This window comes from Panthera onca, chromosome C1, assembly GCF_046562875.1.
Source record: "Panthera onca isolate mPanOnc1 chromosome C1, mPanOnc1 haplotype 2, whole genome shotgun sequence".
Classification (NCBI taxonomy): domain Eukaryota; kingdom Metazoa; phylum Chordata; class Mammalia; order Carnivora; family Felidae; genus Panthera; species Panthera onca.
Genome location: NC_138346.1, coordinates 57,614,284 through 57,758,462, shown reverse-complemented (window position 1 = coordinate 57,758,462; position 144,179 = coordinate 57,614,284). Strand labels below are relative to the sequence as shown.

Genomic DNA, 144,179 nt, shown 5'->3' with positions numbered 1-144,179 from the left:
CAAAAATTTATGGGTATGTAAATTATACCGCAATAAAGCTATTTTTTAAAGGAATTATTCTGGCTGTTTTGTGGAGAATAAGTTAGAGAGGGGTGGGGTGAAATGAGGGCACCCACTTCAAAGGCCCATGTAATTGTGCAGGCGAAGGTCAATAGGAACGTCGGCCATGACTGTAGCAGTGGAGGTGGTAGGACACGGTCAGACCTTGGACACGTCTGTGGGCAGAACAGACAGAAGGTCTTTGCTGGGAGAATGGAGCTGCCATTTACAAAAGTTGGGAAGACTGTGGGAAGGGCAGGGCGTGGGGGACATAAGTAGCTCTGTTTTAGATATGCCCAATTGGAGATGGCCTCGAGATCTGGAAACTGAGAAATTGAATAGGATGGAATAGAAGTTCAGGGGAGAGGCTGCTTGAGTGAAATTGGAATAAGCAGCAGAATTCCTTTGAATCAAGCCATTGAACCAAAGTCCAGCAAAATGTCTCAGCATTCTCATTATGCAGGCTGCTGGTAAGGTGCAGTGGGCAAAACGCGCACACACACACACACACACACACACACACACGTGCATACATAGACATATGTATGTCTATATTATATATACACTTATTTATTTTTTGCTTATATTCACATATATAAAGTATATGTATACCGTAAGGAGTTAGCAGGTACTTTTTAGGGGCAAAGAGCCCAGCATTAGGGGCTGAGGAAGTAGTGTAAATAGTAAGGAAAAGGAAAGGATACAACCCATTTCATATTCACTTTTTTCAGGAAGAAATAACATCCAATAACAATGTCATAATAGGATGAGGAAGCTTAACATTGTTTAGTTGTTAATCATTCACAAACTAATGTGTAACTTAAAAACTCCAATTGCAGGGCACCTGGGTGGCTCAGATGGTTGATCCTCTGACTCTTGATTTCAGCTCAGACCACATCCCAAGGTCGTAGGATCTAGCCCTGGGTCAGACTTCTTGCTGAGGGTGGAGGCTGCTTGGGATTCTCTCTCTCCTCTCTCTCTCTCTCTCTCTCTCTCTCTCTCTCTCTCCCTCCCTCTGCCTCTCTCTCCCACTCACACATGCTCTTGCTCTCTTAAAAAAAACAACAAAACTCCAATCACAACCCTGAAAAAAGTAGAACACAAAATATAAAAAGTAAAGCATTGAAGCTAGTATAATGTTATATGTCAATCATATCTCTGTAATAAAGAAATTTGCAAACTCAGAAAATACATAGGAAATTTTTTATAAGTAATGCAGGCTACAGTAAGGTATTTGGCTGCTGTTTTTTTCTCCCTGGGATCATAAATTATGGAATCTTAGATATGTAAAGGATCTTAATATATAAGAGAACATATATAAAAAATAAATATATATATACATATATTCATATATATGTGTATATGTGTGTGTGTGTGTATATATATATATATATATATATATATACATAAAGGTATCTTTATATATAAGAGAACTCAAGACTGAGTTACACAGATGAGAAACAGAACCCCAAAAAGGGTGAATCAACATATCCATGAACTTGTGCCAAATTTCTTTACAAATATTGTGTCTAAAGTAGCTGTATACTTTTGCCTTTCAGAGGAAAATAACAAAGGAACTTGGCACACTCTGAGACATATCACAAGAGGAGAGCTGTTATGGCACCAAAAACCTTTCTCATTATTGGAGTTTATCAAAAAATAAATTAATTCAATGGAAATCAGTTTAACTATATATTCAAAATATTAAATGTGCCGATTTTGGACCCAGTGATTCTATTCCTAGAAATTTATATAAAAGAGATATTTGAAAAAGTCTACAAGTATCATTCCTCATATTTCATTCTATTGCTACCACTAGTAAAAAAAAAAATAATAGAATATTACCAATAAAATAAATTGAAAGCAAATGAAATATCTGTCAAGAGTGTTTTTTGAATAAGTTACAGCGTGACATACAATGTAAATACTATACACAAAAATAATGATGTGGTTCTGTATTTGCCAATGCAAAAAGAAATCGAAGACACATTGTTGAAAAGAAAACAGACATTAAAGAACATCTGTGCTTTAATGAGGAGAAAGGAAGTGCAAGCAGGGTGTTGATTCATCCAGAAAGTCCTTTCTGGCACCGGAGTAGGGCCTGAGCTGGCGCGGATTTTGAGTTCAGACAGGAAGCGCAAAGAGGCAGGTACAGGGTGAAGCCGGAGATCACGCAGGTCTGTCTGTCCCGGGAAGACAGAAAAGTTAAGTTCCTGGGGCTGGGACACTCACAGGGAATGGAAGGCATGATGGGGAGGGGAGAAGGAAAATAGATTCCACAGCTGCAGGGCTGGGCAAGCGGGTGAGGGAGGTGGAGAGGGCAGGCATCCAGCCTCCAGCTCCACTCACAGCAGGACCCCCCCCCCTCCCCCAAGTCCTTTCAGAATCCTTGACTTCTCGGCCAGAGCAATGCATCGGCCCCAAGGCTCGACCACATATACGCATAGAAGCTCCCTCATAAACACACAGAAGCCCCCTTTTCATCGATGGGTCGGTTTCTGATTTGTTTCCTGTTGTAACGGGGAAGGGTTCATCAATGACAACCATCCGCGGTCAACTTGGAGAGCTCACGGCGTCTCTTCGAGTCAGGGACTTTAGGATTTTCCCCACTTGGGAGAAACTTTGCCAAATTGATCACATGACTTTTACCTGATCAAAGATGTCACAAAACCTACATGTCCTTGGGATGACGTCTGGAAAAGCCCCATGCTCCTTTCTTCCATAATTCCACTCATCTCCTCCTTCCCTGCCAGCCCAGTGGGAAAGCGTGAGCATTTTCTTTGTTACTACACCAATCCCACTAATGCTTTGTGTTGAAGTCCCTCTTTCTGTTTGACCACCTGTCCCCACCAAAGTCGGGGGTTCCTCCTTTGGGGTTTGGTAATTGAAGGAAAGGCCCTTTGGAGCCATTAACGTGACCGGTCAAAGAGTAGGCAGGCCTAGCCCAGAGATGAGGCCTCACCAGATCACACCTTTTGCACAATAGAAAATAGATTTGGCGTCCAGGCTTCACCTCCCCCGGAGGAAAGCAGAGAAAACCCTAAGCCACCTTCTGGAGTCGTTCCGCTGCAGCAAGCTTGGGAAGAGCCCCAGCTCTGATGAAGAACCTTGCGCTGGTCCCGTGAGGCTTGCACCATGAGATTTTATTCCTGGCTTTGCAGGAGCCCTGTGTCTGGGCCACTGGGTCCTGAGGAAGGTGGGTACTAACAGGGAGGGCTATAACCATCCCTGAAAAACATTTCAAACTGTGTTACAAGCTAGCCCCGCCAGAGAGAGGGCCCCTACTTTGCTTTCTGCATCGTTCTTAAGTCTCTTCAAAGCACTCAATTAAAAAATGTGGCTTCTATAAAACTCAGAGCAGACTATTATAGAGCAAACAGCTGCCATGTGATTAGAAACACAGGAAATGTTTTGAGGAAGGGATGCTTGGTGCTATTAATTTTTTCCTTTGTGTTTCAAGTATGGTTCCCAGAAAATGGGGCAAGGTAATAGTTTGTGTTCTTGGTTTTATTTTCACCATGACACGATTAGAAAAGAAACCCATAGTCATTGCAGAAAATGTTTGAATATGCAGGAAATTATGGAGAAAAAAAAATCAAATCCACTCATAATCCCAGCATTCAGATACAACAACTCTTTTGGTGTTTTATGATGTATTTTGGTACCGTATTTCTTATACTTTGTAAAAACATAACTGAGATCATATTTTACGTAAAACTTTGAAAATCACTTTTTCTTCGCTTAACTTCCGTTCGTAAACATTTCCTTAAAAAGTCCTTGTGAATATAATTTTGGTGTCTGTGTAGCATTCGGTCATATGGATGTGACATCATTAGGTAACAATTTCTTGATAAGTAGTTCTGTGATAAACATCTGTGAGTCTCTTTCTGCATTTCAGATTACCCCCTGAAGACAGCTCTTTGGCACTGCTCATCATCAGTGAGGGGTAAATTCTGTGCCCAGTCAATTAAAGGACAACAAAACAGCAATCTTCTGTTATGTTTTACCTTTAAATGTATATCACTAAATATTAATATATTAGCAAGGAAGTGACTTTTTTTTACTTTTAACTCTTATAAGGCCTTTTTGGGTTATAAAATTGATTTTTTTTTAAAGAATCCTGTTCTTAGAAAAAGGAAAATATTTCAAAACGTTAACTGTGCTTTCTTTAGGAGATGGAACTTGGATTTTTTTCCTACTTTTCATTTTATTGCAATTTGTCAAATTTTGTTTAATATGTGTAATACCACTTTTACAGGGTTTCATAAAACAATATAAAAGTTTCTTTAAAAGAATGTCTGCTCTTCTCTTTTACATTTCTAGAACAAGCCACCATAGATTATGAGCATTTTTTATGCATCCCCATGCTTTATTCAAGCCTGCAGTTGAGAAAGAAGGCTGAATTCTAGACTTTCATTTCTTTTCCAGAAAATTCTTTGTGAGTAGTGTAATTGGATTTAAGCAAGGGAAATTGAAGTTATTTATAAAAATATGGAATCATCTCTTTAGTACCAGAGTGAATTCAAGGCTAGTATCTTAGTCAATTCAGGCTGCTATAACAGAATACCATGCATAACCTGGGAGGCTTCTAGACAAGAGACATGTATTTTTCTTTTTCCTTTTTCCTTTTTTTTTTTTTTAAACAGGAATGTATTTTTGACAGTTCTGGAAACTGGAAGTCCCAGGTCAGGGAGCCAATATGGTCAGGTTCTGGTGAGAGCCTCTCCCAGGTTGTGGATTGCTGACTTCTCACCACGTTGTCACATGGCGGGGAGCAGAGAGAAGAGGCTAGCTCTCTTGTGACATTTATAAGGACACGAATCCCTTTCATAAGGGCTCCACTCTCATGACCTTACCTAATCTTAATGACCTCCCAGAATCCACGCCTCCTAATAGCATCACATTGGGAGATGGGGTCTCAACATAGGAAATCGATGGGGGACACGAATATTCCATCCATAACAGCCACCAAAAAACAAAGCTCTCTTTCTCCAAGAGACACCTGGGTACCCACACACAGCCTCATTTAACACTCAAGTCTATTTGACTCCACCTCCTCTGAAATGAGAAAGTAGACTCTCAGAGAAGCAATAACAAAATTGTAGTCAGATAAATGTGCAGTTCCTCATCCCCCATCCAACGTGAGGACCCTGTATTCACAATTTCTTTCTTCCCATTACAAGCATAACTGTTAATTTTTTTTTTCATTTTTGTTTTTAAATGCTTCAATAGCAAAAATTCTTGGTTTCTTCCTTACATATGTATATAGGTCTGGAGTAGGTTGGAAATTATTTGGAAATGACAGTTTAATTTAAAAATAATCTGTGGCTAGGGGAGCCTGGGTGGCTCAGTCGGTGGCGCATCAGACTTTGACTCAGGTCATGATCTCACAGTTTGTGAGTTCGAGCCCCACATCAGGCTCGCTGCTCTAAGTGCTGAGCTCACTTTGGATCCTCTGTCCCCCTCTCTCTCTGCCCCTCCCCCTCTTGTGTGTGTGTGCGCGTGGGCTCGCTCTCTCAAAACTAGATTAAAAAAAAAACATTTTAAAAAATAAATAATCCGGGGTTGCCTGTGTGGCTCAGTCAGTTAAGCATCCGACTTCGGCTCAGGTCATGATCTCCCAGTTTGTGAGTTCAAGGCCCACATCAGGCTCTGTGCTGACAGCTCAGAGCCTGGAGTCTGCTTCAGATTCTGCGTCTCCCTCTCTTTCTCTCTCTGCCCGTCCCCTGCTTGCACTCTGTCTCTCTCAAAAATAAACATTAAAATTTTTTTCTTCAATAAAAATAAAAATAAAAAATCCGTGGCTAGTTCGTGTCATATAACTTTTACACTAGAATTATGCCATCCAAGGAGGACACAGCTTGGTTGGCAAGGGAGCCCTTCCTGGGTTGAAAAATGAAATTAAACAATATTTGAAGAATATATTAAGGTATTTATTATTTATCATCATCATTAGCGATAATAAAGTTTAGAAACAAAGGTCAACTTAGGCAAGAAGCTTCTTTTGGCAGGAGAAAAGAAAACTAGAAGACACTAAGAAAATTCGGTGAAGAAATAGATTTTCTATTAAAAAGAGAGCAGGGGAAAAGGCAATTAGAACAGGAAATAGGTAGAAGAAACTGCATACATTATTATTATTAATAATATTTCTCCATGAAAAGCTACAATATTGCAAAACAGCTTTTGATGCCTTAAGTTGCAGGAAACATAGACTTCTTCTAAAGCTTTAAAGAAAGAAGCAATTTGGGAACAAGTATAGCTGTAAAGAATTCTGGCCTTATAAATGAAATCAGATATGTTAGTTGTCCTAGTTAGTCTCAGTCAGGAAAACCAGAATTAAATTAAAAACAGTTTGCAACAGTTGAGACTTAGGAAGCAATGTTCTTTAAATGTGTACCCGGGCATTTATATTTCTTTCTCTCTTGTCCTCTACTTTATTCCATTGTTTATACTTAAAATTAGATGCATTCATGGGGCGCCTGGGTGGCTCAGTCGGTTGGGCGTCCGACTTCAGCTCAGGTCACGATCTCGCAGTCCGCGAGTTCGAGCCCCGCGTTGGGCTCTGGGCTGATGGCTCAGAGCCTGGAGCCTGCTTCGGATTCTGTGTCTCCCTCTCTCTCTGCCCCTCCCCCGTTCATGCTGTGTCTCTCTCTGTCTCAAAAATAAATAAACGTTAAAAAAAAATTTATTAAAATTAGATGCATTCGTTCTGTATACCATAATTTTTAACAGCGTGAGTCTCTAGAGAAGAAGAAGTTTAGAAGAAGAGAGGAAGTGTGACTGACTTGGGTTCTAATACGTTTTTCCTTTATACATAATTGGTAAAGAGCCTTGGTAAAAATCTATAACCAAAAGCATGACTGTTCACCTGGTGGGAGCGACCCAAATCTTAGGCATGGGGCCAAGGAGAAGATATCCACTAAAGGGTCATAATGACAAATGCAAATCTAGTAATTAAAAGCAAACTTGCATTAGCTTAAATACTTTATGCTACAGTTAATGCTTGCCTCTTCTGCCTCTGTTGCCATGGAGATGGAGAGCAGCTGGTAGGCTGTGTATCCGTGGTGCCCAGCTAGCCACGGCCGCTCATCAGAATCACCGAGGGGAACTTCTAAAACTACAGATTCTCTAGCTCCACATCCCCCTGCCTTGAAACTCTGAGGCCGTGCATGTGTTGAAGCGATCATCAACTAGCCTGTGCATACTCTACTCCTTTTTTTTTTTTTAATTTCATAAAGATTGGTTTTCTCCAAATTATGATTTTCCAGCTCATGGTGCCTTCAGTGAATAAGAAAACGTACGAGACGTGTAGTCTCCGACATTTCATAAAACTCATATAGGTATGTTTAAACAGATTCAAACTTTTTCTAAGAACTGTGGATTTTGACGAGGTTTGGTATCGTAGATCCCGTGTCAGTACGGTCCCAGGAAAACACTGCTGTTTCACCCTCTTCTGGTTCAACCTTTTAAGCAACTAATATCAGTGATTACCAGGATTCCCTGAGCAATTTATAATATTGAGGAAATTTGATTGCCTATTAATTGACTTGTTTTTCTGGCTGTCTGACCAAAACAGAACGGTCTATAAAGACATTTTTCATTCTTTCCATGTCTTTCCCTCCTTTGCAAACAACAAAATGAAGTCCCAGGAGAACCCACATATGCGTGCCAGTGTAAGAAGAGAGTGGGGGTAGGGGCAGAGCGGGGTAGGTCTCCCTCCAGAAAGGCAGCCAGCAGTCCTGACCTGGTACCAGCTATCGTGTTGGGAAAATGGAATTTTACCATTAATGCTTCCGAATGCACCTGTAAATACGAGAAGAGTCAATGTCTACCGGAGACTGAGTATTTTGTCGAGCCAATGAGAGCACACTGAGAGTTTGCAACGTGTACTGCAGATTTAGGAACGCGTCGCTATTGTTGATTTGCCTACTGAGCTCAGTAAACAAGTAACCAGCCCCTCAGAGGCTTCTGCCCCACGCGTAGACCCGTGAAGCATAATTGCATACAAGACTGAAACTAAGTCCATAAAGGTCTTGTACCCACCGGGATGCCACAACCACCTATCTCGAGATGAGCTGACGTGTTGGCTACAGATCAGGATCTTTAAAGCACATTCATCTCAAGTCTTCCCTCGAGGGATCGGGTGTGGCAGACAAGACGGCACCACCTTCCTCGGGTGGAGGAGGCCTCAACTGTGCCGACCAGCTCTGGAGGAGAAAGAATAAGGCGGCAAGGGAGTTCATCCGGGATGGCGTCCTCACGGATCCTTGCCTCCTCTTCTGCCCTTACGCCGCTCCCCCTTCAGTTTGGCTGGCACGTCAGGGGGCTTGGAGTGATGCCACAGCCAGAGGAGCAGGATCTGAAAGAGCCCTCTTCACACTTCCCATTATCATCAGTGCTCCACTCACAAGATTCCCCTCTCATAAGGCTAAATGTCTCTTGACTCCTATTGAACCCTGGGTAAGCCGCCTTCCTGCAGCACACCCATCTATGTAAAACGCTGCAAAGAGGGTCTAAGCAGTATAAAATCTTGATAGAACAAAATAAAATGTGCACCAATGTGCATCTGATAGATGTAGCAATTGATTTGTGGATTAGGTTTTTATTTTCAGCCCATTGAAAAGAAATAATGTATGGAGGCAATCTAGTACTAAGCATTTTAGAAAATCTATTTGAGATCATTTCAGCAGAAGCTCTGGCAGTTTGTCATAAGAGGGGAGGAGAGCAAAGGATAATTGTCTCCAGTCTAGTAAAACACAGAATAACTGCCATCACACTTGAGTGAGCTTATAGCCAGCCGGTCCCAGGGCCTCCAGAAGATAGAGCAGTTAATGTTCCCTTTTATTTCAGAGGTTATGTCACTTGTATCACAGATTTATACCATGATACAGCAATTTCATCCAAACAGATGGATAATGATGTCAAAGGCAGAAACCCTGGTTTTATTGAGTTTTGCAAAGATTGCTCAGATAGCTGCTTCAATTGAAAAGCCCCAGCAGTATTTCAGCTCTTAATCTTTGTAATCTCAGTGGTATTAAATTTCATCATTTTTGTTTGAAGGAGGAAAATTCTGCAGTAATGGCTTCCTAATAGGAAACACAGAGGCTGCAAAGCTGGGGGCTCTCGATGTGGCTGCTCCATAAGCACTGCTGATTTATAGGGCTGTTTATGACAGAAAGGAAAATTATCTTCTGCAGGTATAAATCAGGTAAAGAGTAGGAAATTGAACTTAGATATCATCTTGTCAGATGCTTAATGTTCTTCCTCCTGTCACTTTGGATAGGCCCAATTTGTAGAATACTGCAGAGGTAAAAGAAGACAATTAACACTGACAGGATAGTAATAGATGAAGCTATAAAACCAACCTGCTGGTGCTGGATGCTATGTATGATTTTAAGATGAAGTGGTGCCGAAAGTATATATTAGCTCAAACCAACCATTTCCCGTGTTCAGCAATACCCAGTGTGGCACCTGTTTGTCACTTTCATTGAGATCCACACACTACAGTTTACATATTAATGAACCCATAACATCTCACCTTTCCTGAAAGTCAGAGGAGTTCCGCGGCAGCTTATTTGGTGTTTACTTATCAAGACCACAAGGATGATTTGCTTAAGGAGCAAAGAAGGCGGTTTCTCATCACGGTGATCACATTTCTGGCCAACACCCAGAAGAGGGAGCGGGACAGAAACTATCCGGCCCTTAGGAGCCAAGGAGAATGTGAAGAGGCCCGGGGCCCGGTTTGGGAAAATGATACCAACACGGTCCCCGCCGCCCCCCCCCCCCCGCCCCGCCCCGATCTAGTCTGGGTAAGCACTCCAGAATCCTTCCCAGAAAGCTGAAGCAGCCAGTCTCTGTGCCATAAAGGTTGGCAAGGTCAGAGTCCTGCTAGGCGGCAGACGCGGGCTGACCTTGGGGCTGGGGTCACCGGTGGCAATTATCCGAAGAGGCCGTAAACAACATTACAGGGAAATGAACTCAAGGACAATCGTTGCTTTAGGAGCTTTGTCAAAGCCACGGTGAGGCTCTGGCTGTTAAGAACCGAGGGCTTCTTCCCGCGGATGCTTTTTCGGTTTTCCTTTTCTCAGAGCCTCACGGAACATTTTGGCGTGACAGGGAAATTCTATTTAGGAAGAGTGAGGCACAGCACGGCAAAGCTCCCGTCTCCAGATTAAGTTTCCACAACTGGTAGAAGAGATGGAGTTACGTGTTGGAATCCAGTCAACAAACGGGCAGGTCCCCGGCAAAGAACATGGGCGTTGGCGATATCTACCACAGCTCTAATAAGTAGTCATTTATAATAATAATGTTCGCGAGAAAAATGAGTTGCCTGTGCAGGAGACAGTAAGTTCCCCAAAGAGGCGGAAGTATGGGTCTCCGGAGAAAACCACAAACATGAGGAAGCTCTAAACCACAGTTGTTGAAAAAAGGCATTTCTGGAGGACCGTTGGCAATTGTTGCCATGTACAGAGGGAAACATTTCGATTAAAGTACTAAGTGGGGTCTGGATCTGAGCACACGGGCCCTGTAAACTCCAACGCTAACGGTCTCCTGCCCAAAGAGTCTGCCCGTTAGATGTTCTACGGATATCTCAAGGATGACATACAGTTTATATTCAAAGGATGAAATCGGAACCAGTCAGAATTTGGATCCTGTGTTTTTTGGGAGATCATATTCTGCTGCTTAGATCCTCAATCATTCCTCTCTGGTAAATAAAGATTAAGAACAGATATCAATGTATTTGACGTGTGGTTTAAATCTATACATTTCTCAATTTGTAACTGTTTTCCTACCAAATATGTCATTTATCTCATATGTGAACGTTTGGTTCAGCTCCTGATATCAATGAGCAGGGCAGGGAGGGGTCACAGAGTGAAAACTAGGCTAGGCCAGGTGAGCCAGAACAGGCACAACTGAAGGGGACTGGACACGTAAAGGTTAATGCCAGCAAATGCCCCCACTCACTGCTGGTGGAAACCAGAGACCGCTGTTGGGACAAGACGTCTGCATGAAGGAAGTGAGAGCAAGAAACACAAGAGTATAAAGAAGATGTGGTTTATATACACAATGGAATACTACTTGGCAATGAGAAAGAATGAAATCTGGCCATTTGCAGCAACGTGGATGGAACTGGAAGGTATTATGCGAAGTGAAATAAGTTAGGCAGAGCAAGACAGATACCATATGTTTTCACTCATATGTGGATCTTGAGAAACTTAACAGAAGACCATGGGGAAGGGGAAGGGGAAATAAATAGTTACAGACAGAGAGGGAGAGAGGCAAACCATAAGAGGCTCTTAAATACAGAGAACAAACTGAGGGTTGATGGGGCGTGGGGGAGAGGGGAAAGTGGGGGATGGGCATCGAGGAGGGCACCTGTTGGGACGAGCACTGGGTGTTGTATGGAAACCAATCTGACAATAAATTATATTTTTGAAAAAGAAGAAAAAAAAGAAAAACCAAGTGAACCATCCCCCACCCTGCCCACAAAAAAAAAAAAGAAAAAGAAACACAAGAGGGACCAAGAAGTCACCCAGGGCAGATCTTTGTCATCTGGCTTATGAATAACAGAAGGCAGAGTGAGCAGTGGCATGGAGAACAGAAGAGCCCTCCTGATATTGGCCAACAGGGAGGTATGGTGCCCCTTCTGTGCAGAGGACAGATATAGTAAGAACGTGTTATCCCATTCTGTTATTTAAGGAAAATGAGAACGCGTGTACGTACCCATATGCTTCCTGCACTCTATCATTCCCATGCTTTGCCATCCACAATTCCTAAGGCAGACATGAGCCATTTCATCCCAACTGGGCAACCAGCCTCATTGAATGCATGTATTATTCACTGTACGAAGTTATCCTACCCGTTGTGAACAGATTCGGAAGTTAGCAAACTCTGCCCCTGTGCCTCTGCATACAATGTCCTGAAACTACCTCAGATCTAGCCTACTTCAGGAAAACCCACCAGAGGTCCAGGAAGAAAAGTCCAGATTCCCAGGAATCCAAATGAAATTCTGATTAGTTCACAAGACTTCCGTAGCCTGAAATGAAGCTCAAGCTGAGTAATCATATCATACTCCATCCTGCACATGTTATTTTAAAAAGAAAGACACATATTCATCTATGACAAAGACGTAGTTGCGAGTATCAGTCAGAATATTACCCAAGATCCGCTTCTTGAGATGTCTTTCAGGTCTTAGCACAAGAAATAGTTGTGGTGGGGGGAGTTGATTTTGCTTTTACTTATAGATATCATGACTCACATAGCTTATCAGACTTTTCGTCTTCTTACTGGCAGCAGAAAAGCTCAGAGTCAAATTGGAAAAACTAAATTCTGCCCCTAGCAAACATTTAGACATTTGAAATAAGCACTTTGGAATTAGCTTCAACCCTGGCTCCATTTTATTTCTCTATTATTTCTCTTTCTCACTGACTTTTTAAAAGTTACTCCTAATGTATGTTATCTTGATATATTTATGTACCAAATAAACCACCTTAAATCTTCTATGGAACAAGGTGGCAGAAAAGAGAAAGAGAGAGAGAAGTGGGAGTGTAATAAAAAATGAACAGTATGGATAGAGAAGGTGACATTTGTGTCCTGGAGGGTTCTAGAAACAAGACAGTTTTCACGACTACAGTGGCTTTAGCCAGAAAAACTAGAGCCAGGCTAATGGCCCAGTGCTCCTCAGGTCAAGTGCCAGCCTCCTCTTCTGTTCCTAGTGGCTCAGCAGTTTCTAGTTCTTGATTTCCCAGATGATGGTATTCGTTGTGGGACCTGTTCTCATAGGCAAAACTGTCGGTTGAAACAGCCAAACCACGTGGCCAGAAGTAACAAAAGCTAACCTTGGTGGGGGAAAAGGCCGGGGGGTGATACTAAGAATTATAGATGAAAACTGGAGAAGACTCTAAAATTAAAAAAAAAAAAAGTCATCATCAAAACGAACAATATTTATAGATGCATCGTTGCTGATAACAATCCCAAGAACACTGAGGCTATATACTGTAAAAATATCAGAGGGATTGTAGTTTTTTTGGAAGTTCTCTTCTTCTTTGGGTTCCTCGATATGTGATATCATTATGGACAGGAGATAGACTTCACCAAAACCATCTGTGAGTTTAGCCAGTCTAGTCACCCATCAGTCAATATACACTTATTGAGCATTTACATGTGCAGATGTGTTAGAACTAAGGATATGAGGTGGACAGATAAATGAGATGTGATCCTGACCCTCAGCGTCCCTACATTTTAGACACATCAATAACAATAACACTATGTCCCTAGCAGTATGAACCAAGTACAGTAAAAGCACAACAGAGGAATGGATTGGTTCCAGTTGAGGCTTAGGGGAAAGGAGAACCAGAAAAAGTGTCATAGAGAAACTGAGATTTGAGTTGGACCTTAGAAACAGGGAGTCTTCAAGCAGCAAACCAAACAGGAGGAGATCAGGGAGAGGGATCAGCTAGGATAGAGGCTGAGAAGAATGAAAGATCTAGCAGGTTCAAGGGACAGCCTGGTTTGTGACATGACTGAAGGTAGGGAAGCGCATGGCAAGGAGCCCCTGGGGAATTTAAGCATAAGGAAGTAACATAAAGATAAATGATAGCGAAACAGGGAATGAACAGTTAGAAGTAAAAAGTTATGGGATCAGGTGTCATTTACGACCATCTCAGCTCTGGAAATGCCAAATTTGGAGTTCCCAGCATGTGGGCATGCTCTATAGTTACAACAGTGGGGATGAATGAGTCCACCAGTAAAAAAAAGTATAAGGTAGCAAGAAGAGACCCGAAAATAATGTCAACCATTAATGAATGACAGACTAGGTGGAGAAAGGCCAGACACTGAAGGAGACTGAGAAAGGAGGCCAGAACTAGCAATGATCTTGAACGAGGAAAGGGAAGTTGCAGATAGATTGTGGCGAAGGAGTTGTCAACCGTGCCTAACAAAGAAAAAAGCCACTGAGCGAGACATTAGCTGGACCCTGGTGACTTTTGCAAGGTAGCTGCAGTAAACGCTGGAGAGAGAAGCGAGACTCTGGGGTTAAAGTGGAGGCAGCAGGAATAGACTTTTCTTTTTCAGATACTTGTTTGGAAAGAGGAGGGAACAGACTAAGCGTCAGAGAGGCAGGATACAGGAAAGATTCCTTGGGGATGCCAAAAGCTTGAGCATCTGGGCTGATAGGAAAGTGCCAGTGAAGAGGAGATGGTAGAGGGGAGGAGAAATTGGGGAGGGAATTAGGAAGAGAAAAACAGATGACACCAGTCTTGAGATGGAAGCTGGGAGATGTAATCAGATGAAAGGATCAGCTTTGGAAATCCATCAAATCACTGGGGGAAAAGACCAGTCTAGCAAATTATTTGACAGGGTGCTCCTACATTCTTAAAATAGTCCAGTCTGTTCTGTTGGGCTTTTGAGGACAGAGCCATGGTGACCTATGTAGAGCCAGCCAATAGAAATAGTGATTTTTTTTTAAGTAATATAGTTTTTTAAGTAAATCACCCAGAAGATCTCTCCCCCCCCCAACCACCACCACCTTTTTTTTTTTTTAATTTAATCGTGTTGATATAGCCATTGAAGTAAAGTATATTGGGGTTTTTTTTGTTTTTTGTTTTTTGTTTTTTTATTTTTTTTTTATTTTTTAATATATGAAATTTACTGTCAAATTGGTTTCCATACAACACCCAGCGCTCATCCCAAAAGGTGCCCTCCTCAATACCCATCACCCACCCTGCCCTCCCTCCCACCCCCCATCAACCCTCAGTTCTCAGTTTTTAACAGTCTCTTATGCTTTGGCTCTCTCCCACTCTAACCTCTTTTTTTTTTTTTTTTTTCCTTCCCCTCCCCCATGGGTTTCTGTTATGTTTCTCAGGATCCACATAAGAGTGAAACCATATGGTATCTGTCTTTCTCTGTATGGCTTATTTCACTTAGCATCACACTCTCCAGTTCCATCCATGTTGCTACAAAAGGCCATATTTCATTTTTTCTCATTGCCACGTAGTATTCCACTGTGTATATAAACCACAATTTCTTTATCCATTCATCAGTTGATGGACATTTAGGCTCTTTCCATAATTTGGCTATTGTTGAGAGTGCCGCTATAAACATTGGGGTACAGGTGCCCCTATGCATCAGTACTCCTGTATCCCTTGGATAAATTCCTAGCAGTGCTATTGCTGGGTCATAGGGTAGGTCTATTTTTAATTTTCTGAGGAACCTCCACACTGCTTTCCAGAGCGGCTGCACTAATTTGCATTCCCACCAACAGTGCAAGAGGGTTCCTGTTTCTCCACATCCTCTCCAGCATCTATAGTCTCCTGATTTCTTCATTTTGGCCACTCTGACTGGCGTGAGGTGATATCTGAGTGTGGTTTTGATTTGTATTTCCCTGATAAGGAGCGACGTTGAACATCTTTTCATGTGCCTGTTGGCCATCCGGATGTCTTCTTTAGAGAAGTGTCTATTCATGTTTTCTGCCCATTTCTTCACTGGGTTATTTGTTTTTCGGGTGTGGAGTTTGATGAGCTCTTTATAGATTTTGGATACTAGCCCTTTGTCCGATGTGTCATTTGCAAATATCTTTTCCCATTCCGTTGGTTGCCTTTTAGTTTTGTTGGTTGTTTCCTTTGCTGTGCAGAAGCTTTTTATCTTCATAAGGTCCCAGTAATTCACTTTTGCTTTTAATTCCCTTGCCTTTGGGGATGTGCCGAGTAAGAGATTGCTACGGCTGAGGTCAGAGAGGTCTTTTCCTGCTTTCTCCTCTAAGGTTTTGATGGTTTCCTGTCTCACATTCAGGTCCTTTATCCATTTTGAGTTTATTTTTGTGAATGGTGTGAGAAAGTGGTCTAGTTTCAACCTTCTGCATGTTGCTGTCCAGTTCTCCCAGCACCATTTGTTAAAGAGACTGTCTTTTTTCCATTGGATGTTCTTTCCTGCTTTGTCAAAGATGAGTTGGCCATACGTTTGTGGGTCTAGTTCTGGGGTTTCTATTCTATTCCATTGGTCTATGTGTCTGTTTTTATGCCAATACCATGCTGTCTTGATGATGACAGCTTTGTAGTAGAGGCTAAAGTCTGGGATTGTGATGCCTCCTGCTTTGGTCTTCTTCTTCAAAATTACTTTGGCTATTCGGGGCCTTTTGTGGTTCCATATGAATTTTAGGATTGCTTGTTCTAGCTTCGAGAAGAATGCTGGTGCAATTTTGATTGGGATTGCATTGAATGTGTAGATAGCTTTGGGTAGTATTGACATTTTGACAATATTTATTCTTCCAATCCATGAGCAGGGAATGTCTTTCCATCTCTTTATATCTTCTTCAATTACCTGCATAAGCTTTCTATAGTTTTCAGCATACAGATCTTTTACATCTTTGGTTAGATTTATTCCTAGGTATTTTATGCTTCTTGGTGCAATTGTGAATGGGATCAGTTTCTTCATTTGTCTTTCTGTTGCTTCATTGTTAGTGTATAAGAATGCAACTGATTTCTGCACATTGATTTTGTATCCTGCAACTTTGCTGAATTCATGTATCAGTTCTAGCAGACTTTTGGTGGAGTCTATCGGATTTTCCATGTATAATATCATGTCATCTGCAAAAAGCGAAAGCTTGACTTCATCTTTGCCAATTTTGATGCCTTTGATTTCCTTTTGTTGTCTGATTGCTGATGCTAGAACTTCCAGCACTATATTAAACAGCAGCGGTGACAGTGGGCATCCCTGTCGTGTTCCTGATCTCAGGGAAAAAGCTCTCAGTTTTTCCCCGTTGAGGATGATGTTAGCTGTGGGCTTTTCATAAATGGCCTTTATGATCTTTAAGTATGTTCCTTCTATCCCGACTTTCTCAAGGGTTTTTATTAAGAAAGGGTGCTGGATTTTGTCAAAGGCCTTTTCTGCATCGATTGACAGGATCATATGGTTCTTCTCTTTTTTTTTGTTAATGTGATGTATCACGTTGATCGATTTGCGAATGTTGAACCAGCCCTGCATCCCAGGAATGAATCCCACTTGATCATGGTGAATAATTCTTTTTATATGCTGTTGAATTCGATTTGCTAGTATCTTATTAAGAATTTTTGCATCCATATTCATCAGGGATATTGGCCTGTAGTTCTCTTTTTTTACTGGGTCTCTGTCTGGTTTAGGAATCAAAGTAATACTGGCTTCATAGAATGAGTCTGGAAGTTTTCCTTCCCTTTCTATTTCTTGGAATAGCTTGAGAAGGATAGGTATTATCTCTGCTTTAAATGTCTGGTAGAACTCCCCTGGGAAGCCATCTGGTCCTGGACTCTTATTTGTTGGGAGATTTTTGATAACCGATTCAATTTCTTCGCTGGTTATGGGTCTGTTCAAGCTTTCTATTTCCTCCTGATTGAGTTTTGGAAGAGTGTGGGTGTTTAGAAATTTGTCCATTTCTTCCAGGTTGTCCACTTTGCTGGCATATAATTTTTCATAGTATTCCCTGATAATTGTTTGTATCTCTGAGGGATTGGTTGTAATCATTCCATTTTCATTCATGATTTTATCTATTTGGGTCATCTCCCTTTTCTTTTTGAGAAGCCTGGCTAGAGGTTTGTCAATTTTGTTTATTTTTTCAAAAAACCAACTCTTGGTTTCGTTGATCTGCTCTACAGTTTTTTTAGATTCTATATTGTTTATTTCTGCTCTGATCTTTATTATTTCTCTTCTTCTGCTGGGTTTAGGCTGCCTTTGCTGTTCTGCTTCTATTTCCTTTAGGTGTGCTGTTAGATTTTGTATTTGGGATTTTTCTTGTTTCTTGAGATAGGCCTGGATTGCAATGTATTTTCCTCTCAGGACTGCCTTCGCTGCATCCCAAAGCGTTTGGATTGTTGTATTTTCATTTTCGTTTGTTTCCATATATATTTTAATTTCTTCTCTAATTGCCTGGTTGACCCACTCATTCGTTAGTAGGGTGTTCTTTAATCTCCATGCTTTTGGAGGTTTTCCAGACTTTTTCCTGTGGTTGATTTCAAGCTTCATAGCATTGTGGTCTGAAAGTATGCATGGTATAATTTCAATTCTTGTAAACTTATGAAGGGCTGTTTTGTGACCCAGTATATGATCTATCTTGGAGAATGTTCCATGTGCACTCGAGAAGAAAGTATATTCTGTTGCTTTGGGATGCAGAGTTCTAAATATATCTGTCAAGTCCATCTGATCCAATGTATCATTCAGGGCCCTTGTTTCTTTATTGACTGTGTGTCTAGATGATCTATCCATTTCTGTAAGTGGGGTGTTAAAGTCCCCTGCAATGACCACATTCTTATCAATAAGGTTGCTTATGTTTATGAGTAATTGTTTTATATATCTGGGGGCTCGGGTATTTGGCGCATAGACATTTATAATAGTTAGCTCTTCCTGGTGGATAGACCCTGTGATTATTATATAATGCCCTTCTTCATCTCTTGTTACAGCCTTTAATTTAAAGTCTAGTTTGTCTGATATAAGTATGGCTACTCCAGCTTTCTTTTGGCTTCCAGGAGCATGATAAATAGTTCTCCATCCCCTCACTCTCAATCTAAAGGTGTCCTCAGATCTAAAATGAGTCTCTTGTAGACAGCAAATAGATGGGTCTTGTTTTTTTATCCATTCTGATACCCTATGTCTTTTAGTTGGCGCATTTAATCCATTTACATTCAGTGTTATTATAGAAAGATATGGGTTTAGAGTCATTGTGATGTCTGTATGTTTTATGCTTGTAGTGATGTCTCTGGTACTTTGTCTCACAGGATCCCCCTTAGGATCTCTTGTAGGGCTGGTTTCGTGGTGACAAATTCCTTCAGTTTTTGTTTGTTTGGGAAGACCTTTATCTCTCCTTCTATTCTAAATGACAGACTTGCTGGATAAAGGATTCTCGGCTGCATATTTTTTCTGTTTAGCACACTGTAGATATCGTGCCAAGCCTTTCTGGCCTGCCAAGTTTCAAAGGAGAGATCAGTCACGAGTCTTATAGGTCTCCCTTTATATGTGAGGGCACATTTATCCCTTGCTGCTTTCAGAATTTTCTCTTTATCCTTGTATTTTGCCAGTTTCACTATGATATGTCGTGCAGAAGATCGATTCAAGTTACGTCTGAAGGGAGTTCTCTGTGCCTCTTGGATTTCAATGCCTTTTTCCTTCCCCAGTTCAGGGAAGTTCTCAGCTATAATTTGTTCAAGTACCCCTTCAGCACCTTTCCCTCTCTCTTCCTCCTCTGGGATACCAATTATGCGTATATTATTTTTTTTTAGTGTATCACTTAGTTCTCTAATTTTCCCCTCATACTCCTGGATTTTTTTATCTCTCTTTCTTTCGGCTTCCTCTGTCTCCATAACTTTATCTTCTAGTTCACCTATTCTCTCCTCTGCCTCTTCAAGCCGAGCCATCGTGGATTCCATTTTGTTTTGCATTTCGTTTAAAGCGTTTTTCAACTCCTCGTGACTGTTCCTTAGTCCCTCGATCTTTGTGGCAAGAGATTCTCTGCTGTCCTGTATACTGTTTTCAAGCCCAGCGATTAATTTTATGACTATTATTCTAAATTCACTTTCTGTTATATTATTTAAATCCTTTTTGATCAGTTCATTAGCTGTTGTTATTTCCTGGAGATTCTTCTGAGGGGAATTCTTCCGTTTGGTCATTTTGGAGAGTCCCTGGCGTGGTGAGGACCTGCAGGGCACTTCCCCTGTGCTGTGGTGTATAACTGGAGTTAGTGGGCGGGGCCGCAGTCCGACCCGATGTCTGCCCCCAGCCCACTGCTGGGGCCACGGTCAGACTGGTGTGTGCCTTCTCTTCCCCTCTCCTAGGGGCGGGATTCACTGTGGGGTGGCGTGTCCCGTCTGGGCTACTTGCACACTGCCAGGCTTGTGTTGCTGGGGATCTGGCGTATTAGCTGGGGTGGGTAGGCAAGGTGCACGGGGGCTGGAGGGGCAGGCTTAGCTCGCTTCTCCTTAGGTGATCCACTTCAGGAGGAGCCCTGTGGCAGCGGGAGGGAGTCAGATCCGCTGCCGGAGGTTTGGCTCCGCAGAAGCACAGAGTTGGGTGTTTGCGCGGAGCGAGCAAGTTCCCTGGCAGGAACTGGTTCCCTTTGGGATTTTGGCTGGGGGATGGGCGGGGGAGATGGCACTGGCGCCTTTGTTCCCCGCCAAGCTGAGCTCTGCCGTCCGGGGGCTCGGCAGCTCTCCCTCCCTTTGTCCTCCAGCCTTCCCGCTTTCCGAGCAGAGCTGTTCACTTATGACCTCCCAGACGCTAAGTCGCGCTTGCTGTCGGAACACAGTCTGTCCGGCCCCTCCGCTTTTGCCAGCCAGACTCGGGGGCTCCGCTTGGCCGGCGAGCCGCCCCTCTGCCCCGGCTCCCTCCCGCCAGTCCGTGGAGCGCGCACCGCCTCGCCGCCCTTCCTACCCTCTTCCGTGGGCCTCTCGTCTGCGCTTGACTCCGGAGACTCCGTTCTGCTAATCCTCTGGCGGTTTTCTGGGTTCTTTAGGCAGGTGTAGGTGGAATCTAAGTGATCGGCAGGACGCGCTGTGAGCCCCGCGTCCTCCTACGCCGCCATCTTCCTCACACCCATAAAAGACTCTGAGATGCGCCTGGCACGGCCTGGCGAGCCGACTCTGGGCGCTCGCCCTGAGTTTTCCGGGTTTTTTTTTTAATACTGATGAATACTTAGATAAAATATCCCATGAAGGAATACTTGCTATTTGTGGAATGGGAAGATAAAGGCTTGCCAACAGTGAAACAGAAAGGACATTGTGGCTCACAGTCAAGTGCCCCCAGATCTCATGCCTTTGGATCGTCACCGACACAGGTGTCATGTCCTCTGTCTGTATAGACAAGGGTCTCCAGCTGAAACTACAACCAAACCCAAGTTTTTCCTTCTCTGTCAAATATGGCACCTCCTCTTGGAAAACAAGATGGCCACCTGAACTGTAAAAAGTGCAGAGAAACAAGCACTTTTATGCAACTTGAGGTTGGGAATACTGTAATTTCTCACAATTAAGGGCGCCTCGGACATTAGTTACCCTCGGTTGTAATTCACATTTTTTAAATTGGCAGCGGGTCTTTCTCCATAGACTGCTCACTACTTTTTAATCTGATCCCCGAAACCTTCTAGGAAATAGCATAAATCCCACCTGTCTCTTCTTCCCTTTTTGCACATTTTCTTTTGGCTTCTCAAGATTATTTGGCTTCTCTATGCTTAACAATTTGAATTAAATTAAAATCTAATAGAGCCAGGAATCCGAATTTCCAATTTATCTTATAATAGAAAGAATCTTTTAATAGATGCCATCTTTTTACCAAGTAGATGATAATAGTTTTAAAGTTAAATTATAAAAATTTAGGAACGGAATGGGCCCTTTGCTGGCTGTAGGGGCACAGAACTATGTTTATAAACACATTAAGCTAAATTTTTTTTTAATTTTTTTTTTTAACATTTATTTATTTTTTTTGAGACAGAGAGAGACACAGCATGAACGGGGGAGGGGCAGAGAGAGAGGGAGACACAGAATCGGAAGCAGGCTCCAGGCTCTGAGCCATCAGCCCAGAGCCCAACGCGGGGCTCGAACTCGCGGACCGCGAGATCATGACCTGAGCTGAAGTCGGACGCCTAACCGACTGAGGCACCCAGGCGCCCCTAAGCTAAATTTTTTTAAACCAGGATTGGTTACATATGCCCTACCTATAAGCAAAGAGGTACATTCATTTGACTACATAGTTTCTTTATACAGCTATGAAAACAAAAACCTCTATGTCCCATTTACTTTTAGGTAAGCCAGTACGTACACCCATGACAGTGTTATGTGACTGGGAAGGAAAGTGTGCTTAAGGATTGCAGACACTTGGCTGGCTGTTCAGAGAACGCCTGCCAAAAACTACAGCATTTGAACCGGGCTTTGAAGGGTTAGTAGGATTTCAGTAAGACAAGGACTGAAGGAAGAAATGCCAGGTGGAATGGCAGAGGCTACAAAAACAGGAGAAAATTGAAAAGTGCATGCTTCTAGGGGCACCTGGGTGGCTCAGTCGGTTAAGCATCCAACTTCAGCTCAGGTCATGATCTCACAGTTTGTGAGTTCGAGCCCCACGTGGGGCTCTGTGCTGACCGCTCAGAGCCTGGAGCCTGCTTCGGATTCTGTGTCTCCCTCTCTCTCTGCCCCTCCCCCACTTGCATTCAGTCTCTCTCTCTCTCAAAAATAAACATTACAAAAATTTTTTTAAGAAACGTGCATGCTTTTAGTCGTACCACCAGAAATTGATCTCCACCCATCTACTACAGTCTAAAAATATAGAAACAAACCAGACATGGTCCATACTCTCCAAGTTCCCACAGGACACAGGGAGAGCAGCATCAGCAACTCAACAGTAGCGTGTCAGTGTTTTCTGCCTGTAGGATGCTTTGAGCACCGGAGGAGCAAAGCTGGATCTGTGGCATTGTTGGAGCTTTGCACGCCGAGAGGGTAGGAAGGAGGAGCTTCTGCAAAGACACATAGATATTTTTCCGGTAGAGTTTCTTTTTCTTATTATGTAACTGTGAGAATAATAATACTAGTAATAATAGCTGACATTTATTTAAGCTCTTAACTACTTGTCAGGTACACGTATTGGAACCTCACCGAATCCTCAGACATCCCTCTGAAGCGGGTACCATCTCCATTTAGCAGATGAGGAAGTGGAGATACAGGGGGTTAAGGAACTTGCCAGAAGTCACGCAGCCAGCAGGGTGGATTTCCGCTCAGGGAGTCTGGCTCCAGAGCCCACGTCCTTAACTGTAGTGTCACCTCAGGTAATCTCTGTGGTGAGGTCAAGGAAATGTGGGAGATTTGTTCTTACCAATTCTGTAGTTTGAAGGGCAGTCATAGTTCTCGAGCCCTAAAAATTATCTGGAAGGCAGTCACTCTTAAATATATATTGAGCATTCAGACCATTCTGCTTGACCCTCTGTCACTTCTGTTCCTGGTGTACTTATATTTCTGGTTAGAAATTGTGGTGGATGGCTGTTCTGTTTTCTGCCCCAAAACTCCCTTCTCTTGAGAACTTCTCCCCACCCCAGCCCCATTCTCTCCAGCCCTGTGATCCCTGTGGGGGCTGCATGACCTCCTTGGCCATGCCAGTTGGGTCTAGAGGTATGCCTGTCTGGGCTTGACTGAGCTAGAACTTGGAAATGACAACTGGCAAATCTAGTGGCAGTAGCTGTGACATGCAAGGCTTGGTGTCACTGGCCGTGTGTTCTCCGCCACATAGAGAACGTTGCTCTACAGTGGTCGGGGGCAAAACAAACAAGCAGAGCAAACCATGGTTGAAAATTGGATAGAGCAGCAGTTCTCAGGGCATTTGAATGTCTAGATCCCATTGTCCCTAAGGTCTAGCCACATGCCTCCTCTGCCTAAATTTAGGTCAAATAAGATAAACCTGTACACTTCTAAAATAGTCCCCTCTTTCTTAAACTAGTTGGATTTCTACAACTTGCAGCCAATAAAGTTCTAACACAAGCATAAAGAATTAACGCACATAAAAATGCCCCCCCAAAACTTTTTATAAAACAACCTGAGAACAAGGGTTGCTCTATCACTATTTTAGATGGCACATAAATAATTACGCAGGCATAAAAAAAGGATGAGGTCTTGCTATTTGTGACAACATGGATGGACGTAGAGGGTATTATGCTAAATGAAATAAGTCAGACTGACAAAGACCAATACCACATTATTTCATTCGTATGTGAAGTCTAAAACACAACAAATGAACAGATAAACAAAAAGTAGAATCAGACCCTTAAATGCAGAGACTACATCGGTGGTTGCCAGAGGGAAGGGAAGGGGTGGGCAAATGCTTGAAGGGGAATGGGAGGTACAGTCTTCCAGTTATGGAATGTATAAGCCATGGGGATAGAAGGCACAGCACGGGGAATAGAATCGATGACATTGTAGTCGCACTCTATGGTGACAGGTGGTAACTACACCTGTGGTAAGTATAATGTAACATAGAGAGATGGCGAACCACTATTGTTGCACATCTGAAACTAAGGTGACGTTGTCAACTCTACTCACATATTTTAGAATGTGTTTTCTAATTATTTTATACTTTTTTTGTGTTTTCTAAATAAACAAATGTGTGTACGTATGTATATGCATATATATATATATGTTTTTTTGATAGCCCATAAATATACATAGAGAGAGGTCAGGGAACCCTCTCCTGAAGGTAGTGATCAGCAACCAACAGTTGAATGAATGTTGTCAAGTGGCTCAGCTTCCTCCACAGTTCTTGAGCCCATCCCTCTTCTCTGATCACCAAAATTTTAGGGCTGAGCGATCCCATGTGCTTTAAAGCATGGCAGCTCCCAACAGTTTCCTGAGTTCTTAAGGAAGCTGGAAGAGATGTATTTCTGAGTCAAAATGGTAAACAAGATGTGATTCCACAGTAAAGCAATTGATTTTTAAATAAATATGCCAGGTATGTGCTTTTCCTCCAAGGCCATTAGCCTAGGAGTGTGAGGCTGCCATTTCTCGAGCAGCATTGGAACTCCATTCTGGCAGTTACTTACTGACTACACTTAGTGGTACCAATCTTTATCATTGGAAACAAGTCGAGACTTGTGGAGTGAGCCAAACTGTTGGGAGCCAAGGTTGTTGATTAAAGCGAGTAATCAAGCTTAGAAAATCACTTGGCATCAAAAATAACATTTGACTATAAATATGGAGATGGATTTTTATTTCATTATTTACAAACTGCCTCTGACAGGTGATTTTGCTCAGTTATGTACTGTTACCATTTTAGAATATAGTTTAGCTGCAGAGTAAAATTTAAAAATCTTACTTATATGATTTACCTAATCAGATTCATAAATGAGGAGAAGGAAAACTCTTCTCCTGAAGTCCAAAGTCTTCCAACAAGTGCACGAGAAGCGCTGTCAAAAGTGTTTGGATGTATTATGTCAACTTGTAAAAAAGAGAGAGAGAGAGTACTTTGGGTTTTACAGACTCTTCCATTCCAACTTCAACAATACTGAATTATCTGGACTATCATCTAACCCAAGGGGAATGTGTATTACCTTAAGGGATGAGAAATGACCATATCCAGAAAAGCTTACTTTAAATGTGATCATTTTCCTTTGAAAAAAAAAAATAGCAGCTCAAATATTAACAACGTTTTTCATTTTTTGCCTTTTAGAAAGTTCTCTTCCTCTATGAGGTATCCTTCCACTCACCCTGTGAAGCCAGTCGACTGAGGACTCTCTTAGGATCCAGGAAACAAAGACGTTGAAGGATTCTCTTTACGTTTTCAGAAACGTTACCACGATAGCACTTCCCAAATCTTCTCTTTTACATATTTTCTGTGAAGTTATGGAACATAGGGTTCTAAAGGGTTATAAAGCAATCTTTCACATTTCCCGGAAAATAAATACAACTGATTTGGAAACCCTTACATCAGTTAGATTGTGCACATATTATTTGTTCCAGTTATTTCTTAAATAAATAAATAAAACCCCAGAAAACCTTAAAACATCATTTCAAACGGTACAAATAGAAATGTGACATGCATGACATGGCTGTCTGCTTTACTTGTACTGTTTCACTGTTTCATATTCTGAGCAAACAGAGAGGCTATTTTCCCCCAAGGGTTCAGGAGGGCATACGATTTCATTTCTTCAGAAAATTGTTTCTCAAGATTTCAATCTTCTTAGCCGGAGATGACAAAACATAATATCAGAAACACTTATGCTTTTTATCTACTGTATTTTCAAAGCATAAATAAAGGCTCGGTGTACATTTAAGACAGGTAGATTCAAACGGGGATAAATCACGTATGTGTTGCACAAATCGTTTTATAATGTAAGAATATTTTCGTTGTAAGATGTTTAAGAGAAGAGCAAAAGACAAACTACGTCTTTCAAAAGTATTTTGCATTGCCACTCTTATTTTACTCAGGTAGCATTCAGTTTCCTAAACCTTGGGGTTAATGAGACAAGTAATAAAAAATTAAATTGGATTCTTAGAAATAGGGATTCAACTGGGCAACATTCGGCTAACGCTTCTTTTTTTTTTTTTTTTTTTTTTTTTTTCCTATTTCTATGCAGAGTGGTGAGCACTATTTTGGTTTTCAACCTCATTACACTTCTATTCATAAAGCGTCGTATAAAAACTTTAAACCTCAAATGTTTTAAGAATAAAACAAATCATGCATCTATGAAAAGATGAGCATAATGGCCCTTTTGTAGCATGTCTCATGCAGTTCACAACTGGTCTTACACAGCATTAGCTGAGCAATTCCCATTAGCATTAATATGCTCTTAAGTTTCTACTGTCCTATCATTTAAGCAATAATTTGAGGATCAATTCAATTTCATGGGAATTTCACTATTCCAGGCCAGCTTTATGGCCTTGTGATGTGGAGAAATTTAGCTGTTGAGACACTTCAGGTTTCAAGGTCTTTTGTGGAGGAATTTGAACACACACACACACACACACACACACACACGCACGTACACACCCATATACTCGTCGTTAAACTAATTCCATGGATGAAACCTGCTACAAAATAAGGTTGCTTCTGAGGCATAAATGCCCATCGGCCTCCAACTTTCCTCCTCTTGGCTCCCAGCTTCTTTGCAGATATCGTAGCAAATAGGTCACCCAGCAAGATATCGGGATTAGTCCCTTAAGAGATTTAAGAGGCACTTAGAGAATATTTGAGTCCCTATTCCAGTCCGGTTGCTGTTTGGGTTGAGATACAGCCCCTAGAAGTTCTCTGGTGAGACATCAATTTCTGATCTGGGAGAGTTAACAGAAACTCATTAGCAGAGTTCCCTATGTGTATAGTACATGTTTAATACATGCTTATTGGACTGAAATAGCACCCTTAAGATCAAGTCCATGTGATGTGTCCAACTGACGATAAGCAGAAGCATCAGAGAACAGAATAAGAGTCCTAAGTGGTGGGTGGGGGGCAGAGCAGAGAGAAGAAAATAAATATCCCATCTGAAAACTCAGAAGTCTTACGTAACCGAAAAAGGTTTAGAAAGGGACTTTATCATGTGTTGAGTAAGCCATATGCTTGACACCAAAAATTGTTTCTAGTGGTTTCAAGAAAGTTCAGAGAAGTTACCATCGTAAGTTAGGACAGCATTTTATATATCCTCACTCACAGAAGGTAGGAGAGACTTGAGGAATGAGAACATTGCAGTAAGATTGATAGGTTGGGAGACTTCTGGACTTTGACACTAACGAGCCTGCAAAAATTTCAGCGAGTTTCCTAGCTAATCTTGGAATCTCTTACTGACTCTTTATAGATAACCCTGCTCCAACCTGAGTTTAGCTTCCTAATACAGACCCTGAAGATGATCAGTTATAATAGCCATATAACGTGCATTAAGAAAATGCCATACAGGCTCTTCTGCTGTAAGAGATATATGTGTTCCAAAAAATACTTGCATTCTGCAAAATCACAGGACTTACAGGAGAAATAGAGTTCAAAGCAGACCACTCAAAACTTCAGCAACGTTGTAACAAAAACACCAACAAAAAGAAGAATAAGCCTAATAAAAATATTCTCAGTTAAAAAAAAGTCAAGTAAACTTAGTAACTTGAAAATACTATGGTAAACACAGGAATTTTTACCTTTAAAAAAATGTACATTTTAGCACAATTTAAAAAAACAACAACAGAGAGACAGAGGTAGCTTACATAAGAAGAGACAAAATGAAGGATTGGGGCTGCTGATTAGTGGAGACAAGAGCAAAATACCAAAAGATCAGAAAGAACCACACACGAAGCATCTCCAAGACAAGACACATAGCTGACTGTTCACAGGATGGTCTTTTTCTTTAGTTTGGCTGTAGGTTCTATATTCTGTGTTCTTCCACAGCTTGCTGTATTCAGCTGCTGTCGGATGATGCAAAACATTAGCGATCTGAGAAAAATCAGGTCTGACCAACATGACTTCTGAATTATACTGACCTCACTCTCCTGAGAGCTAGCTGTGTAAGAGTTAATTCATGTCGTACAAACATACTACAGTCCCCACTGGCAAAGGTGTTGCCCAAATGTTGACATGGGTTTGTTTGTTTGACAAAATAGAAGATATCAAAGTGTTCTATATCCATTACTTCTTTACCAATCTAAAGGCAGAAGCCTGAAGCAAACAACCTCCAAGACCCGTCTACTCTTTCCATGTAGAAATATTTAATTCTGGAGGCTCAAGAGCAATTTCACTTTTTTGATGATAGGTGAACGACAACAACTATAGATGATAGAGATGTAGATGACAATAAACAAAGATTGTAACTGGCAGGAGGAGCCCACTGCCCAGTACCTCCAGTGGAAGAGGGATTTTTCATAGAGAGGTAATGATTTTGACATTCCAGCATAACAAGAAAGCTCAAACAAGAGGAGAGCTAATCAAGCCATCAATCAGAAGATATCCATGCCTCTGGGAAACAAGTGCCCAAGGTCTATCAGAGTTTTTAGATCCAGAAGGGATCTCTTTATTTACAGCGCTCACGGTAGTCAACATTTTCTACCCTCTGGGATTCTTCAATTAATCAATGACCAACAGGCTATGTTCTACTCTATTGCTTTTCCCCAAAAGAATTTACCCAGCCCTCTTTCCCTTAGGCCCCTCTCAATGCTAAGCAGCTTGCCCTTTTAATCTGCTCTATTCAGCACGAAAGACGAAATACAAAATAAAAGCAGTGGTTGACTTCCATAACTGCCTTTTGTTTTACCTTGTTGGCCCCCTTTTGCCCTATTTGAATAGTACTGTGTCTCCTTCACATTCCATTCTTAATGAGGTTATTTACCTCGCATCCCCAATGAGATTGTACCTCATATAATAAATTCTCTTCTCTGAGATATGTCTGAGAGGGCAGCCTATTCAACTGTTAAAAGGATTAACCTTTTAACTGAGAGTGGTCTTGAGGCTGGACACAACTTTCATGCTGAGCTTTCAATTACTTAAAGATGTCGCCATAGCATACAGAGGTGTTTACATTTACATATACCATATACCGGTAGATCGGCCTTAAAAATCGTCGCTCACTAACTTTGCAAAAAGGCTAGTAAAGAAAACTCGTTTGTTACTACATGTGTATTGCTCTTGCTTATATGTGTCAATGAAATACCTGTGTGCTATAATAAAGCAAACTGGATAGCAAAGAATGTCATTTCTTTTTTTTTTTAATTTTTTTTAAGTTTATTTGTTTATTTTGAGAGAGAGACAAAGAGAGTGGGTGGGGGAGGGGCAGAGAGAATCCCAAGCAGGCTCCATGCTCTCAGCGTGGGGCTGGAACTCATGAACCGTGAGATCATGACCGCAGCGGAAACCAAGAGTCAGACGCTCAACCAACTGAGCCACCCAGGCACCCCCAAGAATGTCATTTCTAATGCATTGGTATTGCTATCGGTTATGCGTGCTAATGAAATTCATGGATGTACAATCCATATGGGCTCGTAAAATTTCCTTTTAGCCAATGCTTTTTCTTTTCTCCCCACCCAGCTTTTTACCATAAGCGATAACATTGACCACCTCAATCGTACCTTCACATATTGTCATTCCAGGTGGGAAACAATACAGCAATGGCCAAAAGCCTACAAATAAAATAGGGACAAGGAAAAAGCAAATGGCTTGCATAATCCACCTTTGGACAATAAGCTTGGCTTTACCTCATCAATGGGGCGGTGGTAGATGTGAGGGGGCAAGTGGTTGGTGGTGAAGTTTAGGAAAAATATGAAAAAAAAAATTAAGGTACTTATTTGGGCTTATATACATCATTGCACTTAAAGGTAATATCAAAACGAATTTTCATAAACCTTTTCTCCTCCGAATCCTTTTGTGTTATGGCGCATCTCACTCTGATATTCCCATGAATATCAGTTCATGGTTTGCTTGATTACGTGTCGTACTAACCTAGAAAGGATCTGTTGACACAGATATCCAAGGCACTAGGAGAGCAGCTCTCTTAAGTCCAAATAATTTGGTCTCTATTCTCAGGAAAGGAGTAATTGAAAGGAGAATCTCCTCTTGGACATAAGCCATGTTGTCCATCTCCCCCACAAAAGTCCCTGGAAAATCTAGCCTATTTATTAATGTTCTGGGGCTCATGGATTATTTCTAGAGAATTCAAGTATTTACTGACAATCTACCAACTGTTGTGTCCTAAGAACGGCGGGGAACAAAATATTCAGAGATTGCCGGCAACATGAGTTACTTTCTACTGGAGGAAGGGGTACAATAAACAAAGACACAAAATATGCAGCGTTAGATGGTGATAACATTGCTATTGAACATTACTGTTAGTAGAGAAGTTTTACACAATTTTAGTGGAGCGGGGAAAAGGGGGAAAGGAAAATGGAGGGGGGAGGGATTTGAAGGAAGGTGTTGTCACGTCAGGGAAGACAAGTCAGTGTTTCAGTAAAAACCTGGGGGTGGTGGGTGCAGCTGAGCAAATATGTTTAGGCAGAGGGACCATTAAGAGAAAAGGCCCTGAGGCAGGGGTATAGCTGGCATGTTGGAGGAATGCAAAGGAAGCCTGTGAGGCCAAAGAGAGATTGGACAATAGGAACAGAAAGCATCAAGCAGGGGTTGAGGGTGAATGGTATAGGACTTTGTAGACCACTGCAACGATTTGGGCTTTTACTCTAAATAAGATGGGGAACTATGGATCTCAACCATGAACCTCAGTGCCTACCAACAGATGACTAGATGAAGAAGATGTAATGTGGTATTATGTATACACAATGGAATGTTAGTCAGCAATGAGCAACAAGGATATTCTGCCATTTGCAACAACCTGGATGAAGCTTGAGGGCATTATGCTAAGTGAAATTTCAGAGAAAGACAAATACCGTATTTACGGAATCTTAAAAAACAAACTACAGCGAGTAGAGGGGGGGTTGAGGGAAAGGGGGAGATATTCGTCAAGAGGTACAAACTTTGGGTTCTAAGATTAACAAGTTTGGGATCTAATATACAGCATGGTGATTACACTAGTCACCAATCAGCAGCCAGTAATACTGTACCATATACTTGAATGCTGCTAAGAGAGTAGATCTTAACATTCTCACCCCACACAAAAAAGAAATGGTAACGATGTGGCAGGATGGAGGTGGTGGCTAATATTATGGTGGTATTCATTTTACAATTTATAAACGTATCAAATGAACACGTTGTCTACTTTAATCTTACACAACAGTTATATGTCAATTATATCTTAATAAACCTGGGGCGGGGTGGGCAGGACACAAATGAAACAACAATGAGAACCAAAAAAAGATGGGTAATATCAGAAGGATTTTGAGCAGGCTTGCTCTCGCTGCTGCTGGGAATGGATTGGGAGGAAACCAGAAGAGTGCCTGCTGCCTGCTAACCCAGAAGAGAGACGAGAAGGGCTGAGAGCTGAGGGCAGGGCCCCTGTCTGGACAGCACAGAACATGAATGAGACTAGAGGCTGCCTCCAGGGACAGCCAGTATCTAGGTTACAGATGAATGTATTTACCAATTCCAATTCATAGCATTTATGTATTATTATGATTTCATAAAATCAGCCCATCAGAAAGAACACAAATTAGTTGCCTCTGGTATTAACACTGGTTGTAAAATAGACTGATGTATGCATCCTTTAAAGTTTCTACACACTCATGTTAAAAATTGAGACAAATGTTTGAAGAGTCACAGAAGGACCCTTGTGGAATCTTGGGGTTCTGTGGAACACAGCATGAAAACTAGAACTCCCTGGGCTGCTGGGAAAGATGCCATGCACTGGGAAGACCGATGGTCCCAGCTGTCAGGAGAGGTAGACTGTGAAGTGCTTAAAGGCAATAGGACGACCCACTTCCCCATCACTCTCTTTGGAGGGCCTGGGGCTCATAACCCTGAACTATTTCCTTATCTGCCTTACCAAACAACTGGCAATAATGCTTGACAGCAAAATGTGTTAGTAGAAGCTTGTGGAAGGCATGCTCTTTGTGAATAGACCCGTCACAACATGTGAGTTACATATAATAAACAAGAGTCATGAAAACTCCATGGAAAAGCTATCGAAGACCAAGGTAAAGGTTAATACCCCAAATCCAATAGCAGGGCATTCAAAGTATGGAGGTGCTGATGCTAGGCGAGCACAGGGTGACTGCACAGGAAGGATGTCAGAGGAAGGGAAGAGGGTCCAGACAAGGCAGCCAACTAGGGTGGGACCCTTTCTAGGGCCAGAGCCTCTAACCAAAGATTAAGTGGAAAAAGGCAGCTGGTCGTCGATGCCTGAACCTCCAGGTAAATCCCAAGGGAATGGGACCTGTGGATAGCAAGTAGTCCAGACCCTTCCCTCTCTGACTTCCGTAGAAGACATGGAGGTACAAGGGAATCCAAAATTAAGGCTTCTTCCGCCCATTCAGGAGTCCCAAATTTCAAAGATAAGCATCTGTATCGGGGGGCACGATGTTTTGCTAAGAAACAATTTAACAAACATGCATGGAGCACATACTGTTTGCCAAGCACTGTTCTAAGTGGACAGTTAAAGGTACCTAAGAGAACAATTAATCTCTCGGCGAATGTGAAGTCCAGGAAGAAGTCTGCATCCTTTGTATAAACCAAACCAGCATTTGACAGATTGAAACACAGACAGAAAAACGTTTTGGTAGACAAAAAAAAAAAAAAAAAAAAAAAAAAAAAAAAAATTAGAGTGCTCTCAGTAACAATCTCACTGGAAAGACAATTTTTTAAGCAACACAGTATCAAAGAATTTAGATGTTGATTTTAAAGTTCACTTAGTACCAAGAATAGGAATGTAATTTATATACAGAGCAACTTAGAATCATTTCTGTTGTCACAAATCAACTCAATTCTGCATGGCATCACAGAAGAGACATAGTCAATGACGAAAGCAGAAAGCATGCACACTACCCCTTATAAAGGGGAGGAGAAGCCAGCAAGCACTATAATATTCTTTTCCAGCTTTTAAAATAATAGTGACACCTCCAAAAGTGTTTTGCAAAATCAGGACCACCTAAGGAGTAGCCGTCTTCCTTAAAGGGATACTTTAAGGGGCGCCTGGGTGGTTCAGTCGGTTGAGCGTCCGACTTTGGCTCAGGTCATGACCTCACAGCTCGTGGGTTCCAGCCCCACATTGGGCGCTGTGCTGACAGCTCAGAGCCTGGAGCCTGCCTCAACTTCCGTGTCTCCTTCTCTGCCCCTCCCCAGCTCATGCTCTTGCTCTCTCTCTCTGTCTCAAATATAAATAAATTTTTAAAAAGGGATACTTGAAGATATTCTTCAGAATATTAGACAAAATTACGGAACATTTTTACAGGATATTTCCATCACTTTAAAGCATATAAGGTAAAGGAAGTGTGGATGTTAAAAAGCCAACTTTAACCAATAGATGAGATGGGAAATAGTGTGATACAATGAAACACATATCACGTATAGATAAACCTAGCTTCAAAGGCTGCCTTTGCCACTTGCTAAGTGCATGACCTTAGGTGAATTACTCACATGCTTTGAATTTCTGCTTGCTTATCTATAGGACGGAGATGAAAATTATCTATTTTGAAGAATCCTTTTAAGGATCAAATGACACTGTGTATATAAGATGCCTCATAGCAGCTCGGGTGTAGATTAAGCATTTAGTCAATTACAGCTCTTAAGTAGGAATCTGTGACATCAGAGTGGGTTCCAGGTACACCACTATACAGAAACAGACACGTACAATAAGTGCCCACAAAGTAGATGTTTCTCCAAAATCTTACATATAGCGTTAATTTACCTATCTCATCTTCTAAATCATGAAATCCATTCTTATCCCTACCACAGACTACCAGAAATTCTCAATTGGGGATGCTATAATCAAATTTTGCTATAAATGCTATCACAAGGTAATTGTAGACCAAACTCTACTAGGATGCCTTACTGTATACTGCATTATGATTATTTCTTAATGTTTATCAGAACCCAGATTTAGGAAAGTGTTTGAACATCCAAAAAAGTCTGGATAGTTGTGAGATTTCCAAAGAAGTATTTTAAGGGAAGATCAAAGATTACGGTGCCATGTTGCATATAACAAAGCAACTACTTATTAGAAGACAAAACCTTTGACTCATTCCTCTTCACTAAAGGAGTTAATAAGCTGTGTATGTCTATATATGTCAGCATAAATGTGTAGAGAAAATATGTTAATGAAGGGGGGGGGGCTTTCATACCACTCTACAAGCTGAGAGCGCTTCATTTAAGCTGCTGGTTCTAAAAAAGAAAATGATCCAAGCTTCTCAGATTCCTTCCTCATTTTTAAGTCTGTATCATTCATAAAGCATTCATCTTTTGTTATGCCCAGAATTCGTGATCCCCAAAGACCACCAGGGAGCCGAGTCCGATGCAAAAGCAAAAGAACCTTTATTCGAGCTAGCTCGAGCTCAATCCCCTACCTGCACCGACGCAGCGGTGAGATACCAGGGAGAGAGAGCGAGTTTCAAAAGCACAAAGGTTTTATAGGGGTCTAGGGGCAGTTGGTGAGGTAATGGCTGTGGCCTCAGCCGATTGGCTGGGGAAGGGTCGTGGCCTCAGCCGATTGGTTGGGGAAGGGTCGGAGTCCTGTTACGCAGGTCGCTGGGCGTGTTTTGATCAGAAAGTTTGAACGGGTGAGCGGGAGGTTACTCAAGGGGAGGAGGCGCAGTCTGAGGTTTCTGTGAATTTCCGGGAAAAGGGGTCATGTCGGGGACATAGTCACTCAAGGTGGAGAACACAGAACAAGATGGAGTCGGCCAGCGTAGGCCTGCCCTTTCATTCCCCCCTTGTCATGTAACTTACGGACCCAATCATGGGTCCGGCTGCATTTATGGTGACAAGGGGAACAGAGTTTAGAAGTTTACGCCAAGTTCTGGGAAGCATGTGTCCCTGGGGTGGCTCTGGGAGGTCTAATTAAGTATTGTCCCTGAGCTGGTATCTATGATCTGCCAGGTGATGTTTTGGGGGGTGTGGGGACTCCCGGTAGCATGAGCAATGACAAGCAGAGTTAACAGAGTTACCAATATTAGGTGGGTCGAATGTGCTGTAGCTTGAGCTTGAGCTTGAGCGGGTTGTGTTGGTCCCGACTGATGGCCCATCGCGTGACGAAGTCCTTCTGGATCGAGGAGGGGTCCGCTGGCTGAACGTGGGTGTGATGGACCCAGGTCGCGATGCCGTCTACTTTGAGAGCGGTGGGGGTTGTCAGCACTACAATGTAGGGTCCCTTCCAGCGCGGCTCGAGAGTCTCTCGGTGGTGCCTCTTGACATAGACCCAGTCTCCCGGCTTGTACTGATGAGGTGTCGGGGTCGGGCCAGCCTCGTAGATGGCACGGAGGCGCGGCCAAATATCCTCGTGCGCCCTCTGGAGCCCTCTCAAGGAAAGAAAAAGTTCTTGATCTTTAAACTCTGCAAGAAGTTCAGCTCGAAGGCTGGGAATAACAGGGGGTGGCCTGCCAAACATGATCTCGTAGGGAGTAAAACCCAGAGTGTAAGGAGTGTTTCTAACCCGGTGAAGGGCGTACGGTAGGAGAGTCACCCAGTCCCCGCCAGTCTCCATGGTTAATTTGGTAAGGGTCTCTTTTAGGGTTCTATTCATTCTTTCTACCTGTCCTGAGCTCTGGGGCCTATAAGCACAATGTAATTTCCAGTTTGCCCCCACCGCCTTGGCTACTGCCTGTGTTACCTGAGAGATAAAAGCTGGTCCATTGTCTGATCCTACCATGGCAGGAAAACCATACCTGGGTAAGATGTCTTCTAGTAGCTTCTTAGCCACCGTCTGAGCCGTTTCATGCTTGGTTGGGTATGCCTCCACCCAGCCAGAGAAGGTGTCTGTAAATACTAAAAGATATTTATAACCATACTTTCCTGGTTTGACTTCAGTGAAGTCGACTTCCCATTGGGCTCCCGGTCTGGTGCCTCTGAGCCTGGTTCCTTTTTTATTTGATGTGGCTTTCGCGTTGGTGAGTTGGCAGGTCTTGCAGGCAGATACAACTTGCTCTATTTTGGTGTCCTGTTGGTGAATCTTGATTCCGGCATGTCGGATTAAGTCTTTTAATTTTCGGGCCCCCATGTGAGTAGACCGATGCATGTGCTCTAATATTGAGACTCCGAGCCGGTCTGGCAGCACGAGCTCCTTGTTAGGTGTATACCACCATCCCTTTATCTCCTGGGCCATGGGGAGTTTCTTGATCCGCTGTAACTCCTCCTGGGAGTATTTGGGCTGGTCTGGTAAAACTGGGTCTCCCGGGTCTGGTAGTTGTATGGTCATGGTGGGGACTGGAGTAAGGGCTACTGCCTTGGCTGCCTGGTCAGCCTTTCGATTACCTCTAGCTACTGGGTTATCAGCTTTTTGGTGCCCTTGGCAGTGGATAATGGCTAGCTTGGCAGGAAGCCATAAGGCCGTAAGCAGGTTAAGTATCTCCTGCTTATTTTTTATAGTCCGTCCTTCTGCCGTCAGTAACCCCCTCTCCTGATAAATTGCCCCATGAATATGAGCTGTGGCAAATGCATAACGGCTGTCTGTGTAGATGTTAAGCCGTTTTCCAGCTCCCAGCATCAGCGCCTTGGTGAGGGCTATGAGCTCCGCTCGCTGGGCTGACGTTCCGGAGGGTAGAGCCTCCGCCCATACGGTGTCCATTTCGGTGACCACCGCTGCACCCGCATACCTGTGTCCATCTCGCACAAAGCTGCTGCCATCAGTGAACCAAGTAGCCTCGGCATCGGGGAGGGGCTGGTCGGTCAGGTCCATCCGGAATCCATGTACTTGTTCCAGGATTCCCGCACAGTCATGTAGTGGAGCACCTAGGTCAGGGTCGGGCAGCAGGGTTGCAGGATTGAGGGCTGCACTGGGGTGGAACCGCACTCGTGGAGGGTTGAGTAGGAGGCTCTGGTAATGAGTCACACGTGTATTGCTCATCCATCTATCAGGAGGCTGTTTCAGGACCCCTTCAATGGCGTGTGGGGTTGTGATCCAGATCTCCTGTCCTAGGGTCAGTTTGTCTGCATCCTTGACTAGGAGTGCTGTCGCCGCAATAATTCTTAGGCATGGCGGCCAGCCGGCAGCCACTGGGTCTAGTTTCTTAGACAGGTAAGCCACTGGGCGGTTCCAGGGGCCTAAGGCTTGAGTTAGAACCCCTTTTGCTATTCCCTTATGTTCGTCTACAAAGAGGTGGAAGGGTTTCATAATGTCTGGTAGGCCCAGGGCTGGGGCACTTAGGAGGGCCTTTTTTAACTGATTAAAGGCAATTTCTTCTTTTTCAGTCCATTTAAATGTTTTCCCCTCTTTGGTAGCTTCATATAGGGGCCTGGCGATCTCAGCAAAACCTGGAACCCAGAGGCGGCAGTAGCCGGCTGATCCTAGGAATTCCCTCACTTCTCTTCGGGAGGTGGGAGTAGGGATCTTTAGGACAGTTTCTTTTCTGGCATCTGATAACCGCCGCTGTCCGCCCTCCAGGATATATCCCAGGTAACTTACCCTCTCCCTGCATATCTGAGCCTTCTTCGCGGATGCCCGGTACCCTAAAGCCCCCAGGGTAGCCAGCAGGTCCTGGGTCCCTCGCTCACAGTCTTTGGCCGTGTCAGCAGCAATCAGGATGTCATCTACGTACTGTAGGAGGGTGAGGCCAGGGTGCTCCCTTCTGTACTCACCCAGGTCCTCGTGTAGTGCCTCGTCGAAGATGGTGGGTGAATTTTTGAATCCCTGAGGTAGCCGTGTCCAGGTGAGTTGCCCACTGTAGCCCTCCTCCGGATCATGCCACTCGAAGGCGAACAGGGGTTGGCTCTGGGGTGCCAGCGGCAGACTGAAGAAGGCGTCCTTTAAATCTAGTACAGTATACCAGACCCTGGAGGGCGCCAAGGAGCTCAAGAGAGTATATGGGTTGGGAACAGTTGGGTGTATGTCCGCGACCCTCTTATTTACTTCCCGGAGGTCTTGTACCGGTCGGTAGTCATTTGTGTGAGGCTTTTTGACCGGCAGTAAGGGGGTGTTCCAGGCAGACTGGCAAGGAACTAGTACCCCTAGGCTTCGTAGTCTCCGGATGTGTGGCTGGATCCCCTTCCGGGCCTCCTGTGACATGGGGTATTGTTTGATCCTTACCGGACTCTCTCCTGGCTTGAGCTCTACCAGGACTGGGGTCCTATGAGCGGCTAGTCCCATCCCCCCCCCCAGTCTCTGCCCAAACCGAGGGGAATTCTTGTAGCCATCTGTCTATATTATCCTCTCTCGGGAGCGCCTCCTGGTGGAGGAGGTATTCATCCTCCAGTTTCATGGTCAGGACCTGGATGGGGTGGCCCTTGCCATCGGTGACCTGAGGCCCCCCTTGTCTGAAAGTTATCTGAGCTCCAATCTTGGTCAGTAAGTCCCGTCCTAACAGCGGGTAGGGGCATTCTGGTATTACCATAAAGGAGTGGGATACCCGGCCCGTTCCCAAATCTACTGTTCTTCGGGTAGTCCATGAATACTGGCTCATACCAGTTGCCCCTTGTACCCAGGACTTCTTGCTGGCTAGTTTTCCTTGTGGGGTGCGGAGGACCGAATGTTGTGCTCCGGTGTCGACAAGGAAGTCAACAGGGGTCCCCTCCACTTTAAGAGTTACCCTGGGTTCGGGGAGAGGGTCCGAACCCCGACTCCCCTAATCACTTAGTTCATCTAGCTCTAGGACTTTTACTCGATCAGTCTTGCTTCCTTTCCCGCCGGCCCTTTTCAGACAATCTCGGGCCCAATGCCCTATCTCCTTGCAGTATGCGCACTGATCCTTCTGCAGCCTCTGCTTCCCCCCCTTGGTGGTTCTTTTACCTTTTCTTGCGTCGTCTGCCAGCTGCCAGAGACGGCGGTCTCGTTCCTCAGGGGAGTCAGCAGTGGTAGCTAGTAGTATTCTCGCCAGGTCTCGAGTCTGCTTACTGCTGGCAGCCGCCATGGCGCGAGCCTGCTTGTCCTCAGGAAGCTCCCGGTTATTATATACCTTTTCGGCTACCACCAGTAAGTCCTGCAGACTTTTTTTCTCCTAGTCTATCTATTTTCTGTAATTTTCTCCTAATGTCTATGGCCGATTGGTTTACAAAGGCCATGATAACAGCTGCCTTGCTTTCCGGAGCCTCTGGATCCATGGGGGTATAGGTACGGAATGCCTCCATGATCCGTTCTAAAAAGGCAGCCGGAGATTCATCTTTTCCCTGTTGTACATTTCCTACCTTGGCCAAATTGGTTGGCTTTCTAGCAGCCATTCGGAGACCCCCCATTAGAGTCTGGCGGTAGACCCGGAGCCTCTCCTTACCTTCTGCCGTGTTGAAATCCCACTGGGGCCGAGTTAAGGGGAAGGAGGCATCTATCTGAGCCTGGTTGGTGGTGGGATTCCCGTCTGTGCCCGGAACTAGTTTTCGGGCCTCGTTGACGATTCTTTCTCTTTCTTCAGTCGTGAACAGGACCTGCAAAAGCTGCTGGCAATCGTCCCACGTGGGCTGATGGGTAAAAAGAACAGAGTCTAATAAATCAATAAGCCCTGCCGGTTTCTCGGAAAACTTAGGATTCTGAGCTTTCCAATTGTAGAGGTCACTAGTGGCGAAAGGCCAATAGTGATGGGGCTGGTTCCCCTCCGCGTCTGGGGGTCCGGTGGCTCGCAGGGGCAGAATAGTGGAGTCGGCGGCGGAGGCGGATTGCTCCCTCTGAGCCCTTTGTCTGGTGAAGGGCGGGCTTCCCACTGGAGCGTTTCCGCCTCCCGCTCTCGGAACAGCGTCTGCCTCCCCCGGAGGGGGAGGATGGTGTTCTTCCAGCATCCTAGAGGGGTTATACGAGGGAGGAAAAATTAATTCTTCTTCAGTACCCCCCTGTAAGACAGGGTAGAGGGGTGCTGAAGGCTGGATAAGACTTTTCTTCTTCTTTGTCCCCTGCAAAGCAAGAATGGGTTTTGGCTCCGGAGGGAGCGGGGCTAGGAAGGGTTTAAGCCAAGAGGGTGGGTCTTCCACAAGGTCCTGCCAAGTGATAATGTAAGGGAGCTGATCAAGATGGCCCGTCTTAGGCTGAGAGATGATACTCCTGACTCGGTGGATGGTAGGGAGGTCGAAGGTCCCCTCTGGTGGCCATCCGACATTGAAAGTTGGCCACTCGCTAGAACAAAAAAACTGCCACCGACCCTTTCGGACTTCCACACTGAGGTTGTTAGCTCTTCCCCTCACATCCTTAAAGTGATCAATCATAATACTTAGAGGAGTAGTCTGAGTCTGTCCCATAACGTCCGTCCAGTAAGTCCACAGAACAAAACAGAGAAACACAAAAACAGACAAACAGAGGGCCCCTAGAAAATCTTCCAACTCCATGGAAGCAAAACTGAAAGCTAGCTTAGACATTTGAGGGGATTCCACGTCCCTCCAAAACCGATGAGGGGATTCCACGTCCCTCCAAAGACGACGGCCTCACGCCGACCAGCGGGAGCGACCCGCCTCGTCTCAGACCTTTGAGGGGATTCCACGTCCCTCCAGAAGGGAGAATCGGAACGTCTTCCGAAACTCCCGGCCCGTGGTCCTCCAGTGCGTCCACTTAGACCGCGTCGGGCACTACCAGAACTCCAGAAGTGAGCTCACACAGAAAAGACAGAACAAACAAACAGACACTAACCGTGGCCAGTCAGGCTCTCCGGGTCGGGGGTCCCTCAGGGGTCTTGGGGATCCCGGACCGAGCCCCCAAATGTTATGCCCAGAATTCGTGATCCCCAAAGACCACCAGGGAGCCGAGTCCGATGCAAAAGCAAAAGAACCTTTATTCGAGCTAGCTCGAGCTCAATCCCCTACCTGCACCGACGCAGCGGTGAGATACCAGGGAGAGAGAGCGAGTTTCAAAAGCACAAAGGTTTTATAGGGGTCTAGGGGCAGTTGGTGAGGTAATGGCTGTGGCCTCAGCCGATTGGCTGGGGAAGGGTCGTGGCCTCAGCCGATTGGTTGGGGAAGGGTCGGAGTCCTGTTACGCAGGTCGCTGGGCGTGTTTTGATCAGAAAGTTTGAACGGGTGAGCGGGAGGTTACTCAAGGGGAGGAGGCGCAGTCTGAGGTTTCTGTGAATTTCCGGGAAAAGGGGTCATGTCGGGGACATAGTCACTCAAGGTGGAGAACACAGAACAAGATGGAGTCGGCCAGCGTAGGCCTGCCCTTTCACTTTCTCCTTTATTCCAAGGTTACCAAGGTCTCTATAAAAATATAGATACTGCTCAGATAAATTCATTCTTTTCTCATCCTTCTGAAGTTAAACTAAAATCAACTCTTTCCCATGACGTTGCCCATGTGAAAATATTCTGAATTTGGGAATAACTGAATTGTCAACTTAAATTTAAAAATCTTTCCGTAACACAGTGATTTGTTGTAGATCATTATTCCAGATTTTTAAATTTTTTTTTACTTGAAAAATTAGAATTGGTGAAAGTAATACACATTCTTGGTATTCAATTTGGAAAATACAGGAAAAAGAAGGTAAAGAAAAAAAAAAGTAAGCCATATACTACAACCCAAACATAGTTAAAATGTGTTGTATTTCTTTCCAGTCTCTCTCTCTCTCTCTCCCTCTCTTTCTCTCTCTCTCTCTATATATATATAGATAGATATAGATATAGATATAGATATAGATATAGATATAGATATATAGGATATGTATATATATAGATATATATAGATAGGATATATATATCTATATATATATAGATATATATAGATATATAGATATATATATCCTTGCTTACAAGACCAGACTATAAGACTGTGCAAATGTATACCCACTTTTCTCTCAATATTAAATCATGAACATTTTCTTACATTATTAAAAAGACTTCAAAAATATTTAAACGCATTAAACACTCTCCCATTCTGGAACATTTTGATCACCTATTTTTTCACTATCAAAAATAATTCTGTGATGAACCTCATTTTACAATGCAGTATGTTTAGATCCACAAAGCAAATGTACAAACTTAAACTCTATGAAGGAGAAATGCAAGAGGAGATATTACAGGGAGGAGTAAGACCAGGCACCCAAGCCGTCAGTCTGTGTTTGCCTGAGTACAAGGGGAAAAACTTATTATCCCTTAACAGCTGCTCTGTGGCCTGTAAAAAGTTGAGGGTGCAAGCCTCTTCTCAAGTATCAGATGTCCATGGCTTGAGGTGTTTCGGAATGGACAGTAATTGACTCACAAGTCTGACAACAGCCCATGTGCAGGAAGCTGCAAGAGGCAAGTGGGACCCCACACAGTGCACCTCACTCTGTTTGGTTTAAGAATACAACTGTGTACAGGGGCATGCGGGTGGCTCAGTTGGTTAAGCGTCTGACTTTGGTTCAGGTCATGATCTCACGGTTCATGGGTTCGAGCTCCTCATCCAGCTCTGTGCTGAAGCCGGGCTCTGTGCTGACAGCCCGGAGCCTGGAGCCTGCTTCAGATTCTGTGTCCCCCTCTCTCTCTGACCCTTCCCATCGCACTCTGTGTGTGTGTGTGTGTGTGTGTGTGTGTGTGTGTGTGTGTATGTGTGTGTGCCTCAAAAGTAAATAAACATTGAAAAAATACAACTGTGTACATATCAGTCTGTAAAACATACAAGCTAAAAGGACTAAAGACTAAAAGGAAACCTAAGGAAGAAAAACAGTGGGTTACAACAATAGAATGTAGTAAAGAGCTTTTTAAATTTCTCTCTTACCATTGTGTTTTACATTTCTTATACTAAAAACCGAGAGAAAAAAATAAGCAGGCATCGGTGGAAAAAAAACAACTCTAACTTCATGACAGTATTGCATGAGCAGGAGATTCGGGGGTGCAGGGACAATTAAAGAACAATCTAGGGGGTGGAACTATAATATTTATAATATCAAAATCCAGTAAGATACCTGTGATCCCTCATAATACCGCATCTCATTTTCAAAATTCAACTTTGCTAGCTTGGCAAATTTTAAGCAATTTGCATGTCTAAAAGAGACCATCGATAAAGCTATTAGCAGTTGGAAAGCATATAGATATAAGACCTATACACTGAACTAGAGTTCCATTTTTATATTAATTTTGCCACCAGCGTGGCATTGCTGCTTTGCACCTGGCATACAGCTTCTGGCCACAGGGATCATTTAAAGGATTCTTTAATGCCCAGAGAAAGGTACTTGAGATTCAATTGATTTTTTTACATCATTAATCCAAATATTACAGTAATGTTAAGTAATATCTTTGATGGCTGTTCCCCTAGAAGAGAGCCGCAGCATGCCTGCTCTATTGACTCATGGTCCAACTTTGAAAATGACATAAGGGCTATATATTCTCTCCCTGGAAAGATGTGCATGCACATACACAAAATCGTGTAGGAAATTTCTGGAGGCCCTTGGACCCTGTTATCCACCTCTGAACCAGGAAAAAAAAAAAAAAGTATAGAGAAATAGTGAACTGGCTAATTGAGAAGTGTAGGCGGAGGCAGAAGAAGGGTAGGAAGTAGAAAAAGAGGGTTTCTGTTCTGGGCCACACTTGGCCTAGCATTTCCTATTCTCTACTTTTCACAGCAGCTCTGTGCACTACATATTATTTTTTGATAGCCACAGAAACTAAGGTTCAGAGAGGTTATGTAACATCTCCAAGGTCAGACTGCGGGAAAGTGGCAGAACCAAAATGTGAACCCGGTCTCCTGCCTTTTTTAAGTCCAGCATACGTTTCACTTAGCACTCACTAAGTCAGCTTACTGCTTGCCCATCTTGGGACTTCTCGAGAGAGAACTGAGCTATTAGCCTAAACTCATCCGCTAGACTGGGAACTCCCTGAGAGCAGGGGCCATGCATCATTCATTTTCCATCTCCTGCGCCTGGCACGTAGAAGGCACTCATTAAAGGAGAAATGAATGTATAAATGATCACACTGGAGCGACAATCCCATAGAGAACGGCAGACACTCTCTACAGCTGTGTGTTGCTGCAACATAAAGGTCCCTGTCATCACTAAATACTCCTTTAGATGACCACTGGGAACAGACTTTAATACATTTGAAAACACATGTGGTAAAACGCTTTTGTAAAGAAACAGCATTTAATCCTTTTGAAAAATAACCTACTCATAAAACACAAAACAGCTTTACAACAATCTGCCTAAACTCATCAGGTCAGCAATTAACATCCTCTGGTAGCGAACTACTGCATCATATAAACACCAAACTCATGTGGAAAATAAGTGCATAAATTAGGACTATTTCTAAAGGTACTTAATTCTACAAAATTCATAATAAAAACTCCAATGCGTTTTGTTTTGCTTTTGCAATAATGGCTCTAAAGATGAAAACTAAAGCACCATTTCAATGTACTAAAGGTAATTGCAGCATTTACTGCTCATGTCATGTTGATGTATGACTATGTATCAAAGGTCATCCTTCTGTACTCATACATTATCAAATTTGAAAGCACAGTATTTGATTCTGACCAACCTTTAAACTGCCCACAATGCGTGTGAAAAATAGATGGAGTTCTACCTCGGGTTTTTTTTTTTTTTTTTAAATGAACCCATGTTTCGGAAGCAGAAGGGTCAAGAAGCCAGTGGCAAGGTTAGATGTCAGCACTATGAATCCCACACTGTCTTAGCTTATCAATGAGGTCTAGTACAATGATCACAAGCTAAAATTGCTGTCCTAATGAAGACAAAGGTCTAAAAAATTAGATGGTACAGGCCCTCTGACGGAGGGCAGTACCTTGTGGGCGATAATGCAGAAATAAGGACATAAATCACTCTTTAGAGACAATAAAACCTATAATGAACAAAGTGAATTGTTTACATGTCTACTGGAGGCCCTGTTAAAAACAGAAGTGGCGACTGCCATACCTCTTGTTACTCATCTAGAACACAGAAGCCCTAAATTCAGCTTCTTTATTAAGACAAATCATCTGCTCCCCACTTCTCCTCTTCCAACTCCTAATACATAGCACGACTGTCCCCACAGACACTTTAGTAGTTTTGTGCCATCCTACCCTGAAAGGAGTGCTGGATATTCACGCTTGCGTTGAACTATTGCTTACAACCATTTGCTGGGTGGATAAGTCACTCATACCCAAATCTACTAAAACCTGGTGCTCTCCCCTTTGGTGGTTGGGGTGTGTGTGGAAGGGTAGGGAGAGGTGGAGAGCAGCAGGAAAGAGAAAATCCCCACACTTTAGTAATGATTGTGGTTGTCTTTCAATACATAAAATACTATTTAATTTCATCAAGCCCAACTACAGGAGATTGCCTACTGAAAAGAAGAAAGATCATACAAACCCACAGAGTCCAAGGTCTTCAAAAACTAAAAGAAAAAAAAAAGTGCTGAAAAGAATCCACAACATCCACCCAAAACATGTTTCAAGCATATCAATTTTATTTCAGCCTGTACTCAGTTTATAAAACTCACAGCATCCTAGTCTAAAACTTCGTGTATTATTTGGTTGTGTGAACAGTCATAATCAAGAATACAAGTTCATTCCAAACTTTGAGTCCTTTTGGTTCCTAGGAAAAAATATTTTTTAAAAAGCAAGCCACTATAATTTAATAAAATGTGTCAACTCTTGAAAGGTAGGCAAAGGCTTTAGAATTCTTGCTAGAGACAATAAGGCACAAATAGCCTATTTCATTTTTAGAAAAATAAATAACTTAGCCGACTATAATTCACAAAATATGTCATATGAGTGCAAGTTGTAATTAATACTTGCCATGTGCAGTATACAATACCTTTTAATGTTTTTTTTGAGGCAAGCACTCAGCTTTAAGGTCTCAATTCCAATGACCTATAAAATGAAAGAGGAAATATTCTTAAATTGTATTTTGTGAGCGTGTCTATCCAGACTCCACCAGATACGGTATCAAAAAAGCACCTACTTAATCCAGAAAGGTCCTAAATTAACATCAGTCATAACATTAAATGGGTCAGAAATGAGATAATAAAAATAAACAGAAAAACAAAAAAAAAAATACCCCATTTGAAGTTAAATATGAGGTCATAGGGTGGGGAACGTAGAGATCATCGAGAATGGGGGTTAAACCACGTTATTTTATATACAATTTAGAAACCTTGCCCAAACATTGGATTCACGTGAATTAGGGAACAGCTTCCACACTGTAATCCCACCAACTAGCACACTGGTTATCTCCAGTTCGGTTCATTCAGTTACTGAGCATCTATGTTGGGCACTAAGAATATAAAAACAAACGAACCTTCCCCACGCTCAGTGTGCTCACAGTTTCCATATCCTCAAATCTTGAGCTAGTGCTTCTCACTTTCTAGCCACAATTACTTTATTTATTTATTTATTATATTTATTTACAGCCCCAGTGGCTGACCCGGTCAGGTCTCTCACTTACTTATATGAATCGACTCTCTAAACATACATGGAGCAGGCACCACACCAGGTTTTAGTTTTGTTTCGTGTTGTGTTGTTTGAGGAGAGCACGAGTGAGAAAATACAAATCGGGGGGACACAGCCTGTCCTCAGCGTTCACAATCAAATGAGGGAGGCAGACAGTATAACAAGAGGTCAGGAGACTGTAAGTTACATATGAATGTATAAGGTACAATGAGAACAAAAAGTAACTGCTTAGGAAAGCTGAGGAAGAGGTCACTCAGAAGATTATAAACCGGGGGCTAAAAGAAGTGAGAGTTTAACAAGAATAGCATCATGTAAGCTCAGTGCAGAGCATCTCTCAGAAGCACCAAACACTCATCTGTGGTCAGAGCATAAGGGAGAGCAGTGGGAGAGAAAGCTGGACTAGGGTATCCTCCCAGGCCGCCTAAGGAGTCAGCTGTATACAAAGGAATCTTAGAATACTTTTTTAAACTTGTGTTTTAGAAAGCTCCTACGGCAATATGGATGGATGAATCAAAAACAAAAATAAAAACAAAAACAAAAAAGACAAAGGAGACTATTGAAATTCACCTAAATTGTGAGGATCGAATTATCTGGCCCTCTCCCTACTCAATAATTCAAAGTTGAGATTTACAGAATTGCCCACACTATAAAATCTGCACGAAGACTACAGCAGTTATTTCCTACTCTGTGTGTGTGTGTGCACTTGCACGCACCCGGGTGTGCATACGACCCATTCAACAGCTAACTTATCGTGTCTTTTACATGCCAGCCACTAGGAATATATTGACAAGTAAAAACAGATAGGGGCCTGCCTTCAAGGAGTTCACAGTCTGGCGTAGGAGACAATGTTATGAAGGAATTTCATAGGGAGGGTGTGTGAGTAGAGAGACAAGAGTTCAACTGAGAAGACTGTCCTGAAGAAGCAATACTTGAATGACCACAAAAATATGAGAAATCCAAAAGAACAGTAATCTATTCTTTCACCCAGCAAAAGAGAAGCCTCACAGCGACTAGGACAAGGACTTAAGGATCCTAGGTTCTGGGGCGCCTGGGTGGCTCAGGTCATGATCTCACCGTTCATGGGTTCGAGCCCTGTGTCCGGCTCTACACTGACAGTGGACGGCCTGCTTGGGATTCTTTCCCCGTCCTCTCTCCCTACCCGTCCTCCCCCTCATACTCTTTCTTTCAAAATAAACTTTTTAAAAAAAGGGTTAAAAAAAAAATCCTAGGTTCTGATTCCATTTACAACATCCATAAACGAAGAGGTCTTGGGGAATTAATTTAATTCCTGCTTGATAAGATTTCACCTCCTCACATGGTTGTAAGAGATGTATGTGAAAGTATCTAGCACCCAGGGCCTGACCAGGAGCAGGTATTCAAAAAATGTTAAGTCCCCACTTTCTTCACCCTTCAAAATCAGACTAAGATAAAAATATTTATTTTCACAAAAATAAACTATTTTCCCTAGTTTTCCTAAATCAAATGCCAGGGATCTGGTAAAAGTCTTTGGCAGCTGAAAATTTGGCCTGTTCCCATATAATCCTGGAATAAGAACTTAAAAAAACTAATTTATGAAGGAGATTTTTGAGAATACATTTTAATCTTCTCAGAGCTCTTCCAACTTCTACCATTTTTGCTGCCAAAGAAAAAAGGAAGGTATAAATATTAAAAAAAAAAAAAAAAAAAAAAAAAAAAACCTAGAGAAAAATGAAGCAGAAAATCTAGGTTGTAAAAAACATCAAATAATATAGAATTATATAAGTGGATAGTGTTTTCTTCTCCTAAAGTCTGCAGGTAGTATAAATTAAACCACATAGCAGGACCTCTGGACAAAGAATGGAAAATTAAGTGGAAGCTAAGTTTCACACAAAGGCAAACTAAAGGGCACTTGGGGGGGATACCTACTATCCAATAAATTCAACAATTTTTTTTTAATTTTTTTTTAATGTTTATTTATTTTTGAGACAGAGAGAGACAGAGCGTGAACGGGGGAGGGTCAGAGAGAGGGAGACACAGAATCTGAAACAGGCTCCAGGCTCTGAGCTGTCAGCACAGAGCCCAACGCAGGGCTCGAACTCATGGACTGCGAGATCGCGAGATCGTGACCTGAGCTGAAGTCGGACACTTAACCGACTGAGCCACCCAGGCGCCCCACCCCAACAATTTTTAAAAAAACATTTTTAAATAGTATCAAAGTAGAAAATGTAGATTCACTTCTGAGGAGGAAAGAAATTAGGTTGAGACAAATTAATAGTTTATGGAGCAATAAAATTTAGTAAGGTTTTTATTCTTTTTAATTTTTACTCTTATGTTTGTATTCTAATAAACGTACTCTGCTCTGTTTATAAATTTTTCTAAATTCAGAGCCTGAATACATTTACTTATCAGCTAGGTGGAGTTAATAAATTTAGATCTTCAATAAGTTTGAAACAGGAGTGCTTGGGTAGCTCAATCGGTTGAGAGCTTGAGTGTCTGACTCTTGATTTTGGCTCAGGTCATGATCTTACACTCGTGAGGCTGAGCCCTGTGTCAGGCTCCAAGCTCACCATGCTGAGCATGGGGCCTGCTTGGGATTCTCTCTGCCCCTCCCCCCGTTCACTCGCACATACCCACGCACTCTGTCTCTCAAAATAAACATTAAAAAAAAAAAAAAAAACACTTTGAAACAAGTCAAATTACAAACTAAGATTTAGCAGATCATCAATTCATGATCATCTTTATATATATTAATAGTTATTTTGGAGTCCATAAACTATATCTAAATCTCTACGATTTTTACAATGAATTGAAGTTATACCATATAACTCACCACATTATTTTCTTCCGATTTTCTAAAGCAGCTCTGTTCTCCATGATTGTTTCAAAATAGCCAGTCACAATTCTGTAAATTACCCCCATTCTTTGACCCTTTGACTGATTTGCACACGATCTAACAGGTAGTACTATAATTTTGCAAAGTAATATTAGAAAAAAATAAGAAAACAGGTTACATTTTTAAAGTAATCTTAAACTCTAACACTATTATTGATTGGCAGTGTAAAATGGATGGTTCAGTATAAAGTATCCTGCATTAAGAGCTGAGATCTGAGTTCCAGCTTGGTTTAGATGCTAGCTACTCTTGTGACATTAAATCATTTAGCTTTTCTGACACACTCAGCATATAATACTTAATGACAATCATTATATAATTAGAATATCTCTCCCTTTCTCTCTGTCTCACACACAAAAAAACATATACACTCAAAGCTGTAACTCTCCTGACTCAGTCGTGTTCTCCATAACATTGTGTATCTAATGCATAAAATGCAAAAGACAAATTTCAGCAATAAAAGGCATAGGTTAACAACTAGCAAAATTTCCAAATGTGGGTTCTATTAGTATTTTGATGCGATTTGGCAACTATTTATTGAGTGTCCCCATGTCTGTGTGAGTGGGAGGATATCCCAAGCACGGGAAGAGGAAGCTAGGGGATTATAAAAAAAACTTTGCATATGCAAACCACAGAAAACATTAGGACAGCTACATTAGAAGTGGGACGGGGAGGGGAGCGGGGAGACCGGAGAACAATGGCAATAGTTGTGTTCTAGAAGCAAAATTACACAGGCTCTGTTGGCCCGATCAGTAAGTTTGAACCGCATCCCAAGAACAAGGAGGAATCATTGAACAATTTAAGCAATGGTAGCAGGATTCCTTTTCCAATTCTGAAAATTCATTCGGGCTATAGTGCACATCATAAATAGCAAGTGGGCAAGACTGAAGATAGAAACCAGTGAAGAGACAGTTTGGAGATAATGGAAGCCTGAATTAGAAGGCAGCACAACAGTAATTAAGAGCAAGACTTCTGAAGTAATTTGCCTACATTCAAATCCCAGATTTTCCATTGCCCAAGTTGCTTACTCTCTCTACAGCTCAGGTTTCTCATCTATAATCCAGAAATAAAAATCCTCACAGGGTTATGCCAAAGAACAAATAAAATAAGATACATACAACAGTTAGCATGTTGCCTGGCACAGAGTAAGAATGTGAATGTTTTATTATCATTTATTGACGTAATGTTAATGGGATGGAAAAATGAGAAAATAACTCAAAGATGTTTTGGAGACAGAAACTGACAGTGAAGATATAAGAAAAAGGGGGAAAGGGCTGAATGGGCACTGTAGTTCAAACACATAATGTTTGAAAGTTTTGAAGGTCTGAAGGAGAAAATGGTGTTCATTTTTTGATATACTGATTGTAAGAAACATTAAGAAGGCAGGTAAATATATCTCTCTGAAGTGAAGCAAACAGATCAAGGCTGGAGATTTGAGAATCAGAGAGACAGGTGTTAATTAAATCCATGGGGTTGATGAGATCCTCCAGGGACAGAATATGCAGAGTGAAAAAATGCTGGCACTAGGTAGAAGCTATGGAACACCAGTATTTAATGGGCGCACAGGGAAAGAGAAAGGACGCTGAGAGAAAGGGGCCAGGGTGTGAGAGGTCAAAAGCCAAAAGAACAAAAGAAAGTGTTTCAAACCAAGGGGAATGCTCAGCAATGTCAATACTGTCAAACAGTGAAATAAGTTAAGGACTGAGAGTTTTCACTGGATTTAGCAACAAGTTATTCATTCACATAATGAATATGTGTCAAACACTGTGTTAGACCTGGAGATACAGCCAAGCATAAGACAAAAAAAGAGCCTTGCACACACATATTTTATGTTGCGAAGGCAGACAGTAAACTGGTAAACAAATAAAATACTGGAAGTGTCCAATAGTAGAGATTAAGTGATATGACAGAAAGCAACAGGCAGAGGCCAGCTTTAGACCAGGAATGTAAGAGCGTACCTCTCTGAGAAGAGACCATTTAAGCGGAGACCTAATGCAGGAACAGGCTTAGCGTGGTCACAGAATTGGAAGGGCCCGTGAAGCTGTAGCAAATGGTGGAAGAGCATGGAGGGGTAGCAGCCAGACCATGTTTGTAGATCATGCTGAGGACACAGTGAGAAGAGTTTAGAAAATGTCTGTTGAGCATTTCTTAGTAGGGAAGCTCACTCTAGCTAATGGCACTCAATAGTTTGTTTTTCCTAGCCTCAATAGTAGTTTCTTATAGTAGTCTTAAGAATCGGAACATTTTACCACTCTCGCAAACCATTAACTACTTATTACAATATCAGAATAACCTTTTCTGTTTTCAAGCGTACTATACAATCACTATACAATGGGTAAGCATGTTACCGATTGCATTAATTTTACTAATCCCCTTTTAACCTTCTTCCACATTTCTTGCAAAGTTATTTCTCATAATATTTGCTTGATTCTATCATTAAGTTATATTTCTCTGAAATACTCCTCATTTTCAAGCAATGTATATCAGAATTTGAATTGTTTTAAAACAAGACGACTCAACAAGATGTTACTAAAATATTTATGAGCCCATAACGTACAAAATCTGATGGATTCACTCCCCCCACCCCAAAAAATTACATTCAGAGATGATATTCCACAGCTTCAGGTTCCTATTTCCTTAATCTATGTGTTTCTATACATGTATAAGATAGAGAAAAGCTGATGCAGAGAATACTGGCTTGATTCTGAGCAGCTGAATTCTATGTTCACATTATTTTTTCATTTCCTTATTTGCAAGAGGAAGAATTTATAGCCCTTCATATTTCACAAGGATATCAATAATATAAAATGCTACCATCTGCTTAATTATCTATGAATAATAGGCATATTATACAAATTATTTCTCACCTTCCCTATACTCCAACAAGTAGGTACCATACTTCCCATTTTACAGTTGAAAAACCAGTCTCAGGTTGAGTTACTTGCCCAAGACTGCAGAGCTGAAATTTAAAGCGTTTTGTAATCTCAAAAACTCTGGTCCCTGTGCCATAACGCCTCAGACTATTAACAGATTGGGTTCATTAAAATACCTATCATATATAAGATATTAAATCATAAATATGAATTTTTTAATAACAAATATTATTTTATTAAATTTTTAATAAACTACGTACAATTTAGAAATATTTCCCATATGTACCATTCCTGTATATGCTTCCCTTTGGCATAACTTGATTTCAATTTTTTGAATAATGGAGAAGAAAGATAAAAGGAAAATAAGATCACCAACCACATTGTATGCAAGGTATGAGAATTACCATTCTGGGTCTAATTTTTTGCCAGTTAATACATATATTAAACCCAATGAACTACTAGTAACTACCTATTCTCACAATACTTATTTGTCTCTCAAAATAAAAAATTACAAATGGCTTAAGGTTTTCCCGAATCAGGAAACTCTAATCTCTGATTAGAACGTCTACATGTCACTATTTCTCTGAGTTTGAAAGGCAATTGGTCTGAACAGAAGCATCAAAATTTGCTCTCAGGAGAGTCTATGGATTAATTTTATTGTGAGCTCCCCTTACTAAGATTTTTCAGATAGCCAAGTCATCTACCAAGACACTGTCTGAAGAAGTCTAGATATTTAACAAAAAGAAACTGCTGCCAGATCATCTTTATTTTCCTTAACAATACACACACAAGAGCACAAAATTCACTTATAATATCACCATTATTTTACAAGTATAAATAATGCTCAGAATTCAAGTACAGTCAAGTGCAGAGATATTTCCTATATGTTAATATGTAAACATAAGCTAATTATATACATCATGTGCCTTTGGCCCAGCTGCAAAATAAGAAACATCAAAAAGAAACACTGCACTTGACTGTTCAGTTGCATTCTTACTGAGAATTCGTACCAATGCCTATATAGTTATTTGTAACTTTCATACCACTTAATGTAAATGCCTAAATAGACATTTCCCCTCCTGGAAAATATCTCAAGAATTAAAATTTTATCCATTTTTGATAATGAATTATTTAAAATCTTAATTGGGTTTCATTCCTTAAAACGAACACTATTAGAACTTACTCATAACCAAAGTTCTTCCTATGTCAAAATGGGTATTATTTACAGGTCACACATAGAGAAAACAAGAATGCTATGTTTGTTTACTTTTAGAATGGAAGAAAACATCTAAACGCTGGCTAAACAGTGTGGGTCTTTGTACATTCCAAAGGCTCTTCCTTTAGTGATATCACTTGCCTTTAATTTAATACCCAGTAGCTACAATTCTGACATATTGAAATAGCTAAGTAATCTGAATTCAAATGATATCAAGCACATCCTTAGAGGGGAAAAAAAGAAAGCAGCACCTAAAAAGCAGTAACTGACATCAACAAGTCTACGAATGTCCAGTGGAAGGCACGTGGAAGCATTTACTACACTGCCATCAAAGATTCTCCACTGAGTTCAGGATTCGGAATAGAATCCACTCTGGGAACTGTTGATTTGGCTTCATTCACCGAGGTCTCCTCATTCTCGGTCTCTTGTCTCTCCTCTGGGTCCTCTGTGCCAGAAACTTTTTCAATCCCTTGGTTTGTCTGCTCTGTATCTGATATTTTCTGATCTGTCTGCTCTGTACTGTTATCAAGAACATCTTGTTCTTCTAAAGATTCTGAAAAGATAAAGAGTCAAGATTTTAGGCATACCCAAATGTTAACACTGCTAAATAAGATAAACAAAAGATAAGCACACACATACATGAACTAAGAAACAGAAGAATGGTCTAACATTATCCTTAAAATCTTTTAAAATATGTACTTAACTCCTTGTAGCATACCCATATATGAGTTGGTATGAATGAAGGATGAAAAAAAACAATTTGGGGAAAACAAATGCATAAACACACTTTTACCCAAAGCCCTATATTTTCCTAAAATTTAGCAACTTTCACAATATTCAGGAAATTTCGTAAAGATGTATTTGAAAGTTAAATGTCCAAATAAAGCAAACTAAGTTCCAACAGATTTATGTGCCATAAGAAAACAGTACAGCAAATGAGGCCAATGTATTAACTCCCAGATCATGTTTCCTGAAAGAACTATGTCCCTGGCACCCAGGCAACCCTGTAAACAATAAATGTGTGTGTGTGTGTGTGTGTGTGTGTGTGTGTGTGTGTGTGTGTGTGTAGGCTGTGCTATTCCCCACACTGATTTGCATCTCTATTATCCAAAGACTGGGGTGATCTGGATCTACCTTTTCCCATGAAAAGTCTCCCTTCAACCCTCTGCAAGACAAGTTCTCAGGATTTAAACCTCTGGGTCAGAATATGCTATATACCTAGAATACTAAGAGAAGGGAAGGGTCTTTGGCCCCTGTCGCCATAGTAGAAGCTAAGGGAGGGTCTTGTTTCCTACCTGAAAATTTACTCCCTTTAAACTCTCTTTTGAGTTTCATTAAACTCAAATCCCTAATAATAATTATTATTATTTTATTCAATAAAGTCCCTTTAATTCTTTAAAGTTTAAAAAAATTAAATGCCAGTGGGGAGGGGAAGATGTCAGAAGCAGAAAGCTTTGGGCCTCTTATTTTCCAAGTCAAAAATAAAAATCTAGCTTTTGTTTTTTGTAATAGATAGTAACAAATATCCTTGCTAGGAGAAATATCGTTAAATCACATCAGCTAAACAAATAAGCAGATTTTATTATGCTCATACAAGATCCCTTACGATACACTACAAATGTTATTAATTCAAAAAATCAGAGGAAAAACCAGTTTACGTTAGTAAAAAGTTCAAGTTCAAGTTTAGTTCCTTTACAGTACAGGTCAGAGTCTTGCTAAATAAATAAAATTAGTTAATAGTTTTGCAAAGAAATTATGTGCTGTATGCACACAGAAATGTGGAGGTCTTACAAAGTCGTGGTTTACCATTATCAGTTTTAATAAATACAAATTATCTATATTTCACATATATAGTAATTATGTAATTACATATATAGTAATTCACATAAAGTAATTATGTCTTTAAACATATCTTGGACTATAGTTTACAGAATTAGTTACAACCTCCTTCCCTCTTTCATATATAGAATGAAAGGCCAAAATTCCACAGTTGGGAACATCCAAGTTAATGAGGTTTTACTGTATGAAAATTCACATGATCCCCAAAAGTAGTGAGTAATGTTCACAAATCCTATTTATGTCAAATGTCACAAAAATGCTATTCTCATCTTAAAAGGAACTGAAAATGGCATTGCTGTACCACTTGGAATCTTCCAAAACTCAAGGTAGAAAGGCAGTAGATTGTTTGAGTTTTGTTATATGAATGTTCCAGTGCATAAAGGAAAAGCAGAAAGTATATACGAAACTCTCTAAACATGTACAGAGCATTTCTGCCACAAGGGCAAGCAAGTTCTTCAGTGGAAAACTTCAGGAGTTGCCAACCATTTGTAATTCTACCCTCTCAGAAATTATCCAGGGTAGAATTCTAAGACTCACGGTTTTCCACAACTCTCTGGCCATTGAGAGTTCTTACTTGCCAAGAACTTTACAATTTGTTATATTTTAGAAAGCCTTCTGGAAAAAAAAAAAAACACAAAACAAAACAATAAAGCCACACAAAATGAAAAGAAAAAGCTCAGAATCCGGGACTCACCAATAAATGTGTTTAAGTGAATAGAGGCCCATGTAATTTGTCACGTTGTCTGACCAACTGCCTCAGTACTGAACTTAAACAGAAGTACTCAAGTTGATTGTTTATCATCTTAAAGCTTTGTCATGTAACTATTTTCAGAAGCAGACACATCATTGGTCAAATCCAATTTAATTAAAAAATTCTGGGGTCTTAAAGCAGATAACACAAAAAGAAGTACTACAATACTTAAATTTTTAAATGTCTATTAAGATGAATTCTAAGAAATACCATGGGCTATCATAATTAGAAAATGACATCGGGGCGCCTGGGTGGCTCAGTCAGTTAAGCAACCAACTTCAGCTCAGGTGATGATCTCGCAGTTTGTGAGTTCAAGCCTCGTGTCGGGCTCTGTGCTGACAACTCAGAGCCTGGAGCCTACTTCAGATTCTGTGTCTCCCACTCTCTCTACCCCTCCCCTGCTCACCCTCTGTGTCTCTCTGTCTCTCAAAAATAAATATTAAAGAAAAAAAATTTTTAATTAAAAAAAAAGAAAATGACATCATACACAAAGTTTGCTTGTCAATACTGTATCATATTGCAAAGAATACACAGAATACTAAAAATTGGTGAAATTATGGGTAGGGCTTGAAAATAATCAAAAAGCTATTAATGACTACTTCTCCTCTCCCAGGTTAATTTGCAGAAAAGTCATTTTAAGAATAGTAATACTACAGAAAAACCAGTATGTGTCATGATGCCTATATTGCAGACATAAGTCTAAATGACATAAATATTCGATTTTTAGGTGCCAATGCCATTTTGTGAAAAGTCATCCAAACAAGATTTAAGTGAATTAGGTGTACAAGATTAACAGAGAATTACGTGTTTAATAACTAAACCACAGGGCTTTATAATAAGATCATTAAATGTATTCTAAATTTACTTTATTTCTATGGGAGAATATCATTTGCCTATTCTAATAAAAACAGCAAATTTTTTCTGCAAAGTTGTAGTTTAAAATAGCTTGGTGGTAAAAAATACATTACAAAAGATGTCAACATCTGGGCAGAAAATACTAAAAAAGAAACCAGCCTGTGTGTTTACACTAATTAAACAGGCCTCTTCTCCCCTGTGCAAAACCAATTTAACACCAAAATTAAAACAAAGTTACCTGAATGACCTATGTAAGAAAATTTTAAAAATCAGTTTCGGCAAGCATAATGTTAAGAAACCAACATATCACAATCATAAAACAAAAATGACCCATGGAATTTGTTCCTTCCCCCACTCCTACCCCCTGCCCCACTCTCACCTCAGTATCTTTGAGAGAGAAGCTTTCTCCACCAAATTGTAACAACTGGCTTCCAGTTGGTTTGGGCAAAGCCTCCACTCAGCTAGATAACTCAAACTCATAACACTGAGTATAACTGTATAACAAATACCAATGCCTCATCTATAAACCATGCACATGCAAAAACATGTAAGAACATCACCTTACTTTTAGGTTTTTATTCTAGCTCTTGAAAGAATAATTTTCTAAGAAAACTAAAGAATAGTCTAGCAAAACAAATTCATGTATTTCCTTTAGAAATATATAATTTCCACAGGGAAAAAAACCCCACGATTCTATTTAGTTTATGCCTTTGAAAACCCTTCATATTTTAGTGGATTCATTTAGATTCTTACTTTTTATTCCTTTTACAATAACAAAAATTTGTCTTGCTAATGCATCAAACTTTTGCCTTGCCCACACATCAGTACCCACTATATGTGTAAAACTTACCCAAAGGAGAATTTGTTCAAATAAAATGAACAGTTTGTCTTTGAACTAACTCATAGGTTTTAAGCAAAGCAGTTTTTACAAGAGTTTTCTGCCTTCAGGAAAATGGTCAACTTATATTAAGGAACAAAGACATGAATCCCATCTCATCTCAAAACTTAACCCAATAGTTCAATGAATAAAATTCAATTAAATAAAAACCACCTATGAGAAAATAACTCATAATGAGCAATAGAATATTGTTTAACAATAGTACTGTTATTTAGCATTGGTAAAAAAAAAATCCATTAGATGAGTAAGAAATGTCATTATTAGGCAACAATGTAAAACTATTAGGTGAAGGCGTTTTAGAAAAGAGAATCAGAAGGGCATAAGATCTCTATGTCTAAAACAAACATGCAAAAACATCCTATAGGCAAATATACACCTTGAGGAAGCTGTACATAATTAAATATCAACAAAGGTACAAGCTTTTTGGATCTGATAAATACATAGAATTCAACAAAGTTTACATTATCAAATAGTTCAATTTCCTAGAGCCTCACAACAAACAACACTAAAAATAGAATTTTCTCTAGTTTAACATACCTAACAGTAACAGTATATTGCTTAAAAGAAAAAAGCAGAAATCAATTACCAAAATAAATTTCACCTTAAATGAATTTTACTATTTTTGATAATATTGATTAAAGGCCATGAGTTTTATTATTAGCAAATTATTTCCAATTAAGTAAAAGCTATTTTTTATTAAAATAATTACATATGAGCTAGACAAATACAACTGAGCAATTAGAACAATATTAACATTTTTCAAACATGCTAACCTAAAATCACCGTACTGGTACACTAACAATACAGAAATCTCTTTTTCTAATTATTATCATAGTTAACAAAAAAGAATGCTACATATCAAGTATTCTGGAAAGCACATTTTAACAAAGCAAAACTGATAAACCACTTTAATGTGGCTTAGCGGAGAGTCAGGTATTATTGCACCACTCATTTAGCCATAAAAGAAACCCAGTAACCTAAAAGTACTTCATTACTTTGGCATACCACATCTAGTATGCTCCTAGATAAAAAGAAAATCCATAGTCCTAACTTCTTCTGTTTCTTCAATATTCTATTACCAAAGCATCTGGACACACAATTCTAGAAAAAAAATTCTAGGAATCCAAATGAGTAATTAACGGGAGAAATTTCTTCCAGGTCTCCTTCTTTGATGAAAACTTTCCAACATTTCATATGTTGTTCTAAAGAGTGATCCAAAAATTTTTCAAAAACCTTGTGTCTCATCCTAAATGCAAAATCTTCCAGTAGCAGAATCAAGACAAAACTTAATTTCAAAGTCTTATATCATAGATTGAAAAAAAAAAAAAAGGCTGCTTCTAATGACTCAAGATTATTCATATAAATGGTTATAGAATATTTGTTGAAAGAAAAATCCAGATGGAAAAAAGTTACCTTTTAGTTCCATCTGTGAATTCAATCACCTAATCTCTGCAGTTTCTATAATGACTAAGGAGCTACTTCACTACTTTTAAAAAATATGAAAATAAAAGCAGGAAAGATTTTTTTTTTCTTTTGGACCTCAAGTTTTTACATCAAGAATGTGGAAATCAGAAATATAAGCCCTCCATTATACTGGCTCTTGGCACCAAAAGTAGATGATTGAGATGATATGGCCTTACTTACTGTTCAATTTAAACTTAAGGGTATGCCGCCAGCAGTCACAACAAATGCAGCTTCATCTTTCATCAGAATACTTCCTAGTCGTCTACTAAAGAACTGCAGCTTGGAAATGATAACTGTGTATCACAGTGCTGAGACAGAATCTTGGAGAAAAGTTTCAATCTTCTGGAAAGCCAAAGAAGTAAAAAATTCTCATAGCCATTTCAACGAATCCAAAGAGAAGTATGAAAAAGTTACTCCTCCAAAGACCATCTCAACCAAATGGAATTGTTGCTTCAGTTTCCAGCCCTACACAGCTGTCAGACCTTGCCTCGAGCTTTGTCTTCACCTACAAACATTACCTTATTAGGGCTGAGTCTGAGCCAGTTAGACTTCGTTCTGGAGATTTCAGATAGAAAATGAGACATCTGGGGTATTGCTCCTCCTAGATTTGATGAGAAGGAAAGGTATAGCTGGGTGTTGTTTGCTAACTATCCATCTCAACCCTGGGAGAAGATATAAAGCATGGGACTCATCAAGATTTTTATTTTGTTGGCTGTTTTTCCTTTTGTTTCTTTTTTGTGTGTGTGTCCCAACTATTGGCTTTCAAATATTCACTTTAGCTTTCATAAGCAAGGTTACTTATTTATGGAAAGGACTTCAAATTTTCCTGTAGGCATCTTCAGTATGAAATTCCTTAGTTTTCAGTTCCAAGAGGCTGCAATAGCAAGGCAGGTGATTTGCATGCAATAATCAGCTTCAGAGCATGACTTAAACAAAAGAAAAAATGTGATATGTTTGGAGTTGATACTGCAGACTTGGAGAAAATGAATGTATTGATTCAGTGTTGAAAGTATACACACTTCTTGTCATGGTTATCTGTGTTCAAATTCATTCTGATGCATGTTAGTAAGCCAAAAGCCAAGCCCAAATCAACACACGTATTTTAGGTTCGCTCTTCAAAGTTAAAAAAAAAAAAAAAAAAAAGATACTCAAATTTTTATATTAACCTTCCGATATCTGAAAATTCACTGCTTTATTGTTCTCAGTTAAAGCAGTTTTTTCACTACTCAGTGTTTGTATAAAGAAGAAATCAAATATCTATAAATGAGAATTCCTAGAAATTAAAAGGATGAATACAGACTGCTAAATACACTATGTGAACTAAACTTCGAATATGGATTTTTTTCTACATCAGGCATAGCACCAAAATATCATGGCCTGTGCCATAATTTTAGCATCTCCATGACTAGGAGCTGCTTAACAAATAGCTCCCCACCTAATATTAACAAGAAACAGTTGGCAATTAATAGTCAGATCTTCCACCTCATCTTTTCCATTTGCTTATGAAACTTCCACAAGAAGTCCTAAAACAGAATTAAAGATGAATCCTAAAAACCAATGAATTCTGATAAATTCTGTTTCTCTTTTGCAAAAGGTTGTTTTACATCAAAGGCATACAGCAGCAATGTTAAATCTTGTGCACCTCAATAAATTGTTCCAAAGAAACACCAGTCCTATCAACATACTTATCCAAAGAATGCCAAGGACGACTTTCCAGTTCCAAAGTTTCTTGCTTCTGGTAACCTTACCAATTCCAATGGTAGGCACGAATCTATTTTATCAATGTTAACTACAAATTATAGCAGAATTTTACCCTTACAAGTAGTTGCGTAATTCTTATAACATGCTTCACTTAAATAAATTGAAAAAATGATTCCATTAAAGTACCACTAGTCAAATCTCCCAACAGTTCCTAGATGTCACTCCATAAACAATGTTTACCCAGCTGTGGGTGGATGCTGCTTAACACAGGGTAACCTACATTTTAAACCTGAAACACATCATACCAATCACACAGGAGGGCTGAGTATCAGAGCAATAGCTGATATATGCATGCTGCAAAATCTGATAAATTAATCCATTCTTATCTAAAAGCATTATGCTTTTAATGTTAAATAGCAAACATTATTAAGAGATAAAACTTTTTAATTAACATATTCATACCTTCACTGGTCTGGTTCTCTGACGAAATCACACTTCCTGAGGGCAAGGGACCAACTGAACTTGAGCTTTCCACTGCCTGCCTCTTCTCAAAACTAAACTCTGGAAGTCTTGGAGCCTGAGGTCTAGTTTTTCTTGCAGGATTCAAGAAAAAACAGTAGGCACATCGAAAAGCTGCAGAGAATTTTTTTAAAAAATAAACCAAACCACAAACCAAAAAAAAAAAAAAATTCAAGGACTAATCAGATCATTCTCAAGATTACTTTTGCAAATAGTCAAAGAACCCTTCAAAAGTTATTTATCCCTTGTGAAACTACATCTAGTTTTAATAGCAATGCCAGGTGCTCTAACAAAAGCTAATTTTAAAGCATAATTTCTAATTATTATTAGAATTAGAATATTAATTTTAAAACAGAAAAGTCAGAGAAAGACAGATATATGTTTTCAGTCATATGAGGAATTTGAGAAACTTAACAGAAGACCATGGGAGAAGGGAAGGAGAAAAAAGTAGTTTCAACCAGAGAGGGAGGCAAATCATAAGAGACTCTTAAATAGAGAGAACAAACTGAAGGTGGATGGGGGGGGGGTGTTGAGGAATACGTAATGGGCATTGAAAAGAACACTTGTTGGGATGAGCACTGAGTGTTGTATGTAAGCAATGAGTCATGGGAATCTACTCCCGAAGCCAAGAGCACACTATGTACACTGTATGTTAGCTAACTTGACAATAAATTGTATTTTTAAAAATAATAAATAAATAATAAGTAAATAAATAAATCAGAAAAGATGGTAAGTTACACAGCAGGTTATCTAATAACAAAATAATATTAATATTATGATCCAAATGTATTACAGAAATTACATTTCTAGTCACTATAATCATTAGGGATTTTAAAATCCAGAACATTGCTCACGTGCCCAAGAAACTATAGTATGTCATATTTAAGAAACATAAGTAATTTAGTACAATAATTTTTAATAGTGGCTGCACATGAGAATCCTCTGAGGAGCTTAAAAAAAAAAGCTTGGACCTACCCCAAATCAATTAAAACAGACTCTTAGTTGGTGGGTCTTGGGCATGGTATTTTTAAAAGCTCTTCAGGTGATTCTGATGCACAATGAAGTTTGAAAAGACCTAGAAGTTGTACACTATATGAGGAAAAAACCTGCATTGTTGTTCCTGCTTTGCTCTGTGTTCTAAAATAAGGACAATATGCCTTAACAATATAAACAGAGCACCTAAAACAAAGTGACATTACATGGGACTTGGCATAGGATGAAATATTTAAGAGTAAAATATTTTAATCTAAATGCCCAATAATTCTTACCAATGTATTCAAATTCTTCTTTCAAAGCCATTCCATTATGAGAAAAACACTGCTGACATATAAGGGCATACCTACACCAAAAGGAAAAATGAACAGATCAGTTACAAATGCAGACAAAGCCCATGAAAATAGCCATCACAGCTAACCAATATTTTACACAGCTAAATATGCCATAACAGACTAAATGTTACTTAGTAAACAATAAACAATACCCTTTAACCGTAACAGCCAAAATTTCAACCTTTCTAAAATATAATTTATACACAAAACGAAAAACAAACTAAGCAACAGTCAAACGAATATATCCTTACTAAGGTAACAAACATATTCAGTAACAGAACACTTAAATTTCAGTACTTCCTAACATATATTTCTGACGATAATAGACCCAAAATCCGTGGTCAGATTAGATTGGAAAAGATGGAACCCCTTAGTGATTCACAATGAATGTTATTAAAACTTCTGAAAAATAAATAAAACAAAATAAAATAAAATAAAATAAAATAAAATAAAATAAAATAAAATAAAAATAAAACTTCTGAGAAGTCTGTAGTAAAGAAATGAATTTGTTTAGTCCAGTCCAAAGGTTAACTTCCAAACATCACGATTGCTGTGTCTATCCTAGTTATACATCTTCCTCATTTCCTATTTATACATTCTCTCTGTTCTCTGTGTATGCACTTAACACTTGGCCCGACCAAACAACAACTTGTCTGTTTTGAATAATATACAATTATTACATTAACATTAAATTCTAGTCCTTTTATTGAAATAATATTAACCAATAACCTTGTCAAATATTCTAGTCTACTATCCTAAAGTATTTTTGAAAAGTCTATATTATGACAGTTGCTCTGCTCACATCACCCCTATCTTCCTAGAATTATTGTAAAAATCAAATAAGATAATAATTGGAAAACTATTTTGAAAACCATAGTGTCAAACATATCTAAATTGTCCTCGTTGCCATTAAAATCATTACCATCACCGACTCCCATACTGACATCTATAAAACCCCATTTCTTACAAACTACCAAGTTTTCACTATTTGTGTGCTCTTCAAGTTTAAAAGTTTCAAACAAATGATTTAATTTCTCTAAAAATAATCTTATAGTAGGGTTACAACAGTTTTTGTTCTCTCTATATATTTTTTTGTATTTTATCAAAACTCTTACCAAAAAACAACTGAGTATGTTCTCTTTTACAGGGACATAAAATATTCTATTATGTTCTAAAATCAGGAAACAGGAGTCACAAAACCATAGAATGCCTAGTGTGCATGCACGCACACACACACACACACACCCTTTTGACCAATAAACTTCTTCATTTTCATTTACCTACCACCCTAACAAACATTACCTGTTCTGTGGACCATCACCAACTAAATATTCAACAATTCTATCCAGAGCACCTCGCTCTCGGGGGAGAATGGGTCTTGCTAAAGGTGGACCTGGAGGATGAAGACCTAGTAAAGGAACAATAAAATTTATTTATATAGTTATTTTTACATAATACATATTTAAATATTACTCACATATTTATTTATATGTATAAAATACATTTAAATTTTAATTAACTTACCAAATACTATCCATGCTTGTCAGAACTTTTGAAAGATTTTAACAAAAATAACAGCAATTCTTATAAATCTCTTCAGAGCATTCAGGTTTTCATTAAAAATATATACTACAAAATATGTTAAATTATGTTCTATATCAAAACCGTCAACATAATCTATTAAGAAATGAAGCTACATTGGTTTCTGTACAAACTAATTTTTAAAATGCCCAGATTCTTAAAATCTTATGTAATAACAAATTAGGAGACTTCCATTTGGGGCAATAATAGAGTAAAACAGGGGTCAGATTTACCTTCCACCTAAAACAACTAAAATACTATGCAAAATATATTATGAAACAGTTGTAAGGACATTAAAAATCAGGCAAGGTAGGATAAAGATTCCTGAGAGACCAAAAGCAAGTAAGATGAACCTACAATTGCCCCAGCTTGTTGCCTGGAGAAAATCTCTAGGCAACAGCTCAGGGAGGGTAAATCCAGCTGAAATGTATCAGTCTCCCTAAGTTTGAGAAGATAAAGCTGGAACTCTAGGAAGACCAAGGCAGCTTGGGTTTACAGGAAGAGTACTAGAGAGAAGAAAATGCACAGAGCAAGAACACCAAAGATCTACAGAGGATCCCTGAGACTATTCAACAGAGTACTGATTGGTACATGTGTATGATGAAACTGAGGACAGAGAAAGAATTGCCCCCAAATATTAAAGGTAATAGTGTTCACATGGGGCCAAAGTATAGCACATTCTCACCAACCAGAGTGGAAAACTTCATAACTCACAGGTCACTGGGTAAGCATTCAGAGGACCTTTGTATAGAGACATAAAAACATCCAGTGTTCAATAACATAAAACTTAGAATGCCTGATATCAGATTAAAAATTATTAGACATGATGGGGCACCTGGGTGACTCAGTGGGTTAAGCGTCTGACTTAGGCACAGGTCATGATCTCATGGTTTGTGAGTTCAGCCCTATGGCGGGCTCTGTGCTGACAGCTCAGAGACTGGGGCCTGCTCCGGATTCTGTTTCTCCCTCTCCCCCACTCACGCGCTGTCTCTCTCAAAAACTAAGCATTAACCAAGAACCATAAAATACCTAGGAATAAACCTAACCAAAGATGTAAAAGATCTGTATGCTGAAAACTATAGAGAGCTTATGAAGGAAATTGAAGAAGACACAAAGTAATGGAAAAACATTCCATGCTCATGGATTAAAAGAATAAATATTGTTAAAATGTCAATACTACCCAAAGCAATCTACACATTCAATGCAATCCCAATCAAAATTGCACCGGCATTCTTCTTGAAGTTAGAACAAACAATCCTAAAATTTGTATGGAACCACAAAAGACTCCAAATAGCCAAAGTAATACTGAAGAAGAAAACCAAAGCAGGAGGCATCACAATCCCTGAGTTTAACCTCTACTACAAAGCTGTAATCATCAAGACAGCATGGTATTGGCACAAAAACAGACACATAGACCAATGGAATAGAACAGAGAACCCAGAATTGGACCCACAAATGTATGGCCAACTAATCTTTGACAAAGCAGGAAAGACCAGTGGTAAAAAAGATAGTCTCTTTAGCAAATGGTGCTGGGAGAACGGGACAGCAACATGCAGAAGAATGAAAACTAGACCACTTTCTTACACCATACACAAAAATAAACTTAAAATGGATGAAAGACCTGAATGTGAGACAGAAAACCATCAAAACCCTAGAGGAGAAAGCAGGAAAAAACCTCTTTGACCTCAGCCAGAGCAATTTCTTACTCAACACATCTCCAAAGGCAAGGGAATTCAAAGCAAAAATGAACTATTGGGACCTCATCAAGATAAAAAGCTTCTGCACCGCAAAGGAAACAATCAACAAAACTAAAAGGCAACCGACGAAATGGGAAAAGATATTTGCAAATGACATATCGGATAAAGGGCTAGTATCCAAAATCTATAAAGAACTCACCAAACTCCACACCTGAAAAACAAATAATCCAGTGAAGAAACGGGCAGAAGACATGAATAGACACTTTTCCAAAGAAGATATCCAGATGGCTAACAGAAATATGAAAAGATGTTCAACATCACTCATCATCAGGGAAATACAGATCAAAGCCACACTGAGATACCACCTCACACCACTCAGAGTGGCTAAAATGAACATATCAGGAGACTATAGATGCTGGCGAGGATGTGGAGAAACAGGAACCCTCTTGCACTGGTGGTGGGAATGCAAACTGGTGCAGCTTCTCCAGAAAAGTGTGGAGGTTCCTCAAAAAATTAAAACTAGAACTACCCTATGACCCAGCAATAGCATTGCTAGGAATTTACCCAAGGGATACAGGAGTGCTGATGCACAGGGGCACTTGTACCCCAATGTTTATAGCAGCACTTTCAACAATAGCCAAATTATGGAAAGAGCCTAAAAGTCCATCAACTGATGAATGGATAAAGATATGGCTTATATATACAATGGAATACTACTTGACAATGAGAAAGAATGAAATCCTGCCATTTGTGGCAACGTGGATGGAACTGAAAGGTATTACACTAAGTGAAATAAGTCAGTCAGAGAAAGACAGATAGCATATGTTTTCACTCACATGTGGATCTTGAGAAACTTAACAGAAGACCATGGGGGAAGAGAAGGGGAAAAAAAAAAAAAGCAGTTACAGAGAGGGAGGGAGGCAAACCATAAGAGACTCTTAAATACAGAGAACAAACTGAGGGTTGATGGGGGAGAGGGGAAAATGGGGGATGGGCACTGACCCATAAATTTAATTAAGTTAAAAAAAAAGCATTAAAAAATTATTAGACATGCAAATAAGCAGGAAAATACAACCCATAATGAGAAAAATAACCAAAAATGACCTAGAAATGACAGTTTATAGAATTAGTAGACAAATACACATTATTTTAAAGCTTTGTATTTTGTTGGTTTTTTTTACATGTATTTATTTTTCAGAGACAGACAGAGCATGAGTGGGGGAGGGGCAGAGACAGAGAGGGAGACACAGAGTTCGAAGCAGGGTCCTGACCCTGAGCTGTCAGCACAGAGCCCGACACAGGGCTCTGTGAGATCATGACCTGAGCTGAAGTTGGACGCTTAACTGACTGAGCCACTCAGGCGCCTCAGTAGACAAATATATGCTTATTATGACTCTATTCTATACGCTTGAGAATCTACAGGAAAGATTCAATGTGGTAGTAAAGAAATGGAAAAATTTAAAAGACCTAAACTGAACTTCTACAGATGAAAACTATAATGTCTAGGATGAAAAGTCTGCTGATGGGATAAATAGCACTTTGGATATTACAGGGAAAAGAAAAAGTAAATTTGAAGATATAGCAATAGAAACCATACAAAATGAAACACAAAGAAAAGCCTATAAATTTTTTTAAAAAATCATCAGCAAGCTGCATAATATGCATATAATTGGAGTCCATAAGAAAGGAAAGAGAAAACAGTACTGCAAAAAAATAATGCACAAAAATTTTCCAAATTTGATGAAAGCTATAAACCCACAAATCCAAGAATATTAACAAACCCTAAGCACAAGAAATAATTTTGCACCAAGGCACAGATCATCAAATTGCTTAAGACCAGTGATAAGGAGAAAATCTTAAACACCGCCATAAAAAGGTGCATTACATACAGAGAAACAGAGATAAGAATGACAGATTTCTCATCAGAAAATAAGAAAACCAAAAGATAGTAAAACAATATTTTTAAAGAAAAACTATCAATTAGAATTCCGTATTAGCAAAAACATCTTTTAAAAATGAAGGCAAAATTAAAACTTTTTCAAATGTACAAAACTGAAAGAATTCATCATTTGCAGAACTGCACTGTAAAAATGTTAAAAGAAGTCCTCAGGCAGAAGGAAAATGACATCAGACACAAAGTGGGATCTATACAAAGGAAAGAAAAATAACGAAAATGGTTCCCATGCGGGTAAATATAGAAAACTTTCATTATTTAAATCCCTTTAAAATATAATTGATAGCTTAAAGGAAAAATAACTCTTTTTGTGTGTGTGGTTTACAACATATCTAGAAGTAAAATGTATGGAAATAATAGCACAAAGTCCAGGAAAGGAGAAACCTAAGTATACTGTTGTTAGAATCTCAAACTACTTGTGAACTGGTATTATATCACTTGAAGGTGAACTGTAAGTTAAAGTATATACATATAAGACATATGTAAACCCCAAAACACCCACTAAAATAATGTGAAAAAGGGGCACCTGGGTGGCTCAGTCGGTTAAGCGTCCGACTTCGGCTCAGGTCATGATCTCACAGTTTGTGAGTTCAAGCCCGCGTCGGGCTCTGTGCTGTCAGCTCAGAGCCTGGAGCCTGCTTCGGATTCTGTGTCTCCTTCTCTCTCTGCCCCTCCCCCACTTGTGCTCTGTCTCTCTCTGTCTCTCAAAAATAAATAAATGTAAAAAAAAAAAAAAAATTTAAATAACATGAGAAAGCAATACAGTTAGTAAGGCAATGAAAAAGGATAAAATAAAATAATAAAAGATACTCAATTCAAAAGAAGGCAGAGAAGTAATAGAACAGAAGGGACAAATAGAAAAAAAAAAATAAATAGCACAATAGAAGACTGAAACTCAAACCCAAATATACCAACCATATTAAATGTATGTAGCCCAAACATCTCCATTATGAGCCAAAGATGTCAGAATAGATTAAAAAGCAAGACCTGATATATGTTGTTTCAAAAAAAAAAAAAAATTAAAATACAAAGATACAAGGGCGCCTGGGTGGCTCAGTCAGTTGACTGGGTGGCTGAGTCATGATCTCACAGCTGTGAGTTTGAGCCCCACATCAGGCTCTGTGCTGGCAGCTCAGAACCTGGAGCCTGCTTCAGATTCTGTGTCTCCCTCTCTCTCTGCCCCTCCCCTGCTCACACTCTGTCTCTCTCTCCTTCAAAAATAAATAAACATTGGAGTGCCTGGGTGGCTCAGTCAGTTGAGTGTCCGACTTTGGCTCAGGATCTCACAGTTCAGTTCGTAAGTTCGAGCCCCGCATCGGGTTCTGTGCTGACAGCTCAGAGCCTGGAACATGCTTCAGATTCTGTGTCTCCCTCTCTCTCTGCCCCTAGCCCACTCTCATTCTGTCTCTGTCTCTCTCGAAAATAAATAAACATTAAAAAAAATTTTTTAATAAAATACAAAGACACAAATAGTTTAAAAATAAATAACAGAAACAATATATATAAATTTCCTAACACTAATCAAAAGAAATCTGGAGTAGCTGTATTAATATCATTATCAGGGATAAAAAAGGGTAATTTATAATGACAAAGGAGTCAATTTATCAAGAGAACACAATAATCCTAAACATACATATGCATCATAATGCGCTTCAAAACACATGAAGCAAAAACTAACAGAAGTACAAAAAGAAATAGACAAGTATATATTTGGTATATATGTAATCTATATATGTATACATAATAGTATATACAATATATATACACAATAATATATAAAATATATATATAACAGTATATACAACATATATATACAATATATATAATGTGTATATATATAATAGTATTTATTTATTTATACACGCAAAATAATGCGGTTGGAGATTGAGCTTTCTCTCAATAATTGACAGAATAAAGACAGAAATCAGTAATGACGTAAAAGACTTGAACACCACTATCTGCTACCAACTTGACCTGACATTTATAGCCACTCTATTCAACAGAAACAGAATATGTATTCAAGTGAATATAAAACATTTACCAAGCCGGATGATATTCTGAGACATAGAACAAGTTTCAGTACACTTAAGAAGATTCAAATACAAAGTATGTTTTCCGAACACAATAGAATTAAATTAGAAATCACCAACAGAAAGACATCAAGGAAATCTCCAAATAACAAATCTCTAAATAACATACATTTAAATAACCGAGGGTTCAAAGAAAAATCAAAATGGAATTTTGAATTGAATGAAAATGAAAAAACAACATATCAAATTTATGATATAAAGCTAAAGCAGTGCTTAGAGGATAATTTATAACACTAAACATCTATGAAAGGGGGTAAATCTAAAATTCATGAACTCAGCTTCCGCCTTAAAAAACTAAAAGAAAAGAGCAAATGAAACCCAAGATAAACAGAATAAAGGAATAAAGAGTAAATAATAAAATAGAAAATATAAAAATAATTGAGAAAATCTGGTTGTTTTGAGAAGATCAAAACTGATAAACCTCAAGCCAGACTAATCAGAGAAAAAAAAAAAAGGTAAGATAAAAAATACTATCAACAGGAATGAAAGAAATGGCATAAATCTAAATTATAAAGATATCAAAAGGATAATAAGAGTATAATGAATAGCTTTATCCCAATAAATTCAAAAGTTAAGTGAAATAGACAAATCCTTTGAAAGACCACCAAACTACCACAGCTTACTCAACAAGAAACCGGTAACTATTCAGCATGCTAAAATTTCATTAAGAACTTTATATCTATGTTCCTAAGGGATATTAGTCTGTAGATTTTTTTTCAACTGAATTTTTAGTTTGAAAACAAAAACAAAAAACCCTCCACAAAGAAAACACCAGAGTCAGATGCTTCAACCTGTCAATTCTACCAAACATTTGAGGAAAAAATAATATAAACTCTCCACAAACTTGTCTGTGAAATTGAAGATGAGAGAATACTTTCTCATACGTTTGATAGCAAAATCAGACAAAGACATTATTAGAAAAAAAAAATACTGTTGACCAATATCCCTAAGGAAAATTAATGCAAACATTTTTAACAAACTTTTAGCAAATCAAACCCAACAATATATATAAAAAATAAAACACCATGACTAAGTCGGATTTATCCCAGGGAAGCAAGATAGTCTAATATTTAAAAATCAATGTATTTCACTGTATGAACAGACATTAAATAAACTAAAACCCCATTATTAGCATCTCAAGAGATGCAGAAAAAAAATATGATAAAATCCATTATCCATTATTGATAAAAGTCTTCAGCTACCTAGAAATAAAAGGGTACTTCCTCAACCTGATAAAAGTTATCCAGATACAACAAAACAATAACAACAACAACAGAAAAAACCCTACAGTTAACATCATGCTGACTGGTGAAAAAGTAACTTCTTTCATCCTAGGATCAGCAATAAGGCAAGAATGTCTGCTTTTGCAATTTCTTTTTTTTTTTTTTTTTTTTTTTTTTTAATATTTTAAGCAATCTCTATACCCAACATGGGACTTGAACTCACAACCTCAAGATCAAGAGTCACACACTCCACCAACTGTACCAGCCAGGCGCCCCTGCTTTTGACACTTCTACTTAATATTATACTAAAAGTTCTAGCTAGTGCAATAAGGTAAGAGTAAGAAACAAAAGGAATCCAGATTAGAAAAGAAGTAGAAATTACCGTTATTCACAGACAATGTAAGAGTCTATGTAGAAAATACTATAGAATCTATTTAAAAACTAATACAACTAATAAGCAAGTTTAACAAGATTACAGGATACAAGACCAAAATACAAAAATTAATTGCATATATATATATATAAGCTTATAATATATATATAATATATATAATATAATTAATCATATATATATATATATATATATATATATATATATATATATATAAGCAATGAACAACTGGAGATACCAAAACAAAGCCATTTACATTAGGATCAAAAGTTGGAAACAATTACATATACATTTAACCAAAAAAACATACAAAACCTACACACTAAACACTACAAATCATTGCTGAGAAAAACTGAAGATCTAACCAAAGAGAGAGACATACTGTGTTCATGTAATAAACTAGGCAATATCAGAAGAGACAAATGGAGAATAGAGAGTAAAAGAATAACATAGTTTGGGGGGGGGGCTTTTTCGTTACTTTCATTTTTATTTGAGAGAGAGCACACGCAAGCAGGGTACAGAAGCAGGGAGAGAATCTTAAGTAGGCTCCGTGCTCAGCACAGAGCCTGATGTGGAGCTCAATCCCACGACACTGGGATCATGACCCAAGCCAAAATCAAGAGTCGGATGCTCAACCAACTAAGCCACCTAGGCGCCCCAATAACCTAGTTTTAATTAGTGATTTACATCACATAAACACATCAACAACAAAAATGAAGAGTTATGAACTGTAACTCCACAAACTTTGAAAACCGAAAGAGAACTGTTTGTAGGAGATACTCTGAACTGAGAGACAACACAGAAGGCAGCACTAAGAAGAAAGTGAGAGAATAAAATAAGTGATGTTTGCCTTTGTAAAGCAAGGCAGGATGAACACAAAAATAAGATGGGCAGCAATGAAGGTTTACATGAAGACCTCACAGAAGACTTTGCAACAAAATGAGACGTTGCTGGAATAAGCCTTGCAATACAAGGATACAAGGTTTTCAAAATGATTCTGACAAAAACCAAAGTTTAAAAGTAACAATACTATGTTAATGTTTTAAAGGATAATAAAAGAGATTTGCTTTGTAAATCACCACAAACCTAAAGGCCGTTGCCATCTAAAAAAGGGCAAATGATGTCAAAATTGTAGCAATTAACAAATGAAATTTAAGTTGTAGAATAAGTTCTTAATATAACAAATCAAGAACATTTTTTCAGATTTCATCAGATATTAGTTTACTTGTATTAACATTCAATTGTTATCATCAAAAAGTAAACCTGGATGCAAACACTTAGATAATGCACACTCATTATCAAGTTTTCAACTAGAATAAGTATGCCAAATTATATCTTGAAAGCCTTCAAGTCAAATTACCTTTTGCTGGAATAGTTTACTTCTACATGTTTAAAATGAAAATGTCCATAAAGGAATCTGGATACATAAAACAACAGATTTCATAAAAAATATCTTAAATGCTGTGCATACTGATGACTTTTAAAATAACACATCTTCACATTTATGCTGTTATGGATAACGGTAATTAATACAAACATCAAAAGCAATCATTGTAGGAATACTGGTCATTTTTACACAGCCTGGCAAATTATCAAGTACCTGCTGGTTATTAATTTTCAAACATATGGGAGCCCTGTGGTAATACACATTAGATTGATTCTCTTCCACAAATATGGCATAATGAAAAAATGAATTATTAATCTTCTCTATAAGAAATCATTTAACTCATTCATATTTTTGGCAATGTACAACTTAAATACTCTTCTACATGGAAAACAAAATCAAGAATATTAGTAAAATATGCTTTATTTACATGATCATGAAATTTAGGCCATTTTCCCTCTATAACCCTATTCTTATACATGCAATACAGTTTTTATTACTTTATACAGGTTTCTCCCTCTCTCTCTCTCTCAAAATAAATAAATACACGTTTATTTCCTTAAAACTAATTAGATACACAAATGTATATAATTCATGCATTCTCAGGCAAGAAAAAGTTCTTTCATAACTTTTCAGTAACTAAGAACTTTACAAATCATGTGTATTTCAAATCAATCAGATAATAACAGAAAGATAAATAATTTTCAATCAACTTAATTTTTCTAAATTTCACAAAATACATGGCTGCCTTAAGTGACATCATTATATGTCAAATTGAAAGTATTTTTTCAGTAACTACTTTAAAGTTATGACTTATATACATTTAATTTGCAGCCAGCTTTCTTAATTTGTTTATAAATTAACAGTTTTCTAAAATCTTATGCTCCTTTTTTTTTTTTTACGCAAAGCAGGAAAAAACTCTACTGTCATAGTAACATTTAGATTGCTTTTATTATATAAGTGCCCTGTATACTTGATATCAACTACTCACTAGCCTCAAAATCATTATAAATTATAGGTTAGTAATTACTCATGAAATAATAGAATTAGAATCATGAAAAATTAGAATTAAATATCCTAAAATAAGATAAATAGGGGCCCTGGGTAGCTCACTCAGTTAAATGTCCAACTCCTGATTTCAGCTCAGGTCATGATCTCACGGTTTAGACTGGGCCCCAAATCCAGCTCTGTGCTGACAGCATGGAGACTGCTTGAGATCCTCTCCCTCCCTCTCTCTGCCCCGTGTGTGTATGCGCGCTCTCTCTCTCTCTCTCAAAATAAATGAATAAACTTTAATAAATAAATAAAGACAAGATAAATCATTTACTACCATATTCAAGAATATGACATGGAAATTTATATAAAATAATGTGATCTGCTGAAGCAGTAGATTTCCATGTACCATCACACTCCAAAAGAAATAATAATCAGGGTAATATAATCTATTACACTTCAAAAATGGGGTCTTCCCCTAGAGCTCTACCACACTGAACAAAGAAAATCCAAAGAAATGAAATAGTAAAGGCAGCATGTTAATTTAATAGAACTTTATGCTAAAGTATCTGTCAGAAAATACTAAGGTTCTTGGCTTAATGAAAGAAAAATCTACCAGCCCATAGTAACAATAATAGTACTGTAGACTACAATGCAGAAATAGTCTTCCTGGAATATGTTGTCATGCTTAAAAATGTATGTGAAGAGTTTAGCAAAAAACATGAATATATTCCAAAAGTGTTCTCTTCTATCCCCATTTTATATAAATCTGGAGCCATTCTAAATCTGAATATAAAAAGATATGCTATACTGTTGACTACAGAATACTACAAAGTTTTATTGCCATTTAAACAAAGAAGCCATAACAGTTAAATGAGCTCAAGAAATAGGTTTCAGTATCACAAGGTGCCAGCTGTAAAGAGTTATGGCTAATTGAATATGGAACTCCTGCTTAATCAGATAACTGCTCTGCTATTTCCAAATGAAATGCCATTTCCATACTGCCTGAAAATGGCCCGTTTTATTGGTAACCAGAGAAAACAATATAAACTGTAAATAACATTAAGTGCTCTGTTTACCCATTCCAGGCACTGAAGTAGCAGGGGATCCAAGACGTCTTGGTAACACATTTGATGATAGGGCTGGAGTAACAGTTCTTTCTGGGGGTCCACCAGGGGCTGAACTGTCCTTTGGTGGTCCAGGAGATACTGGAACTTGTGGAGAAGGGCCCTGGCTAGAGCTTGCTGGTGTTGGAGAAAGGTTTCTCTGAGCTGCAGTTCGCTGACGAATCTCTGAGAATAAGAATTAAAAAGTGTATTTTCAATTTAATATCTGTATTAGCCAATACCACAAATGACACGTTTAGTGAAATTCTGTGGCACCAGAAAGCATCTCTAGGGTGAAGACTTCTTATAATAAGAAATCTATAAAATGTACATTGAAAACTGACTATAACTGAGTACTCCATTTCTGATCCTATACTTCCAACTGTATATATTTACACAAAAAGCCTCAATCTATCACAGGTATCACTTTTCAAAATAAATTCAATGAAAATAAAACCATCCCCAATTATGTGTCATGTCTTTTTATAGTAATCCTCTCTAACTTATGATGAAGGAAAGAAAGTTTATTAAAATTAGTGAAAACTCTAATGAAAATGGCAGATTTTTTTCAAGATAAGAAAAAAGATAACTAAGGAATGAATGAATGAAGTATATTCTAGAATCATCAAATAATTTATGAGGTACTTAATCTAAGTAGTCACAGAAATACTATTAGGTACCATTCCCACTCTCCTTATATTATTAACATCCTTTTGGTAATTTTTTTTTGTCAATACATTCAATAAAGGAAAACTTCCACTCTGCATAAACAGTATCATCACAAATAAATCTAAATAAATCTCATCTTTTAGTTGCAGAAATTACAAGATTTTCTGTATTAGGGGTTGGTAAATGTGCCATATCCAGGCTCCTGCCCCTTTTTATAGTTTTATTAACACATGACAACACTCTTTTTTGTTTACATATTGCCTATAGCTGCTTTAGAAGAGCTGAGAAGAGACCATATGACTGTCAGAGCCATTTACTATATTTACTATCTGTCCCTTTACAGAAAGTTTCATAATTCCCTACTCCATAACATTTCACTTCTATCATTTCCCCTTCCCACCATATCTTACTTGAATGTCAATGGTAAGATCTCAAGTAAAGAAGTGCTTATAGCTTTTTAATTCTACATATCACCTTAAATTATCACAAATCTTTGAACAGTAGGCTGAAACTAAAGAAGTTAAGTTCCAATTGGCATGACTGGTAAAAATGCATACTTCCAGAAGCAAAATATTTTAAGTTTGGACTCTGTTTGGCAGTTAAAGATTTTCATTAAAAGTTCACTGTCACTAAAAGTATAGCTCTAGCATCAGATTTCAGTTTACTACAATCTAGTCTACCAGCTAAGAACCTGGGCCCTGTAATCAGAAAAGTCTGGTTAGAATCCTACAGCTTTACAAGACCTTAGATGGGATAACTTCACTAAACCTCTTTTCTTCATCTGTAAATTCAGGATAATAATATTAACTCATAGAACTGTAATAAGGATTAAATAAGATAATGTCTGTATTGATAGCTCACATTTACTGAATACATCCATAATATTTCAGATGACAGTGTTTTCACACAAAGTATTTTCAAATGACCAGTTAGGGTGTTATTACTGAGACCAACTAATTTTCCTCTGGCTCTTAATTTAGTCTCTAACCTAGCCACTGAAATAATAAATTACAAGCAGATCATCATTATAGAAATGGAACTGTCTTTGTATTTGGTGATTTTCCATGCAGTTTGGAAACTTTCAGATTTTACCTGGACTAATTGTATCCTAATATCTCTTGCAAATTAGCTGGTTACCTAATTATCTTTTACTCACAAGGAACACCTTAAGAGGTGGTAACACATTAGGAAAGCCATTAAATGCTGCAAAAAGTACTGAGGGGCACCTGGCTGGCTCAGTCAGTACAGCATGCAACGCTTGATCTCAGGGTCATGAGTTCAAGCCCCAGGTTGGGTATAGAGTCTACTTAAAAAAACAAAAAAACAAAACAAAAAAAAAAAAAACAACACACAAAAGGTACTAAGATCAGTGAAATTATATTAAGATTTGGTCATTTGAATTGATTTCATTTTTTTTTTTTAACGTTTATTTATTTTTGAGACAGAGAGAGACAGAGCATGAACGGGGGAGGGGCAGAGAGAGAGGGAGACACAGAACTGGAAGCAGGCTCCAGGCTCTGAGCCATCAGCCCAGAGCCCGACGCGGGGCTCGAACTCACGGTCCGTGAGATCGTGACCTGAGCTGAAGTCGGACGCTCAACCGACTGAGCCACCCAGGCGCCCCTTAATTGATTTTAAAAAACAAGGTATCAGGTACTGCAAATCATTTTTCAGCCAATTTTCAGGTAAACCATAACTCAAAAAAAGACATTTTCCTTCCAGATAAATAAAAGTTTAACATGTATTAGACTATATTAAAAGTAGCTATTAAGATTTGAAACTGCTTCCTCTAAATGCGCATCTACCCTGGAGCACTTAACTAAAGTACCCTTTTAACATCAGCCATGTAGGATTGAAAGATGAGGTCTGTAACTAGCTAGTTAACAAAGGACACCATGTGTAGCATTCCATGAAAGAGACCCTTGGCTTAATAATTTCTAAATCTAAATTTAGGCAGAAAAGGGAGAAAAATGATATAAGAGAGTCAGGAAAGGGAGAAAACATAGTGTCATTGTTTTCAAAGGAAAAGCAAGTAACAAAGAATTAGAATATCAATAGGTGAAAGTACCTAGTAGTACAACATCCAATCTATAGTTGGTAAGGTGTTATGAAATATTCTGGTAGTCTCAATTTAAAACATCTAAGATTTATCTACTTTTAGTCACCTGCCATTCACAAATGCTTTGTATTATAATTTCTCTAAAATGTTTATGGTATTCAACTAAGTATTATATTGTTATATTCAACATTTCCTGCATTTAAATGTAAAATACCATCCCCCCAAAATATTTACCAAGCATTTCACATCATTCTGGCAAAGTATCATAAAGAGTGTTTCATAAATTCAAGTCTTCACTACAAGATGTTTCAACATCCTTATCTGTGATCAGTCACTGATTCAATAAAAATCACATTCAACAAGAATGAGTACATGTCTATATTTTTAAATTCCAAATGAAACAAATAGAATCTGAATGAGATTAAAAACCAGTACATTACAATAAACAAATTTTAAAATAATGAAAAAACAAGACAGTTGTTAAAAAGCATAGACTGCCAGAAATAAGTCAGAGAAAGACAAATACCATATGATTTCACTCACATATGGAATTCAAAAAACAAACAGATGAAGATAGGGGCGAAAAAAAGAGAGAGGCAAGCAATAACACAGACCCTTATCTATAGAGAACATACTGAGGGTTGCTGGAGGGGAGGAGGGCAGGGGAATGGGTTAAATGGGTGATAAGTATTAAGGAGGGCACTTGTGATGAGCACTAGGTATTATATATAAGTGGTGAATCACTAAATCCTATACCTGAAACTAATATTACACTGTATGTTAACTAAGTGGAATTTAAATAAAAACTTGAAACTAAAAAAAAAAAAAAACAAAAAAAAAAACAACCAGACACCGGGATCAAGCTGTGTGGATTTAAGTTTCAGCTCTACCCTGTTTATTAGATGTGCATGCAACCTTTTCCAAGTTGATGACAACTTTCAGTTCAGTTTCCTCATAATAGGAATACTTAACCTCTTACGGTTATTGTAAAGATTAAATGAGATAAGCAACACAAAGGGCTTAACCAAAGCACAAGTACTTAATAAGTACTTAATAAACAATAACTATTAGTAGTATTCATCTGAACTTTCCAGAGATTACAATAAATCAAAAGCTAAGCAACCTACAACTTCTAAAGCCATAATTAAAATAAAATGTAGGTATTAATGTACAAATTAAATGTTTTCCTAAAGTTATTTGTGAACTGACTTAAACGTGTAAATTCACAATTTATGCAAAAACTTAAATCTATAATTCTAGCATATTATCGATAATTCTTGAGATAAAAGTTCTAGAAATCAAATAATTCTCTTGATTTATCAGATTTTTACATACTGATTCTTTACATGTAGAGGGTTTTGTCTTCATTTCGGTATTAAGCTGGAATAGGAAGAATACCATATTATAGTTAGGAGACCTGGATTTTCATCCTAGTGATACCACCAGTTCCTTATGTAGATAAAAAGTCTTTTATCTACTCTGGGTTTCAAATTTCTTTAAAGAGTGTTGGCAAAACTACAAAGATGATCCTCATATTTTCCCTAGCACTGGTCAAAGGTTTTCTGAACACTGTGTCCGGTTCTAAGCCTCATAAGAAAAAGTGTCAAGAAAAAGCTTTTGAATGATTCACATATGTAAATGCGGAGATTTTTAAATTGGGGGTGAATAAGGCTCTTTATAAGTGATTACTAAATGTAGTTCTGTGAGATATAAGGGATATATCTTCAGAATTTCCATTGTTAAATGTATATAAACTCTGGTCTCTAATGTTTAAATTTATATGATTCCTTTAAACAATCAAAATAATAAAGACCATGGATCTGACATCTCTTTTACTTTCAAAATTTTCTGAACTCTATATTCACTGTACCATCTTCTACATATTCTACTCATGCTAAGCTACTTTAAACTCAGCCTCTGCCCTATTTCTCCACTTAGATAGTTTTCTCAATAGGTGGATGCCTTTTAACAACAAAATTACTCCATAACCTCTTCCTTCCCATAGAGGCAAAGCTTTTGGGAGGGAAGAAAAACTTCCCCAACATTTCACTTCTCAACCCAACACAATCTGTTTTTTGTCTTTCTTAGCTACAATATCACTTACCACTTACCACTGAAGACACCACTGCTTTGGTTACCAACAAACCTACACCATTACTGTTAACAGCTACTCTTTAAGGAATCCCTATTATCTACTAGGAACTACACTAGGTGATTAATGTGAGTTTACTAATTTCATCTAATATTTAAACCAACTCTTTGAGATAATTCTCATCCTTAGTTTTCAAAAGAAGAAACTAAAGCTCAAAAGCTAAGCAACTTGCAAATTCTCACAGTAAAATAAGAGATGGAGGCAGGATACAAATCCCAGTGTTTATTACAACAATGCCTTCAACTCTGTTATAACTTATCAGATTCAATGGCCTCACTTGTCTTCTACTCACCTGACCCTTTGCAGACTATGACAGCAGATGCATCCCTAACTACACTTCAACTTTCTAGGTGCCAGTTTAGTTCTGCTTTTAACTTTAATCATTCCTTCTTTTTCCTGGGCTCCTCCTTTTGCCATCTACCCTTAAATGTTAATATTCCCTGGAGTTCTGCCATAGGCCTTCTTACTCTGTTTTCTCTCCCTGGGCAATTTCACTCAATCCCATGGTTTGAATAACTATCATCTATATGTCCCAATCGTTCCTAATCTGTACCTATAACCTTAACCTTCTTCCTGAGCTTCATATGAAATAATCAATTACCTATAAACCATACCACTTAGATGTCACTTGACTCAACAAATCCAAAAGCAAATCCATTATCTTCTACACAAACGTACTACTCCAAGTCTTATGCTTATCTTGCTTAAAACATCTAACCAGTTGCCAAAAACCTAGGTGATATCTGGACCCCTCTTCCCACTCCCCACTTTCCAAATCTAATTGTCATAAAATCTTGTCAATCTAATCTTAAATCTTAATTATCTCTTAAATCTCTTCTTTTTCAACTCCTTTGCCACAACTTTATATCCTGTAGGCCTTTATCTCTTACCTATATTAGATTATATCCTAATCCATCTCCATGTCTTCAACCTTGTTCTCTCCAAATCCATTCTCCATATTACAAAAAAAAAAAAAAGTGTTCTTTCTAAAATGCAAAGCCTCCAGTGGCTTTCCATGTCACATATACAATAAAGTCTCAAACTCCAGAATGTTGCATACAAAATGCTTCATGATCATCCTTCCCTCACATAAACACTACCTCCCTTTTTTGGGCATACAGCACTATTTGCAGTCTCTTAAGGTAGCCCATTGTTTCCCTCTTCTTATCTTTGCATGTGAAGTAGACCTGAACAGTCCTATCCCAGTGTGTTCTCAAGGCACACTGTTACTAAAATTTATAATGCATTGTGATTTGTACCTACCACCTTCATTGTGGTCCTTAATACGTTAAGATTATTTACGTGAGCGCACCCTTTTGAACCAAGAGCTCCTAGACAGGAACTGCATCTTAGTAGCCCCAGGATTTGGTAAGTAATTACCACAGAGTGTGAGCTTAATAAACATCTGTGAAATAAATTTACTTTCCACTTGCATTTCAAGATTAAATTTCCAACTGCCTGTTATCCAACTTAGATGGTATAGTAGGCAGAAAAATGGCCTCCCACACATATGCACATTCTCATCCTCAGAACCTACAAATGTTATGTCACATGAAAGAGGAATTAAGATTGCAGACAGAATTAAGATTGTTAATCAGCTGAATTTGTGTTGCCTGCTTCATTGAGAATTTCAGCCTAACTTCAGGAGGCCATACAAAAAAAGCCAACTTCAAGCAGAAAATATGCTAATCACATATGCCATTTGCCAGCCTATAGTTTACTATTTGTGTTGTTCTGCTTTTTAAATTAATAATAAATTTTCTTATATTATTTTATAAACAAATAATCCAATTTAAAAACAGGCAGAGAACATGACTAGATGTTTTTCCAAAGAAGACACAAAGATGGCCAACAGACACATGAAAAGAAACTCAACATCACTAACCATCAGGGATATGAATATCAATGCCACTGTGAGATATCACCACACACTAGTCAGAATGGCTAGTACCAAAAAGACAAGAAATAACAGGTGTTGGCAAGGATGTGGAAGAAAGGGAACCTTTCTACAATATTGGTAGGAATGTAAATTGATGCAATCACTATGAAAAACAGTATGGAGCTTCCTTAAAAATTAAAAATTTAAAAGTAGAAATACCATACAACTTCCACTTCTGAGTATTTACCAGAGAAAAACAAAAACACTAATTTGAAAAGTTAAATACACCCTTATGTTCAACGCATCATTATTTACAATAGCCAAGATATGGAAGCAACCTAAGTGTCCATCAACAGATGAATGGATCAAGATGTGCCATTTACACACACACACACACACACACACACACACACACACACACACACACCTATACATATAATGGAATATTATTCAGCCATAAAAAGGGGTGAGAACTTGTCATTAGCAACAACATGGATGGACCTACAGGGTATAAAGCTAAGTGAAATAAGTCAGACAGAAAAAAGACAAGAACCATGTAATTTCACTTATAATGTGAAATCTAAAAAAAATAAACAGGGATGCCTGGGTGGCTCAGTCAGTTGAGAATCCAACTCTTGATTTTGGCTCAGGGGAGCCTGCTCAAGATTTTCTCTCTCTCTCTCTCTCTCTCTCTCTCTCTCTCTCTCTCCGTCTCCCACCTGCACTAAAATAAAAACTAAATTAAAATAAAATAAATAAATAAAATGAACAAACAAAATAAAAAATAGACTCATAAATACAGACAACAAACTGGTGGTTGCCAGAGAGGAGGGGAGGATAGAGGGATGGGCAAAATAGGTGAAGGTGCTTAAGGGATACAAATTTACAATTATAAAACAAGTAAGCCACTGGGATGAAAAGTACACCATAGGGAATACAGTCCACAATATTGCAAGAACTTTGTATGGTGACAGACGGTAGCTACACTTAGCTTGGAAAGCTAACGTACACAATTGTCAAATCACTATGTTGTACACTTAAAACTAATACAATGTTGTATGTCAATTGTACTTCAGTTGAAAAGAGGATGTTTGGCAACACCTGGGAGGCTCAGTCAGTTGGGCATCCAACTCTTGATTTTGGCTCAGGTCATGATCTCATGGTTCATGGGTTCGAGCCCTGCTTGGGGCTCTGTGCTGACAGTGTGGAGCCTGCTTGGGATTCTCTCTCCCTCTCTCTCTGCCCCTCTCCCACTCATGGTCATGCTCGTTCTCTCTCCCCCAAAATATATAAACATTAAAAAAAAATGTTTTGCTTTATAATTCTTTATCTCAACATTTACTTTTTTCATCACCTTGATGGTTTATTTCTACTTAGTCTCCTACCTCTTTCAACTTTAAACAACCTGCACCTGGCAGCTCACCAACATCCCATTTGGTAAATTATTATTTTACAACATTTAAACACAATTTGTTAATTCTAAGAAAAAGTTTTCTTTTATTTCCTTCAACTCAGCACGTTTATTAAGCAACCACTCTGAGTAAAGCACCACTGAATGGAATGCAGAGTTGCACACAGAGGTGGCAAGCAAAGATCACACAAAAATCATGAAACAGCAGGTAAGTGCCATAAAAAAGGAACCAACAAAGTGCCATAGAGGGCCCTAGAATGGGGAGATTAAACTCAGTGATGGGATGAAGGAAGGGTTCATGGGAATGGGGCATTTAAGACGAACACTGAAAAATGGATGGAGACATAAATGCCTTTGTTACCTGTATTAAGGCACACGTGGCAGTTTTAAAATACAAGCCCAGGATGCTTTGGTTTGCCTGCCATCAAATGGGGGATGGAGGACGTCTATGTCCCCTCCCTTGAATCTGTTCCTGTTTGACCAAGAGAATATAAATGTGCCAGTTTTCAGGACTATTTTCTGTCTCTTGGGCTGCTTGCTCTTAGAATCCAGCCACCATGTTGGAGCAAGCCCAAGTGACCCCATGAGAGAACTCCATGCAGAGAGGAACTAACAGCCAGCACCAACTTGTCAGCCATGTGAGTAAGCCATCCTGGTAGTAGATGTTCCAGGCCCAATCAGGTAGATCCAAAAGATGTGAGGCAGAGATGCTCAGTCTCTGTCAAACCTTGCCGGGGCGCCTGGGTGGCGCAGTCGGTTAAGCGTCCGACTTCAGCCAGGTCACGATCTCGCGGTCTGTGAGTTCGAGCCCCGCGTCAGGCTCTGGGCTGATGGCTCGGAGCCTGGAGCATGTTTCCGATTCTGTGTCTCCCTCTCTCTCTGCCCCTCCCCCGTTCATGCTCTGTCTCTCTCTGTCCCAAAAATAAATAAAAAACGTTGAAAAAAAAAAAATTAAAAAAAAAAAAACCTTGCCAACACTGAAAATTCATGAGCAAAACAAATGAATGTTGTTGTAAGCCACTAAGTTTTGGGGTGGTTTGTTATTCAATAGATAGCTGTGTGGGGCGCCTGGGTGGTTCAGTCGGTTAAGTGTCAGACTCCTGATTTTGGCTCAGGTCATGATCTCACGGTTCGTGAGACCGAGCCCTCTATCGGGCTCTGTGCTGACAGCATGCAGCCTGCTTACGATTCTCTCTCTCCCTCTCTCTCTGCACCTCCCCCACTCTCTCTCTCTCTCTTAAATAAATGAACATTAAAAAAAATAGATAACTGCAACAGTATAGATATGACACTTAAGAACATCCCAAAAAGTAAATTTACTATTTTACAAGTGTTTTCCAGATTTTTTAATCAAACATACACCTCAAAAAACAGTAAAATATGAAGTATCGTTCCCTTTGCTATCAAGATCAAAAACAGTGATTTCTACTTTAATCTTCCACATATGCCACGTAACACAAGTGAGTAAATTCTAAAAACCTACTTAAGAAGTTATAATCCATTTCCTAGAGCCATTAAATTTTTCTGCAATACTTATTGATTTCAAATTTAGCTGTGGCAGAATACAATTGACTTTTCTTTTGTTAATGTCATTAGTAGAGATGCAGGGTTATGTACAAAGGTAAAAAAGAATGTATAGGTGACTTCCTTTTGAAACAAATATAAGAAAGTCTGTTAAGAATTTATGGTCATAACTTAATCTTAGAACTTTGCCATTAAAGGTAACTGCACCATTTTCAAGTTCAAGCATCCCACTCTGAAAGCACAGTTACCCTTCCAGCTTAATTTCTCAATTATTCTTTCAACTCCAGAGGGATCTATAATCCATTAGTTATTAAAGGGGTCAGCCAACTTTTGTAAAGGGTTACATAGTAAATATCTTAGGCTTTGTGGACCACATACAGCTTCAGTTGGATATTCTTATTCTTCTTTCTTATTTTTTAGAACACTTTAAAAATGTAAAACCAATTCTAAGGTCAAGAGCCATATAAAAGAGATCTTGTAATTCAGACCCCTGTATCACTACTACCAATACCTTTGATGTCCATCACCCGCCTCTCATGTCTTTACTTCCCTCATGATCATCTTAGATTCTACAATATATTGTCATAATCACTCCCTTGCAAACAATTTCACCACCCTGCCCCTTTATCACTTTATTTAATCCATTAGTCAAAACCCCAACCCTGGTTAAAACCAACTCTCTTCCTACTCCATGCCTCTGCCCATACAGCTAAACAACAGGAAAACATGCACAACCATGCTTTAAATTCGTGACTGTTTTTTTTTTTTTTTTTTTTTTTTCCTTCCCCTCCCCCATGGGTTTCTGTTATGTTTCTCAGGATCCACATAAGAGTGAAACCATATGGTATCTGTCTTTCTCTGTATGGCTTATTTCACTTAGCATCACACTCTCCAGTTCCATCCATGTTGCTACAAAAGGCCATATTTCATTTTTTCTCATTGCCACGTAGTATTCCATTGTGTAAAAAAAAAAAGAGGTTAGAGCGGGAGAGAGCCAAAGCATTAGAGACTGTTAAAAACTGAGAACAAACTGAGGGTTGATGGGGGGTGGGAGGGAGGGCAGGGTGGGTGATGGGTATTGAGGAGGGCACCTTTTGGGATGAGCACTGGGTGTTGTATGGAAACCAATTTGACAGTAAATTTCATATATTAAAAAATAAAATAAAATAAAAAAAAATAAAAAATGAAAAAAAAAAAAAAAAAAAGTAAATTCGTGACTGTTAACTTTAAGTGGACTTTAGTGTCCCCTGGCATTCCTACATTTTCCTAATCCATTTACTCTCTTAGTCTCCTAGAGACCTATTTTATATATTCTCTTCAGGGCCCCAACAATGTCTCCCCCATTCTCACTCTCATTAAGAAAATAGATACAATCAGAAGAGAATTCTCACTACCTACTTGTATCTGCCCATGTTCTCTGTCTTCCCTTATTATTGATGAACTATGCACGCTCGTATCGAAAGCCAACTCCTGCACTTGTACACTAAATCCCATTCCTTCTTGCCTCCTTACGGACTCTCTACCAATTGTCCCCACTCTCTCCATCATCAATTATTCCATGTCTTATAGGCCATTCCCAATAGCACACAAATTTCTTACCAACCCCAAATATCTAGATTTCTTTATCCTATAGAATCTATTCAGAAAATTATACTTGCAAATATCATTTTTCATTAATTCCAAACTTTACTACTTTTTAATCTACTAAGAACAAAGTCTTCCCATCTCTCAGTCTACGATTTCTACAGAACTAGAAAGAATGCTAAGATTCTAAGTACCGTTATCATTCTATTAAATGTAAATATGTATATATACACATATATCTACCTTTTATGTTAATTTATTTCTTCATATCAAATGATTACCCTGATTTTCTAATATTAAGCACCCACTGATAAAAATTCCTTATAAAAAAGGGTCAAGACTAATACTGTCAAGGTCATGAAAAACAAGTCTGAGAAACAAGCACAGCCAAAAAAGCCTAAGAAGACAAGTCAACTAAATGCAATGTGGTATATCCTGGATGAGATCCTGAAACGTAAAAAGAACATTAAAAATAAATAAATAATAAATAAATAAAAAACTAAGGAAATCTGAATAAGCTATGTGGACTTTTAATAGTGAATCAATATTGGCTCATTACCCTTAACAAATGTACTATGCTAATGTAAGATGTTAGGGAAAACTTGGTACAAAGGTATATGGGAATTCTTTGTACTAGCTTGGTAATTTTTCTGTAAATCTAAAAATATTCTAAAACATTAACTTTATTAAAAAGAAGGTGAAGGTCAGGTTAGTATTGTTCCCAGTAAATATTATATTCCTTTTAATGCTAAACCTAAGAAAACCAAAGAATACTATTCTCAAATTTTATAATCAATCTCAGTATAATATATATTATTAATAATAAGTAATAAGAAATAAAAGAAATATATCTACTACACGTGAATCACAGTTCTGGTTCAGTAATCATGCAAGAGAGTTAGATTCAAATAAGAACAGCACAATTCAATTTGATTTGGGAGCAAATCTATTCAAGCACCATTTATGCACATATATATTCATATATATTTTTGCACATATATATATATGCACATATATGTTTTTCCCCTACCTATTTCAGTTCAGAAACAGGTAAAAGAAAGGAAAGGAAGGAAAAAGAGGGAGAGAAGGAGGAGGACGAAGGAAAGAACAAACGAATGAACAATGGTAAAAGCAAAGACATAAATATTTGACTAAATCACAGGAACAGAGAACTTAAACATAAATAAAATGTATGACTAAGTCACCTACACAATAATAGAAACCTAAAAGAGATTTGAAAGGATTAAACAACAAAACTCAATTATAATTCTCAAAAAGTAGAATGAAGTTGAGATATGTTTAGAATTTTTTTCGGGGCGCCTGGGTGGCGCAGTCGGTTAAGCGTCCGACTTTAGCCAGGTCACGATCTCGCGGTCCGTGAGTTCGAGCCCCGCGTCAGGCTCTGGGCTGATGGCTCGGAGCCTGGAGCCTGTTTCCGATTCTGTGTCTCCCTCTCTCTCTGCCCCTCCCCCGTTCATGCTCTGTCTCTCTCTGTCCCAAAAATAAATAAAAAACGTTGAAAAAAAAAAAAAGAATTTTTTTCAATAAGGAAAAAATTCCAAACAGCAATTAATTACTGCAGATGAAGAACTAGTAATACTAGAATAGGACCCTCCAGAAGAAATACTTTTAAGAGGAAAAAAAAAAAAAAGCTTATACGCTTCTTAAGGTTGAAAACCGTATTATATTCATCTCTGTACTCCTCATGGTATTTGCACATAAGAATTATTTAACACGTTCTTTTAAATAAACAATTCATTTATGGGGCACCTGGGTGGTGGCTCAGTCGGTTGAGCAACCGACTTCGGCTCAGGTCATGATCTTGCAGTTTGTGAGTTCAAACCCCACGTCGGGCTCTGTGCTGACAGCTCAGAGCCTCGAGCGTGCTTCGGATTCTGTGTCTCCCTTTCTCTGCCCCTTCCCCGCTCATGATCTGTCTCTCTCTGTCTCTCAAAAACGAATAAGCATTTGGGGCACCTGGGTGGCTCAGTTGGCTAAGTGTCCAACTTTGGCCCACGTCATGATCTCACAGTGCGCGAGTTCAAGCCCCGCGTCAGGCTCTGTGCTGACGGCTTGGAGCCTGGAGCCTGCTTCGGATTCTGTGTCTCCCTCTCTCTCTTTGCAGCTCATGCTCGCACTCTGTCTCTGTCAAAAATAAATAAACTTAAAAAAAATTTTTTTTAATGAATAAATGTTAAAAAAAATTTTTTAAATAAATAAAGAAACAAACAAACAATTCATTTATCTTATAACTAGTGGTTAATTCTCCCTAAAAGGCTAAAAGGATATCCAAAAGCAGTACCACAGGAATCCACAGCAGAGACCAGCAATGGTTTTTCTATGAGTACAATATGACATCAAAAGGAAAAAATGTATTTGAGTTTCAAAGGCTTCTAAGGAAAAATAAATTTAAATTCTTCAAGGAAATTATGTTGCCTAAATATTATTAAATACTTAAGAATGTCAGTAAAGGGTTCATACCTCTTTTTTTTTAATGAGAGAAAAGAGCAGATTTTTTTTAAGTAACAGCATCAGCTTTCTGCAAAATATCTCATTTTAAAAATTTCCTAAGGTTATTTAAGAAGTAGTTTTGAAACGTTAGTACCAGTTATACAAAATACTGTAAAAATTATAGAAATCTGGCCTATAGACCGAACACTCTTTTTAAAATTACTAGAAAGGGGGTACCTGGGTGGCTCAGTCAGTTAAGCGTCTGACTTCAGCTCAGGTCATGACCTCATGGGTTTGTGAGTTCGAGCCCCACATTGGGCTCTGTGCTGACAGCTCAGAGCCTGGAGCCTGTTTCGGATTCTGTGTCTCCCTATCTCTCTGGCTCTCCCCTGCTTAGACTCTGTCTCTCTCTCAAAAATAAATAAAAACATTTTAAGAAACATTTAAAATTACTAAAAACAAGTGTAAGTTGTAGAAAAATTTAAACGTATTATGAAGGCAGGAGTTTCAGTGCAAGTATCTATGACTAATTTATTTTAATCATATGTAAACTTATTATATTCATCAAAATATCAGGCTTCTATTTCTATAAACCAAAATCCTACTTATAGAAAACAGGAGAGGGTGGGATTCTTCCCATATAGCCCTGCCAATCAGAAAACCTAAAACTGGGGCACCTGGGTGGCTCAGTCAGTTAAGCCTCTGACTTTGGCTCAGGTCATGATCTCACATTTCATGAGCTCAAGCCCCATGGCAGACTCTGTGTTGACAGCGGAGGCGGAGCCTGGAGCCCACTTCCAGTTCTGTGTCTCCTTCTCTCTGGCCCTCCCCTGCTCATTCTCTCTCTCTCAAAAATAAACATTTAAAAAAAAAAAAAAAGAAAGAAAAGAAAAAGAAAACCTAAAAGTATTATGGCTTATTTAGTACCAATGGTCTCTGTGGACATTTATAAAAGAATTGACTTCTGAAAGTTCTAAATGTCATCCTTAACTTTATAAACCAGGCTACAATTCTGATGATTTATAAGAATAAAAGTTAAATTTTAAAAAATGGTTTTTTTAATGTTTATTTATTTTTGAGAGAGAGAGAGACAGAGCACGAGCAGGGGAGGAGCAGAGAGGAGACACAGAATCCAAAGCAGGTTCCAGACTCCAGGCTCTGAGCTGTTAGCACAGAGCCCGACGCGGGGTTCAAACCCACGAACCGTGATACCATGACCTGAGCCGAAGTCGGACACTTAATCAACTGAAACACTCAGGCACCCCAAAAGTTAAATTTTTAAAAATGATATATTCTGTATTGTAACAAAAGCCTTACAAACTATGAAATTCTAGAAAAAAGAACAAAGAGGAAAGCCAATACAAACTCAAAAATATCTTTTCACATGCCAATCTTAGAATTACTTTATGTAGCCACTTAAAATAGTAACTTTTTAAATTTTATGTAATATTTAATACAATAGTAGTGATGGTTTCACTAATAATCTGACAACACAACTTTTGAAAGAGTTTGTTTTACATAGCAGTAATTCTATTTTTTCTTAATTATTAGAAATTCAAAATTTCTAAATTATTTTATTATCTTTCTAAATAAAACTTTTTAGAAGAAACTTCAAGTTTGACAAAAATGTTCATTAAATTTCTCAAAAATAAATCATAAAAATGTAAGAATTTTCATAAGGCATTCTAAGAGATTCTTTATATATATATATATATATATATATATATATTTATTTGAGACAGAGAGAGTGAGAGAGAGTGCACGCACAGGGAACAGGCAGAGAAGGAGAGAGAAACAGAATCCCAAGCAAGCTCCCTACTGTCAGCACAGAGCCCAACATAGGGATCGATCTCACAAACCTTGAGATCACGACGAGAGCCGAAATCAAGAGTCCAATGTCTAACTGACTGAGCCACCCAGGCGCCCCTAAGAGATTCTTATAAGAAAGGGGGAAAAAACTTAACAAAATATTGATGGAATTATTCAAATTTCAAAAGCTTAAAATCAATTATATATTTAATCTCAAAAGATAACATCTTTACTTATTTATCAACATATTCCTGTAAAATAAAAATGAAGTAAACTTATTGCCATCCACTCCAAGTCATAACCCACACTACCAAGTATAAATCAACATAAAAGCATTCTACACAAGTTTTTACACACCTCTATCACACTTTTGAACTCACTTGGATAAATATGGATCTTTCCAACAGCAGCAGCAGTTTCTACAAAGTTATTTACCTTGTCCAGGTCTTGCAGTTACAGCTGCTCCAGCAGATGGCGGCTCAAACTCCTGTCAATTACAATTATGTTATTACAGTGACCTATTACAATGCACTATTTATAATAAAATAGCAGTGATATAACAGCCTTACCTTTGCTTTCTTTGAGTCTGGGTCAAACCTTTCAAGAATTAATTTAGCCGTTTTATAAGTTTCTTTTTCCATGACTTCTTCAAGCTACAAACAAAAATTTCCATGAATTGTCACACTTCAAAACATATACACTACTTATTTTTAAATGTCCTATTCTAAAAATGTTCAAGTACAATGCTTAAAATAAACAGCACATAATATATCCAAATAGCATGAAAGACTTCCTACATTCAAATAATTAAAATCCAGATTTTAAAATGGCTTCTAACCTCTAATATGTTACTTGTATTTAACAGCTTTACTGGAAGGAAATACCAAATACTGCTAATTGTTTACATATAATGAGGAGAATAATTACATGCACCAACTTCAATAATGGAATGTGCAAAAATCTATCAGCCATCATTATTGGAAGTTATTAGACATGACAAGCAAATGACAGGCAATTCCTCAGATTTATTTCCTCATAGCACTTAATGCTATTAATTTAAAGAAGGTCGTTAGCCAAGAGCTTTACAAAATAAAATCTCTGTGCCAATTAACTGCTGTCAGCATCGATTTTAGATTATTTATTAGCAGAAGCAATTAGCTTGCTGCAAATGCAGTGAAAACTCACTAACTGGGAGAACAGCCATGGAATTTGCTCAAATGACTTTAAAAGCTGAAGCTCCTCCTTTTTTACTTAGATCCAAACAACTTGAGAGGGAAAAAAACATAGTAAGAATTTAAATAAAAACTTTACTGAGTTCTATACTCACACCAGGGACTGTAATTAAAACAGTTCATTATTATAGCATTTTATTTACAATACATTCAAGTCACTCTATGGCTTAATACAGGGTTTAATTTAAAAAGCAATAAGTAGTAAAGTATCATTTTAGCAGTTATGGCCCAATATCAAGAAAGTTTAATTTTAGTACAAGACAGTCATATTATGACAAATAGCTAATGTGTAGTAGAAAATGCTTTTGCAAAAACTGGAATAGGACGTTTTCTTTTCCTTTTCAGTGACCACTATAGCCACTTAGATTTCAGTAAATGTCATATTTATTTCAAAGGTCATTTATTTTAGAATTCAACACAAGAGCACATTTACCAAGTTAAAAAAAATGCTGCCAACAGTTGTTAATGGATTCCTCATTAAAAACTCAATTCAACATTTAAGAAGCTAAATGCTTACATGAATGATTTATCAACCTTGGTTCAGTGAAACTAAAAATTTTCCAAATTATTTCAAAATTATGATAAATTCTCAAAACAAGCAAGTTTAATTTTCTGATGTAAAGGAAAGGTTTGCAGTATCACCTGAGAGTTGAGGAAAAAGTAGGAATTGAGATAGAAAGATATTATACGCCCCCAAATCAACATAATCTACATGAAATCCACATGGAATATCAATGAACTAAGTCCCTGATCTCTACAAATTAATTTTTGATGTCTTAGACTAATAATGTTGTGGCAATAGAACTTTACGTGATGATGAAAACGGTTTACATCTTCACAATACAGTAACCACTAAGCCATATGTGACAAATGAGCACTTAAAATGTTGCTTGTGCAACTGAGGAATGGAATTGTAGTTTTATTACATTTTAAACAATGTACATTTAAAAGATACATGTAGCTCTGGCTACTGATCTGGATAGCATAGTTCTAGACTAAGATGATTTCTAGGCTTAAAAAGAAGATTAAATACAACCATGATCTTTAAAACAACACACAAAACTCAAAACCAAAATGACACTTCATCAAATGATTACAATTCCTGCTGATCATTCAGCCAGTATTCATGTTTATGTCCATGTTCATGTAAAGTATCTCCAATAAAATCATTTTTTAAAGCACTAAAAGACATAAATCCATTCTCTTTTGCACTTATAACAAAAATTTTTCACATATTTTTTTTAATGTTTATTTATTTTTGAAGGAGAGACAGTCAGAGTGGGGGGGGGGGGCAGACAGAGAGAGAGGGAGACACAGAATCTAAAGCAGGCTCCAGGCTCTGAGCTGTCAGCACAGAGCCCAACGCGGGGCTTGAACCCACAAACCGCAAGATCAGGACCTGAGCCGAAGTCGGAAGCTCAACTGACTAAGCCACCCAGGCGCCCCCCTCACATAATATCTTAATTAACACATGTATCCATACAACATTTTAAGTGAATTCAACTTATTTTAAACACAGACATTCTGATCAGTGAAAAAAACATAAGCTTGAAACTCTGAAGTCCGAAAAAAAACAGGGTTAAAGCACATATCCATTCTTAATTACCCAGAAAGACTTTGAGCAAGTCTTCTGGCCTCAGTTTCTCTTTTTGTAAAGCAGATACATTAATACTTTCTTCATACTACTATTAGGCACTTTAGGGGCACCTGGGTGGCTCAGTGACTCTTGGTTTTGGCTCAGGTCATGATCTCACGGTTCATGGGGTCAAGCCCTATGTTGGGCTTGGGATTCTTTCTCTCTCTCTCTCTCTCTCTCTCTCTCTCTCTCTTTCTCTGCCCCTCCCCCATTCTCTCATTCTAGCTCTCTCTCTCAAAAATATTTTTGAAGGTAATTATAATAATGTAGGAGAAAGTCTACAACAGTACTCAATTACAATAATACATAATCTTTAGTGATATCCCAATTAATCAGAATGGGTCTGAAAACAGTGTTTTCAAATACCCAACATATTAATCCCAAAATGCAGGAATGAAAAATTAGATTCTCAGAATTCCAGTCAGTTAAGCATCTGACTCTTGGTTTTGGCTCAGGTCATGATCTCACGGTTCATGGGGTCAAGCCCTATGTTGGGCTTGGGATTCTCTCTCTCTCTCTCTCTCTCTCTCTCTCTCTCTGCCCCTACCCCATTCTCTCACTCTAGCTCTCTCTCTCAAAAATATTTTTAAAGATAATTACAATAATGTAGGAGAAAGTCTACAACAGTACTCAATTACAGTAACACATAATCTTTAGTGATATCCCAATAAATCAGAATGGGTCTGAAAACAGTGTTTTCAAATACCCAACATATATTAATCCCAAGATGCAAGAATGAAAAATCAGATTCTCAGAATTCCCTAAAATATAAATTACCCTATATTTTTCATAATACTTTTTTATATTTTAAATAATAAATTATATAATTACTTTTCTGTGATACATTATACCAAAGGTTTCAGACCTTTTATTTAAAAAAATAATTTATTATGAATCAATGATATTATATATTTCAATAACATGCAAAAATTACTTCTACTTGATATACACATTTCATCATAGACAACACTAAAAAGAAAACATTACCACAAATGTCAGAAAAATTTTTAATTTTAAAAGGTAATCCTACAAATACTTAAATTTTAAAATATCCTTCATGAAAGAATGAAATCTGGCCATTTGTCGCAACGTGGATGGAACTGAAGAGTATTACGCTAAGTGAAATAAGTCAGGCAGAGCCAGACAGATACCATATGTTTTCACTCATATGTGGATCCTGAGAAACTTAACAGAAGACCATGGCATGGGGGGGGGGGGGGGGGGGAGTTACAGAAAGTGAAGGAGGCAAACCATAAGAAACTCTGAAATACTGAGAACAAACTGAGGGTGGATGGGGGGTGGGGGAGAGAGGAAAGTGGGTGATGGGCATTGAGAAGGGCACCTGTTGGGATGAGCACTGGGTGTTGTATGGAAACCAATTTGACAATAAATCATATAAATAAATAAATAGGTGAAAAAATAAAATAATAAATATCATTCATGAAATAAAATTTTAAAACACACAAAAAATCAATAGCTCTATCTAATATTTTTTATCTTTGCTTCATGGCAAATATTCTAGATGCAGCAAATTTCCTTTCATTTTACATTGACTTTGGTCAAATTATTAAGAGTGCACCCCAAAGTATCTTCAATTCAGAGCACTAGGGTACATGCTGCATTGTTTAAATTCATCTTTTTACAATGATGAAAATACTGTCTGCTTACCCTGATTTTGGTTATTCTGCTGAAATCAATATTGTTTTTACTAGTTCAGATTTTAAATCATATTCTGATTTCATATAGGAGTATTCCACAACAACAGTCACATCTTTTCTCTCTGCATTTCTTAGTATTTACAAAGATCTACAGATCAATTTATATAATATATAGTGAATATTCAAACACTGAAAAATGGCAGCAAACATTATCTGGTAATATAAAAATGTAACATTTGAAACTTCTAGTGAGGTCAACAGCCCTACACGGAATCACATGCCAAACGTGCCAATTTAAGGACTTATCTTGCTTCTAAAATTTATTTCATGGAATGTCATTCACAGGATTATATATACAATATATTACATGTATAAGCTTATTATTACCTATTTGCAAGAATAACTCAACATTAACAAGAGACAGGACCCATAAAACATAATATGGCCACAAAAGCAAGACTGATTAATTAGGTTATAGTACTTCTCTACTACATGCTCCTGTCCTGTTTCCAGAAATGTCCACATTAACCTATAGCTCAGCATGTCAGCATTTCTTACTCTTTCTTTCAACTGGCGTTAGTGGATTCCTTTGAACCAGTAACATTTGTAGTTAATTGTTAAGTTTTAATACTTGGGGAATTATAACACTCCCTCCCATGTCCCTAATTTCTCAACTGATTTTTCTCAGGATGTAGAAAAACATAAATTTCCTGAGAATTCCAGAAAGGAATTACCACATAGAAATACTGTTCTTGAAAAAGTACACCATTTTCATGAAGCCACTTAAATTTCAACACTTGTGTTTGATGGATCTTGATTCTGAACTGTTTTGATGGGATGCTCTTGGATGCAGAGGGATTATCTACTAAACAATAAATTATTTTTAAAGCTATATATATATTTTTTTTTTTGAGTAGCAAAATGTACGCATCTAGACTTGGGAGTTTTTTAGATAATTAAAGATTAATTCCTAGCTTTATTTTAATAAGTAAATACTTACATTAAATTCTTAGATTTAAAACTGTCAAGATACTAATTTTCCTAAATAATTTAACTTTTTAATCAATTGATAATTCATGTTCATTGTTACAAATTACACTTATACAAATTTATAAATTATATTACAAGTCTATTCAGAATAAAGAGATGCATCCCTAAGGAAACCACCTTTAATAAAATGTCAAGTAGTAAATACAGTTTATATTCATTTTGTTATTAAAAGAGGAGAGACAGGAGTTGGATAATTGTACACTGATAAAAGTTATTTTTCTACAGGCATTTCAATAATAAAAGTATTTTTAAAGCTATAAATGTATAGTTTAAACTTAAACATCAATGAAGAAGATCAGTTTTTATTACAGTTAGCTTTTGTTCAAAAGTAGTATCCCTTCAGGGGCGCCTGGGTAGCCCAGTTGGTTAAGCATCCTCTTGATTTCGATTTAGGTCATGATCTCACAGTTTGTGAAATCAAGCCCCATGTCAGGCTCCACACTGATAGTGCAGAGCCTGCTTGGGATTCTCTCTCCCTCTCTCTCTGCCCACTCCCTGTGCATGCATGCGCAGGCTTGCGCACACTCAATCTGTCTCTCAAAATAAATAAACGTTGAAAAAAAAGTAGTATCCTTCTTTTTCCTCTCATTACCAGCACAATCATGAGCAAGCACTGTGCTCCTTACCAACTCACCCTTAACACCTATTGTTCTAAACAAAATGTAATGCAACTCAAGCAAAGCAGCTCTGTTAAGGGCTTGAGTAATAAAGGCCAGGGACTAGTTCCCAGTAACAACAGTATTATAACAAACAACAGTCAAACCAATACAAATTGTGTTCCCTAATTAATGAGTAGGAGCAGCCAACTTATTTTTCTTTAATCATACTGCAAGAAACAAGACATACTGAACTATTCTGCAATATTGACGCCTCTTGAACCATATAGACATTAAAAAAATATAGAGAGGGGCGCCTGGGTGGCGCAGTCGGTTAAGCGTCCGACTTCAGCCAGGTCACGATCTCGCGGTCCGTGAGTTCGAGCCCCGCGTCAGGCTCTGGGCTGATGGCTCGGAGCCTGGAGCCTGTTTCCGATTCTGTGTCTCCCTCTCTCTCTGCCCCTCCCCCGTTCATGCTCTGTCTCTCTCTGTCCCAAAAATAAATAAAAAACGTTGAAAAAAAAAATTAAAAAAAAAAAAAAATATATAGAGATATATATAGGTTGAACCCTGAACTGAATTTCCCAACTGTCAGACCTAGGTAAAGTATATTTGTGTTGTGATTCCTTCAAGGGCTATTAAAGAAGAAACAAATAGCTTGGCTTGCCTTTTCACAGAGTTTTCCAAGTCTGCTGTTACTCCAAGATTACCCCAAGTTTCTGCTTTCTGGTCATGTGATACCAATGACACTGGGTCGGCTCTTCATCACTTAAAATTTTTTTTTAATTTTCTATTTTTTTCTTTTTTCTTTTGTCTTCTTCCTTGTACTTTCTACTTTCATCAGAATTTCTCCATTTGGGTACAAGTGGGGTTTGGCTCTGGTCAACTCTATCAGCTCTTCTTTTTATCACATCAGCAAACCGAATCAATCATATCACAACTTGTATATTACTGAGAAACATCAGTATTTCCTCATTTTGAATTTCTGGCTGTTCCATAATGTGTGAAACGCAAGAAATACAGTAGGATATAATGGCAATATTTCTATGTTTCAGGACCATTAAAAATGCCAATGCAATGTTGACAAATAACTCAAAGAACACTGAAGCAGCTCAAACAAGAAATCCTTTCAGAATTAAAGGTCCTTTATTTTTCAAGTACTTAAAACCCTCAAGACCAGTGTCTTTTATTACCAATTCACAGAAAAAAAAATTTTTAGGTAAGCTCTAAGCCCAACATGGGGTTTGAACTCACGACCCCAAAATCAAAAGTCACATGCTCTACCAACCAAGTCAGCCAGGCACCTTCACAGAATAATTTTTGACATTAATCTTAACCTTCATAATTTTTATTAGTTTCATACATAATTGTTACTTATTACATGTTACTCTAAAATACATTGATCATTTGCATTTGATTAAATTTCATTAAATAAGTTTCTACATAACATGCTATTGCTATCAATTATCATTTTCATACTTCAAAAATAATTATACAAAAAAGTATACATAAATTCAAGTCAAACACCAAGTTCAATTCACTTATTAGAGACTAAGATATATCAGCGTCTAAATATCTAGGGTCCTTCATCTCTTATGCTTAGCCCCCTTTCCAAATGTCTGAAGGACACATCTAACTGGCCCCACAAGAGATACCCATGTGATCAGAGCTGCTGATAGAAAATGAAAAAACAATTCTTTCCTTCCCCCTTTCTTCAGCCAGAATACCTGAGAACTGTCCAAAAAACCTAGAACTGACCTTTTTTGGCTCTAATAATCAAACTGGACACCTACCTTTTTACCCTTCTGCCTCATTTAATCCTCCAATATGATTCATTTACTTGCTTTTCAGCTTCCAACTGACATAGATTCTCAGAACCAAAAAGGTCCATGTAACTACTTTTTCCTGTCAATCATTATTAACTAGTAAAATTATACATAATTTAGCTTCAGCATTAAAATGCTATCTAAAAGCATACTTGTTACGTGGAGAGTCATTACTTATAACCGATAAACATTACTTATTCAATTCTTAATGTATTTGTTTTATATAAATTAATTTTAAATAACTTACTATTTTTTTCTTCTGGGATTTTAAATCATCCAATGCTTCATCTAGAAAACAAGATTTAAATCAAAGCTAAGTCAGATATTAAGATACTTAGATATCTTAAAATAGCATGCCAAATGATATATATTAAGCAACCACAAGAATACTTTCTCATTTTAGGATTTCTCACTGATGCGTACAGATAAAGATTATCTCAACTTTTACACATACGTATTTCATATTTTTGCCTATATATTTACAATCAGAGAAAAATCAACTTCACATAGAGTAAAACACCTTTCAAAACTTAAAAAGATTTAAACATTTTACCAAATAGAATTTAAATAAATATCCTTAATTTTTAATTAAATTTATAATAAAATTATTATTTCTTCATCGAAGTTCTGGGGTAGCAAGCATCTGAATACCCAAATCAAAGTATATTATTTATGTAAAAATTCAAATACAAACTTATAAAAAGATTTTACTACAATTTCTCCAAAATATTTTAGTTTTTAATATGCTAGCAGACTTATTATTACTAAAGGGGAAAAAGAAGTCTGTTAATATCTTTAAAGAGAATAGTCATCTACAGTTAGTTAAGACCAAGCCAAATATTTATCCCTTAATCCAGAAGTCAGCAAACCTTTTCTACAAAGGACTAGACAGTAAATATTTTAGGTATTACGGGCCAAAAGGCAAAATTGAGTCAGCACGTTTAAGGCATAAGAAAAAACAAACATCCACAAATCCTTATTGATAAAATTCTAATACAATAATAATTGAGTTTAATTTTTTGGTAACATAGGTCTATCAATGAAAAAAACTGAATTATTTTCTTTTGGGTGGGGAGATAACGTTTCACTTGAGGTTCAAAATTAGTGTTCCCTAAACAAAACAGATGAACATATGAGTGGGGGAGAAAAGGTAGAGAGGGAAACAAACCATAAGAAACTCAAAGAGAACAAACTGACGGTTGATGGAAAGAGGAGAGTGGGGGATGAGCTAGATGGGTGATGGGTATCATGAGGGCACTTGTTGTAATAGCCAAATTATGAAAATAGCCTAAATGTCCATCAACTGATAAATGAATAAAGATGTGATTTATACGTACAATGGAATACTACTTGGCAATGAGAAAGAATGAAACCCTGCCATTTGCAGCAACATGGATGGAACTGGAAGGTATTATGTTAAGTGAAGTAAGTCAGTCAGAGAAAGACAGATATCATGTTTTCACTCATATGTGAACCTTGAGAAACTTAACAGAAGACCATGGGGGAAAGGAAGGGAGAAAAAGATAGTTACAAACAGGCAAACCATAAGAGACTCTTAAATACAGAGAACAAACGGAGGGATGATGGGGGCTGGGGAAGAAGGGAGAGGGGAAAATGGGTGATGGGCATTGAGGAGGGCACTTGTTGGGATGAGCACTGGGTGTTGTATGTAAGCGGTGAATCACGGGAATCTAACCCCAAAACCAAGAGCACACTGTATACACTGTATATTAGCCAACTTGACAATAAATTCTATTGGGGGAAAAAAAAAAGGAGGGTACTTGTGATGAGTACTGGGTGTTATATGTGACTAATGAATCACTGAATTCTATTCCAGAAACCAATATTGCACTGTGTGTTCAGTAACTAGAATTTAAACAAAAATTGAAAAGAAAAAAAGAAGTCAGTGTTCCCTATCAAAACTGACTGCAAATGTTAATATGTTAAAGTTGATTTGTGATGAAATTTTACATACTTGATTTTTCAAAATGTTTTTTCAAACAGATAGGTACTGCTAAATATTGAAATCAAACCACAAGCTCATGATTTAATTGAGCATATTCACTGTTTGGAAGGGATTTGTAGAATTCTTTAATTCTTCTATTGATATTTACCTTATCTTGTCATAACATTGGAAATGAATCACTTCCAATTGAAGATAAGTGGAAGCCCCTCAACTGCACAGTTAAATGGAAAGGAAATACGGAAATTTCCTTTCTGCTTGAGTGGGGTATGGAAAACACTGCTGGAACTATAGTTCGAGATCAGGTAACATATCTGCTGCAAATTTCTGTGGGAATGGAGATCTTGCTTCTTGTTTTAACTTGTCATAGCCTTTTTTTTTTTTTTAATTACTTTTTGTCATTACAATGATACCTGTTTTACATCAGTATAGGTTTTGCATATAAGGACTGTTTTGTCTTGCAATCTTAGATTCATTAAGAACCATTATCAACTCTGCAGCAAAAGCTAACTTTCCAAATTAGTCAGCATTCCATCACGGTGGTTGAAAATGGTTCTTCTCATGCAGAAATATTTCAGTGTAGGCCCTAAGCTCAAAATACCACCATAAAACTTTACCATTGCTGAGGCATCAAAGTGCTGTGGGGCTGGGCAGGTTAAGATATTCAGCTTCTATTTCTGATTAAAGTTCACATAACTGACAATATTTAAGTTCATGAGAATAAAGTTCCCCATTGACACTACTAATTTAATAACACATGATAGGTTCAACTATGCTCTGCAAAGTATCTGCTATTGCCTAACATGAGGAATAACCATTGAATTTAAACACCTTACAGTTTCACAAGTTTTGTAAATTAATCCAAATAACCCTTTTTTCTGCTTCACACATATTTTTTAGTATAGTTGACACACAATGTTACATTAGTTTCAGGTGTACAACTTAGTGATTTGACAAGTTTATATGTTAGGCTATTCACCACAAGTATAGCTATCATCTGTCCCATTATATCGCTATTACAGTATCATTGATTGTATGCTGTGCCTTTTAATACCATGACCTACTCATTCCATAACTAGAGGCCTATATTTCCCTCCCCTCTTCACCCATTTTTTCTCAATCCCCCACCCCCCTCTCCTCTGGCAACCATCAATTTGTTCTCTATATTTATAGGTCTGATTCTGCTTTTTGTTTATTCATATTTTTTAGATTCCATTTATGAGTGGAATCATGTTTTTTGTCCTCTCAGTCTGACTTGTTTCACTTAGCACTTAGCATAATACCCTCTAAGTCCATCCATGTTGTCTCAAATGGCCTCTTTATGGCTATGTAATATTCCATTGTATATCTACACACACACACAAACACACACACACACACCACATTTTCCTTATCCATTTGTCTATTGATGAACACTTAGGTTGCTTCTGTAGCTATTGTAAACAATCTTGCAATAAACAGATAAACATAGGAGTACGTATACTTTTTTAAGTTAGGGTCTTCATTTTCTCTGGGTAAATAATGAAATTATTGAAATAATAATAAATAATAATGAAATAAAGGAAGGAAGGAAGGAAGGAAGGAAGGAAAAGAAAGAAATAAAGAAAGAATAAATAATAATGAAATTATTAGATCATATGGTATTTCTGTTTTTAATTTTGTGAAGAACCTCCATACTATTCTCCACAGTAGTTGTACCAATTTTCATTCCCACCAACAGTGCACAAGGGTTCCTGTTTCTCCACGTCCTTGCCAAAACTTGTTTCTTATCCTTTTGATACTAGTCGTTCTGACTGGTGTGAAGTGATATCTCATTGTGGTTTTGATTTGTGTTTCCCTGATGTTGAGCACCTTTTCATTTGTCTGCAGGCCATCTGTATGTCGTCTTTGGAAATATTTTACCACCAATATTATAATACATCTTGGCAGATTCCACTTCAGGTCCTACTGAATTGGTAGTTTTTTAACTTTAAAAATATTCTGTCCTGAAGTTGTTTCACACAGACTTGTCACAGAAGTTAATTCAGTTACTTCAACCTCAGTACTGACTCCTCAAATAAACTACAACTGAGAAGTATCAGAGCCAACTGGAAGATCACTTGAAATCATTTGCCATGTTTTTAAATTAACTATCTTGCTTCCGATATTCTCAATTCTTCAAGCGATTGTTCTTGTCAAAAGGCTACTTACTAATTAAAAAAAGAATACTTTCTCTGAACACATGTCTTCAGCTGCTGCAATCAAACACAATTTCATTAATTCACCATTGGTAAATGGCTTTCTCTGCTTCACTAATAAGCCACTCAGAAACTTATTTGGTTGAAGCTTCATTTTCACTTTTTATTTTTATGAAGAAATTCAGCTCTGATGATATATTCCATTTTAAATGTTCCAATTTTTCTGACCATTGCTTTTCTCTGAATTGGGAATATCATAATGAGTAATCAGTATGGTAATGTCAATGTATATTTGTATTCTTTTAGCACAGTTATAATGTCATTGAGTAGCAAACACAATGCTTTGCAGTTTGATAACAAAATAATCCACAGTCCACTATGCCCTAAAAATGCAACATTCAAAGTCCAATCTTCTCTTACTGTTTTTATATGATGAGTATGCATTGATAATTTAATAAAAAGAAAACTGTCACAATACATATGGCACTTGAAGTGTCGAGCTATAACTGTGTCAGTGTGATTTGTTGTACATCCTGTAACAGTCTGAAGTACTGAGTACCACATACACTCTGTCACAACTACTTAACTCTGAATTAAAGCAGCTACAGACAACATGGAAATGAATGGACAGCGTTTTGTTTTAATAAAAACAAATTTGGATTTCATATAAATGTAATATCAGTACATATTATTCTTTTGAATTTTTCAATGATTTAAAACTGCTAAAATCATTCTTAGATCATGACCTGTACAGGTGGTAAGCAGGACTTGACCCACAGGCTATGGTTTGCCAACACTTATTCTATAGTAGGTATATAACAAAGGAAATAAAACTAAAGAGAGTAAAAGGCAAAGACACAATCAATAGCTTCAGGCTTAAAAAAATAAATATTATAACTGACTTTATGCTAAAAAAAAATATGTGCAGGATTGCAAGACAATCTTTTATGAAGTCTATTTTAAATGTACATGTAATACCTATTCAAATGTACAGTAATTCTTTTTATTTATTTTTTTAATCTTTATTTATTTTTGAGAGACAGAGCATGAGTGGGGGAGGGGCAGAGAGAGGGAGACACAGAATCCAAAGCAGGCTCCAGGCTCTGAGCTGTCAGCACAGAGCCCAACGTGGGGCTCAAACTCACGAACTGTGAGATCATGACCTGAGCCAAAGTTGGCTGCTCAACTGACTGAGCCATCCAGGTGCCCACAGTAACTCTTTTTAAATAAAAGGATCCATGAAATAAATTTTTAAACCAACCCCTTTATATAATAACCATGTCCTGGTGTGCCTATTTGTAAGATAAAATATTCATATATTTAATTTCCTTAGAGAAGAGTTTCCAACCACTCTTTTAAAATAAATTTTCTTATATTTTTCACTAGTTTGTTAGTTCCATGAAGTCAGAGAACATATTTGTTTTAGACTTTTTCTTGTCCTCCTGGCATCTACTACATTACTAAATATCACTGGAAACAACACCATAACCTTAATTTCCTTACTATGATAAAAAGTATCAATATTTTTTAAAACCACAGCAAATATCATCTATAACGGTAAAAATTAAAAGCTCTTCCACTGAAAATCAGAAATTAGACAAAGATATCTGCTGTTCCCACTTAAATCAGACAAAAATAATTCAAAAGGCAAGAAAAATAAAAAAGAATAAGGAATGGAAAAGAATAACCAGTGTCATCAGTCCACATGTATATAACACTTTGCAATTTTCATATGTTTTGGCATATAGTTTCTCTTAATACTCACAATAGCTTGCCAAAACAAATATTTCATGTTAATGATGATGTTAATACATGCTTCCATTTTACAAATTAGGAAACTGATGTTCAGAGAACTAAAACTTGTCTGTAAGACAAAAAGATGGCTGGAGCAAAAGTGAAAAAAAAAAAAACGAGTGGAGAGAGATGAAGTTAGAGAAATGGGCATAAGCCAGAAAGTAGGGGTAAAGAATTCAGATTTACTCTGGCAGCCATCAGAGAATTTTAAGACAAGAGAACTGATCTATACCTCAAAAGTAGACTAGTGAGGAAGGCATTGCAACAGTACAAGTAGGAGATAATAATGACGTGAATTAGGACAGTAGTAGTGGTAAAGCAGGTTAGAAGTGGTCAGATTCAAGATAATTGTGGAGGTAGAGATGATTAAGACTTTGAAGGAGAGAGAGCAATGCATAGTAGATTAAAGGGAGTATGGGGTCAGGATAGGGTTTTCCCCTCCAGCTGACCGTATGGAGGCAGGATGATACACCAATAGAGACAATCCAACAGCAACAGACAATGCAGATGAGGATAACTGCAAGAAGAGACAACGGCAAGCGCAAAGTTCTCGAGATGGCCAGAGTATCTAGAACCTAAAACATAAACGAGGGCTTAACCATAAATGGGATCACACTCAGTCTTCCAGACTACCACTGAAGGATGACAACATAACTGAAGGAGAAACAGATGAAGCCAACTTGATACATTTGGTAGTAGAGGCAGCTCTCCTCTGTTTACATCTATTTTCTCCATAAAGTGAGACTATCACCTGAGAGTGACCAGGTGGATTTTGTGGGATTTTGTTTGTTTGTAGATTTTGAATTTTTATGTGGTTGGTTATTGGTTGGCTTTATTTTGATTTGATTTTTGTTTTTTTGCAGAGAGGCAGGTATTAGTGATTTGAAGAGAAATACAATCTCAAAAAATGCTCTCAAAGAGAAAAAAGTGAATTTTCTAGGGAACTATAAAATAGGACTGTGTAGCAGTACTGAATACATATTTAAATAAATTTAGCTTTTCTGATGCAGGGATAGATTAAGCATATAGAAGTTTTTGCCAGTCATAGATTAAGCATATTATTGTATTTAAACAAGGTGCAGTTTTTGCCAGACAAGTAGGATGGGAAAGAGGGACAAAGGAGTCAAGGGTATCTGAAAGGAAGGGTCACTAGACTAGACTAGAGAACCTAAACTGGGCTGAAGAGAAGTCATAAGTGAGGAGGGCCATATATCTGTATGAATCTTCTTTGGATCTTGAGTCAAACAAAACATATTTAATATTTTATGATATTAAAAATTTTTTAGATATAATATTATGTTCCTGAATGATAATATATTACATAATGTATTTTTAAAGCCTATTATGGATAGATATAACTGGGATCTACTTCAAAATAATACAGTAGGTAGAAAAGTGGGTGGAGGTAAAAATGACACAAGACTGACCATCAATTGGTGATTGTTAACGTTGTGTGACAGGTATATGAGAACTTATTATTCACCTTACTTTTGTATAGGTAATTATGCATATGAAATTTCCCAAAATTAAAAGTTAAAACAAGAAAAAAGAAGTCACATATAAAGTTCATTTATAACAAAATTTGCCTATCTTTGTTTATAACTCATATTTTTAAGACCAGAAAATCTTTAAAATCTGTACACAGACAGATTACAGAAGGAGATATTACCATAAGCTCCATGTTTCCATAAAAACAAAAGCCTAGGAGCTGTGAGGTTAAAGAGAATGGTGCAGGGGCGCCTGGGTGGCTCAGTCGGTTGAGTGTCCAACTTCGAATCTGGTCATGATCTCACACTCATAGGTTGGAGCCCTGCGTCGGGCTCTGTGCTGACAGCTCAGAGCCTGGAGCCTTGCTTTGGATTCTGTGTCTCCCTCTCTCTCTGTCCCTCCCCCACTCACACTCTGTCCCTCTCTCTCTCCCAAAATACGTAAACATAATAATAATAATAAAAAATTTTTAAAGAGAATGATGCAACAAAAGTTTTGTATAAAAATTAACAAGTAATAATTTCTCTTTATTTAAAGAAAGAAATTATTTGCGTAAAAAATATTCTAAATGAAGAAGACAAAAATAACACAAATGAAAAAAACAGAACAACGTTGATCATACAAAATGCTTGATAGTAAACAACTCTTCAATATTTACCACATTGTCATTTCAATATACATTTCACAACCTGCCATTCAATTAGAAACCAATGCACTAGAAGATAGAGTTTTTTTGTAATGTATTTATAAAAATATAGAAATTAAACTTACTATTTCTTTCTGTTCTCTTGGAAAAGAAGAAAATAAGCACTGTTCTTATGCTCCAGATGCTACGGAGGAAGCAAAATTCAGAAAGAAAAACCATCATTAGGATAAGTAAATTAAAAGCCTTATAAAATGAAAAGAAATACACATTTCCAATTAGAGTTCAGTATATTGCTTCCCTTTCTATTTTGAAAACCAGAAAGTACTCCTTTCTTTCAGAGACCATCAAAGGTCTACCTCTGCTTTCAAAGAAGGAGTTCTCAATCTAAAATCCATGCACCTTCTGAGGATGCCCCAAAATTGTGAAATTACCTTTGTGTGCATAAGTGCATCCCTCTGGAGAGACCATTGTGTTCATCATTCTCAAAGAGGTTTATGAAGTCCCCAAAAGAAAACAAATTATAGATTTCTTCTTCTTAAGTAAGCATCAACCCCTAAAATTTGTCCACTCCCAGGTACTGAGGGAAAAGCACGTTTTACAACTCCAGCACACTGTACAAATGTAAGTTGTTACTCCTCCTCTATTATTTCACATTGGAAGGATCTTCTCTACTAAACAAAATTAGCTATCTGAAAGAAAAAGAAAACTTACCTTCAAATAAATATTTGATAAGTAAACCTGGCTAGACACCTCCTTTCAAAGATTTTATGAGGAGAATTCTTTAGGACTTACATTAGAATAAGACCTCAGATGATATTAAAAGGGAATCAAAGAATGATACTAATCACAAACTTGCTAAGATCATCTCTTAAATTCAATGTAAATATAGCAAAATACCTCTTTCTCCATAGAACATGGCAGAATAAGCATATAAACATTCACAATTTCATAAAAAAAAAAAAATACATTGTATCTGGATTTACGTGACCTCTTCACTCTGAAATAGATCATTGCTATTCCTGGGAGTTCGCCTGCAAGGTAAGTCACCAGTGAACCCTGTCTCCTCGTAGCCACACCTTTATGTAGTCCTTTCTTACCGGTGTTGTTCTGTGTAACTAATAGAATATGGTGGAAGTGACAGTATGTCACTTCAAGATTACGTTATAAAGGACTGCAGCTTCCACGTTAGGCCTCCTCTTCCACTCCCCATCTTTCTCTCTCTTGGATTACTTGCTCTAAGAGAAGCCAGCTGGTATGATATGAGGAAATTCAGGGAACTCTACGGAAAGGCCCATGTGGCAAAAAATAGAGGTCTGTGGCAAATAGCCAGCAAAGAGAGGAGGCCTGCCAACAGCTACGTGCGTTGAGCTCAGAAGTAAATTTTCCAGCCTTAGTTAAGCCTTGAGGTAACTGCAGCTCCAGCCAACAGCTTAACTGCAATTTATACATGAATAAAGACCCCGAGCTAGAACCACCCAAGTAATCTGCTCCCACATCCCTACCCCTCAGGAACTGTGAGAGATAATAAACATTTGTAGTTTTAGGCTACTAAGTTCTAAGAAAATTTATCACTACAATAGATAACCAATACATGCTTTTTATATTGTGCTGGTTCATTTTTATGATACAGACAACTACGTAAATACGAAAAAAGACATTATTGACAATGCTCGGTGTCTTTCTTTTTCGTACTTGGGTAGTTGTCTATATCATAAAAATGAAGGGAGAGGAGAAGGGAAAGGAGAAGGGAAGGGAAGGGAAGGGAAGGGAAGGGAAGGGAAGGGAAGGGAAGGGAAGGGAAGGGAAGGAAGAGGAGAAGTTAAACGTACTTTTCACAATCTTCAAGGATCCTACAACAGAAAACTCTCATACTATTTCTCCATTACAAACCCACTGAAACAGTGCCAGCAAAGAGATGATATAGGAAAAAAAAAAAGGATAGGAAAACAGAACACAGGACAAGGAATTGCAGAGATAGTGATAGAATTCTGTAAGAAATCAGTAAATTTTCTTAAATGGGTATTTTGAAAAAGCGTACATAATTTTCAAAGTGTAAAAACTGTAAGAATTGAAATGTATTTCTTTACCTCAAAATAAAACTCAGTAATCCCCCTTTGTGGACAATAGATTCTCCTTTTGGTTTTTATCAGAACTATTGCTGGAGAAAATGAACTATCAAACAATACATTTCCTTCAAGACTTAAAAAGGTAGAACACATAGTTTACCTTTAAGGCTAAATTAAATGAAATTCTTTTGTATTTTTAAAATGAAATTTAGGAAAAACAATAAGGTACTTCAAAAATCTATAAAATAAAGGTTTTTGCTCTCCTAATAATTAGATACAGCTTATGAAAACAAAGCAACATATTTTGTGATGATACTAAAGATTACTACTGACTCCTACTTAGAGAATAGTGGCATAATTTCCCTTTCCCTCTTCTCTCCTTAGAAATACTCCAAACAACAAGGAGAATAAAACACAAATTCTTGGGGCGCCTGGGTGGCTCAGTCGGTTAAGTGTCCGACTTTATCTCAGGTCATGATCTCGCGGTTTGTGGGTTCGAGCCCCATGTCCGGCTCTGTGCTGACAGCTCAGAGCCTGGAACCCATTTTGGATTCTGAGTCTCCCTCTCTCTCTGCCTCTCCCCTGTTCACTGTCTCTCTTTCCTTCAAAAATAAATAAACATTTAAAAAATTTTAAAGAAAACACACAAATTCTTGTTCTGGTAAAATTAAGATATAGCTAAATCCAACTCCCAAAAGCCATGGAGATCATGAAGATTAAGAGTGCAAGCTGAGAAGGAAAACTGCTTATCTCACAAAGAGGGAGCGAGACAAACTTCTCAAAGTGGAAAAGCCTAAACCCCATGTTTATAACAAGAATAAGATAGAAGCGCCTGGGTGGCTCAGTTGGGATTCTCTCTCCCCCTCTCGCTCTGCCCCTCCCCACTTACACACTCTCTCCAAAAAAGAAAGAAAGAAAGGAGTAAGAAACACATGCTACATAGGCAGAAACTCCTCCATCTGGCTCCAGCAGAGAAACAGAGAAGGCAGAGAGCTTAAAGAGAAATCATTCAGAAATGCCCTGTTTACAGAGGCAGTCAGTTAAGCCTCTGATTCTTGATTTTGGCTCAGGTCATGACCTCGCAGTCTGTCAGTTCGAGCCCTGTGTTGGGCTCTGTGCTGACAGCTCAGAGCCTGCAGCCTGCTTCAGATTCTGTGTCTTCCTCTCTCTCTGTCCCTCCACTGTTCACACTGTGTCTCTCAAAAATGAATACATGTTAAAAAAAAAAAAAAAAATTAGAAGTGCCCTGTTTACAAAGAACTTTGTTTCTATGCAGCAGGGGAGAAAAGAAGTTTTGTTATTAGGAAAAAATATACAGTTGCCTAACCCTATTGGCTGGGAAAAATAAAAGCTGAGCAAATTAGCACATTAAATCCTGGATCATAAGGAAAATTCTAGATAGCCTGGAATGTAGGAGGACATGCCCCCATACTCATACAACCTTCTACAAATAACTGGGCAAAAATAAACATACCACATAGTTAGAAATTTATTTTTAAGTTAAAAAAAAACACAAAAGCAAAATACAAAGTTATGTTTCAAAACCTAGGCCAACATCTTTCCTCTTAATAAATGTAAACGAGCTAAACTCACCGAGCAAAAGACTTTCAGACTGGAGCATAAAAACAAAACCCAACTCCATAACATAAACTAAAATCTAAAATTAAGAGTTTTTGAAAGCTGAAGACAATAAAACAAAGAGCGAAAGTATACTAGGCAAATACCAACAATACAAGAGTTGTATCTTAATACCCCACAAGGTTGAATTCAAGACCCCCCCCCCCCAGAAAAGGCTTAAACCAGAAAAAGATCATTTCATAGTGTTAAATATGATGCAATTCCTTTCCAACAAAAAGGGGCTAGAGCAACTGAGCACCCATGTGCAAAATGAAAGAAAGAAGAAAAGAATCTCAACATGAACCTCACACCTCATATAAAAATTAACCCAGGGGCGCCTGGGTGGCTCAGTCGGTTAAGTGGCCGACTTTGGCTCAGGTCATGATCTCACAGTCTGTGAGTTCGAGCCCTGCGTCGGGCTCTGTGCTGACAGCTCAGAGACTGGAACCTGCTTCAGATTCTGTGTCTCCTTCTCTCTCTGACCCTCCCTCATTCATGCTCTGTCTCTCTCTGTCTCAAAAATAAATAAACATTAAAAAAAAAAAAATTAAAAAAAAAAATTAACCCAAAATGACTTATGAACTTAAATGTGAAATGTTAGAAGGAAAAAAACAGAAAAAAAAATAAATAAGAAAATCTTCAGAATCTATAGCCAGGGAAGGGTTCTTGATAACAAAAGCACAACGCATAAAAAGAAAAATTAATAAATTTTACTCTGCAAAAACCCTATTAAGAGAACAAAAAGACAAACTACAGACTGGGAAAAAATATTTGCAAACCATATGCCCAACAAATAACTTATATCTACAATATATAAAGAATTCTCGGGGTGCCTGGGTGGCTCAGTCAGTTAGGCGTCGGACTTCAACTCAGGTCAAGATCTCGCGGTTCATGAGCCCGGTTCGAGCCCCGCATCCAGCTCTGTGCTGACAGCTCAGAGCCTGGGGCCTGCTTTGGCTCCTGTGTCTCCTTTTCTTTCTATGCCCCTCCCCCATGCACATGCTTGCTCACTCTCTCTCTCTCTCTCTCTCTCTCTGTTACTCAAAAATGAATAAACATTAAAAAAAATTAAAGAATTCTCAGAACTCAACAGCAAAAAGACTAATAATCCAATCAGAAAAATAGAAGACATGAACAGATATTTCACAGAAAAGGAGATATAAATGGCAAGTAAACACATGAAAAGAAGTTTGACATCATTAACCACTGGTGAAATGTGAATTAAAACCACAATGAAATATCACTACGTACCCATCAGAATGATCAGAATAGAAAATAGTGAAATATGAAATGCTGGCAAAGATGCAGAGAAACTAGATCATTTTTTAATATAATTTATTGTCCAATTGGCTTACATACAACACCTAGTGCTCATCCCAACAAGTTCCCTCCTCAATGCCTATCACCCGAAACTAGATCATTTATATGCAACCAGTGGAAATGTAAAATGGTACATCTCTTCTGAAAAAATATTTATCAGTTTCTTATAAAACTAAACATGTATTTACCATATGCCCCAGAAATTACACTCTTGGACATATACCCCAAAGAAATGAAAACTTATGTTCTAATGCCTATATAAAAATGTTCATAGAAGCTTTATTTGTAATAGCCAAAAACTGGAAGCTACCCAAATGTCCCTCAACAAGTGTATGGATAAACCGTGGTATGTCATTACCATGGAATACAACTCAACAATAAAAAAGAAACCATTGATACACTTAACATCTTGAATGGATCTCAAGAATATGCTAGATAAAAAAGAAAAAGTCCAGTTTCAAAAGGTTATATGCTACATGATCTCATTTTATAATTCTTGAAATAACAAAATTATAGAGATATGAAACAGATTAGTGGGTGGCAAGGATTAAGGAGGCAGGTAGAGGAGAGTTGGTATGACTACAAAGGGGTAGCAAAAAGGAGCCTCATGGTCTTGTTTTTTGTTTTTTTTTTTTTCAATTTATTTATTTAAGTAATCTCTACACCCAACATGGGGCTCGAACTCACAACCCTGAGATCAACAGCCACATGCTCCACCAACTGAGCCAGCCAAGTGCTCCCAGCTTTGTGGTTTTAGAACCGTTCTGGATCTGAATTGTGGGGCAGGGACATGAAGCTACACATGATAAAACTACATAGAAATGTAAAACACACACAGAAGAGTGCATGTAAAACGGGCAAAATCTGATAGTGCTTGCTTGCACACTCTCTCTCTCTCTCACTCTGCCCCTCTCCCCTGCTAGTGCTCTCTCTCTAAAATAAAAATAAATACATAATAAAAAAAAACTTTAAAAATAAGTAAAAAATTTTAATTAATGTATATACTATTTATTTATACACTATAGCAAACTTTTAATCAATGAAGTTTTATAATACATCTGATGCCTGGTAGACCTCAGCTGCTCATTCCTCTCCTTTTTTAGAATTATCAGGACTATTCTATGTGTTTATTTTTCCATTCAAAAGTATGGAATGAGTGTGCCAAGACCTTTAAAGTACTGTTGGTCAAAACTAAAAGACAACCAACGTAATGGGAAAAGATATTTGCAAATGACACATCGGACAAAGGGCTAGTATCCAAAATCTATAAAGAGCTCACCACACTCCACACCTGAAAAACAAATAACCCAGTGAAGAAATGGGCAGAAAGCATGAATAGACACTTCTCTAAAGAAGACATCCGGATGGCCAACAGGCACATGAAAAGATGCTCAACGTCGCTCCTTATCAGGGAAATACAAATCAAAACCACACTCAGATATCACCTCACGCCAGTCAGAGTGGCCAAAATGAACAAATCAGGAGACTATAGATGCTGGAGAGGATGTGGAGAAACGGGAACCCTCTTGCACTGTTGGTGGGAATGCAAACTGGTGCAGCCACTCTGGAAAACAGTGTGGAGATTCCTCAGAAAATTAAAAATAGACCTACCCTATGACCCAGCAATAGCACTGCTAGGAATTTACCCAAGGGATACAGGAGTACTGATGCATAGGGGCACTTGTACCCCAATGTTTATAGCAGCACTCTCAACAATAGCCAAATTATGGAAAGAGCCGAAATGTCCATCAACTGATGAATGGATAAAGAAATTGTGGTTTATATACACAATGGAGTACTACATGGCAATGAGAAAGAACGAAATATGGCCCTTTGTAGCAACGTGGATGGAACTGGAGAGTGTGATGCTAAGTGAAATAAGCCATACAGAGAAAGACAGATACCATATGGTTTCACTCTTATGTGGATCCTGAGAAACTTAACAGAAACCCATGGGGGAGGGGAAGGAAAAAAAAAAAAAAAAGAGGTTAGAGTGGGAGAGAGCCAAAGCATAAGAGACTCTTAAAAACTGAGAACAAACTGAGGGTTGTTGGGGGGGAGGGGGGGGGAGGGTGGGTGATGGGGATTGAGGAGGACACCTTTTGGGATGAGCACTGGGTGTTGTATGGAAACCAATTTGACAATAAATTTCATATATTGAAAAAAATAAAAATAAAAAAATAAAGTACTGTTGGTATTTTTAATGTGATCACACATTTTTAGATTAATTTAGGGAGAACTGATCTCATAATATTAAATCTTCCCATTAAAAAGTAAGATCTCTTAATTATGTCTCTGTACATAATTCTTTAAATGCAAAAATCTACCAAGTGAATAACTATCAATATTCAAGCATCTATCAATTGCAAAAGGGATGCTTGCAAAATGATTTCTTACCTACCAAAACCTCCTAGTAAAGATTATCCTTGAGTAAATATCAACAGATGTTCAAAGAAACCTTCTTTAAGAGCCAACTACAGTTGATGCCAAAGTATAGAGATACTTTGTATTCTCATAAGATCACCATGAAAGAAATGTTAAACTTTCCTCAAAAGGCTACAAATTACGGAGCACCAGGGTGGCTCAGTTGGGACGACTTCAGCTCAGGTCATGATCTCAGGGTTCATGAGTTGGAGCCCCACATCTGGCTCTGTGCTGACAGCTCAGAGCCTAGAGCCTGCTTTGGATTCTGTGTCTCCTTCTCTCTCTCTCTGCCCCTCCCCCACTCACACTGTCTCTCTCTCTCTCTCTCTCAAAAATGAATAAACGTTAAAAAAAATTTTTTTTAAGGCTACAAATTATGCTTGCCAACCCTCCTGCTGGATTGAGGAAGTATCTTTTATCAGAGTTGGGAGGAGGGGGTGAGAGAGGAGGGGGAGTGAGAAGAAGGTGTTAAAAACTGTATAAGATCAAAGTCCTATCCTCAAATGACTTTAGATTTAAGTAGGAAAAAAAAAACATAAAAAATAGGGACAAGACCACCTTCTTCAGGTCCTTTGCTTATCTTTTTCCTCCCATAGCTCCATTTTAAGAGGAATTAAAAACAAACAAACAAACAAACAAACAAACACAGAAGGAAAATATAGCTGCAGCTCCTGGATGGCTCAGTCAATTGAGCATCCAACTTTTTTTTTTTTTCCCTTGAGTGTCCAACTCTTGATTTCAGCTCAGGTCATGATCCCAGGGTTGTGGGATCAAGCTCTACGTTGGGCTCCATGTTGAGCAGAAGAGCCTGCTTGAAATTCTTTCTCTCTTCCCCACCCTCCCCCCCACTTCCCAACTCATGCAGGTGCACACTCTCCAAGAAAAGAAAGAAAGAAAGAAAGAAAGAAAGAAAGAAAGAAGAAAGGAAAAGAAAAGAAAGAGGGAGGGAGGGGGGAGGGAGGAAGAAAATATGGCTAAATCCTCTGGGAAGGTCAAGTTTTATGCTAATAAGCCTCTGAAATGATCTTATAGAGAATGAAATTTCTAGAAAGTTATAATCTGGAAGAATAAGGTATCTAGGAGTAAAAGTCTAAGACTGCCTGTAGAGTTAGTTAAGGATAGAGACAAAGTTTAATGGCTATTCACTCTTAGAAAATGAACCAATTCCCAAGGTAATGCATATCTGCCAGCATAAGCAAGAAATATAAAATTTAAACTGCAATCTAAACCTTCCCTCATATTGGACGATAGCCATAATGATTCCAATGAAACAAATTCAGCATTTAGATTATAATTTGTTTCAGTAATAGTTGAAAAGATTAGGGATATAAATATAGTATTGAATCTGAAAGGTAGAAAAATAATAGGTTGGGAATCATCCCAAGCTCCTCCTTATTACATCCTGAAAAGAAGATATAATAAAACATCAAAGCATCTTATACAGAGTATTGACATTCTATCATAAAAGATAACTTTAAGGTAGTTATGATTATGCAATATATGCTCATTCCTGAATCCATGACTGCTCTGTCCAGTAAAAGCATTTGGGAAATTTGGAACGCAGAAGTGAGTCACTTTCTGTAATATCAGGTAGATTGCTAAGCTTTATAATCAGTGTAGACTGTGATAAGTAAAACAATACATTTTATTACTAATTCTGCCTCCATTTCTTTAAGTAAACCCTGGTCCAGACCTCAAAACTTTTGTTTGCAAAGGAAAACGGTCCAGGAATAAGCTCAGGCAATAGCTCACATGAAAGAAAATGTCCTGTGGTAAGTCTTCTTTCTTTATACCACAGCATCCACTTTCACGTTGTTGTATTTTATTTCATGCTTTTTTGATTGCCATCAATCAGAAGGACAATTCTATTCTTTGTTTGATAACTGGTCTATGTTTCCAAAAGTGAAGAGCTCAGTGAAACAGAAGCTGCAGCAGTTGAGAACCAGGTCACAAATGTGAATGAGACAAAGTGAGAAATGGCTCTGAAGCTTAACAAACCAAGAAATACTAGATGCAGGTGATGCAGAACAGGCAGAAGGACACAGTAAGGACAATAAAGCCTCATACTCAAAAGAGTAGAAAGATCAAACTGAAGAAATAAACATTTTTAAAGAAATTAAGTTTTTCTACTTTTATGAACAATTAGTATATGATTTATTTGCCAAAAAAAAAAAAAGTCTTCTGCAGCATAGTAGCAGATCCAGTAGATCACAATTTGTGAACAGCCATTAGAATTAGCACAGTAAAGTTCCCTGTCATTCTTTTGCAACTAGATACAAATCTTTCATAATTAAAAAAAAAAAAATCTATTTTTATATAATAATGGATGTCAAGTGAAGTGGGTTTGGGGGGGTTAAGTTTATTTATATATTTTTGAGAGAGAGAGAGAGCCCGTGCACATATGCAAGGGGCGGGGGAGGGAGAGAGAGAGAGGGAGGGAGGGAGGGAGAGGGAGAGACAGAGACAGAGACAGAGAGAGAGAAAGAGAGAGAAAGAGGGAGGGAGGGAAAGAGAATCCCAATCAGGCTCCACAATATCAGTACAGAGCCCCATTCAGGGCAAGAACTCACCAACCATGAGACATCAAGAGTCAGACACTCAACAGACTAAGCCACCCAGGTGGCCCTCAAGTGAGTTTTTTTAAGTTTTTTAAAGATGTTTCAATCAAGTAAACATCACATCTATTCCCTTGCTAAATTTCTTTTCTCCCCTCTTTTAGTGAAAAACTAGAAAGGAACGAGGGAAGGGGGCTCAGCATTATAAAATCCACTACTATACCTGGGATAAGAAGCATTCCAAAAGATTTCAAAAGAGAAAGAAAATAAAGAAAATGGCAGAGATGTTATTTCATAATATGCATGCACTCAATTTTTTATTCTTTTATCGACATATAAAAGCTAAAATTTTATGATCTCCCGGAGTTCCAATTTGAAATTATGTCCTGCACTACAGACTAAACAAATTTTTTTTTACTACAGCAGTCCCAAAGAAAGAGATCCTACACCCACCAAAAAACCTAAATATCACCGACTCCTCCTTTTCCATTACCTTCCATTTCCTCCCATCAAGTTGTCTCAGTTTTACTTCTGAAACACTGCTAAGTCATCTACTCATCTCCACTGCCACTGGGATGTCCCAATCCAGATGGATTTTTAGATTAAACTCCTATAACAGCACCCTAGCTGATCTGTTTCTATCCTTGTCCTCCTCTACTCAATCTCCACAGGCAGCACACATGAGCCTCTTAACTTAAATCTCATCATGCCATTCTTCCACTAAAACCTTTACAAGCTTCCCATTTCACCCAAAATGAAATTCAAACTCCTAGCACCAGGACCCTCCCATGATCCAGAACCTATCTGATTCTGCAAGCATACTTCCTATCACTCTCTCCAGCACAGACCCTCAAATAAGTCATGCTCTCTTCCATTACACAGCCTTTGTATTTTCTGTTCTCTCTTCCTATAAAGATCTTCCCTTATCCATACCCCTTCTAAATCTTCAATGACTTCCTATCACTCCTAGATTAAGTCCTAAAGTCATTATCATGGACTATGAAGCCCTTAAGAAATATCCCTTGCCTAACTATCCAGACTTTCCCTATAATCCAGTCTTTGGCCTTCTTTCAATTCTTTAAACCTTCCACGGTCTATCCACCTCAGGGTCTTTATATATGCTGTTCCTTCTCCCTAACAGACTATCCACTCCCCTGTCACACCACCCTTAATACACATAATCATTCTTTGCATCTCAAACTCAAAGATCACTTTTCAGGGAGGCTATGGTAAGCAGAGTTCTAAAACTATCTCTCTCCCTCCCCAAGATTTCCATCCTCCAGTTATACAATCAAACAGTAATCTAGGTACTGCTGTGAAGGGACTTTGCAAATATAATTAAGTATTACTCAGATTTTAAGCAAGGGAGATTATCCTGGATTATCCTGGTGGGTCTAATATAATCAGTTAAACCCTTAAAGACAAAGCTTTCTCTGAGTTGAGGGCAGAAGTGGAAGTCAGAGAGATACAGCACAAGTCAGCAAACAACCTGACTAAGCCTTGAAGATTCTCCCCACAGAGACTCCAAATAAGATCCCGGTCCAGCTGATTGATTACTTTGATTTAGGCCTGCAAGACTCTAAGCAGAGAACCCAGTCAAGCCACCTGGATCTACACAAACTGTGATACAATAGATGGGTGTTGCTCTAAGCTGCTAAATTGGTGGCAACAATAGAAAATGAATACAAAGGCTCTTCCCTGACCCCCACCTCCATCCCAGACTGGGTTAGGGTCTCTGTTAAGTGTTTCCATAGCATGTGACACTTCTCTTTAGGACATTCATCATACTTACTAATTGATATATGCAGTCTAAAACCTATAGTCAAAGATTTTGTATTTTTGTATACCATACACCATTATAATCTAGTACCTACAAAATTGGTACCCATAAATACCAAGAATTGGTACCAATTTTTTATTCAATTGTCTCAAAAGTCAATCATTACACACTTTCAGTAAAGGCCTATATTATAAAATATTTCTATAATAAGGGTCAATTGCTTTATAGCAGTGACTAAGACAGGGGAAGAGAGATAGGATGAATGGAATATATTCGGAATTACTGGGTCAGTTGTTCTTTTTATTTTACAAACCCTCCCTAACTTACCACTACCCACAATCTGAGATGCCCACTCTATGCCCTATTACCCTAGGGAAGCATGATCATCTATTAGAGAATCACAAAAGATTCCCACCTAGAGTCATTATTACTAATGTCACTGAGTTAGATTCCTCAGATATGCAGAACTGTAAATTAAAGTTTAAAACAGTTGGTTTACTTTTTTAAAGAAATACTTTTCAAAATGAAAAACAAACAAACAAACAAATTTACTCAAACTGAGACATTATTATTTCATACTAAAGAGAGACTTAATATATTTAAGCCATCTGGTCAAAAAGAGGAAAAGTCAACTAAAAGAACAATTTACTTACATCAATGGGAAAGCAAAAAATGGAAGTGTCATGGCAAGTCTTGCTGTAAATTCATCAGGAAGATACCACAAGTATACAATTAAACATGTAAACAGATAGAGAATTGAAGAGTAGAGAATTAATCTTCCAACCCATAATTTTTGTAATCTCTGATTTTTTTCCCTAAATTCTTCCAATGCTTGAATTTCCTGTTAAGAGAGAATTATTCTATATTATTGAAGCGAATCTCAAATTTCATAAAGAAATCAAAATGTTAACAAAAAATTTTAACATTTTAGAGAGGTTATAAAGAAATAATTATTAAAAGTCAATGAAATATAATACCTTAATATTTTTAAGTAGAACATACGAAAAAGAAAATTTTAAATGAGGCTAAAAACATGAAATGCCTATTCTGACAAGTTACTCTTAAATGCAAAATTAAGATACTGTTTTTAACCTACCAAATTAGCAAAGATCAAGCATGAAATTGACATCAATAAATAGTATTTATTAAACTAAACAAGTAAAAATTCCCTTTTATAAGGTCTAAAAAAATCTGGCTATATAAAGAAAGAATGAATAAAAACTGGGGTGCCTGGGTGGCCCAGCTGGTTAAGCATCCGACTCTTGGTTTCGGCTCAAGTCATGATCTCACAGTTTTGTGAGTTCAGTGCTCCATGTCAGGCTCCGTGATGACAGTGTGGAGCCTGCTTGGGATCCTCTGTCTCCCTCTCTCTCTGCCCTTCGCCCACCTGGGCTGTCTCTGTCTCTCTCAAAATAAATAAATGAAATTAAAAAAAAAAAAAAAGGAATTAATAAAAATTAAAACAGTGACCCATACTAGATTCTTTCAATCTATTCATCACTCTTAATATTCCTAAGGAATAACCATTTTTGATAATATAAAGTAAAAAAAGCTGTGAAGTTTGTGTACTGATAAAAATTGTTGCAGACCACCTTATAATCTACTTTATCCTATCTGTAACATTGATTTATGCCATGCTATGCATCTAATTCCATTCTAACAGGTTCTATTGACACAGGCTTCTTAAGTCACTGATTCACTCTGAATTTTTTTGAAATAATGTAACATTAAAGTCCTCAGGCTTACTCTATATCATCTCTAATTCCCAAACCAGATCCAGTCTCCAAAATAATACGCATATACTATAATAATATTTATGTAATACCTAAAATGAATTAAAACACCCCAGAGCTAAAAAACATACCTTATCTATATTTTCCAGAACTTCTACAGTTGATGGTTTTGTCTGTTATAAAAACAGATGAGACATTAAAACTTGTTATTGCAAACTTAGATACATTTTGATTTATAAAATCATAAAAGAACATTTTAATTCAAAATTAAGCTTTTTAAAATATTGTTAAACAATGTATACTCCTATTTATTTATAAATAACATTTAGATTTAAATAAAAATTATAATTATAAAGAGAACTACGTAAGATTAAAGAAACAAGCATTTTCCTACTTTACTTTTTAGCCTGAGTACTTTTACTCTGATAGTTCATTTTTTACCATTCTTAATCCCAGAACATACTTTTATAGAGAAAAAGAAATTCTCCTCCAAGAAAAATTTTCTTAGACATGATTATTCAAAAGAACTCCTACATTAAAAAATTCAAGATTAAAGATGGTCTGATTTACTATTGCTAAAAGTTCATTTAGGACTCTGGAAGTCAAAATCAATAGGCTACCTTCATTCTGAATTCCTACGTTTCTGAAGATTAGATTTTAAAAAGGCACCTAAGAATACTTCATTATAGCAGAGCTTGTTTGTTAAAAATATTTTTTATACACCCCGAATAAAAACCAGCCAAAATGTCTCATACAACACTTGTGAAACCATTTACCAATTATGTACTCAATAATATAAGAGGATAATGAATATCAATTCATTGCAGTTCCCATAAGAGTTGTTAACATTAGGTTGAACCATATGAAATTGCTTTTTATGTAAGTCAAAACTGTTGAATATTGGTAATTTCATATGATTCAACCTAACAAAGACAAAGAAAAAATAGGCAAATTTGATCCTCAAGCAGAACTGTAATAGAGTTTTAAAGGAAAGAGCAAGGAGTCCATGGAATACCAAAACAAAGCAGTTTCAATAACAGTCCAAAAACTAGTATACCAAGCATTTCTAGGCTCCATTATTATACTAAAAAGGAATTAAAAATAAGCAAAGTAGTTTGTCTGAGATTACATTATCTCCTCTCATATTAGAAAAGAGCATATATTAATATATTTTATATTTTATAGTACTAAACAGGAGATACTTCCTCTAAAGCCTTAACCAATAAAATCAAACTACATTTCAAATTTTGTTTTAAGCCTCTAATTCCTAAAAGTATATCTAGTATAACTTCAGCAAATATTTATGACAAGCTTTAAGCAAAAAGAGATAGCCTGTAAAATCAGGTATTTTATAGCATACAACTATAATTTCAACCATTTCAACAATAATAATAGTTTCAACTACTTTTCAAATAAAATTGAAATGTAGGCAATATAAGGGGAAAAAGCTAGAAAAGATAGCTATTTTCACATGAATGAATAAACAAAAATAATTCATAAGTCAAAGTGAAACAATTATTTTAAACAGAGGCATTACATACCTACATGGCAAGCAGAACTATTAAAGTCCAAATATAATTCATAAGAATTATAATTCTTCTAATTCATAAGAAAAGGAAGAAAATTAAATAGAATTAGGGATAATATCAAGCTTTACTCAAGTCTATACTACAAAGGAGACTTTTACAAATAGGTTTATGTGACATTTTATATTAGACTAAGAACTGGCCATAAAGAAAAATAACTTACCTTCCACCGAGAAAATAATCCACCCATCTTTTATTTTTAGAAACTGGGCACAATGATAAATATCATCAATTGTCCAAAGGAATTCACAGCTAGAAAAAAAGCAAGTATTTAAAATTTTTAGGTTAAACACACAGCATACCCACTATAAAATATAAATGTTGCAATACTGCCAAAAAATAACATACAATACTAATTTCTCTGAACTCCACTTATGTGGAATTTTAATTTAGAGAGCCTTGGGATAGAGTCTACCCTTCAAGAAATCCCTTCTTCCAAATCAGGACATATTTAAAAGTAAAAATAAGCTGAAAAGGCTTTTAAATGGCAAGACATTTTAGCAGCGTATATTCATACTACTTTGCAATTTGCTGTTGTTTACAGTAGATCCCCTAATGTTGTAAGAAAAGTTTTATTAAACTACTTTCATTCCACACGCTTAAATACAATATCTCTATCATTCAGCTATCTACCAACTAAACTAGTTATTTGGAATTAGCATTTTACAATGCTTAGCATAACATTATTTTACAAGTAATGACAGAAAGCCAACTGGATTTTGAATAAGAAAATAAGGATTACAAAACTACCTGTGACCTTGAGCAAATCATTTATTGCTTCTGGAGCTTTAATTTTATTTTCTGTAAACTAGACTTACTATACCACCACTTTTCACAGGATAGCCTTCCTTACTACCATTTTACAGATAAGAAAATTAAGTGAAAAGACATTCAGCAATTTTCCCAATAGCTCAGAAGACACATGATTCAAAACCACTCTATCTTCAGACTTCTGGTCTGTTCACTACTGTTCCAACACCCAAATAAACATTCCTCTCTGAAACTGGGTCTAAGTCCCTCAAGTCAGTTGACCTTCATGTCAGTTAGTGTATATCTAATGTCCTTATTTCAGTCATTTTTCTAGTATTCTCAAATGTATTATAATATTACCATATGGATAAAAATGTATCAGCAAACTTAGGTTCTAAATCAATTTACCAGTCAATAATTATATAAGTTTTTATTCTTTTAAGTTGAAAGAGTAAAAATATACTTTCAAATTTACATACTTTTACCAGGTGTAGTTATATACTGCCAATGTATAAAACTACTTCATTTCCACACACAAAAAAAAGTTAGGCCATAATTCTTACATTTTTTAAAACCATTAATGTAATCACAAAATAATACCAGTACCAAGTAAATACATTCACTCTGCGACACTATTTATAGACTGGAATTAGCATAAGGCATACCCATCTTGGACTTTCTTGGGTAGAGAAGTAACAAAGAGCCTAATTATGAAATACTTTCACTTACAAAGCGATTTCTAGTACCAGATATACCAATAATCTGTCCTGAAATTTTCTGGTGTTTATAAATGTAATGAATGTTATCCGCCACATTTAAGTTGCAACCTAAATATTATTAATCCTTCAATATTAACTAAGTATTCAAATTTCTAAAGTGCAGTTTTAGGAAATCCTGGAACTTTAATGAATAAAAGTATAAATTTCTCAGTTAAAACATTAAATAGATCTCAAAACCTTCTGAAGATGCTAAAAATACTAAGAAAGGTGACGGGGTGGGGGTGGATTTACATGAGCCACTTAACTTGGTATTTTCAAAGTATATAGTAATTCTCTACTATTCGGGAATTAATTGTACGCTGTCAAGCACAGTGTTTTGCACACAACCGGTCTACACGTTTTGGTTTCTAACAATTATATGCCTCCAAGTTAAGTTTGCAGCCATCACAAGTCAGGATTTTTAATACTTAAAAGTAATCACAGGGGTGTCTGCTGGCTCAGTTGGTAGAGCATGGGACTCCTGATCTTGGGGTCATGAGTTTGAGCCCCATGTTGGGGGTAGGGTTTACTTAAAAATAAATAATTCTTTAAAATAACATTGAAAAAAAAAAGTAATGACAACAATAAAGATAGCAGTTAAATATTTGGTAAGTACTGCTATTTCTCTAGGAAACCCTAAAGCAAACGCCTTACATGACTTTTATTATTTAGATACTACTATCATCCCATTTTACAAATGTTGGAAACTGAGGCTAGGGAAGTAAAGTAATTTGGTCCCAAAAATACTACGTAGCAGAGCCAGACACAGCATTTTAGTTTTGGCTTTTTATGAAGAAACTAGTTATTCCCAGTAACACAAAATCAGAAACAAAGTCTGCTTTATATAAATTAGATTGGAATATTTATACATAAAATATATGAAAGCACCTCTGACATTCTCAAATAGCTGGTAAACAGAGCTACTGAAGTGGAAAGTAAGTTATAAACACAAGAGACAGTGTTGGTACAGTGGATCATGTAGCCCACGTCTGATTAAATCTGAATGTTTAAATCTGCATGGAAGAGAAGCTAAATGATTTGCCAAATCGTTTTGGCAGCTAGCTCTAGTTAGGGGCAGAACTGATACTAGAAGTCTGCAAGCACTGCTTTTACTTTTTTACTGAATATCACTTCTTAAGTAAGCATAATATGAAATATATGCATAATGTTGCAATTAATATCAATTATTTGCTTGGAGAACTGTTATGGTGTTAATGAAATAAACTATGAGATTTCTGAAGCAGAGTATTCTGCTTTAGAATTTGTCCTCGAAAACAACATGATGGTAAATAGTCATTAAATGTCATATCCATGCTTTCAGGGTCATAATCAAAGAATGAGTCAACACTCATTGTTCCAGCAATTTTCCTATCAAATTCCAGTATTTGTTTAAGAAGCTGATTTACTATGGGGCACCTTGGTGGCTCAGTTGGTTAAGCGTCGGACTTCAGCTCAGCTCACATAATCTCATAGTCTGTGAGTTCAAGCCCTGCATCAGGCTCTGTGCTGACAGCTCAGAGGCTGGATCCTGCTTCAGATTCTGTCTCTCTCTCTGCCCCTCCCTGCTCACACTCTGTCTCCCTCTCAAAAATAAAATAAAAACATTAAAAAATTAAAATAAAAAAAGAAGCTGATTTGCTATAATACACAACTAATGGTAGTACTTTCCATCAGATATGAAAGCATAACAAAATTAAGTAAATCAACTCTTTATAGCTTTCATTTCATACCTCTTCTGTTTTCCAACTCTTTTTCCCTCCTTGCCATACTCCAATTCCTGTAGCCCATTACTTACTATGACACCTTGGGCAAATAAGCTATTTAATGTCTCAGTTACTCAGTATCTTCATCTGCAAAAGAGGGATAGTTAAGGACCCTCTTTAAATGTTGAAAGGCTTGGGGCACCTGGGTGGCTCAGCCGGTTAAGCGGCCAACTTTGGCTCAGCTCAGGTCATAATCTCACAGTTTGTGGGTTCAAGCACCACATCCGGCTCTGTGCTGACAGCTCAGAACATGGAGCCTGCTTCGAATTCTGTGTCTCCCCCTCTCTCTCTGCCCTTCCCCAACTTGTGCGTGCACACACGCGCTCTCTCTCTCAAAAATAAACATTAAAAAAAATTTTTTTAATGTTGAACGGCTTGAATGACACAATGCATTCTAAAGTATTTATAGCAGTGTCTAACACATAAATAATTCCTCAATATAAATTGTTTTTACTGCTGTGGTCATTGCTATTTCCTAATCCATCTCTTCCAACAAATGGAAAATACATGGGAAGCAAATAACTACCATTTCTTTCAGAAGCATAAATCAATGTTTGCCCTTGAGTGGACAGATGGCTCAATCTCAAGTGGCTTGTCCCCAAGAACTCTTCCATAAATGTGTACGGTCTCTTTCCACTCTGATATCACAGTGGAACCTGACATGACCTTAAGAGCTGGGTGCATCTAATGTGTTTTCCAGTAAGTAATTATGCCCACCATATTATTTCAATGTTTTGAATGTTCAATGTTAACTGATATTCACACTCAGGTTTGGGTGTCAGAATTTAAAATCCTGGGTCATGTCATTCTTAAATTCTCAGCTTACTTCAAGTCATATTAAAATAATGGAGTAGGGGCGTGGCTCAGTAAATTGAGCATCCAACTCATAATTTCAGCTCAGATCATGATCCCAGGGTCACAGAATCGACCCCCACTAGGGCTCTGCGCTGAACATGGGGCCTGCTTAGGATTCTCTCTCTCCCTCTCCCTCTCCCTCTCTCCCTCTCTCTCTGCTCCTCTCCCCCTCCCCCCCAAAATAATTAATTAATTAATTATTTTAAATAATGGAAGGGTGCCTGGGTGGCTCAGTTGATTGAGTGACCAACTTTGGCTCAGGTCATGATCTCTTAGTTTATAAGTTGGAGTCCCACATTGGGCTTGCTGCTGTCAGCGTCGAGCCTTCTTGAGATCCTATGTCCCCCTCTCTCTGCCTCTCCCCACTGGCATTCTCTCTCCTAAAAATAAATAAACATTTCAAAAAAAATTTTTAAATAAAATGAAAAAAATAAAGGAGTAAAAAAGATCTGGATTCCAAATATGGCTCAACCACATACTAGCAATGTGATCTTAGGTAAATTAAACTCTCTAAACCTCAGTTTCCACATCTGTAGAGTGGTGAAGATATCTGCACTTTACAGAATTATTGTATGAATTAAGTGAAATGATGTATCACCTGACACAGTGTCCAACTAGTGTGCACATAATAAACTGTAGCCACTATTATTACTATTATCAGAAAGCAATACTCCTCATACAAACACCTTTCTTTCTAAACTCATAAAGTATCTGTTTTCATCATTTTAAAATGGGAAAAATAAGTTACAGTTTGTATTTTAACTGAAAATGTTTTGCTTCCATTTACTTTAACATTAAAAAAAATAAAACAACATATCCTGCAGGTTCTTCCATTAAAATAATCTTGCAGGCCTTTAACAGCAAAGCAAGTTAACTTTTATATTTATCAACTTCCAAACCTAAGTGGAAACTATTCCGTCACCATCAACAGTACCTCTATTTGTACTATTCAGTTTAAGCTTAAGAGTGATTTGTTCTAGAACTCTAACTTTCAAATATCCTAGCTAAAGGCAATTCTGAAATATACCAAACCACCACATTTATTGCTCAAAAATAAAATTACTGAAAAGAGGTACACCTCTAAAAGTAACTTTACTACACGTTGATTAATTCTGGTGTTCATGGTAAGTTGATGTTCATTCTGAACTAACTTCCAAGAAGTGACTATGTTTAATATGGAAAGGTTTCTAATATTAAATCATACCTGTTTGACAGTCATAGGACTTCTTTTCTTACATTCTCTCTCAAGTTAATATATAATCACCATGTAACTTGATTAACAGTGTTGGACTGATCTTAGCAGATGACAGAGAAACTTAAAATTCTAATTTTAAAGGCACCATTCTTGTTTTTAAAAACGTGCTCAAAATCAACTTCCTCCTAAAATGGAACTATGGGGGCTGCTGAGAACAAGAGATTAGCATTCCCTGCCAGTTTGAACATATGCCTGAAGCCAAGCTCACTCAGATGCACACACACTGCTGTGAACAGGGTCATTTCTGTCAACGGTGACACCCAAGCCAGAGAGAAAGGAGAAAACAATTGACACAAACCAGAAGCCAACTGGGAAAAAAGCAGAACATGGAAAATTCAATGAGTCACCAGTTTTATTACCGTGAGGGCACCATCAGCAAAACTGAGTTCACCAATCACAGCTCTCAATACCCATACCCACTATTAAAAAAATTAAACTATTTTCTTTAAATAGTTTATTTGTAAGTAATCCCCACACTCAATGCGGGGCCCAAACCCATAACCTCGAGATCAAGAGTCGCAGGCTCCGCCCAACCCAGGCACCCCCAAGAAATAAACTATGGATGTAGTTTAGATTTGCTCTTCTCCTCCCGCTGCGCCCAAGACACCTACGCAACCTCTCCCTGCCCTCCAGCCTTACACCGCCCACCGTCCCTCAAATAAGGACAACGGTTGTAGAGAGGCTTCTCTAAGCAGCACACAATCCACGCCCACATGGCTGGGCCGAGCAGCATGACACTGACAGTTTTCGATCCCTCCCAATCTGTCCAATTCGTGGCGCCTCCGCACAACTCAGAGAAAAAAAAGAGAGACAGAGAACACTCAAGGCGACAGCTTAGCTTAGGGTAGAACCTTCGGACCCTTCGTCTCGACATAGGCGGGCCAAAGAGCCGATGCTCAGCTCAACCCAGACACCCACACCGGAATCTGAGAACAAGGCGGGGAAACCACCTCCCCTTCGCGGGGATAGGTGGGGGGAAGGGGTCTCTAGCACTCCAGAGTCAGCCCTGCCACTTGGCTGGGAAATCAAGAGGAGCAGGAGGCGATGTTGGTTAGCGCGCAGCCCGGCGGGAGTTTGACTAGCCGCCGCCGCAGAGCTCTTAGGCCACTTGGCATGAGGCGGGGGCGCCTGGGAGACGCAAGCGGGGGAACCGGGAGCGTATCTCCCAGGGAAAAGCTCGGCGCGCTTCCCCTTTGCCGAGCCCCCCACCCCCAGTTGCCTTCATTTTAAGCGTTCTACCTGCAAGAAGCGGGCAAAGCCCGGCGCTTGTGTCCACGTCTGCCAGCTTCGGCGGCCACCGCGCAGCCTGCCTCCCGAGCAGGCAGCAGCCGCCACTGACAGAGCGATGGGCCCGGCCAACTCCTTCCCATCAAACCCCGCGCTTCCGCCGCCGGCCAATCGGCGCTGCGGCCGGCGCCCGCCGCTCCCCGGTCACGTGACTGTGACCTGAGCGGACAGTTGGGGCGGGCCAGTCCGGCGGTTGGCCGGAGGCCTCCTGTCCCTGTGGCTTCCGCGGCTAAGCAGGGTGCTCCTCGTCGTGTCTCAGGGGTATACTGCCATTTATTATGAGTCTTACCAATAGCGGTTACTTCTTACTCGTCCTCTGCCCCCGATTCTCTTGAAGCCTGTTCTGCCGAGTCTCACTGGAGAAGGAGAACCCCGAAATTGGTCCTGGTGGTCCTAGACCGGCCGCGAGAGAGACGAGTGCGGTTGAGGGTGGAGGCGGCTGTGTCTGGAAAGGACTCCGCCTTGAGGAGTCCCAGATCAGCTGTCATCCAGCCGGCAGCAGTGCGAGTGCTGAGAAGAGGCCAGTTCCCAAGCCAGTGGAGAAAATTCAGCCTAGACTCCAGGAGTGCTTGGGGCTCTTATCACCCATGGACGTCAAAAAGGGTCATTTGATGACAGGACGCTTACCTCACTCGTGTGTGGTGAGCTTCAAATGGCACATGATGTTGATTTCAAACCCATGTATGGCAGAAGTTGAGTTTTCTATTTCAAAACTCTTACCTCCAGGATACTCCCTTCACAGGTCGTGATACGTGGGCCCACGAATAAACCACCCAGGCTGCATTCACCTCAGATTTGAAACACTGGCTAAAGAGCAATTTCCTAGTCAACTGGAAATGACAAGTCCCAATAAGGAAAGATACTTGAACCACACAAGATAACAATGGAGAAGGGTAGAAAAGCAAGCCAAAGCCTTGGTCAGTGTTTTATCTCCGTGACATGTTTTAACCCTTTGTGCAAACATTTTTCGTGGGATTTTTTTTTTTTTTTTTTTTTTTTTTTTTTTTTTTTGTTACATAGGCTTTTGAAAACAATGTTTCCAAAGGGGAACCCTCTTTCACTGGTGGTGGGAATGCAAACCGGTGCAGCCGCTCTGGAAAACAGTGTAGACGTTCCTCAAAAAATTAAAAATAGAACTACCCTATGACCCAGCAATAGCACTGCTAGGAATTTACCCAAGGGATACAGGAGTGCTGATGCATAGGGACACTTGTACCCCAATATTTATAGCAGCTCTTTCAACAATAGCCAAATTATGGAAAGAGCCTAAATGCCCATCAACTGATGAATGGATAAAGATGTGGTTTACATGTGCAATGGAATACTAGTTGGCAATGAGAAAGAATGAAATCCTGCCTTTTGCAGCAACATGGATGGAACTGGAGGGTATTATGCTAAGTGAAGTAAGTCAGGCAGAGAAAGATACCATATGTTTTCACTCATGTGGATCTTCAGAAACTTAACAAAAGACCATGGGGGGAGGGGGGGAAATACAGTTACAGAGAGAGGGAGGCAAACCACAAGAGACTCTTAAATACTGAGAACAAACTGAGGTGGGATGGGGGAGAGGGGAAAATGGGTGATGGGCATTGAGGAGGGCACTTGTTGGGATGAGCAGTGGGTGTTGTAAGGAAGCCAATTTGACAATAAATTATATTAAAATAATGTTTCCGTGATTTTTAAAGACTAATTGTTTGTGCTATATTTAAACTTTGACAATGCAAACAAATAATGTAAAGTAACAAACTGAACATAGGATCTAGTTGGTAAGAATAAAATCTTATACTGGAAGCTACCAGATAATTCACTGTGGAATCGCTTGTCCTAACTTACAGCTTTTTAAGCTTGAAAGGATGAAGGGAAGGGAACCCAAGTTTACTTCTTGTGTACTATGGGTCAGGCACTTTACAAATCTAGAAGAAAATGAAACATTTCATTTATTTTGATATAGAAATTAAACCATTTTGATTTTCATCCTATGCTATTTCAAAGTATATTTTTTAAAGGCCTATGCAGTTATGCAAATATATCTCCTCACCTCAGGAATATATTTTCCTAAGATAACAGGGAAGAAATGTTCTCCACTTGCTAATGGTTTGTTCTCTAGTTTTAACTGGGCCATCAAAGTCTGTTGTAAAGGGGGGAGGGGAGACCAGAGCTAGATGGTTGCCAGTGATCCCAAATCTAATCCTGAGACAAAATTCCATAGGTAATTGCCCTAGAAGAGGAGAGGCTTGACCTGGCAAGGGGAGGGAGAGATGTATTGAATCCTTAACTCTTTTCATTGAACAACTTTGTAAGGTAAATATCATTTTTCAAATGAGGAAATTGAATAGAAATATACCGTTGAAGCTAGCATTATACCACTGCCTCCTTTATATTATGTGATGAAGGTTTGTCAGGCACAGCGAGGGAAGATACTAGAAGCAGAGAAATCAACATATGCACTATATCAGGGTCACACCCAATATTAGGGACAAGGCCATGTGTTAAGTGTAAGGATACAGAAACAAATAAAATAGCTTCCCTGAAGCAATTGATACTAGCGAGAGAAACCTTCACAAAAATAAGCAAAAAAATACAATATAGGGTAAATAAGTGCTATGATCGAGGCAAATGTTCAGGAGTTGGAAAATGATAAAGCAACAGCAGCCAGAGGGGAAACGGGAAAGCCAATGAAGGTGGTGGTTTAGCGGAGTCCAAATATTAAAGAATTATTCCTTACTAATCCTAAAATAGTCCTAGAGTCTAGGTAGTGAATAGAGTCTAGTAATAGAGTCTAAGGAAGTGAAATCAGGAAAACACTAGAGAAGATGACCAAGGAAACAAACTACTCTAGGCAAAAGAATGCTAAAAGGCCTAATTCAACAAATAAGTAAACCACATTTCATTCAAGAACTAAATGAAAGTTGCAAGGGGTGAGTACCAGGAGGGCTTACAATAGAGTCACTCATTGAACTGGGCAGAAAGGTTAGGGAAGGCTGCCTTGAGGAAGTCACACTGGAGTGGAGATCTGAAGGATGAGATACTGAGGAAAGGAGAAAAGAAAACAAGGAACATCATGCGTAAAAACCTTTGTCAGAGGGGAAACATTGCAAGCCTGAGGGACAGATCAATGTGGCTAGCACATAGATTGCAGAAGAGAGTGCTACAGTATGAAACGGGAGACCAGACTAAGCAGGACCTCGTTGACCACACTGAGAACCTTCATCCTTTTCTTGAGAAGCAGAGAGGGGATTTAAGCTGATCAGGTCTGTATTTTGAAAAAGATCATTCCAGCTGCAATGTGGGGATATGGACAATTAGGATCCACGGGTGGTAGTTACTGTTGGTGGTGGTACAACCCGATTGGGATGGAAACAAGGAGATGGAGACAGGTGGGGAAAATGGAACAATTTAGGAAGTAAAATGGGAGACTTCGGTGATGGATGTATATACGGTGGGGTGGACTGGGGATTGAGAGAAAGGAAGGAGTCTGAGATGATGGGATCTCTGGTAGGCCCAGTGGGTGGATAGTAACGATCCCCAGTGAGATATGGGGAACATTGGAAGGCAGTTGGGTTTGGGGGGTAGATGGTGATTTCAATTTGAACATGTTGAGTTGAAGATGTTTTTGTGATTTCAAGGAGAGATGTCGTGTAAATAGATCTATTATCCTGCAGCACTGAGAAGTCTGGGCTAAAGGAAGAGAGGGAAAAAAAAATTAGAGATTGTAATCTCTCTCCATAAGGTACTTATTTTTTTTCACAATGCAAAAAAAAAATACCACTTCCTTATTATAAATAAATGTTTTGTTTTTAAATATACTAGAGAAAACAAAATAAAACGTAGAAGTCTTTAAAGCTGTTTCCCAGAATTCCCTATGAATCACCTGGACCTTGGTTAAAAACACAAATTCTCAGGCCCCTTGCCTGGAGATTCTGATTCCACATGTCTGGTATGGAGCCCAGAAATTGGGATTTTTAACAAGTGCCTCTGGTGATTCTTCTTATCAAAGAGTTTCTCTGAGAAATGGTATGCCCATGCCACAGGCCACGTGCATAAGAGCTACCCGAGGTACTTATTAGAAATAGACTCTTAGGCCTTGCAGACTAAGATCCCTAAGGGTAGAAGGGAGGAGAGGAACGGAGGGAGGGAGATACTACCGCACCAGGTGGTCTAAGATTTCTCCCTGTATCTCTGACAGGGGCGTCCTAGGCTCTCCACCAGGCAGTGCAGAGGAAAGCTGGTGTCCTTTGCTGAATGATGCATATGAGGCAGCAAGCAACCCTTGCAGACTGCTGTGATAATAGCTTTCCTGCCCCTGGCCCAGGCCTCCTGCCTTGTCTCCCAAAATGGTGCTTAGTCAACTCTGATGCTCTCTTTCCCTCCCCCCCGGCATCGAACCTTTCCCTGTCTTGGCCCCCACCCCAATCTTCTTCAGGGTTATGCTGCATATACTCCTCCCAATTCAGGGGTCTGTGGTTTTGTTGTTGTTGTTTTTGTTTGTTAAGCTAATCTGGCCAGGACTGGAAGGGAAATAGGGTCAAAGGCTATGTTTCACTCTTGGCAAGGCTTTTTTTTATTCTCGGGAGCCTATTTTGGAAGTGTTTTTGTTTTTTTGTTTTTTAAGTTTATTCATTTTGAGAGAGACAGAGACAGCATGAGTGGGGGAGGGGCAGAGAGAGAGGGAGACAGAGAATCCCAAGCAGACTCCACACTATCGGCGAGGAGCCTGATGCAAGGCTCAAACTCACGAAACCATGAGATCATGACCTGAGCCAAAACCAAGAGTCAGATGCTTAACCGACTGAGCCACCCGGGCACCCTAAGAAGAGTTTTTGTTTTTCAAGACTAAATTGTTTGTTCTCTTTGTAGTCTTGCTGTAACAACTCCAAGTCTCTATGAGGCACTGTAGATTCTTCTAACTAGAGGAAGAATCAGGAAGTGTGGGGTAAAAAAGATTGGAATTATTTTTTGTCATGGGAACTATAGCAAACACACAGAAAAGTTAATAAAAAAAGAAGTGTACTGCTTAAAGACTAAAACCCAAACACTCATGTGACCCCACTGGGTCAAAAAGTAGAACATTACCAATACCCCATAAGGCCCCAGTGTGCCTCTTCCCTTATAACCCCCAAAGGCCTAGAGATAACCACTATCATTGTTCTTAGCATATTCACTTTCAGGCTTTTATTCATATTTTTTCTGCCTAATTACTCATTCTTAAAAATATAGCTTATGCCGGTTTTCAAACTGTATGTAAATTGAACCATAGAGTAAGTTTTTTTCATGTCTTAAATTGTTTTGATCAAGGTTATGTCTTTAAGGTTCACCCATGTGGACGTGTCTGTAGCTCATTCATTTTCATTGCTGTAAGGGACCATATTGCACGGAAATATAATTTATCTACTCTACTGTTGTTTGATGTAGGCTATTTCCAGATTTGGGCTATTATAAACAATGCTGGTGTGTGTGTGTGTGTGTGTGTGTGTGTGTGTGTGTGTGTGTGCATATGTATGTGTTTACCCCGGAGTACATAACCACAGATTGCTATAGAGTCTTTACCTTAGTATAGAATTCCTGGGCATGTTCATTTCCATGCTAAATAAATTGTTCCAATTTCTATAACCAACAATACCGTGTAAACATTTCTTCTGCTCCACATCCTCAGCAACACTTGAATTGTCCAACATTTTAATTATTGCCAATCCAATGGATGTGTAATATGAACTTATTGTGGTACTGTTTCGTATGTCCCTTACTTTAGTGAAGAATAACATCTTTTCATAAAAGCATTGGCTCATTGCTCATATATTTTCCCATTTTTCTACTGGGTTATCTTTTCCTTATTGATTTCTATTAATTGACTATATAATGTGGAAACAAGTTTTTGGTTGACTACATGTGCTACAAATATTTTTTTCCATCCTGGCTTGCCTTTTCACTCTCTCTTTTGTTTTTAATTTTTTTTTTTTTTTTTTTTTTTTTGAGAGAGAGAGAGAGTGATCAGAGGAGGGGCAGACACAGAATCCAAAGCAGGCTCCAGGCTCTGAGCTGTCAGCACAGAGCCTGACACGGGGCTTGAACACACAAACTGTGAAATCGTGACCTGAGCTGAAGTCAGAAGCTTAACCGACTGAGCCACCCAGGTGCCCCGCCTTTTTACTCTCTTAATAATGTCTTTTGATGAAAAATTCTTTTTTTTTTATTTTTTTAACATTTATTTATTATTGAGAGACAGAGAGAGACACAGCATGAGCAGGGGAGGGGCAGAGAGAGAAGGAGACACAGAATCCGAAGCAGGCTTCAGGCTCTGAGCTGTCAGCACAGAGCCCGACGCGGGGCTCGAACGCACGAACTGTGAGATCATGACCTGAGCCGAAGTCAGACGCTTAACTGATTGAGCCACCCAGGCGCCCCTGATGAAAAATTCTTAATGGAGTCATTTATCACTCTTTTCCTGAGTAGTGAGTGGTGTCTGTATCCTGTTTAAGAGATCTTTTCCTACCCAAAGGTCATGAAGATAGTCTCTTATGTTGTCTTCTAAAATTGTATTGTTTTCCTTTTCAAATTTAGTTCTAAGCATACCTGAAATTAACTTTTTTATTAATGGAGAAAGGGAGACACCTATACATCCTCATACCCCTACCCCCACCTCAATGTGGAAAATTAAACCAGCACTGCTTATTGTCAGGTGGTCCTCCCCATTCTACCCTGCAGTACTATCCTGGTCATAAAACAAGTAAGTAGTCATGTATGTGTGGATTTGTTTCTGACCTTCATATTCTGTTCCATTGATCTGTTTTCCTTTTTATATATTGCTGGATTTGACGTGCTAATATTTTGTTTAAGATCTGGGAGACTCTCCTATTTTGTTTAAGAAATGAGGAAACAGGGGCGCCTGGGTGGCTCAGTCGGTGGAGCGTCCGACTTCGGCTCAGGTCATGATCTCGCGGTCCGTGAGTTCAAGCCCCGCGTCGGGCTCTGTGCTGACTGCTCAGAGCCTGGAGCCTGTTTCAGATTCTGTGTCTCCCTCTCTCTCTGACCCTCCCCGTTCATGCTCTGTCTCTCTCTGTGTCAAAAATAAATAAACATTAAAAAAAATTTTTTTTTTAAAGAAATGAGGAAACAGTAGGTACCTGGGTGGCTCAATCAGTTAAGCGTCTGGCTCTGATCTCGGCTCAGGTCTTGATCTCAGGGCCTTTGAGTTCCAGCCTCACATTGGGCTCTGTGCTGGGCATGAAACCAACTTAAAAGTAGAATAGAATAGAATAGAATAGAATAGAATAGAATAGAATAGAATAGAGTGGAATAGAATGAAATACAATTGAAATAAAATAAAATAATAAAATAAAATAAAATAAGGAAAGAGGGAAAACTGACAATAAAGACAGGAAAAGACTATCTGCTGTGAGACACAAACGAATAGATGAGAAAGAATGAGATTGATCTCTAATTTTTCTTTCTGGTAATGTCTTTCTTTGGGTTTGGCATTAAAATTACACTAGCTAGCCTCATAAAATGAGTTGGGGAATATACTTTTTTTCTGACTCTCGTGTCATTTTTATTCATTTATTCTTGTCTTTGGAACCAGATTACCAAAAAACCCCCCAAAATCACATTTAGATCTTCCTTAAAATTTCTTTGCATTAATTTAAGGGGCAATAATATCCTTCCACATGAGCCTTTTCTTTCTGGAATATGGCATAACTCTGTATTTGTTCAAGTGTCTTTATACATTCTCAAAAAAAAAAAAAGATTATCGTTTTCATCGTATAGGCCTCATACCTTATAGTAGGCAGAATTCTAGATGTCCCTCCATGATTCCCATCCCCTAGTTAGTCAATAAAACACTAATCCAGGTACTACTGTAAAGGACAGTTACAGATGTAATTAAAGTTATAAATTATCCTGAACAGGGCACCTGGCTGGCTCAGTTGGTAGAGCACCTAACTCTTAATCGCAGGATCATGAGTTTGAGGCCCCGTTGGATGTAGAGATTACTTTTTAAAAAATTATCCTGAGGGGCACCTGGATGGCTCAGTTGGTTGAGCGTCCAACTCTTGATTTCAGCTCAGGTCATGATCTCACGGCTCATGGTTTCGAGCCCCCCCATCAGGCTCTGCGCTGATGGTGCAAAGCCTGCTTGATATTCTCTCTCTTCCTCTCCCTCTGCTTTCTCTCGCTCAAAAATACATAAATAAACATTTTTTTTTAATTATCCTGAATAAGCTAAGTGGGCCCAGTCTAGCCACCTGAGCCCTTGCAAAGGGAAATTTCTCTAGCTGGAGTCAGTCTGTGACGTTTGGCAGAAGAGGGAAGCTGAGATGAGAGATGAGTAGCAGCAGAGGAGGTCAGAGAGATTCAAAGCACAAGAAAGACTCCACCCCTCGTTGCTGACTTTGCAAATGAGGGAAAAGGAGTCTGAGCTCCGAGGAATGTAGGCAATCTCAAGAATCTGAGAGGGCCTCCTGCCTGACAGCTGGCAAGCAGACTGAGAACTCAGTCCTATAGCTTCATGGAACTGAATTCTGTCAACAACCTGAATGAACCCAGAAACAGATTCTCCCTTTGAGCCTCCAGAAAGGTATACAACCTGCTGACACCTTGATTTAAACCTTGTAAAACCCAGAGCAGGGGCGCCTGGGTGGCTCAGTCGGTTAAGCGGCCAACTTCGGCTCAGGTCATGATCTCGCGGTCTGTGAGTTCAAGCCCCGCATCGGGCTCTGTGCTGACAGCTCAGAGCCTGGAGCCTGTTTCAATTCTGTGTCTCCCTCTCTCTGACCCTCCCCCGTTCATGCTCTGTCTCTCTCTATGCTAAAAATAAACGTTAATAAAAAAAAAAAAAAAAAAAAAAAAAAACCCAGAGCAGAGAACCAGCTGAGCCACGGCGTGCCCAGGTTTCTGACAGCCAGAATTGTGAGAGAATAAATGGCAGCAAAAGAAAACTAATACACACCCTACTTATTAAGCAAAATATCTGGGGGGCTCATCAAGTAAGCCTTGGTACCAAGAAGGTCACATTCCTCAAATCCTGTGGCTGAGATTGTTTCACCTTTAAGAGTCCAAACTAAAAAATGCCCAAGAGAGAGGTGGTCCTGGAAGCTACTCGGCTACCTCCTGAAGGTGGGCTTGGAGGACAAGATAAATAGTATTTGGAAGGAGGAGGACAAAAAATCAGGGAAAGCACAGCACTAAAGCCAAGAGCTTGGGGTACAACAGAAGGAGCCACGCAGCTCCTCCAACCTCTGCTCGCTTCAGAATTAGACTCGTTCATCACACTCTCCTAAAGCAACTGTGTGCTAAGTGTGGTTCCCCTGCTCCAATAAAAAAGTGAGGAAATAGGGGCGCCTGGGTGGCTCCGTCGGTTGAGCAGCCGACTTCGGCTCAGGTCACGATCTCGCGGTCCGTGAGTTCAAGCCCCGCATCCGGGCTCTGTGCTGACAGCTTGGAGCCTGGAGCCTGTTTCGGATTCTGTGTCTCCCTCTCTCTGACCCTCCCCATTCATGCTCTGTCTCTCTCTGTCTCAAAAATAAATAAACGTTAAAAAAAAAAATTTTTTTTAAAGTGAGGAAATAAAGTCTAGACTGGTGTGAAATAACTCTGAAAATATCAATATATTTTGATATCGACACCTAATAAGTCTAATGGTAAAGATTCCAATTGTCACTCCTAGTAACTCCAGAGACCATTTGTCCTGAAAGACCAGATGTACAACTAGAACACAAGGCATCCGGGCATGTCGACAACTCTACTGATTTCAGTAGAGTTATCGAAAAAGAGAGGAACAGGGGCGCCTGGGTGGCTCAGTCGGTGGAGCGTCCGACTTCGGCTCAGGTCATGATCTCACCGTCCGTGAGTTCGAGCCCCGCGTCGGGCTCTGTGCTGACGGCTCGGAGCCTGGAGCCTGTTTCAGATTCTGTGTCTCCCTCTCTCTCTGACCCTCCCCCGTTCATGCTCTGTCTCTCTCTGTCTCAAAAATAAACATTAAAAAAAAATTAAAAAAAGAAAAAAAAAAGAAAAAGGAACATTTTCTTACAATGGAAAAAAGATTTTTGCTTTTTCTGGAACAAAATACATGTAAACTAAGCAGGTTAAAATAAATTCTTGTCTTGGTGCCCAGTAATTCCAAAAGACGGCATTCTAACGCTACCTAAAAAGTAATGATACACATGACAGATCAAGTAGCTGGTGAAACTTGAGTCTTCGCTCTTAAGCACATAAAGCTTACACATAAAACAAAGAAGATGTAAATTCAACTAATTTATACTGAGATTTATTGTTAGCAGGAGTCATAAGAGTGCATGGCATTTTACAAAGCATAAAATATTGGAAGACAAATTTCCTGCCCTGAGGAGCTTAGTAAAACATGTGTAGGCAGTAGCTAACAGGAAAAATATTAAGTCATGGTGATTTACAAAGTCATCGTCAATGGAAGACCGGGTAGAGAAAAAGATGTCTTATAAAAAGAGAGAATTGGAAAATGCCAGGGATTTCAGAGGGGGGAAGGATATTGCAGAAGCTTCAAGGAAGAATGAAGAAGAGATGAGAGGAATGAAAAAGAAAGTTCTAAGAAATGAGGAAAGAGGAAAAAATGAAGATAAAGATGGAGAAAAAGATTTGCTGCTGTGAGACACGGACCAATACATGAGAAAGAATGTAGGATTCATTTCCTTGACAAACCTCTGAAATTTGACAGCTGGAAATCCAAACTATACGACTCATTTCTTAAAAAACTTAAGACCTGATCTTCCCAAACAGTAGATGTTAAACCAAACCTCAATCAAACAATATTATCCCATCTGTAACAGATAGAATATACAAACAAAATTCCATGCAGATCGGAATGCAGCTTGAATTGTGAACAACTTAAAAAGTTTGATATTTTGGGGTTATAGTGTAAAAGGAATTTCACTTCCGAAGATATGTTCAAAAGCACTAGTTTTCCTTATGCATGCATATACTCTAGAAAAGTTCCAATGCTATAGCAACACTGAAATCAGACCCAATATTTTCCTACAAGATAAGGACCAAAGTCCTGTGCAGTGTGCTCAGGCCCCACATCGTTTCCAGGAGTTGCCTTTGTGGGGAGAGCACCTGGACAGACTTCTCTTTATTCCCCAAATAGGTCATACTCAAGGAATTATCTGTTTTTAAAAATTATCCATTTTTAATGGCATTGTCTTTTTCTTGAGTTTTAAATATTCTTTGTAAATTCTGGATATTGTTCCTTTTCAGATATGTGATTTTCAAATATTTCTTCTAGTCTGTGACTTTATTCATTCTTCTGTCTTTCAAAGAGCAAAAGCTCATAATTTTGATGAGGAGAATTTTTTTTCTTTTATGGGTTATGTCTTTGGTATCAGATCTAAGAAATCTTTAACCCAGGATCACAAAGATTTTCTCCTAAGTTTTCATCTACACATTTTATGCTTTAGGTTTTGGTTTTAGGTCAATGATCCATCGTGAATTAATTTTGGATAAGGTGTAAAGTATGAGGTGAGGTTCATTTTCTTAATTTTCTTTGCATATAAATATGAAACTAGGTACCTGGGTGGCTCAGTCGGTTAAGTATCTGACTCTTGATTTCCACTCAGGTCATGATCTCACAGTTCACGGGATCGGGTCGAGTTCTGCCCTGACAGCTCGGAGCCTGCTTGGGGTTCTCTTTTCCTTTCTCTCACTGCCCCTCCCTGCTCATGCATGCTCTTTCTCTATCTCAAAATAACCTTTTAAAAAATTAAAATTAAAAAATTAAAATTGTTTCAGCTATCCTAGTCCTATATGAAATTTTAAATAAACCCATCAATTTCTTTAAAAAAAAGTCTTATGGGATTTTTATTAGGATTACATTGAATGCTTAGATCAGTGTGTGGAAAAATGACATATTGACAATATTGAATCTTCCAAATGATGGGCACAGTATTTCTTTCCATTTAGTTAGATCTTTGATTTCTTTCATCATTATTTTATAATTTTTAGAATACGGATTCTGCATATTTTTGTGAGACTTATTTCATGGTTTTGGTACTATTATAAATGATACTGTGTTTTAAAATTTAATTTCCAAATATTAGTTGGTAATATGTAGAAATAAAACTTATTTTTGTATTGACCTTTTGTCCTGTGACTTTTCTAAAATGATTTATTAGTGCTAGGAGATTTTTAAAAATCCTTGGGATTTTCCATGTAGAAAATCATATAGCCTAAACAGAGAAAGTTTTATTTCTTCCTTTCTGATCTGTATTTTTTTTCTTTTGTTTCTCTTGACTTCTTGCACTATATAGAACCTCCGGTACAATATTGAATAGGAATAGTAAAATCGAATATCCTAGTCTTGTTCTCACCCTTAGGGAAAAACATTCTTTCAGTTTTAGTATAATATTAGGTGTAAAGTGTTTTGTAAATCTCTATCAGGTTAAAGAATTGCCTTCTTTGAATCCTCACTTTTCACCACAATTCAAAAATTAACTCAGAATGGATCAAAGAACTTAAGGATTAAAACTATGAAACTCTCAGAAGAAAACCTACGGTCCAAAGATAAAACTTTTGTACGTCAGAGTACAATATCACAGAAGTGAAAAAACAACTCACAGAATGGGAGAAAGTAGGGGCGCCTGGGTGGCGCAGTCGGTTAAGCGTCCGACTTCGGCCAGGTCACGATCTCGCGGTCCGTGAGTTCGAGCCCCGCGTCAGGCTCTGGGCTGATGGCTCGGAGCCTGGAGCCTGTTTCCGATTCTGTGTCTCCCTCTCTCTCTGCCCCTCCCCCGTTCATGCTCTGTCTCTCTCTGTCCCAAAAATAAATAAAAAACGTTGAAAAAAAAAAATTTAAAAAAAAAAAAAAAAAAGAATGGGAGAAAGTATTCATACCTCATGCATCTTTTAAGGGTCTAATATATAGAAAACGTAAAGAACTTCTAAACTCAAGAAGAAAAAGACAAAAACCATAACTCAAAGAAGGGTCTAAGGTCATAAATAGTTATTTCTCCAAAAAAGGTATACAAATGTCCAAGAAAGCATGAAAAGATGCTCAACAGCCACTAGTCATTAAGGAAATGCAAATGAAAACACAATGGGTTACCACCTCACACCTAGTAGGATGGCTATTATCACTCCAGGTTACAAACACATTATCCCTACTCCTAGACATATACCCATTAGAATGAAGGCAGGGACTCAGAGAGATACTTGTATCTCATGTCCACGGCAGCACTCTTCTCAGTAGCCAAAAAGTGGTAACAACCCAAGTGCTAATCAACAGTCGAATGGATTAAGAAAAATGTGGCGCATACGTGGAATGGAGTATTATGCAGCCTTAAAAAGGAATGGAATTCTGATACGTGCTATGGCGTAGGTCAACCTTGAAACCATGCTCGATGAGATAAGGCAGACAAAAAAGAAGAAATAATGGATGATTCCATTTATATGATGTACCTAGAATAGGTACATTCATGGAGACAGAATGTAGAACACTGGTAACCATGGGCTGGTAAGAGGGGGAAAGGAGGAGTTAGTGTTTAATGCTATAGAGTTTCTATCTAGAACTATTTCTTTCAAGTTTTGCAAATGGACGGTGATGAAGGTTGTGTGACATCACGAAAATACTTAACGCCACTGAACCATACACTTAAAAATGGCAGCTCTGTGCCATCCCGTTTCCCCCATAATTTGCCCTATGCATCTCTCCTCTTTGGCTGTTCCTGAGTTGTATCCTTTAGAATAAACTAGTAACAGTAAGTAAGCTGTTTTCCTTAGTTCTGTGAGCTGTTTGAGCAAATTACTGAACCTGAGGGAAGCGGATTGTGGAAACCCCTGATGTGTAGCTAAGTCAGACAGAAGAGTGGGTAACCTGGAGACCCAACACTGGTGACTGACATCTGAAGTGATGGCAGCCTTGTCGGACTGAGCCCTTATATCTGTGGAGCCTGACACTAACGCCGGGTAGGTAGTGTGAGAACTGAATTGAACTGAATTGTAGAACACCCGGTGGATGTCCAGAGAGAGGGACAGTTGGTTGGTGTGAGGGAAAAACCCACATAATTACTGTCGGAAATATCGTAAAAGCAGCTCCCCAGCACACTAGTGAGGTTGGCTTTATGCTGGTTTATCACAGATTTGGGGGATCATCTTCTCCAAGTCTCTCACTTCCAAAACTTTCCCCACACTCTCCAGCCCACGGGGGTCCCTTCTACTGATCTTCTGTCGAGAAAGATGAGATTCCTCTTGGATTCCTACATGCCCATGCTGCTGCAGTGCTTACAATTGGAGGTGCCCATTGGGGCAAAGCAGAGAGAACAAAAAGAAAGATTTTTTTAAGTGTGTTTGTTTGTTTATTGAGAGAGAGAGAGAGAGGAAGGGAGGCAGAGAGAGAGAGAGAGAGAGAGAGAGAGAGAGAATCCCAAGCAGGCTCCACACCATCCGTGCAGAGAGCCCCATGTGGGGCTTGAATTCACGGAACTATGAGACAGTGACCTGAATAGAAACCAAGAGTCGGACACTTAACCGATTGAGCCACCCAGGCACCTCCCCCTGCCCCCCCCCAACACACAAAGATTTTTTAAAAGGAGTTCTTTCTACCTTCTCTTACCCTCAGGTCCCTTTTCTCAACTCCTCTGAACAAAAAGACTCAACAAAAAAACCTACAGCTTCAGCTCCATCATAGGCCAGCTCTCTGTAAGTCACAAACACCAAAAAACCGAGGAAGTGAAAGAAAAAAGTGTTACTCCCATTTTCTCTGGCCCACGGGGATCCCCTTTCCTGGTCTTTTGGACAGGAAGGATTTCTCTGAGTTTAGCTGTCTGCAGTATGGATGCCCCAGCTCTGCCAAGGGCTCACCCTTGGCTTGAGAACATGGGCAAAAAGAGAGGGGAAAATGGGAAAATAACCCCCCTACAGCTCACTTCCCCCGGTTTTTACTTCCTTCCTTTACTTTTCAAAGTCCTCAGATAGTTGCATTTTTTTTTTTTTTTTTAATTTTTTTTTCAACGTTTTTTATTTTTATTTTTGGGACAGAGAGAGACAGAGCATGAATGGGGGAGGGGCAGAGAGAGAGGGAGACACAGAATCGGAAACAGGCTCCAGGCTCCGAGCCATCGGCCCAGAGCCCGACGCGGGGCTCGAACTCACGGACCGCGAGATCGTGACCTGGCTGAAGTCGGACGCTTAACCGACTGCGCCACCCAGGCGCCCCGATAGTTGCATTTTTAACATTGTCTATAAAGAGATTTTAGTTGTAATCATCAGAAACACAGGCTTTCTCTCCCTTGGCCACATCAGAAGTTCTCCTGCATACTTTTTAATTGCCTCTCCATGTGACAATCATTTTGTAATATCATTTTCTATTAAAAAATACAAATATAATTCAGTCTTCTGGTTGGTTAACAAGTTTTTTGCGGGGCGACTGGGTGGCAGTCCGTTAAGCGTCTGACTCTTGTTTTCGGCTCAGGTCATGATCTCACAGTTCATGAGATCAAGCCCCGCATCAGGGTTTTCGCTGACAGCAAGGAGCCTACTTGGGATTCTCTCCCTCTCTCTCTCGGTGCCCCTTCCTCACTTGCATATGCACTTTCTATCTTTCAAAATTATCAAACTTTTTTTTTAAGCTTTTTTTTTTGCATTGTTGACAGTCATGCTTTGTGTTAATATCATGTAAATTTTTAGAATGGTTGTCAAACGCGAGAAAGTGCTATCAGGTTGTTAGTTTCCTTAATATGTGCTATAAGATGTCTGGGACTTTCAAGTTTCCTTGTACACTAATTAATTTGAGATATTGTTTTAATCAC

At 38.4% G+C, this 144,179-nt stretch overlaps 1 protein-coding gene across 4 annotated transcripts; it reads right to left on the bottom strand.

Moving 5' to 3' along the window:
- Positions 1-53,577: 53,577 nt before the first annotated feature.
- LNPK (lunapark, ER junction formation factor) lies at positions 53,578-128,968 on the bottom strand. Of its 4 annotated transcripts, none has more exons than XM_060621809.3 (14): positions 128,368-128,513; positions 121,907-121,999; position 120,756; positions 120,293-120,334; positions 119,082-119,269; positions 106,792-106,850; positions 98,846-98,886; positions 91,170-91,253; positions 91,036-91,087; positions 75,036-75,248; positions 63,946-64,051; positions 62,584-62,654; positions 61,259-61,429; positions 53,578-53,841 (listed from the first exon to the last, which is right to left on the bottom strand). In XM_060621809.3, the coding sequence occupies exons 1-14, from the start codon at positions 128,496-128,498 to the stop codon at positions 53,606-53,608; spliced, it is 1,488 nt and encodes a 495-aa protein (XP_060477792.1). In that variant the 5' UTR covers positions 128,499-128,513; the 3' UTR covers positions 53,578-53,605. The 4 variants fall into 4 exon arrangements, with proteins under 4 accessions (XP_060477792.1, XP_060477791.1, XP_060477789.1 ...); XM_078451146.2 differs by lacking the exon at position 120,756 and adding an exon at positions 59,614-59,696 and having other exon boundaries at positions 53,703-53,841; positions 121,911-121,999; positions 128,368-128,482; XM_060621808.3 differs by lacking the exons at position 120,756; positions 128,368-128,513 and adding an exon at positions 128,705-128,968 and having other exon boundaries at positions 121,911-121,999.
- Positions 128,969-144,179: the final 15,211 nt, after the last annotated feature.

What these genes read in the sequence shown, in the direction of transcription:
- LNPK (XM_060621809.3), bottom strand. Translation starts at nt 128,498, where the DNA reads ATGGGAAGGAGTTGGCCGGGCCCATCGCTCTGTCAGTGGCGGCTGCTG. An exon ending in TTTTTTGCTTTCCCATTGAT is followed by an intron (nt 106,851 to 119,081) that starts GTAAGTAAATTG and finishes CTTCCTCCGTAG; the next exon opens with CATCTGGAGCATAAGAACAG. An exon ending in CAAGAGAACAGAAAGAAATA is followed by an intron (nt 98,887 to 106,791) that starts GTAAGTTTAATT and finishes CTTGTTTTCTAG; the next exon opens with ATGAAGCATTGGATGATTTA.